At 36.4% G+C, this 141,811-nt stretch overlaps 14 protein-coding genes and 2 pseudogenes across 28 annotated transcripts; 9 read left to right on the top strand and 7 right to left on the bottom strand.

Moving 5' to 3' along the window:
- The first annotated feature begins 4,475 nt into the window (after positions 1-4,475).
- LOC122278113 (G2/mitotic-specific cyclin S13-7-like) lies at positions 4,476-7,545 on the top strand. The gene is made up of 9 exons (XM_043088211.1): positions 4,476-4,638; positions 5,093-5,225; positions 5,308-5,368; positions 5,478-5,741; positions 5,808-5,933; positions 6,294-6,542; positions 6,628-6,786; positions 6,881-7,059; positions 7,143-7,545. The coding sequence occupies exons 1-9, from the start codon at positions 4,602-4,604 to the stop codon at positions 7,285-7,287; spliced, it is 1,353 nt and encodes a 450-aa protein (XP_042944145.1). The 5' UTR covers positions 4,476-4,601; the 3' UTR covers positions 7,288-7,545.
- Positions 7,546-10,929: 3,384 nt separating this feature from the next.
- Positions 10,930-14,630, top strand: LOC122278114 (transcription factor MYBC1-like). 2 transcript variants are annotated; one of them, XM_043088213.1, is made up of 2 exons: positions 10,930-13,210; positions 14,122-14,630. In XM_043088213.1, the coding sequence occupies exon 1, from the start codon at positions 11,612-11,614 to the stop codon at positions 12,563-12,565; it is 954 nt and encodes a 317-aa protein (XP_042944147.1). In that variant the 5' UTR covers positions 10,930-11,611; the 3' UTR covers positions 12,566-13,210; positions 14,122-14,630. The 2 variants fall into 2 exon arrangements, with proteins under 2 accessions (XP_042944147.1, XP_042944146.1); XM_043088212.1 differs by having other exon boundaries at positions 14,125-14,630.
- A 1,695-nt stretch (positions 14,631-16,325) lies between these two features.
- LOC122279394 lies at positions 16,326-20,973 on the bottom strand. Its single transcript, XM_043090028.1, has 4 exons — positions 20,567-20,973; positions 18,227-18,851; positions 17,506-17,785; positions 16,326-16,640 (listed from the first exon to the last, which is right to left on the bottom strand). The coding sequence occupies exons 1-4, from the start codon at positions 20,679-20,681 to the stop codon at positions 16,590-16,592; spliced, it is 1,071 nt and encodes a 356-aa protein (XP_042945962.1). The 5' UTR covers positions 20,682-20,973; the 3' UTR covers positions 16,326-16,589.
- Positions 20,974-28,453: 7,480 nt separating this feature from the next.
- LOC122279073 (bZIP transcription factor 17-like) lies at positions 28,454-31,650 on the top strand. The gene is made up of 2 exons (XM_043089397.1): positions 28,454-30,425; positions 31,078-31,650. The coding sequence occupies exons 1-2, from the start codon at positions 28,583-28,585 to the stop codon at positions 31,521-31,523; spliced, it is 2,289 nt and encodes a 762-aa protein (XP_042945331.1). The 5' UTR covers positions 28,454-28,582; the 3' UTR covers positions 31,524-31,650.
- Positions 31,651-32,522: 872 nt separating this feature from the next.
- Positions 32,523-35,902, bottom strand: LOC122279075 (psbP domain-containing protein 6, chloroplastic). The gene is made up of 3 exons (XM_043089398.1): positions 35,537-35,902; positions 34,017-34,333; positions 32,523-32,853 (listed from the first exon to the last, which is right to left on the bottom strand). Exons 1-3 carry the CDS (start codon positions 35,832-35,834, stop codon positions 32,683-32,685), a joined length of 786 nt encoding a protein of 261 aa, XP_042945332.1. The 5' UTR covers positions 35,835-35,902; the 3' UTR covers positions 32,523-32,682.
- A 927-nt stretch (positions 35,903-36,829) lies between these two features.
- LOC122278134 (exocyst complex component SEC15A-like) lies at positions 36,830-40,525 on the top strand. 2 transcript variants are annotated; one of them, XM_043088235.1, is made up of 2 exons: positions 36,830-37,136; positions 37,988-40,525. In XM_043088235.1, exon 2 carries the CDS (start codon positions 37,992-37,994, stop codon positions 40,359-40,361), a length of 2,370 nt encoding a protein of 789 aa, XP_042944169.1. In that variant the 5' UTR covers positions 36,830-37,136; positions 37,988-37,991; the 3' UTR covers positions 40,362-40,525. The 2 variants fall into 2 exon arrangements, with proteins under 2 accessions (XP_042944169.1, XP_042944168.1); XM_043088234.1 differs by having other exon boundaries at positions 36,831-37,136; positions 37,964-40,525.
- Positions 40,526-46,868: 6,343 nt separating this feature from the next.
- On the bottom strand, positions 46,869-48,776 carry LOC122279811 (annotated as a pseudogene).
- A 9,230-nt stretch (positions 48,777-58,006) lies between these two features.
- LOC122278086 lies at positions 58,007-67,506 on the bottom strand (annotated as a pseudogene).
- A 9,563-nt stretch (positions 67,507-77,069) lies between these two features.
- LOC122278771 (WAT1-related protein At5g07050-like) lies at positions 77,070-79,419 on the top strand. The gene is made up of 7 exons (XM_043088967.1): positions 77,070-77,393; positions 77,481-77,543; positions 77,656-77,772; positions 77,877-78,129; positions 78,259-78,417; positions 78,509-78,660; positions 78,847-79,419. Exons 1-7 carry the CDS (start codon positions 77,191-77,193, stop codon positions 79,142-79,144), a joined length of 1,245 nt encoding a protein of 414 aa, XP_042944901.1. The 5' UTR covers positions 77,070-77,190; the 3' UTR covers positions 79,145-79,419.
- Positions 79,420-85,768: 6,349 nt separating this feature from the next.
- Positions 85,769-89,587, top strand: LOC122278307 (cytochrome P450 98A2-like). Its single transcript, XM_043088496.1, has 3 exons — positions 85,769-86,334; positions 88,298-88,695; positions 88,806-89,587. Exons 1-3 carry the CDS (start codon positions 85,845-85,847, stop codon positions 89,448-89,450), a joined length of 1,533 nt encoding a protein of 510 aa, XP_042944430.1. The 5' UTR covers positions 85,769-85,844; the 3' UTR covers positions 89,451-89,587.
- A 1,544-nt stretch (positions 89,588-91,131) lies between these two features.
- Positions 91,132-92,364, bottom strand: LOC122278308 (cysteine proteinase inhibitor-like). The gene is made up of 2 exons (XM_043088497.1): positions 91,971-92,364; positions 91,132-91,732 (listed from the first exon to the last, which is right to left on the bottom strand). The coding sequence occupies exons 1-2, from the start codon at positions 92,178-92,180 to the stop codon at positions 91,505-91,507; spliced, it is 438 nt and encodes a 145-aa protein (XP_042944431.1). The 5' UTR covers positions 92,181-92,364; the 3' UTR covers positions 91,132-91,504.
- Positions 92,365-94,881: 2,517 nt separating this feature from the next.
- On the top strand, positions 94,882-103,114 carry LOC122278306 (protein kinase and PP2C-like domain-containing protein). 3 transcript variants are annotated; one of them, XM_043088493.1, is made up of 13 exons: positions 94,882-95,200; positions 95,348-95,465; positions 95,657-95,823; positions 96,066-96,133; positions 96,249-96,472; positions 97,314-97,365; positions 97,567-98,110; positions 98,535-98,604; positions 98,696-98,915; positions 99,011-99,115; positions 100,535-100,630; positions 100,957-101,151; positions 101,383-103,114. In XM_043088493.1, the coding sequence occupies exons 1-12, from the start codon at positions 95,086-95,088 to the stop codon at positions 101,149-101,151; spliced, it is 1,974 nt and encodes a 657-aa protein (XP_042944427.1). In that variant the 5' UTR covers positions 94,882-95,085; the 3' UTR covers positions 101,383-103,114. The 3 variants fall into 3 exon arrangements, with proteins under 3 accessions (XP_042944427.1, XP_042944426.1, XP_042944428.1); XM_043088492.1 differs by having other exon boundaries at positions 101,504-103,114; XM_043088494.1 differs by lacking the exon at positions 101,383-103,114 and having other exon boundaries at positions 95,308-95,465; positions 100,957-101,349.
- Positions 103,115-104,115: 1,001 nt separating this feature from the next.
- LOC122279375 lies at positions 104,116-108,399 on the bottom strand. 2 transcript variants are annotated; one of them, XM_043090003.1, is made up of 5 exons: positions 107,808-108,397; positions 106,791-106,903; positions 106,341-106,712; positions 104,785-105,523; positions 104,288-104,520 (listed from the first exon to the last, which is right to left on the bottom strand). In XM_043090003.1, the coding sequence occupies exons 1-5, from the start codon at positions 108,076-108,078 to the stop codon at positions 104,450-104,452; spliced, it is 1,566 nt and encodes a 521-aa protein (XP_042945937.1). In that variant the 5' UTR covers positions 108,079-108,397; the 3' UTR covers positions 104,288-104,449. The 2 variants fall into 2 exon arrangements, with proteins under 2 accessions (XP_042945938.1, XP_042945937.1); XM_043090004.1 differs by lacking the exon at positions 104,785-105,523 and having other exon boundaries at positions 104,116-104,520; positions 107,808-108,399.
- A 3,898-nt stretch (positions 108,400-112,297) lies between these two features.
- LOC122279770 lies at positions 112,298-115,583 on the top strand. Of its 3 annotated transcripts, none has more exons than XM_043090590.1 (4): positions 112,298-112,607; positions 112,715-113,226; positions 114,067-114,236; positions 114,901-115,583. In XM_043090590.1, coding segments are annotated over exons 2-4 (666 nt in total). In that variant the 5' UTR covers positions 112,298-112,607; positions 112,715-112,732; the 3' UTR covers positions 114,903-115,583. The 3 variants fall into 3 exon arrangements, with proteins under 3 accessions (XP_042946524.1, XP_042946522.1, XP_042946525.1); XM_043090588.1 differs by having other exon boundaries at positions 114,067-114,212; XM_043090591.1 differs by lacking the exon at positions 114,067-114,236 and having other exon boundaries at positions 112,715-112,792.
- A 1,005-nt stretch (positions 115,584-116,588) lies between these two features.
- Positions 116,589-119,735, bottom strand: LOC122279764 (probable E3 ubiquitin-protein ligase RHC1A). Of its 4 annotated transcripts, none has more exons than XM_043090584.1 (3): positions 119,582-119,646; positions 118,017-118,076; positions 116,589-117,795 (listed from the first exon to the last, which is right to left on the bottom strand). In XM_043090584.1, the coding sequence occupies exon 3, from the start codon at positions 117,722-117,724 to the stop codon at positions 116,780-116,782; it is 945 nt and encodes a 314-aa protein (XP_042946518.1). In that variant the 5' UTR covers positions 117,725-117,795; positions 118,017-118,076; positions 119,582-119,646; the 3' UTR covers positions 116,589-116,779. The 4 variants fall into 4 exon arrangements, with proteins under 4 accessions (XP_042946518.1, XP_042946517.1, XP_042946515.1 ...); XM_043090583.1 differs by lacking the exon at positions 119,582-119,646 and adding an exon at positions 118,791-119,564; XM_043090581.1 differs by lacking the exon at positions 118,017-118,076 and having other exon boundaries at positions 119,582-119,735.
- A 1,174-nt stretch (positions 119,736-120,909) lies between these two features.
- On the top strand, positions 120,910-137,801 carry LOC122279763. Of its 5 annotated transcripts, none has more exons than XM_043090580.1 (14): positions 120,911-121,189; positions 121,925-122,463; positions 122,543-122,577; positions 122,683-122,761; positions 122,894-122,972; positions 124,695-124,864; positions 125,878-125,934; positions 126,386-126,545; positions 127,255-127,474; positions 127,694-127,810; positions 129,185-129,274; positions 135,822-135,947; positions 136,129-136,180; positions 137,128-137,801. In XM_043090580.1, exons 2-14 carry the CDS (start codon positions 121,951-121,953, stop codon positions 137,278-137,280), a joined length of 1,851 nt encoding a protein of 616 aa, XP_042946514.1. In that variant the 5' UTR covers positions 120,911-121,189; positions 121,925-121,950; the 3' UTR covers positions 137,281-137,801. The 5 variants fall into 5 exon arrangements, 4 of the variants coding, with proteins under 4 accessions (XP_042946514.1, XP_042946513.1, XP_042946510.1 ...); XM_043090579.1 differs by having other exon boundaries at positions 120,912-121,211; positions 121,837-122,463; XM_043090576.1 differs by having other exon boundaries at positions 120,912-121,189; positions 121,837-122,463.
- Positions 137,802-141,811: the final 4,010 nt, after the last annotated feature.

Genomic DNA, 141,811 nt, shown 5'->3' on the forward strand with positions numbered 1-141,811 from the left:
TTTAAAGAGACAAGCTCGGAACCTAGGCACGAATTTGCCTCAAACCCTTATCTTTTTCTTATGGTAGGTGAAAGGATGTTCGCTTATTTAGTTTAGAGTACCAATCTTAGAGATAAGTTCTAAATGCATAAGTCATGCCCAAATCTTAATGCGTTTTTCACACTTTCTATGATAGTCTATTTTTTTTCTATAAAATGTCTCTACAAGACTTGTATATAACATTATTCTTTACCTAATAATGAAAGTGACTTGTGCATGAATCCATAAAAATGGTCCAAACGTGGAACATGCATGTTTTTATCGTTTTACAGACTTTCACCGAAGATTCTTTCGACATCAATGCCACTTGCCAGCATCTACTTTCCAAATTAATCACATAAAAAAAAAAGGCTGTGAACAATGTGTGGTTTTTTTTTTGTTCTCTGATTTATGTACAGCTGCATAAAGACTTACCAATCAAAGCACAAAGGAGGACTCAATTATAGGAAAAATAGACGTGGGAAAGCAATTAAACTTTTTGGTGTCTGTAAATGTGTGTTGTTGGTACATCTGTTGTCTATGCAAGCTTGTCTCATTCCCATTCCAACCTGCATGTGATATTCTTTGGGACTGTCTGTTGAAACTTGATCAAACGGTCAAGAGATATCTCGTATGACCATATGAATTAGTTGAGCTAGGTAAAAAAGACCATAAAGGAGACTGCAAGCGAAACTTAAAAAGCTTTTAAGCAATGGAAACACAAGAAGTACTGAATCTTCCTGCCCTCTTCGTGATGGGTTTCTTGCAGCTCGAACTTAATTCCTGCTCAACTTCTGGAGATATTGGATCAGTCAGTTCTCTGTTGTTATCAATGAAATATTAAATAAAAATTTCTTATATCAGATATTAATTAATCTGCATTGAAGTGGAAAAAACCCAAGATTTCTTCTTTCTCCATGCACAAGACATGGTACTATTCTGCATCTTTTGGCTCCTTTCCTGCTTCAAACAGTAAAGAGATGAGGATACACATCATATGAGTATTAGTATTAGGTAACCCTACCTTTGTTATAAATATGAGATGAGACGAAAGTTGAATAAAATATTATTAAAATTTAATTTTTTAATATAATTTTTATTTTAAGATTGCGGCCATATGTGGTTCACAAAGTTGGTCATCAAGATTCATGGGTCCGGATGTCATGAAGAAATATTACAAATAATTAGTTTTTCAACATTTTCCATCAAGCACTCAAGTATGAGACAAAAGAAGTTTGTGGTTCTACTTAGTACTTATCCAAAGGTAAAAAAGAAAACAGAAATAAAGCTTACTGGGTTCTTATCTCTTTATATTTTTCTCGTAAAAATTAAGGTTTTATCTTTTACCCATATAGTTAATGGAAGAATAATATTAAATACAATCTTAAAATTTATGTTAGAATATACAAATCTCGTACATTTATTTAAAAAAAAAAAGTAGAATCTATCGTTATAAAAGATAATTTTTTTCATATAGATTTTAAATTTATCTATTTTTTTAAAGAAAATACGTATGATTTACATATTCTAAAATTATAAATATCATATATTTTCTCATCGAAAAGCACAAACCTCAATCCTTTTCTATCCATCTTTTGCTGGAGTGAGTGGCAACAGTATATCTCACTCTAATTTCTAAATTCTACCTATTGTCAATCCTATACACTGTTGTTGGGAATTATCAGCGAAAAAAGTAAAACAAAAGATGTAATTATCATTGCAAAATTATAAATAATTTTATTTTCAGATGATAAGAAAATATAATGTGATGGCTGTATAAGAGAATAATACAATAATATATAGTCAGCCTTATTCATCAAGTCGCATTCTTGTGGAGTGATACCAACAAATGAAGTTGTTATAAACACAATCAAATTCCACGCATAGAGGCCCAACGTAAGAAGCATTAACAATAATTCTTTTAATAAAAATGAGATCCCGTCTTTTAAAAAAAAAAAGAATTAATATAGATTGAGAAACCATTTCATTTCATCATTATATTTTTTTAAATTTTTACATAAAATATAATAAATAATTCAAAATTTTTACATTTTAATTCAATTTTTTTAATTTTAAAATAATAAGATTATTAAAAATTAATATTTTAATAATATTTTATTTAAAATCATCACATTTTATTTTACTGTATAAACAAGTTTTTTGTTTTTTTTTTTTAATCTTTTTGAATTATACAAATAAGCTCTTGATAAGGGAAATTTAAGGTGAATCTGTTGCCGAAACCAAAAGTAGGTGCGTGACTTGAAAGGGATCGGTTCTAATTCCATAAACAACCAATGAATGATGTGGCAATCAATCAAAATCTGCGAGGCTGACTTTTGTGAAAAGTGGGTGGGCCCTTCCCTTGAGATACCAACCACCAAAGTTTATTAAGTCGTTGAATGTTGTATCCCCTCGCATCTTGAGGGGCCCAAGCCCACGACTTTGGTCAGTTTTGTTCGTTCTCACCAGTAGAGCTCGTGAATCACAACTCTTTTGTCCTCTTCTCACGACAAATACTCTGAGTTAGAGCAATCTCGTTACATTATCTATACCTAAAAGTAAATATACTTTTTAATTATATGATACAAAATTCACTAATAATGAAATAATGGTTAGTAAATTTTGTAATTTACATATACATAATTAATTAACAATCTCATTAACAAAGCTCTTAGACCAATCTCATTACTTCTATTTTCGTGCAATAAATATGCATATAAATTAATTTATTAGTAAATAACTCGAGCTTTACTTATACATTAAGAGCTTGTTTGCATATTAAAATAAGATAAGATATTTTTAGATGAAAATTAAATAAAATATTATTCTTTAATAATATTATTATTATTTTGAGATTTAAAAAGGTTGAATTGTTTATTATATTTTATGTAGAAATTTGAGAATTTTTTAATGATAAGATGATATGAGATAAGATTGTTTCTCTATCTAAATAGCCTCTTAAGTCTAATTTATTTTTAGAGATGAGATGAGATAAGTTGAGATTAAAATTGAAAAAAATATTATTAGAATATATTGTTTTAATATTATTTTTGTATTGTAATTTGAAAAAGTCGAATTGTTTATTTTATTTTATTTTTGTATTTAGATTTTAAAAAGTTGAATTGTATATTTTATATTGTATGAAAATTTAAAAAAGTTGTAATAATTAAGATGAGATGACATTTTTCTAAAATTGAACGAATTAGCTCCAATATAAAATGAATTACTTTTCTTGGTATAATCAGTGATCACAGACATAGCTTGAACTTGAAGACAATTTCAGTTGTTAGCCTCCTTTCTCCACAACATCAAGAACAGCATCAATAAGCTCTTCGGCCTCAGTGTTGTGACCCTTGGCCCAATTGTTTCCAGCATCAGATTGTCCGAATTTTTTGGACTCTTGAGCTAACTACTCGTGGGGCCCAATACCACTAGGAGTCCAAATCCCAAATTGTTGTTTTTCTCAAAGCATGGACTTGGACAATGTGGATTGTGGGCTTATTGAATCTCTCTTGTGATTGTCTCTCCGGCTAAAAATGTCCATCATGTGTCTAATTGTGTACTAATTGTGTCTCTTATCATTCTTGTTTTTATATATGTATTTTTTAGAGACTAATAAGATTCGAAGAAGATAATCCATTTGTTGAAGTAAAAACTAATAAGTGATAAATAAAGATTCATTCTAAATTAAAAATGTTACAATTACAAATAAATTTTATAAAAATAAATTCACTAATTGGTATAGATTAATGTGATACGTAATACGTTCGATTTACTTTACAATAAAAATAATTTTACAATTTGACTTATCATATCAAATCACGTTAGTTTATAAACTTATTTTTATAAAATTCATTTATAACCAAATTTTTTTTTTTAATTAGTATATTTTAGGCTAAACACAGCTTTAACATAAATGCATGATGCCAATGGCCTTACGGTGATGGTAGCCCACCTAATCCGATTTGTATTATATATGATTTGGATAATGAGATGAGATAAGATAATTTTAGATAAATATTAAAAGTTAAATAAAATATTAATATTTAATATTATTATAATTTTAATATTTAACAAGATTGAATTATTTCTTATATTTCTATAAAAACTTTAAAAAAATTACAATAATGAAATAAGCGTTTGAAAAGAATTGCCCGTAAAATCATTTTATCCTAGGAGAGAATTTTATTCATCTGGCCGCGAGGGAAAACAATACTCTACGAGAGCACACGTGTCACCGAATTACACCTATTGCACTGAATTTCAATTACACTCCGAGTTACGACCTCCCGTCCGCGCAAGCCTCTACATTCACCTTATTTTAACCCCCAACGGCTAGAAATTCCCCAGACCAATCTTCTGCCGTTGGCTTTTTCTCAGATCCAACGGTTACAAAGGTAAGAAAATTCGACCGTTGGCGGCTCCACTTCAAAAGCCACCCCGCTTCATACACTCTTCGTCACTCTGTACTTGCGACCGAGAGAGAGAGTGAGAGGGAGAGAGGGGCAATAAAGAGACCAAGAAGGAATTAGTCGCCCCGTAGGCTGTAGCTTTAGTTCTCGAATATATTCCAGCGATTAGAAATGGCGTCAAGACCTATTGTTCCACCACAACCCAAAGGTATTTCTTTACTCTCCCTCGAGGGATCCTTCTGAGGATTAGTATGTTATTTGTTGTTTTATTGTTCTTTGAATATGAGTTTCCGTATGGTTATTTGTTGATACCCACCCGTTAATTCGAAATTTCGAACGCTTTTGTTTGGGCGTCGCTAATCTTTGGTAACATATCTTCTCGTGTTATTATCTTTTTCTTTTACTCCGAACCCTTCATTTTATTATAATCTTTTTCTTTTACTCGTATTTCGACCACCTTTACTTCGAACGCTTCTGTTTGGGCTTCGCTAAAAGTGTAGATCTTGAGTACGAGGGGCTCGGCTTCTTTGGCCTCTTTGGTTGATGTTCTCTATTGTCTCTGTTCGGTTTGTCTGTCGAGTCTGATATGTGTTTCGCCGATCCATTTTTTCAGAAGAAACGTTATACTCTTTCTTATTGAAATTCCTTGGAGTGTTTTTTAGGTGGGGTGGTAGATGGAGGTAAGCAGCAGAAGAATGATGCCCCCGGAGCAAGAAACCGGAGAGCACTCGGTGATATTGGGAATGTGGTAAATATCCGAGGAATCGAAGGCAAGCCTAATCGTCCCATCACAAGGTCTCTCTTACTTTTCCTCTCTTAATGTATTGTTTTCGTTTCTGCTTTCACATTTGCTGACTATTTATGATGGATTCTCCAGGAGTTTCTGTGCTCAACTGCTCGCAAATGCGCAAGCTGCTACTGCTGCAGAAAATAATAAGGTTTCGTCTATCTTTATTTTTTCTTTCATCTCTTCTTAATTGAAAATCATGAGTTTGGTGATTGGAATTATATCTGATTTTGTATGCTGGGTGTGTCGGGGTTTGGCAGAAACAAGTTTGTGTTAATGTGGATGGAGCCCCACTTCTTCTTGATGGAGTTGCAGCAGGTAAGAAAGCCGGGGCACCAAAGCCACCACAAAAGAAAGCCATCGTTAAGCCGAAAGCCGAGGAAGTGATCGTCATAAGCCCAGATACACGGGACGATGTCACTAAGGCCAAGCTAGAAAACCCTGGGAACAAGAAAAATGATGGAGGAGGACTGTCTAGAAAGAAAGCACATGCTTTTACGTCGGTCCTTACTGCTCGTAGCAAGGTGACATTTTTATTCTCCTTGGGCTACTTTTGCTCTAAAGACTAAAATCTGATCCCTATTTGGCAGGCTGCTTGTGGTTTGACCAAAAAACCTAAGGAGAAGATTGTCGATATTGATGCAGCCGACGCCGGTAATGAACTGGCTGCTTTGGAATACGTTGAGGACATATACAAGTTCTATAAATTAGTTGAGGTACATTTTTCTCCTCTTCAGTTTGAGTTCATTCTTCAGTTCAAGTTCAACTCTGACGATTTAGTACTTGTTATGAAAAATCAGTGGTTTATATAATATCCCAAATACATTAGAGGTGTGAAGAGGTGTTTTTTGATACAACCCATTTTACAACTCTTTATATAAAGTGTTACTTTTTTAAACTTTTAAGCAACCTTTCTGTGGAGCTTTCGCTCGAGCAGATGTCCCTGATTAAACGTTTCTTCAAGCAATCCATCATGTGACTTAAACTCTAGAAAATTCCAACTCACGTAAAACCAGGTTTGTCACATATGCCAACACAAATTTTACATTAACATGTTGTTCTTGTATGTGGTGCAGAATGAGAGTCACCCTCATGACTACATAGACTCGCAGCCTGAGATCAATGAAAGTATGAGAGGGATTCTGGTGGATTGGCTGATAGATGTCCATAGGAAGTTTGAACTGTCTCTCGAAACTCTTTATCTGACAATCAATATAATCGACCGGTTCCTGGCAATTAAGACAGTGCCAAGGAAGGAATTGCAGTTGGTGGGCATCGGTGCGATGCTTATGGCCTCAAAGTATGAAGAAATATGGCCACCTGAGGTACTTATATATCGTAACTAGTTCCTCAACCTATCAAATAGGGGTTTCTAGGTTTTGACAGTAAGAGAAACTGTGTTGTATGCAGGTCGATGACTTTGTACACCTTTCAGACAGCGCGTACACTAATAAACAGATTCTTGTAATGGAGAAAATTATACTTGGCAAGCTGGAATGGACCTTAACTGTGCCTACACCATACGTATTCCTCGTTCGTTTTATCAAGGCATCTCTTCCTGATCAAGAAGTCAGTATATTCTTTCTGATTTAGTGCAGAAGCAGGAAACCCTTTTCTGGTATTGTTTATATTGATAAGCTGTATATTGTCTGAAATTGTGTAGCTGGAAAACATGGTCTATTTTCTTGCTGAGTTGGGTATGATGCATTATGCGACCATAATGCATTGCCCATCAATGATTGCTGCCTCGGCTGTCTATGCCGCTCGTTGCACCGTAAAGAGGATCCCAGCTTGGAACGAGACCCTTAAGCTCCATACCGGCTTCTCTGAACCACAACTAATGTAAATTGCTTCTTCTCTTTTTCCCTTTTAACTGTTTGTGTAAAAAATTTTATTTGAAATTAACTTGTTATTGCAACGAACAGTGACTGTGCTAAACTACTGGTGAGCTTCCACTCGACGGCAACAAAAAGCAGGCTTCAGGCTGTATACAGGAAGTACTCAAATTCTGAACGGGGATCTGTGGCGTTGCTTTCGCCGGCCAAGGCTCTCTTGCCTTGTGCACTATGATCCAAGCTTGCTTTCAAGACGACAGTTTAGATGAGACTGTCTAGAAGGAGAGTGGTTGTGGGACACGACAGTTTATCATCAGTTTAAAGGCAAATTTGTTTGCTTTTTCTTTTTGGCCATTGATTCTTGTTGTTTCCCTGCCTTTTGGAAACGAGCAATCTGTATTTAGGGTAAAAAATTAGAAAAAAGTTTCGTTCAAACATTTCAGAATTCATGTTTGAAGCTGAGTCAGAAATTCATCAATTGCCAATTGGTAAATTGCACTCTCTCATTCAAAACTCCTTGGTACCTAATAATAAAAAAAGAAGGAATTTTTGCATCGTTCTGAGAAAATTCATTCGTTTTTCCCAACAAATCTCACGCCGAACCAGAAAAATTCTGACGCTCCAGCATCGCGTGCCAACCCAACCATATAGAACAGAGTTGTATTTTCTAAGAATACTGATTTGGTAGTTTCGCCTTTTCCATATACAATATATATAAAAAGTCCAGATAATTTCCATTGAAATTTAGACTCATCGGTGTCATGTATGTTGTCAAATATAATTCAGTGATTGCTTTTATTGTATTGAACCGAGAAAGAAGACAATATCACATTTTATAAGAATTATAGTCGATTAAGAGAAGAAACCTTACTGGTTTGACTTGTATTCAAAAACGTTTCTTCTTCACGGTCCTATGCTGCATTATATGTTTAGTTTTTTACTTGTAACAACTGCTTGCTCTTGACATCCTTGATGGATATTATTTGCTCGAAATGCTTTTAGTTGCTGCCCTTTCCGAGTTAGACGCCATTGTCATTTTACCTTTCAGGTGATTCACTTTTGTATGATACTGCCAAGCTGTGGATGCCTTATATCTGATGTTTATGCTGTATTCTAATCCCCGTGTCTATCACCTAACTGTTTTCATAAATATAGTTAGTGTATCAATGATGGGGTATAGTCACCAAATCTGACATGTTGAAAGCAGCATGCTAGGCTAAATATGGTATAGTTAGCTAGCTGCCCTTGCAAAGAGGCTGCATTGGTCTGTCCTTGATGTTAAGTTTAGATATTCTTGTTATGATTTGGCCTTCAGTTCAACATCTATCGTGCGTGAACATTTTTCTGAAGTTTCAATGGAAAGATCTGATTGCTTTGAAAGATAACAGAGGTAGTTATCAAGGGTTTATGCAGATTCAACAACTTCCCCTGTTTCAAACTTGTCTATATACTCAAGAGACTCGACCATCTAGGGCACTGTTCTAGGGCATGAAGAAATGTATCTTGGATGGCATTGATGAAGAGTGTAGGTTAAGAGTGTGGCCTTTGAAGATTTTGAAAAAGCCAAGACGAATGTGAGGCCAAGTGCCATGTCGGATGCTTTATGCATTCTTATTCATTTTTGTGGTACTGAGGTCTGCTCAATAATTTACTGTTATTCAGGGGAGGCCCATCGGCTCATCACTCTTTTAGATAAACCAACTGTACCATGGACAAAGCATTAGACCCATTGGCCACCACCTATCTCCCTATTATATCTTGGATCCAATTTAATTGCTTCTCAGGCACATTCTTACCTAATTATTCTCTCTCCTTTTGAGATAAGATATACATTTCAGAGATAAATGAGCTCAAAAGAGGGAGAACAGGTACAGGAAGAAGTCTAACATGAGCACCAGCTAGTACATACCAAACGGATGAGAAGTTGGGGGTGGGCAAGGATTGTGTTGTGGGACTATACAATTCAAGCTTTATGTTTAAATTTTCTTTTCTGTATTTGTTATATAATATGATTTGTTTTGCTTCTGTCTCTGTTACTTTCTCTCATCCTCTAATTGTATTAAGACATTTCCTTCACCTGGAGTAAAGTCTTTTTTGTAGCTGTAGCTGTAACTTCGTTTACATTTTTATCCTTCAAAAGAAAAATTAATTGAACATTCTTTTGTTTCTTTTTCTTTTAAATTTGATGAAGCGGGAACCTTATAAAAATCTGTTGCATTCGTTCTTTATCAATTCCCAGCAGCCCTTCTACACTCAGAGTCTGCGTCAAGTGTGTAGCCCAACTTTTCTGCAGCTTGCCCTGATCTTCCTGTCCTCTTTACAGTGGCATTTCATTTGCATAACCCCTCCCCTCCCCGCCTCCCTCCTTCCTGTCCTCTTTGAGGCTGTTACCAACTTGATTGTGTTTGGGGATTCAAAAATGAAATGGTCAAGTTCAACTCCAACCACAGCATTTTATGAAGATGGGATCTTGTAAAGGGCGAGCATTCCGATCTGAGGTAGAAGATTTGTTCTTGTTCCATATGGGTCTATCAAAGGTTTGTGCGGTTCTACTTTTTTGTGGATAATTGCTATACAAGCGGATATGGAAGACTTTTTGACCTACCATGGAAACCATGATGGCTGAAAATGAAGGTTCCATGGCATTCATGCCTTTTAGTGAGGTTGGCCAAAAAGCACTCAAACCTCTTTAGACTAGGACTTTTGAGTCTACACGACGTGTAGAGAAATCTGGGAGTAATGAATTCGATCTTCAACAGCATAGTAAAATGAGTTGAATTATAATAATTTTCCCATCATTTTCATGTCATCTTTTTTGTTTTGTTTATAATTTATTTTAAACAGCATTATGATTGGAATTTGAAACCTGAAACTGAGCTGATAGATATTCAATATGAAGAATGATTAGATATCAACACCTACTTCACACCTTCTTGGAAGTTTAATACAAAAACTGTTATGAGAAATAACCAAAAGTAGAGAATGGAGGGGTGATTAAGCTCGAACGGCACATGATTATCACATGACCCATCAATTCCTTTCAATGTCAATAGATTCTCTTGGTCTGTGCACACTATTCATTAGCATGTTCTCTATGAGGATTGAAGACAACCAACCAGACCACTTTCCAGTGTTAAAATTGATTGGTCCAAGTATATGTTTCGGACCCAACAAGCAAAGCATCATCTTCTTGGCACTTTGTGGCCTTTTGTTCCAACCTATGGCAGATAATTTGTCCTCTTTTCATTGGTGGAATTTTTTATTTAATTTGATGAAACCACACAAAAATCTGATTTACATTGAAAGCTTGGAATCCACGACTTAAAGTCAACCCTAATTAATTATAGCTGGTAATTGTTCCTATCAAAAAGGAACCCACCACCAAAAACAAAACACAGAGAAAAATGCTACTCACATAGTTGGGTCTCGATTGGATTATATACTTTTTTTTTTATTTTTTATTTTTTTATTTAATGATTAAGAAAATATTTTTAAATGATATTATGAATTCTTTTAAAAATATTTAAAGATAAAAAATTAAATTAAAAAATTAAAAAAAAAAATCTTTTTACACCTAACAATACTCTCGTCCCGTCCCGTCCTACAACCAAACATTGCTAGAAGAAGAAGAAGAAGAAGAAGGTGGTTAACTGCACAACCAAACACCAACCTTAGCCAGTTCATTCCCCATCAACAGCGTTAAAGAAAAAAAACAACGTTAAAGAAATGAATCTCGAAAAGTGATCAGACTTTAATACCATCCATCCTATTCCCACCCAACTCCCCCATTTTCCGTACAGGAAAATAAAAAAGAGCCAACTTTGGCCCTGGGAATATAAATGAATCATGATTTATATCCAAACTCTGTAAGCGTCATTTCGGAAGTACATTTGTCTCTGCCACCGTCTCTTGCCATTTGTAGCTCTCCTTAATTCGGCAACACAATCCCACCGGCTGAACCTAACCATCTGGTGCAGTGAGATGAGGCGGAGCGTCACTCTCACGCGCCACCACAAGTTTTATTGGCGACGGATGGAAAAAAAATAAAAAAAAGTAAATCTTTAGATCTCGTTAACGATCGCTAACACTCTCGAGTAAAAAAATAATAATAAGAGAGACCCCCATATCCCGGGGAAAAATATATAAAAAATATGGCAATAAAATGAAATAAAAATCCGTAAGAAAAGCATCAGCAGCGGCAGGAAACTGGAAAGAAAGAAACAAGATCCACCTCGAACCCCTCTCCAACCCTCACTCCCTCCCTCCATCTCTCCTCTTATCCCAATCTCTCCACTATCATCACCTCCACAACAGCACTCTTTTTCTCTGATCTCTTCCTCTCTTTCCTTCGTGCTCTTTGATCAAGTCGATTTAGGTTGGGAGGAGAAAGGTTTCTTTGTATACGAGTTGTGTGTGTTCTCTCTCTAGCTACCACCACTACCACCCTTATTGGCTTTCCTTACTATTATTCTGCCGGAATTGGCTTAGAACTAAAGGAAGGGTCCAAGTAAAAGAAACTGTGAATTGGGTGTGAGAAAGAGCCAGATTTGAGGAGTAGTATGAGGGAGGAGGACTCGAATTGGTTCTCCAGATGGGAAGAAGAGCTCCCATCCCCTGAAGAGCTCATGCCCCTCTCCCAAACCCTAATCACCCCTGATCTTGCTTTGGCTTTCGATATCCGAAGCCCCAATAACATCAACAATAACACCCCCACCCAACCACAAGCCCCACCCCAATCCCAGTCTCAACCCTCTCCTTCGAATCCTTTGCCCGCTTCAGCCACCACTCCTCCCCATCCCAACTCAGCGGAATTCGCTTCCGATTCCACCGAGTTGGGATCTGGGGCCGGTGGCGAGGAGCCGGCCCGCACGCTTAAGCGGCCTCGGCTTGTATGGACGCCACAGCTCCACAAGCGCTTTGTTGACGCTGTGGCGCACTTGGGGATCAAGAATGCTGTGCCCAAGAACATAATGCAGCTGATGAGTGTGGATGGGCTAACTAGGGAGAACGTCGCCAGCCATTTGCAAAAGTACCGTCTTTATCTCAAGCGAATGCAGGGACTATCCACCGGCAGCGGTGGAGCAGGTGGCGGGGGTGGCGCCGGTGGATTGGCTGCCACAGCTGACCCCGCCACTGACCATTTGTTCGCGAGCTCCCCCGTGCCGCCGCATTTTCTGCATCCTGGTCGCCCCAATTCGGACTTCTTGCCATTTGTTCCGGTGGCTGCCTTGCAGCACCATCATCACCAGCAACAGCAGCAACAGATGGCGGCGGTTGCAGCGGCGGCAGCCCACCCGCAGCTGCAACAGCAGTTTCACAGGCAGGTGGGGCATTTCGGGTCGCCACCAAGTGGGCAATTTGAACATCCATTTCTGAGTAGGCAGTCACAGCCTTTGCATAGGATGGGAACGCCAGTGCACAATTCAGTACCGGGGTATGCGGAGGACTTAGAATCGGCTAATGGGACAGGAGGGAGGAAGGTTCTTACTCTATTTCCAACTGGGGATGATTGAGTTTTGGTAATTGTTGTCGCTGTCTATAACGTCGAAGTTATAGTTTGATTCCGTTTCTGGGTCTTTGTGACATTGGTGCCTGGTGGTATTTATTAGATTTTTGTTTAGCTTAGATCTTTGTTGTTACTATTGTGTTAGGTGGCTAAAGTTATCCTGGTCGTAGTAAGTGGTGTTGGGCTCCCTTTGGAATCCGAAATTTCTGGGTCCAATAATTTGGGTTAATTAAGCTTCTGTTGCCAGCTGGATATCTTTCGCCTCAAAAGCCAGCTGGATATCTTTCGCCACCCTTTTGAGGTTAACCTTGGGGGATCGGTTCAGTCACGGCGTCCCTCAGTTCTGTGGACTGCTAAGTGTATAATTACATTAGTTTAGTGGTTTTATATGTCTTCTCTGAGCTTATGGTGACGGATATTGATCATGATGTCACTCTGGGCGGCAATTATGTTTCTAGGCTCCTCTATGACAGCAACTATTATGGTGCCATGCTAAGGATTTATTTAGGATGTCTTAGATATATCCCATGATATATAGCCTGGGAATCGGCGGGTTTACTACTACCTCTCATGGTCTCCTCACAGGTGAAGGGTTCTTATTTCCAATGTGTGCAGAGCTGAAGCATTCAATTGACGAACCATTGAGATTGAGGTGAGGATAAATAATGCTGGAAAGTGCTGTAATGTTTCTCTAGAAATCTCAAAATGGGGTTTAAGGTACTGAGTTTCTAAGCAATATGCAGGAATCTCGTGTATGTAAGACCTCATGTTAATTAGCCTAATTTCATGTAGAGTTGTACTTTTTGTACATTGTGCGACTCTATAGAAGACTTTAGAAACCCCTGATGCAAGGAGGCCTTTTAAGAAAGTCCGATTGTTATTACATTGTTGGTTCTATTTAATGCTTCAAGAATATTAAATAATTTTCTCTGATTTGTTTTTTTTTTTTTGTTTTTTGGTTACCTAATTTTTCTTCATCAGTTTCAAAATTTCAATTCTGACATAAGTTGTTTTAGATTTCCCGGATAGATTAGAAGTTTCCTCCATTGTCAGTTGGGGGAGCACAGTTTTCCAGTTACCCTACCCACATATGAAACATCCATTCTGTTTCAAATGAGTCTGCATTTTGCTTCCGTAGTCCAAGTTTCTCAACTCATCATATATTAAAAGATGAAAAATTCTATTCATAAGCCTCATACACCACACCCCACTCTTTTTGTTATTTTTTTTAATGTTTTTCTCTTACCAAATATTTGGTATATGGATGATTAGTAGAATAATTCAATTATTTTAAGAAGAATAAAACTAAATAAAATTTTTTAAAAAAATTTTAAAAAATAAAAAAAATAAAAAATTGTATGGTGGGTGGTGTAGGGGCTTATGAATAGCAAAGCCCTTAAAAGATATAACTGGAGAAAGGTTTTCTTTCAGTTCCCCGAATGAATTTACATTTATTTGGAGTGTGATAAAGTCTAAATTGTTTGCACTTTCTATATGTGATGGGTATTAATTTGTTCTGCATCTGATTATAACATGCTTGAGTTTTGCATCTTTGTACTCCAGCAGGAATTTAGCCTGAAGTTGCATTATGGTCTATTGTTTTCCGAGTAAATGTAAGCAAATTACAGAACACCTCCAAGCATTTATGGCAGGTTGCAGTTGAAATGATTGTTGTGATGTTTGAAGTCTCACAATTCGTTTCCTATTACTTCTGCAAAGCAAATACTTGATCATATTTTCTGCTTCAACCTCCCTGGATTCATAAATTAAACCTGTCCTTTAAATCAAGCATTTGGAAGTTGGTTGATCTGTCTAATTCATTATCCTACCACATGGAAGGATAATTTGCCTTTCTACATAAAAGGGTTGAGTGCAAAATTCCTACTGGTTGACTTTATCCTAATGATTGGATACCAATATATAGAGGGAGATAATCTTTCTGGTAGTTGTCAGACATTTTTCCGCATTCTTTGAAGTAGCAGCGAGTTTTCATCTCTGCCAGCATGTATCACAATCATACTCTTACTAGTTTGGCAATCTGAAGTCGGCAATAATACTAACTTGTTTGCTTTGAAATGACTGTTGGTGCCTTTCATATACAGTAGCCTTGGCTTGTGCGACAAATATATTCTCGATTTGTAACGAACCCAAAAAATGAGTTGTATCAAAACGTCAATATATAAGTGAGAGTTCGTACCTTTTTCCAATTTCCTATATTTCATGTTTTTCTGGAGAGCAAATTATGTGTGAAGCAAAATTGCTGATGTGAACTCAAATAAGAAGTAAAAGGCATGCTTTTGTTTTTTTTCTTTTGGTGTTGGGGCGGGGTGGGGGGCGCCGTGGGAAGGAGTTTTGGTACTGGAAGGAGTATTGGATGGTACCAAAAAGATCCACCTCACAATTTTTTGTTTTTGGCTTCCTTTTGAGTGCAGAAAATGCAAGAAATAGCTGTCCGAAATCTTATTTTCACACCAGAAGAAACGTAGAGGAATCAGGAAAATGAAAGGCAGATGAGAAACAGCGAAATGTAAGATTCTCCGCTTTGAGAAAATGATATTTGAACCCAGTAATAATGTCGAAGGCACTCCAATAATAGATAACAGACGGGAGTTGGGACTTTTACATTTGCAATGATGGTTATTTTGGCACGTCTCTGCTTGTAGCACGCATGTGTTACATGCGCCCCATCAAAGTTGTGGTATTTTTATTTTATTTTCTTATATTTATTTTTTTGAAGTGAGCCCTTTCATCTCTTATACTTCTACGCTCTGGTATGGAGCACACATATAATTAGGTTCTGTTTGGTAAACAAAAATTTTTATCTCAAATTTAAAATTTTTATCTTATCATTACAATTTTTCTAAATTTTCATACAAAATATAATAAATAATTTAATTTTTTTTTAACTTTTTAAAATTTTAAAACAATAATAATATTAAAATATAATATTTTAATATTTTACCTTAAATTTAAAATTTTAATAAACAATTTTCAAGCTGGTGGAAGACACCCTGGAGGATCTCACCTAATAATTGTGCACTGAAGGACAAGTACTTTTTTATCATGAAAGGAAGAGTTCCGATCATTTTTTGTTTTGTGGCTTTCAGACTTCAAAAGGCTTGATTTGCATCTTTCTTTTTCCTGACATCTGCAGTTCAGAGGATGAATTCTTTTTCCCTGATCACCAGCTCATCATCCCTGTGACAATAGAAATTAGAAAGGAAAGCACTGGTCCCGGGTATGTTAATATCCTAAAAGAATTCTAATTAAAAATTAAAAAATAATTATAAAGTCCAAGAAACTCACCCTCCCTAATAAGTTAATAATGCGATGTGATATCTCATCCACTATTTTGGAATTTGATACATATTACAACGAAGCTTATCCCACTGATTTACCACTATTTTAGTATCAGGAACCATGCAACATTACAAATTCTGCAACTGCTAACTTGGGTTCTGCTCATATTTAATTGGTCAGCCACTTGGATCAACTAACTGATCTGAGAAAATTTATGTTTAGTCTTGAATGCTGCGATTGGTCTATTATCAAACCTCCCATGTTACATTATTGCCTTCATTTTAGGAGTCAACAAACTCAAGATGCAACTTAAGCTGTCGGTACACAAACTCTCCGAGCGTCAACTGAATACAATATTTGTCACTTCCTAACCATTATAAGACTGTTGGGCATAATTTGAACATAAACTGATCACAAGATTTGGAACTTCCTAAGCAACAATGTCTCTCTCCCCAACAATCAAGAAAGACATCAAAAAATATTAATTGAAGAGCACCAAATGAAATGCGTGGCTCCACTACAAAAGGATAATCGTTTTATAGTAAAACCATTGCAACCACTACCAATATTATAATCCAAAATTTTGAAAAATAAAAGAAAAAGAAACAAGCTACAAATTGCAAAAGAGGTCCGTAACAGTCTTAAAATCCATAAACCTAATAGCGAAGCACTCTAAAAGTATAATGAGGTCTGTATGTGGTCAGCCAGGGCAATCGCCACATAATTGGCACTCAATGATTCTGTGAATATTCAAAGGTCAGTGGCTGCTGACAGAGTGGAGCCTGCAAAGTTATTAAAAAAAAAAAAGGTAAATCAGAGTTGAAAGACATTGAGCAATAAGCACATAATCACTTGTGCATGCATAGAAACTATGAAACACAGATACCTCCAACTTGGAAAGTAAATAAGGAGAACAGCATGTGCGAGCCAGTCCAATCAGAATCCCTTAAAAGTAGCCTCCAACAAATCAAGAGAACTCAACTCCACTGTTTTCTATTCAGAATTGGTATCAATAAACCCAATCCGTAGTTTTGTAAACACGGGTTTTGACAGCATTCTCACCATAAATGACAGGGCATGTGAACACTAGTTAAACATAACTTTTAGAATACATAGTCGATTAACATGGTCCGCCAACCTTTTTGTAAGCAACCCAATTTTTATTAGTCCTAATGCACTAGCTATTATCTATCTCTATTTTTATTTGTGTGACACGACCATTTATATGAAAATTGCAAAGTAAGCACGATGATCATATCAGGGCAGAAGCTAATTGCATATCACAAACACACTTTTGAAAATAACCTAAAAAAAGTGCATACATACACCAACTATTTTCCACCAATTCTTGCCACTCATAATCACATCAACACTTGATATTAAATTACTAATGCATTTTGAGTTAAAAACAGATCATTTCAATAACAAAGCCATGACGTGATAACTGGAAATTTCCATAGAGAATAAGATCATGTAGAACTCAACAGTCCGTACAAGATATACTTGTGGCAGTTATCAGAAAACCAGATAGACCCATAAACCTTAGTCCTAACAAACCAAGATATACAATTGAGCACCACAACTAATGCATCCTCTTTATAGTCCTAAAATCTTAATGAATAAGAGTATCAAGGGACTGTGGTCTACCTGGAAAACAGCTTGTCTAAATGGCTCATATGACTGTGCATACATCATTACAGCACTCGGCCACTGCATCATGTACGCAGCATCTCCAGATGCCTGATTCGATCCCATGGCACAAAAAGGGCTCACAACAGCGTTTGTAGGAGGCCTGTAGTTGAGTGTCCTTGGCATCTGACCCAACTGAGAAAAACCAGTATCATACTGCACAAATGGATGTTGGCCCTTTTGCATATTGAAAGGCACTAAGTTATAGTTTTGATTGGCTGGAAGGTTTCTAACGTACCTGCATCAGTACGAGAGAGAATTTCACAATAGAGGAATGCATGTTGGACAACAAAGACGGAAAGAAAGCACCAAAATAGATATCATAAAAGCTAGGATTGGACTCGAAGAAGACAACAGGAGACATAACAAAACATCCTGTATATGGACTCTGCAAAATTTCGGATCATCTCATAACCAAATCACTAAGCCCCAAAATACAGGGGAGGGGGGCCAACACGCTAGACAGAAAGGGCAAAAACTTGAAAATAAAATTCTTGCAAAGGCAGAGATTGAGTAAGGTCTGCATCCAGGCTAGTACTGTAAAAGGTCTGCAGCAACGGTGTAACTCAGATGTACAACACAGCCAAAACGGCTAAGACAGCTATGTCCTTCCTACATAAACATTCATAATCTAAATGGCTTCATGATCCCAAACCCAATAGAAAAAACAGTACCATACCTCTCATAACTCCGATCATAGTCTGGATCAGTACGATCCTTTTCCCTGTCTCTAAAAATGGCAACTCGAGAAGAAGAACCAGCATCCTTGACATAAGTGTTCTTTTCTAGATAAATCGTAGAGTTCCTGCTACCTTCAGTCTCATCCTTGCTCAAAAAAATATTTTTCCCATCAGTTGGGATCTGAGAGAATGTATCATCTGAGTCGGGACTGCTAGGACACCTGAAGATGCGGGCCCGTGCCCTGTCATACTCCTCCTTCCTCTCTTCCACACTTCTCACAGGACTTCGTTTGAGTCCAACATCATTAGCTCCATTTGCAGATGCTCTGTTTGGCCTAAGCCGGATGGCAATTTTAATCTTCTCAGATTTATCATTTTCTGGCTGATTTGCAGGTATTTCAGATAAACAGACAGCAGGGTATCTGCTTTCTCCTATTTTCCTCACCAAAATTCGATTTCCCTGACCATCTAAGCCAATATCCTGAGCCATAGTTCGCAGGCCATAGTGTTGAGCAACACGATGTGCAGCGAGTCGAAGGTAGGAAGTAGGAAAATGTGGGAACTCAAATTGCTGTTGATCAGGAATGCTCAGAAACCTCTGGATATCGAGTTCCATTCGTAAAACTGAAACAGAAAGATAGTGTAACAAACTTCATTTTTATAAATAAAACTAAAAATAAAAAAGAAAATAAATTACCATGAAAATAAAAATCAAGAGTCTCAACAAAAATCTCTTAAAGAGAACAACAAACAAGCTCGGTAGATATAATAAAATACAGTAGAAGATTCAGCTAATTTAAAATCATGATTTATCCGTAGCCACTCATTCAAGAACATCGTCATTCACGAGCAACATAGATTTATCAATCCACAAGTGAAATGATGGCCCAATCTGACTTATATCTAGGATCTATTTTTTCCTTGCCAAAATTAAATCCAAAGCTACATCAGAGCAGAAATTAAATAATTGCCACGCCTATAGTCACAATATGTGAAGCACCATTAAAGGAATATCATGGCTTCAATCAGGGTGTCAGAACTTAAAAAGTTAACTAAACAAGTCAGTAATACATCAATATTTGCAGAAAAAATCTACTTGCAATATGTATCAGGAGTCAAATAAAAACACACACTATATGTGAATTTGTATTACATCAGAACCGCCAATGGTTCTCTACTGGGATCTTAACAGCCAAGGACAAAATTCCAGAGCCATTTCTGCATAACCCATTGACTACTCAGTAACAGAAGGTAACCACAACAAGATTATCTATATATAATTTTCATTCCAGATTTAGTTCATTAAAATTAGATATCTTTCAAGCTTGCTTAATTTTATGTGTTGGGATGAAGATAAATTGTTCTTTTTTAATTGTACGATGAAGATGCATTTAGAACCATGCCAATACAAGGTTTACTTAATAAGTCAATTGTCAGGACAAAGTTTGGCCAAGCCAATATGATGCATGGACAAATGGCCCACCAATTTCTATCATAACTTGACAAAAAAAATGAGTGACTAGGCCAGTAACAACTAGATTCCACCAGACTAGAACACTGATCTTTCACATCCTACTAAGACTGGCAAAATAAATTCTAAAATACAAGTTCCATATATTCGGAATTGGAATCAACTCCTTCAATTATATCACAGTTTAACAAAGGCTACAAAGCACAATCCGTTTAAGAGATACTAGCAGCATTCATTTACTATATAGATCATAAAAATTGATTGTATTAAATGTTTTTTTAAGGGATTGTATTAAATGTTTTTTTTTAGGGATTGTATTAAATGTACGAGGCATGAGTACGAATTAACATCTTATATTCATTATGCAGTGAGTCTAGAACAGAATTACTCAATAGAAGTATAAAAGATAAGTTTAACCCAAAGCTCCACTGAACTGAGTCAACTGACCCTCATACACCACCTATTTCCTACATTGAGCATATACTTTCAAATCCCACAAACCAATTTCGCATAAAACCATAAACAAACAGATTGATAGTCTTATTCTCTATCGTTTTGCATTAGTTTTTTCCAGCTACAAAGCAAAAGGTAACCCCCAAATCAAACCCATATCAGAAAAAAAAATCACAAACCCAACAGAACTAGATCCAATTACCATCGACCCAAACCTTAAACCCAATCCTACCCAATCAAAACAACCAAGACCCATAAACCCCAAGGCCAAATTTTTTGTAAAAATGATAATCAGAAACCAAGGAATTATAGAACACCCAGCACCCATAAACGCCGGAACCAAATTCGGGTTTGCAAGATGAGATTTGGGACAACGTAAAAAAATACGATTTTAAATTAAAAGAAAAGTACCGACCGGTGAGACGGTGACGAGGGTTATGGAGAGCCTCAACCAGGAAGGGGTCCACCATTGACTCCTTATCTTTGAGCCCAACAAGGCCGCCACTGGTAGCAGAGGCGTCCATGGCCATGACGTCTCTCTGTCCAAAACCTCTCCAAAAAGATTCCTCTTCTCCTTCTTCAAGAGAAGAAGAAGGAAAAGGTTATAGCCTTCGAAGCATTCAGGAAGAGAGGAAGGAAACCTTTCCTTTCTTATCCCACCAACGAAGAAAGAAGGATGGAAGGCAAAGGAGAAGATTTTTATGTGCCCAAATCTTCTTCTTCGTCGATATGAAAACCCATAAGACAAAAAGTCATCCCAATATTATCTTTTCTTTACTTTTTCAGCAGCCGCAGCTCTATCCTGCTTTTACATTATTCGTTTACGGTACGATTTGTTTCTCTACGGTTGTGGCACGGAGGACTGTATCATGGAATATTCGCCAATGTACGTACAACACGGGATCCCCATTTATCACTCAGGGGACTGCTACGTTTATCGCTGTGGCTCTCGCTACGTTATTTTATTTATTTATTTTTATTTTTATTTTTTTCATCATTTTTTACACTTTTAAATATTTTTAAAAATTAAAAAAAATTATAATATTGTTAAATAATAATTTCTTAATTACTAAAAAAACAAAAAAATAAAAATAAACGGCAAGCTCCAGCGAGATATCTAACATTTTCCTTATCACTCATCATGATCTTCGGTCCCATGCTCGGTAAGCCCATTCGAAATTCTATGATTTTATTCCGCAGGATTATAATTAAAAGAGTTCTATGTCACCCATGCATTTTTTCTTCTCTAATTTATGGATATGATTAGTTAAAATAATTATTTTATATTAAAATTTTGATATAATCATTTATATTAATAAAATGTATAAATAATTCGTAAAAATAATTGTAAATAACTTAAAATTTGGGATTAAGTTTTTTTTTTCATTTTTTAATTATCATTCTCACACTATTAATTAATGCAAATGATTATAAAATTATTCATTTTCATTTATTTATATTCTAAACATTTCGTAACATGTAAAGAGATAATGGTTAAGAGAATGATACATAACATTTTTCTTTTTTATATATATATATATATATATTTGTCTCAAACTATTAACATATATGGAATTAAATTTAGATTTGCCAAACATTCTATTGTTGCTAGAATGGATGTTTACATCGTCTATCGAGTTGGACCTAGCTTATTGCAAGAGGCCTAGAGGCTAAAGCATAATCAGTTCACGAGGCAAAATAAGGGGAAGGAGGCCCAAGGTTTGATGGGAGAAAAGTAGACGTAAAATGATGAGATGTCGACATTTCTGACATTGCTCTGCGCATGGGGTTGGGGCCACACTGCTCTTAAGGAGATATATGAAACGCATATAAGAATCATGATAAGGCCCCTATCCTTGATAAAGTGCACGATACAAACATCTGTCATTAACATAACGCATGAAAGGTGGTTGCACTCACCAACTTGCTACAATAACGTTGCCCAGGCAGGACCTTATTAAAGACAACAACATGGTGTCTAGCACGGAAGACTAGGGGTGCTACCCGCACCATACGGTGCGGGGTAGCCCCCCCCCCCGGCCCCTCGCCCCCGCATGGGGCGGATGGGGAAAATCCACCCCGTCCCCCGCCACCGGTGTGCGGGGGCGGGGTACCCCGTCCCGCATGACGGGGTACGGGGTGGGGGGCCAGTCCGTCCGGCCCCCCGCACCCCCCTTCTGGGCCTTGGGCCCAGAGGCAATTTCTGGGCCAAAAATGGCCCAGACGCAATTTCTGGGCCATTTTGGGCCCAGAAATCTCAGCAATGGGCCATTTTGGGCCCATAAAATTATAGGTAAAAAAGAAAAAAAAATTTTCTTCCGAAATTTAAAAGAAAAAAAAAGTGTTATGTCTAAGAGTCTAATACGTAATAAACTAATAATAATAACTAAGCTATTACAAAATTGAAAGGCTAAACAATTACAAAATTACAAACATAAAAGTGTCCAAAGGACATTGTATCAACATTACAAATTTTAGCATACAAAATTTTTACAAATCATTAAAAATTGATCATTCTAAAGAGGCTTGTCAGCTGTGGCTTGTCTTTGAGTCAAGAGGTGTGACAGTTGGGGCGGCCCGGGCTTGAACACATTTTTATGTTGTAGAGGTGCTAGACGTCTCATGTGTTACTACAAAAATTAATATTAAAATTAATAACGATGAAATGGAATTGAATATAAAAAAATTAAAATAATAAAATAAAAAATAATTACCAGGTGGTCCAAATCCAGACTGATCACCACCCTCATCGGTCTCCTTAAAATCTAAAATATCCGGAACATGAATATCCTTTCCTATCGTCCAACTCTGTGTGTATATCAATGCCTCTACAGTTGTAGGAGACAATGAACTACGGAAAGGATCCAATATACGACCTCCGGTACTAAAGGCTGATTCTGAGGCAACGGTGCTAATAGGGATAGCCAAAATACAGCGGGCAATCTCAGAAATGATGGGATATTTCTTTGAGGCATTCTTCCACCATCCTAATATATCGAAATGATCATCATCATCTTGGACCATATCTGCTGACAAATAGTTGTCTAACTCAGAAACGACCTCCGTAGATTGATGGACTAGTGTGGGATTCTGTGCGAGGGTCTTAGTCCACGGCATTCTGCGTTTCTTTGTAGGAGGCCCGGTCACGATGTCTGTAGAAGGAGTTGGGGTCGGTGTATGTGTCTTCGATGTAGTACCACCCTTAATTGCCATAAACTCGTCATACAATTTTTTCAGGGTATCTCGGGCCAATTCACCAATAATGTCAGTCCATACCTGATCGTGAACAAGTCCCAACCCATATAACAAGCCTGAAACTTTCAGACGGGGATCAAGAATAACAGCCACATATAAGAAAATATTCATTCTAGTCAAATCTCCCCAATACTTGTCATATTTTAGCATCTTGGAACTTGCCATCCCCCTCATCCTTTCATTGGAACCCCTACGCATATCTTCTAATTCTTTTTTTACCCTACATATTTGTTGACAAAACCCATGGGATGTAGGGTACAAAGAACCAGATATATTCAACGTGACATCATAAAATAATCCAAGAAAATCAACGAAAGTAGAAACTACCACCCAATCATCATCATTAGTCTTTCGTGATCCCCCGTGCTCATCAAAGTATTTGACATATTGGATGTCTTCATCACCCAATAATTGAAAGGCTGCCTTATATTCCTGGGCCGCCTCCAACATCAAGAAGGTTGAGTTCCATCTGGTAGGAACATCAGTACAAAGACCCTTCTTCGATGTTATGCCCGCAGCCTTTGCAGCAACTTTGAATTTCTCCAATCTTGAAGGAGAAGACCTCACCCATTTCACAGCCATTCTAACTCGGGCAACCGAGTCATCAACATCTTTCAACCCCTCAGTCACAATTAAATTCAAAATATGTGCAGCACATCTAACATGCAAGTATTCACCACCCAAGAATGTCTTATTTGCATCTTTAAGATAATTCTTTAGATATCCCAATGCGACATCATTAGATGACGCATTATCAACTGACACAGACAAAACCTTTTCCAACCCCCACTCCTTTATTGCGGCCTCCAATGCCTTCCCAATCGTCTCACCCTTATGATCAGTTATTTGACAAAATTTAATAATCTTTTTGTGCAGAACCCAATCAGTATCAACAAAATGCACAGTCAACGACATGTAATTCATATTTTGGATAGAAGTCCAAGTATTGGTAGTGAGGCAAACTACCAAACCCGCGAGTTGGCCCCTCAAAACATCTTTATCACGAAGGTACATCTTCTTAATATCCTTTGCTAAGGTGTGACGAGAAGGAAGTACAAATCTGGGTTCCAACTCTTGGACAAATTCTTGGAACCCTTTACCCTCCACAAACTGAAAAGGCAGCTCGTCCATGATAATCATACGAGCTAACTTCTTTCTACACTCATCGGGGTTATACTTCATATACCCCTTCAATGTTGGCCCCCCGGCCCCACTACTCCCATCAGACATTTTAATATCTAGTCTAGATTGGCCCTTCTCTACTAAAGATTTTAATATTGGACTCTTCTTGCATTGTTCCTCTAGATGGACCTTCAGCTGGGATGTACCATGTTTCCTATAGTGACATCCATACAGTTTCCCACAGTGATTACATTTAGCTTGTGGGTTGTTGGGGTCCCCACCCTCTAGTTTGGTAAAGTGTTGCCAAACTATAGATACAGGTTTCTTGCCCTATGTGGGCTTCGGAGCAGGGCAAGGTGTACTCGTTATAGAGGTAGGAGTAGGGTTAGTTTCTGGGGTAGGGGTGTTGGCTGGGGAAGGCGAGCTATCACTGAAATCCGAAAACATTCCTGATTTTCCAACAAAAAAAAAAAAAAAAAAATCAAACTACAATCCAACACAATCAGCAAAAAGTACATTCATAACTATTATTGATGTATTAAGTACTTTTAATTATCTAATAGTTATAATTATTTAAAACTTTTAAATAAAACAAAAACTGCTTGATAATATGCTTCATAGTTTTGTTCTCTCATTTTTACTTTTCATATATTTAATTTTATAAAATTCAATTCTTAATAGTTACTGACATTAATATTAGTATATTGGTATATTTTTAAATTTTTTAAAATCTTGAAAGATGTTTAAAAAATATGAAAATGAGATATATGATAAAAAAAAATAGTTTATTTACCACATGACAAAAGAAATAATAATTTATGACAGAAAAATATATATTTTTCCGAAATTTACTATCTTACTAAAAAAACTATCTTATTAAATTTTCACTTTAATAAGAAAATTTATTTTAAATATTATAATATTTAGATTTTTTAATTTTTGTCCAATCATTTATCTCTATTCCAACATCTAAAAAATATAAAAATAAAATGCAACTCTGATAAAAATACATTTAAAACTTTTCAATTAGAATATATAAACTTTGTGACTTTTTTTTTTAATAAAAATTTAATTTTGATTTAGGGGTTTCAACCCCTAAATCAAATTAGGGTTTCGGATTGGAACCCCAATCCAAAACCCTAAATTGATTTAGGTTTCAACCCCTAAATCAAATTAGGGTTTCGGATTGGAACCCCAATCCGAAACCCTAAATTGATAGGGTTTTCAACCCCTAATACAAAATTAGGGTTTCAGATTGGAACCCCAATCCGAAACCCTAAATTGATAGGGGTTTCAACCCCTAATACAAAATTAGGGTTTCGGATTGGAACCCCAATCCGAAACCCTAAATTGATTTAGGTTTCAACCCCTAATACAAAATTAGGGTTTCGGATTGGGGTTCCTATCCGAAACCCTAATTTGATTTAGGGGTTTCAACCCCTAAATCAAATTAGGGTTTCGGATAGGAACCCCAATCCGAAACTCTAAATTGATTTAGGTTTCAACCCCTAAATCAAAATTAGGGTTTCGGATTGGAACCCCAATCCGAAACCCTAACCCCTAAATCAATTTAGGGGTCCGAATCACAATGAAATTAACAAAAAAAAAAAAAAAAAACAATCCATTCAATCGGGAATCCAAACAATCACACAATCCAAAGACATCCACAGCACACAATCCAAACAATCCCATCCTCCATCTCCGATTCAACCCCATCCTACCTCCAATCTCCGATCAAAACTAAAAATAAAATAAAAAATAATAATCAAACGGAGAAAATCAAAAGGGGAGGAGAAATGTTACCGTGCGGCGTGCGGCGTGTGTCCGGCCTCGTGCGTCGTGCGAGAGAGAGGGATGATGGAATACGTGCGGCGGCCGGACTGGTTGCCGGTGGGAGGAGGGAACACCGAATGGATTAGACCGAAGGGGGTGAAGCCGTGAAGGGACTCGGGAGGGGAGGGGAGGGTCGAGGGGAGGGGAGGGGAATCAGGGGATCGGGGGGGGGGAGGTTGGGTTATGGGTTAATGCCTTTAGAGAAACGGCGCCGTTTTGTGGTGGACAAAACGGCGCCGTTTCTCTTATATAACTTATATATATATATAATATATAATATTATATATTTATATTAAATATATATAGATGCGGGGCGGGGGAAACACGGACCGGGGGGGGGTCCGTTTCCGTCCCCCGCCTCCGCTGGGGGTTGGGATACGGGCCGGGGCCCCCCGCCCCGGCCCCTACGGTGCGGGGCGCCCCGCCCCGCCCTATGCGGGGGCGGGGCGAACGGGGCGGGGCAGCGGGTTCCGGGGCCCCGCTGCCCACCCCTACGGAAGACAGGCATCTCTAACACTGAGGCAATATAAAAGTCAAGCATTAGGTTAGAGTTACTCTCTTATGTTTTCTCATATACAAAAATTCTCTCTAAAAAGCATTAGTCTAACTTAGACGTTAGAGGTGTTTTATCAACTTTGAACCCCCATTTTTATTGTGTTGTAGGTAATCGAGCCCGATGATTAATGTGCGAAACACGTCATTAACAATTGCATTTGAATTGCTAGATTTGGATATTTAAGATATGAATTATTTGTTATATATATTAAGATTTAGATTTGGAGTAGATTTTAACATTACAAATTACATTTGAAAAAATGGAATTTGGGCCTTACTAGACTTTAACAAACCCAATGGACCTCATCTTGTAAATTTAGAATATTATATAAGGTTTGGTTTGGTTTCACAAGCATTTCAAATCATTTTATCTCAATATTTAACCATCATTCGAACACAAATATTTTTCAATTTCAAATTTTTAATCTAATCATTATTTACTCATTAAAAATTTTCCAAACTTATAAATAAAACACAACAAATAATTTAACTTTTTTAAATTACAAAATAAAAATTATATTAAAAAATTATATTTTGACCCTCTTTTAACTTTACAATTTTTTTGTTTAATTTTTTCTTTCCCATTTATCAAAAACCCATAAAATATCTTAATTAAAAACACTTTAATATTATTAATAAATTATTTTATTATTTATAGATTTTCATTTCATCTATACAAGCAGGCAGATGAAGTAAGCATTACAGAATGATATTACCGATCAGGTCGCATTGTATTGAACAACAAAACCACACCAACTGGCCCGGCCCATGCCTTTGCATGCGAGTCATGCCGCCTTCATCATAAATCAAGCTTACACCATATAGTGAAAGGTCAATGCAAGACGTTTTTTTAAGCCCAAGCCCATATCGAATTCTCTTTTTTTGAAAGGAAACCCATATTGAATTCAAACACGTAAACTCTTTCCCTTGATTTTCGAAAATATTTAAAACGACCTTTCGAAGGAATTATAAAAAACTCACAAATGGTATTTTTTTTTAGAAGTTTAAAAATTATATATAAAAAATCAACAAATCTATTTATCTATTTTTTCACCATCTTCTTATCAGCTCATAATGTGATTTTAACTGATTAGTTTATAAATAAAATATAATAAATAATCTTAAATTATCTAATTTCATATTACGAAATAATAAAAATTAAAATGACGATTAATATTATTCATAAAAAATACTTAAAAGGAAAACAAGTATTGTTTAGAAACGTGTGCTTTTTTAATTTAAAAATTTGGATTTTATTATACTAAATATAGGAATATAATTAAATCACGTGTGCAGAATCCATTTCTAATTATAGAAAGTTGACAGGACACCTAATGTTTAGGATAACATAGATATGGGACAAACTTAAGTTATTAAATTCATCACAATAAATCATATAAATTATCGAACCCATCTTCTTTTAAAATAATAATTGTTTTTTTAATATAATATATATATATATATATATATATATATATATATAGAAGTAGATTAGGCGCGTTATGTCACGCCCGATGCACTCACTTGGGGAGGACCATTGAGTAGGGTCGGGACAATTTCCACTTTGTCAAGTAGCATGGAGACTTCCAGGTAGGAGAAGAGAAGACCCCAAAGAATACGGGTCTCTGAGAGTCTGAAACCCTCTTCGTTCCGAAAAATCCTAATAATGGCTGACCTTGACTTTCAGAGTTTCTCGTCTGCATCCGATTCCCTTCCAATTCCACCTCTTGATTCTATGTTCACCACTGAGGAAAACAACAACGTCATGAGCTCCGAGACATACCTGTCGGATCTGGGGATGGAGTTGGGGTTGAATGAGTATGCAGATTTCGATTTCACATTTGACGATCTGGAAGATCTCTACCTTCCCTCTGAAACCGAACAAATCCTCATCTCCGACGGTATTGATGCGCTTCAACTGCCCAGTTCTGCCCCTGTTCAACCAGTTCAGCTCTCGAATTCTTCATCGCAGGACTCGGGCGCTTCCGGAATATCCGGAGATCGGGGCTCCGAAGTTGCTAGATTCCTGAATTTTTCAGCGTCTAAGTCTGACCGCTGCGGCCTCGAGTCTTCTCCTCGTGTTGTTTCTGATAATTTCGGTGCTGAGAACTCCAGTGTCGATAGGCTTTTGAATGTTCAGTCTCTAGACTCTGGCGGTTGCGACCACGAGTTCTCGGGTGGCTCGGTATCTTCGCAGGGTTCAGGTTACCGCCCTCCTTCGCCCGACGTGATTGTCGTCGATCAGAAGATTAAGGTGGAGGAGGACGATAGGGGGTCGAAAAATTGCTCGTCGAAGAGGAAGAAACATCAGAACGAAGGGAACGCCAAGGATTCGAGGACCACAAAGTACCTGAGGTCGTTGGATAATGCTGATTTCAATGGGACGGCGAATGACGGGGAAGAGAAGAAGAAGAAGACGAGGCTGATGAGGAACCGCGAGAGTGCGCAGCTGTCGAGGCAGAGGAAGAAGCACTACGTGGAGGATCTGGAGGATAAGTTGAGGTCTATGCATTCCAGTGTTTCCGAACTGAATTGTAAGTTATCTTTTATTATGGCTGAGAATGCCACTTTGCGCCAGCAATTGAGTGGTGGCGCCCATGTTGGAATGGGTGCTCCGCAATCGGGAATGTTCCTCCATCCCGTGATGGCGCCTGTGGGTTATCCCTGGGTGCCATATCCGCCCTATGTGGTGAAACCGCCAGGGTCTCAGGTTCCGATACCGAGACTGAAACCAAAGCAGCCCGTATCGGCGCTAAAGACGAAGAAGTCAGAGACTAAGAAGAGTGAGGTGAAAACTAAGAAGGTTGCGAGTATTAGTTTTCTGGGTTTATTGTTTTTTATCTTGCTCTTTGGTGGGCTGGTTCCTTTTTTGAATGTTAGATATGGAGAAGTGGGGGGCAAAGTTCCTGGAGGATTGGGCTATGTTAATTATAGGTTCTTTGGTCATCACCGTGGTAGGGTTTTGAGTGTCAACACAGATTCGAATGGATCTGTGGAAAGCATGGCAGTCGGATTTTCTAGTGGGGAATTTGATACTTATAACAGAGTAACTTATGAGAGAGGTCGCATACAAGGGAATGAGTGGGAACTTGAACGGAAAGGACAGCGACCACAGCCTTTACCAGGTTCAGATGAATCTGTTCATCTCGATAACGTTAGCGAGCCTCTTGTTGCTTCTTTGTATGTGCCGAGGAATGATAAGCTTGTGAAGATTGATGGCAACTTGATAATTTATTCTGTTCTGGCCAGTGAGAAAGCTATGGCATTTCAAGATACATTCAGAAAGAAGAATAATAGAGAAACGGGTTTAGCAATTCCTGGAGATTTGGCTCCTGCATTGGCAATTCCTGAAGTTGGAGGGAATAGAGGGAGACAATCTCATTCGTATAGAAATCCTACTGCAGGACAGAAGGCTCTTGCCTCCGGTTCTACTGATACTTTGAAAGACCATTTGAAGCCGACTGCTGCAGATGGCAAACTACAACAATGGTTCCGTGAAGGCCTTGCAGGTAATAATTGTGTTCTCAGTTTGCCTATCGTCCTAGACCCTTTATGTATGTATTTAGCATGGTGGTGCATGGCTGATATGTTGCATGCTTCAGGAAAAATTTCGTGACTATTGTTTTCCCCTAAGCAATATTAATTATATTACCCGATCAGTGATGGGCTTGGTTTAGATCACCTTTTGTCTGGATTCTCTTTGCATTCCTAGCCGCTGTAACAAGTGTGCATCTGGATTCTAATCTAGGGTCAACATCTTTATCCAGTCAGTGCAAACCTTTGAGACACGTGAATTGAGACCCTCTAGTCTAAATGGGTGATGTTCTCCAGCTGCCATGTGCCATATAGGGAAGCTCAATTGGAGCTCTAGTTTGATTTCAGGAGAACATTTCTCATCACGTCTTACTAAATTTGGTTCGTTGCAGGCAAATCATTAATTTTAGCCTCCCTTTCTTTTGAAAAATTATTTACCCGGTTAAGGTTATATTGGTTTTCATTTCTGGTGTTTTTGTGCTGGGTTGATGGTTGACATTTGTTTTCAAGTTTCTCGTGGCGCATGTTGTTTCAATTAAAACTGGTTTTGGACTGGCCATTGGCAGCCCGTTGTGCTTGGCAATAATTGAACATCTTGTTAAGTGCTTGCTATTTTTCCTTTAACAGGGCCAATGTTGAGTTCTGGCATGTGCACCGAGGTGTTCCAGTTTGATGTCTCGCCAGCTTCCACTGCAGGGGCTGTAGTTCCGGCATCCTCAGTTTCCAATGTTCCTGCAGAGCAGCAGTGGAATGCTACTCATGTTAACAGGGGGCGGAATAGAAGGATACTTAACAGTTTTCCAGCACCCTTGGCAGGATCCAATTCTAACTTTACTGAAGAGCAGAATGGAAAAAAATCACAGAAGGAAGGTTTTCAAGGCAATAAATCTACTTCACCTATGATAGTTTCTGTGCTTGTTGATCCCAGACAGGGCAGTGACGGTGAAGTTGATGGCATGATCAAACCAAAGTCTCTTTCTCGAATTTTTGTCGTCATGCTTTTGGACAGCGTAAAGTATGTCACTTACTCGTGTGTGCTTCCACGAGCTGTTCCTCATATAATGACAACTTGAAAGTGGATATTATAGCTTTTGGAGATACGGAACGCTGGTCCAATCCAACTCCAGCTCCCAGTTTTGTATATAACAGAATAATTAGCAGCATCTATAGCAAAAGTTCTACTCGGAATTCAATACTTTACTAACCTCGACTTGTTATGTTATACGGTAGTGTTCTTACGTTGAGATTCAGTACCTTACCGTTTTACTTTGTCTTCTATATGAATTTGTGTGTTCTCTCTCCAGTGTGTCCCAAGGTACCATTTTCAAGGAGGCATATTTATCATTTCTAGATGGATAGATAGTTAGTCGGCATGCATCGGAGTTCGGAAGTCACGTCCAGTTACTGAGGAGTTATTTCGTGTTATTAAAAAAGCAGGAGGAAATGACTTGAGAAAGAAGAAAAATGGAGAATATGGTGTAGAATCGTAGATCCTGACCAGTCATCCTTTGTTTCTAGCGCAGAAACTAATTTAAGAAATCTCCACCTATCAATATGCAAATTACTCGTCTTGCATGGCTTCTTTCAAGACCTTTGGAAAATGTGTATACTTAGTATACACGTTCCTTTCTATAATTGTAAAAAATGTTTGGGTAAATGATTCTCTGATTTATTAAAAATATTTGAGTCCACAAATTACGGAGGAACTTAATCGGATGGAAACCTTTCTGTTCCTTGGAACTTTGATCCTAGGCTCCTAGCAACTTGCTCGTGAATTTGGCACAAGTTGTACATGTTGGGAACTGGTTTCTTCTAGCTTCAAACCATGTCTCTAGGTAGAACTACGAAAGTTTGGATCATATAATATAGTACAACGAATGTAACAAGCAGAGTTACTTGGCAGTCAAGATTCCCAGAATTCCTTCTACAAAGGGTATACGCCACGCCATTTTGAACTTTGATTAAAGCATTCGGCCAAAACTAGAACGAGATACTTGTAATATGTTTGCGAAATGGTTATATATCTGTGTGCGTGTGTGCGCACGTGTAAACTCAATCCTCCACATAAACACTGATCAAATGCTACAGTTCCATCTAAAGTTTTAATTTTTCATACAGGAGAAGTGGGTTGGAGACCAAATCAAGAACCAAAAATATCAAAAATTGATGAAATGTTTCCCGGTTCAGTGATGTTGCACATGTAAAAGTCAAGTAAACAAATCAAGGACAAAGCTACACCTGAAAGGAATCAAGCATGGCTTTCAGAATTTTCGCAGAAGTTTGCCACTGTTTATCACTTGCACTTGCTACAAATAAGACAACAGTGTTTCCCTTTGCTGTTGCCTTTGCAAGATTGTGTGAACCCGTCAAGGCAAAAGGAGTTTCAAGCTCGTATTTGTAATACTGTAAACAAAATAATAAGAAAAGTTAAGATTATGACCAATGTAGAACAAGAAGACGAGTAGTAAAAGCAAGATGGATAATACTAACAAAAGAAAACAAAAAAGCAAGATGGGTAATCAAAGAAAAATCAACATCTGTATATAGGCATATGTACCCAAATGTGTGTATGCCTGCGGGCGTCTGTTTATATTTAAACATATGGATACACTTAAAAGGTATTAAAGTACTACTCTTTTCTAATTCACTAATATTCCACAATCAATTTTCACACAAAAAACTAGACAAAAGATCTAAGGGTTGTTGGATAAATTGCACATCATTTAAGAAGCAATCCATGCCGACATATGTCATCATGATTAAATATGAAACCGAGACATACACTTCCAAATTCCTCAAAAACAAAATTATATCGTAGTGAATCACCCTTCCCCATAACCGATCACTCTCCAGATAACATCATAAATATTATTCTAGCTTTTGATACTCTCCAGCCAACATGCACTGAAGACTCTAGAGAAGTTCAAAACCGTCTTCTTCAAAACTCTATTCCTTTGGGCAGCCTCGGTAGACCTTAATGAGCTTAACTTTCATGATTTCCTTATTTCTAACTCCCCTTCTAGATAGGTATACTTTTCGTATACTTCCCATGTATTTGGATTGTGCTTTCAAATGGCATCTTATTACTTAAAAAAACATGCACTGAAGACTAAACTTATCACATTCTTGCCCACATATATGTGATAACAAGAATGCAATAGGCTTCATGCATAAGCAAACTTCACAGAATATGAATATGAAGCAACAGTGTCAATGTTGTTGCATTTATCTGTTGTAATATTTGAACAGCATGGAATGATAGAATGGTGATGATTTTGTTTCCATTGCCACTTATAAAAAATTATTTGTTTCCGCTGCCCTACTTTGAGCATTAATTTCATCATGATCTCTGATTCTCATATAGCATCTCCTAACACCAGAAAAAAAAATCCTGATTCAATTCCTCTGCTTTTGTGCAACCAAATCATACAATGTAGCCTATTTCTGTTTTTTTTCCCCTTCTTTTAAGCAAAAAGAAAAGGGTGGGAACATGAGTCTAAAAGACAACATGAGAAATTACGAAAGTAAATCTTTTCTGGTAAGCCTTATAGTAATAAGAATTGTACCGTCTGATCACCACCCTTTTCAACTGATGTCTCGAGGAGTTCATCTGGGTCATATGTATTACCAGTAACAAAAGGGCCAAGAGAAGCAATCAACTTCTCAGGGCTCCCAATATCTTCAATTGATGCATTGGGTTTGTTGGTCAGGCGTATCAAAGGTGAAGCTACTACCTGGATTTTTCCCTGTTTCTCATCTTCAAATTTCACCTCCACCCAAGGCTCTGCACATTTTGGTTGGCAGTAATTACCAGATAATATGTTTGCCACTCGTGTCTGTTTCCAAGTTGGAGGGAGGATAAACTGGTAGGGTTGCACATTTCCTGCAAAGAACTAAATCTCAAGTATCATTAGCATATATAAAAGAAACAGAATAATTGGGAAAAAGAGTTGCTTGAGAAAAGTTGGACATGATATTGAAGTAGCAAAAAAAGAATGAATTGTATCGTTAGAAACTTATCACTACAACAACATTTGATACGCAAAATATCATGTAAAGTCTTTTGTAAATGATTGATCACGTATTTGGTCAACTTATTTATAGTTTTCAAGTACTAACTGAGAGAAAACTCGAGTTTAAGTCAGTTGATGGCAGTGCAAGTGACAACAACCAAAACAAGCAAGGCATCAACTTGGTGGCAACGTCAGAGGCCGTAGCAAGCTGACACATAACAGCGATAGTAGTAATGGTGATAGTGATAACAATTGAGTGACTATGACCAGCGTAATAAGCACAATTATAACAGTTCATGAAAGGGATGGTGTCAATGGGTGGCCACTGTGATGGTAGTGGTGATTGGTCAAAAATGGTGTTGGCCCTGGAATCTATAGCAGTATTGTTCTGGCGACCATGATTGTCGACTGAGGTGGCAATAGATGCATGGCTGATACAAAATTGTAGTGGATCAATTGATGATGGAAGCCAAGGGTGTCGGCCAAATGCTGGAATTGGTAATTGCTTATGAAGCACAAGGGCGCCCAGCAATTTCCGTCAAAACCACGCTATTAACCAAACTACCAGCAAGGGGCCTATAGTTTCCCTGATTATTGCTAGTGGTGCTAATAATTTTTTTTTTTGTCGGGGAACCTCTCCAAGGTAGGACCCTTTGAACGGTCCCACCCCTGCAGAATAAACCCTGGTCCCGTGCACCACACCCTCGGAAGGTGGTGCTAATAAAATTATCGAGTATCAGAATAGCGATCAACATACATGCCGGGGGGACATCTTCGCTTACCGATTTTGACATTTATGAGGCAATGAACTACTTATTGAAGAAGAGACAACAGACACAGACTCACAAAATTAGGTCGCCGGAGAGAACGATACACCCCAACTCAATTTCCTAATTAATAGGACCCTTCTGCCATTAAGGTAATGAATTAGACAGTAAAATATCAGCGTGAATAACTAAAAAGCATCAACCCTTCTTTCTAACCCCAATGCAGCCTCCGAGCACTAAATTTCAAATAAGCAAATTTAAGTACGATGAATGCCCAAAGAAAAAAAGAATGAATGAATCGTGTACCTGCGCGAAGAGCGGGGGTGTCTCTGGGAGAGGCTTTGAAGAGTACGAAGGAAGGGTCGGAAGGCGAAGGAGGGAGGTAGGAGCCAACCTCAATCTCTTTAGCCGCGGAAGGAGGAGGCCGCTTCAAGTCGAGAAGAGGAAGCAGAGAAATAGCCTTCAAGAAGTCTCTTCTGAGAGAGGGTTGGTTAATCTGCTTCAGAGGCAAGGGGGCTGAGGCTTTGTGCTTGTGCGTGGCTTTGAGCGGAGATTTTGAGGTCAAGAATATCGGGTAGAGTGCAGCTGTAGAGGCAGTCGCCATTTTCGAGACGACGAGATATAGGGAGTTTTGAGAGGCGTGTGATTGGATTTGGCGCAATACGGCCCCATCGGTCTTCATCTTATCCATGTTGCATGGATGGTACGTAAATATTATAATATTTAATATTATTTATAAATAATATAATTTTAGTTTTAAATATAATAAATTTTATATGTTTTTATTTCTATTAGTTAGTTTTCTAAAATATTGGAGACAAATAATTAAGGGAATTGTATCAATTGATTTTCTATATATTTAGGATTTCTATATATTATTATTCCATTTAAAAACATATTATACTCTCAATTTTTTGAAGAATAATGCTATATACAATCGTAAAGTATATAAGCGTTGTGTAGTCGCTTTGAAAAGGAGTGATATCTATTATTAAAAAATTGTTATTATTTTCAAGTAAGTCCCGTATTTATTCAATTTTTTCAAAATAATTAAGCGATATTTGCATATTCACGACTGTAAGTATCATTTTTTCGTCATGTATCTTCCTCCAAATCGAATAATGGGATGGAAGCAAAAAATTGTAGGAAATCTCAATCCCAATTTATCAAGATTTTTCACACTACCTAAACCGATACAATACATCCAAACTAACATGCATATATATGTATTTTGAATTGTTACATATTGAAAGAGTGAACTATGCCAATTTTGATAGCTAAAAAATGAGATAAGTTAATATATAATGATATTCATTTATATAGGTATATATAATTCAGCTTTGAAGCTATTAGATAAGTCATGAATGTTTTCACATACCGCATTAAATTATGTTACTGTATATATTTATTTTTATAAAATAAATTATAGATTATAAGTATTTCTGTTGATATTTAATGGTTTTAACTCCTTGAATTGAGGCCAAAGTTGTCCAACGGTGATGCCCTGGCAACCCAACCAGTCCAATTGGACATCCTTGTTTAGGCAGAGGTGGTTCGTTTTAGCTCGTTTGGTAGATGAGATATAATCATTACAATAGGCTGCGTACACATAAGCTCGGCTTTGCGTCCTGGAAGTCTAAAAACAAGGCGTAGAATTAGCAAAAAATACCCGCTTTTGAAAACTTTGTGGCAACACGGCAGAGGACTCGGACAAACAGAAGTGATCCGGGAAAACAAAAAAAATCCGGAAGTGGGATATAAAATGCGACAAATTTAGACGCAGTGAGAGTGAGAAAATCCCACTGAATAGCGAGACAGGGAAGGGAAAGGTTTGTGCAAAGCATGTCATTTCCTTGTTAGTTTCGTGGAGGACCTTCAGATGCTGTAGCAGCTTCCATATCCATCGGTGAGTCCCTGTCATGATCGTAGCTTTCCTTTCACTGAATGTTATTTGGGCTTCTCATGGTTTTCGTTTTCCGTTTCATTATTTGCTTGCTCCACCCATTTCGTCGGTGGGTGAAGATTTTTGCATTGCTTCTTGTTTTTGTCGCCTTTGTTGATGGTGGGTGGCCTAAAGGAGCACATATTGCCATTTTGTTGATATTTCTTTCTTGTTATGCTTTTAGTGATTACCTATTTTCGATTGATTTGTTTGGTATAAGACATTTGTAAATTCCCATTTCAAGAAAGCTTCACATTCTATTCAAAATATTGTTCTTTTTTCTTTCTCGTTCTCTTTCCATTTACCCCCCCTATGAGCCTGACCCCCCTTTCACAGCCACGCCTATACTCGACGCTGGCTCCAAACAGTATAACTTAGGTTAGGAGAATTCTCGAAACTGTAATGTGGTAGCTCATTCTTCTTAATAAGGAGAACATGATTTTGTTTGTGGAATTGGACCTCCCGAGCGAGGGGGTGGTGGTGGTGTATGGAATCTTAGGGTGAACATGATTTGTATAGATGCATTATCTTATGAAATCTTGGGATTTTGAGTATCCCCCTGGGGATAACTTTCCACATCTCCTGGGTATACTAACTTTTTAAAAAATAAAAAAAATAAAGAAGCTCATTTAAATATTTGCTGGCATTGAACTTTCAACCCGTTATATATGACGTTTGAATGGTTTAGGATATCTACACGGGTAATGGAAAAAGTTCTCCAAGGCTTTGGGAAAGCTAACAGAAAAAATTGTGTGTATCTTTGATATCTTTATGCCCCTATTCATTTTTAGGTTTTGGTTTCTGGGCCTGATCAGAAAAATGGATGCAAAACAAAAGAGGAGAGCTGCCACAGAAAATGGGGATGCAGGGGAGGACTTGGTCCTTGCAACTTTGATTGGGAATGGGGATGATCTGGGCCCTCTTGTTAGGCATGCGCTTGAGATGGGACGGCCCGAAGGGCTCCTTCACCAGCTAAAGACTGTTGTGAAGAAGAAGGAAGTTGAAATAGAGGAGCTCTGCAAGACCCACTACGAGGAATTCATTCTTGCTGTTGATGAACTTCGTGGCGTGCTGGTTGATGCAGAAGAATTGAAAGGTGAACTTTCAAGTGATAATTTTAAACTACAAGAGGTTGGCAGTGCTCTTTTAATCAAACTCGAGGAGCTTCTTGAATCTTTTTCGATCAAAAAGAATGTGACTGAAGCTATCAAAATGTCTAAGAGATGTGTGCTGGTGTTGGATCTTTGTGCCAAATGTAACAATCATATTTCTGAAAGCCAGTTTTACTCTGCATTAAAAACTGTGGATCTGATTGAAAAGAATTACTTGCATACTATTCCTGTCAAGGCACTGAGAATGGTGATTGAGAAAAGAATTCCAGTGATAAAATTGCACATTGAAAAGAAAGTGTGTAGTCAATTTAATGAATGGTTAGTTCACATAAGGAGTTCTGCGAAGAATATTGGACAGACGGCAATAGGTCATGCTGCATCAGCTCGCCAGAGGGATGAGGAAATGCTGGAACGCCAGAGGAAAGCTGAGGAACAGAGTGTTTTTAGTTTAGGAGATTTTGCGTATATGTTAGATGTTGAAGCAATTGATGAAGGTTCTGTATTGAAGTTTGATCTGACACCCCTATATCGGGCTTATCACATTCACACTTGCCTTGGTGTCCAAGAGCAGTTCCGTGAATATTATTATAAGAATCGAGTATTGCAGCTCAGTTCAGACTTGCAAATATCTTCAGCACAACCTTTTGTTGAGACTTATCAGACATTTTTGGCCCAAATTGCTGGTTACTTCATAGTGGAGGATTGTGTCCTGAGGACTGCTGGGGGGCTGTTGTCAGCTGATCAGGTTGAGACAATGTGGGAAATTGCTATAGCTAAAATGACATCAGTGTTGGAGGAACAATTCTCTTACATGGATTCTGCGACCCACCACCTCCTGGTGAAGGATTATGTCACTCTTCTAGGGTCTACTCTTAGACAATATGGGTATGAAGTTGGCCCACTTGTTGAGGTTCTTGACAGGGGCCGAGACAAATACCATGAGCTTCTTTTGAAAGAGTGTCGTCTACAAATTGTTAATATTCTTGCCAACGATACCTATGAGCAGATGGTAATGAAAAAGGATACTGACTATGAGAATAACGTTTTGGCGTATAATCTGCAGAACTTGGACATAATGCCAGCTTTTCCATATATTGCACCATTCTCCTCCATGGTACCTGATGCCTGCCGCACTGTAAGATCATTCATTAAAGGGTCTGTTGATTACCTGTCTCACGGGGTGCATTCTAATTTTTATGATGTTGTGAAGAAATATGTGGACAAACTTTTGATTGACGTTTTAAATGAAGCAATACTGAATACAATTAGCAGTGGCACCATTGGCGTGTCTCAGGCCATGCAGATTACTGCAAATATATCTGTTCTCGAAAGAGCTTGTGACTTTTTTCTTCGACATGCAGCCCGACTATGTGGTATCCCGGCGCGAACAGTTGAGAGGCCTCATGCCAGTTTAACTGCCAAGGTGGTTCTGAAAACTTCAAGGGATGAAGCCTATATTTCTTTGCTGAATTTGGTGAACACCAAGTTGAACGAGTTTATGACACTAACAGAAAGTATCAATTGGACTTCAGAGGAAATAGCCCAGAATGGGAATGAGAATATGAATGAAGTGATCATTTACCTTGACACTCTTTTGTCCACAGCGCAGCAAATTTTACCCATGGATGCTCTCTTCAAGGTTGGGAGTGGAGCTCTTGAGCATATATCCAACTCAATAGTCGCAGCTTTTCTTAGTGATAATGTCAAGAGGTTCAATGCGAATGCTGTTATGGGTATTAACAATGATCTAAAGATGCTAGAATCTTTTGCAGATGAGAGGTTCCATAGCACTGGCTTGAGTGAAATATACAAGGATGGTAGTTTTAGGCGCTGTTTAATAGAAGCACGGCAATTGATAAATCTTTTATTGAGCAGTCAGCCAGAGAACTTCATGAATCCAGTGATAAGGCAGAAAAACTATAGCACACTGGATTATAAAATGGTGGCCAACATCTGCGATAAATTCAAAGATTCTCCAGATGGGATCTTTGGAAGCCTTTCCAGCAGGAATACAAAGCAAAGTTCTCGGAAGAAATCCTTGGACGTGCTGAAGAAAAGACTGAAGGACTTCAACTGATAAGGCTTAAATTATATATTTGCACCAGAATTAGGATTCTTTCCCTTGCGAATATAAACTTTTGTATTGCTCTTGTTAATGTTCAGAATGAGTAAGATTCTTTAATTTTCCTTGTGATTTGTATTCATATAATAGAATTTGCTCACATTCCCCTTCCTGATCAACTTAATAATGTCATGTAAAAATTTAGTGCTTCTATCTTTTATGCTTGCTTTTTCCAAGAAATGCAGGGGGTCAACTGATGTGGGAAAAACCATTTTAAGAGTACTCGGTTAGGTTCTCAATCAATTCTGCATCGACAACCATATCTATATGATACCTAAAATTAGACTAGCATGTTTTCACCATGTAAAGGAATAAAACCCTCTGGTTTTCTGGTTTTCTGGATTCTTGGAACACCTCTTTCACCCTTAAAAACTTGTATCGGTTTTCACCACATATCCTTGATAATTGCATCGTTATACATGTACTGTGAGGACTAATCTCGAACATATAGACAGTTCGATCTACTCATCAACCCCAACCCATGTCATGTATACTGTTGATCATCGATCCGAGGCATGCACATGACTTAGTAGTCGTGACAGTACCTTAAGCCATCTTTAACTTTGAATCACTTGCGTTCATCCTTAAATGATTAAATAATTTTTATTAATAACCCAAAAGAACAAAGATACATATAAAAATGAGAAATTTTTTACCTATAAAAACATGCCATAAAAGTAAATCTATAAATTGGTATGGCTTGATACAATACGTTAGATTGTAAAATTATTTTTATTCTAGTTTTTTTTAATTATAAAATAGATTTAATCTGTCATATGAAACTATACTAATTTATGAGTTTATTTTTATAGAATCTCTTTATCACTATAGCACTTCTTCAAAGGTAAATCATGTGATACCAGTACAACACCAAAATGACAATTGACAGCAACACATACATGATTGATATCATATAGAATTTGTAACGAGAAATGATTTTGTAGTCATGGAGTGTACAAATATGGCGTAATCAATTTGAAAAAGGTGAATAAATATAATGCCAGAAAAAGAAAAAAAACTAATTTTTTAATATTGGAGTACCCTACTCTTTTTTAAAAAGATTATGTAATTTTTACACATTCTACAACTGTATGTAATATTACTTATTTATAACACATGTGACAAAGCATAGAAGAGTGGATAGATACGTTCAGATTACATATACGGTACGATTTCTAAAATATTACTATCAGAAAAATAAAATTATACAAATATATACCACACATTAATCACACACTTAAGTGACTTAACAGTCCATGCCCCCATGCATGCTGATAATCCTTCGTCTAAAGCTTTTATACATTTACAGATTATATACAGTTAATGGCATCCACTCCTCTTCCTCACCTTTACGGGTAACCCGCCTTTGATCCTCAAAGTCAAGGACATTAATGGCTCAAAACCCTTTGTTGGGAGCTTTTCTGACACAGAGACGATTCTAAATAAAGGAGGGATGAAATTTAACGTGGTTCGGCAATTGCCTACGTCCACAGCTGCTGTAATTTCACTATAAAATTATTTTTACAGAAATCTCTCTCTCACCCACTCTGATGCACTTCTCTGCTGCACACTCCACACACTTAAGCTCTCATATTTATAGGAGAGCAGATCACTACGTTGGAGCAATTTGCTGCATAATTCTTGGGGAGGTGCCTAACAATACAAAAGAGCAAACGGTGCAACGGTGCATTTGGTGTCTTTCGGTGCATATTTCACTGTTCACTGTTTTTGTCTCCACCTGCAACAATCTCCCACTTGGAGACAAATGAGTCTACATATCTTCATAGCAATTATCACAGCAACTTCAAGTCATGCCTTTAAGTACGAAGTCCAACTGAAACTATACACAGCTTCAGTTTGTCAGCAGTAACTACTTTTGTGAACATGTCTGCTGGGTTCTCTGTTCCTCGAATCTTCTCAAGTATCAGCTGTCCACTATCGAGAAGAGATCGGATAAAATGGAATCGCAACTGTATGTGTTTTGTTCTGGAATGAAAGACTGGATTCTTTGCAAGAAAAATAGCACTCTGACTATCACTGTGCAGAATGCCTTTTTCATTCTTCTTTCCCAATTCCTCCAAGAATGACTGCAATCAAACCATTTCCTTCTCTGCTTCAGTTATAGCAACGTATTCCGCTTCTGTAGTTGAGAGAGCAACAATTTTCTGTAACTTAGAAGCCCACGATACAGCAGTATCACCCAGCGTATACACAAATCCAGTAGTACTTTTTCTGCTGTCAACGTCACCTGCTAAATCAGCATCTACATATCCCTGTAGTTTTAAACCTGCTTTTGTAAAGCATAGTGACGTATCTGAAGAGCCTTGTAGATATCTTAAAATCCACTTGACTGCTTCCCAATGCTGCTTTCCTAGATTACTCATGTACCTGCTCACAGCTCCCACTGCTTGTACAATATCTGGCCTTGTACAGACCATGGCGTACATAAGACTACCAATAGCAGATGCATAGGGTATTCTGTTCATGCATTCTTTCTCTTCCTTCGTCTTTGGCGACTGATCCTTAGTTAGTCGAAAGTGACTAGCTAAGGGTGTGCTCACTGGTTTCGCCTTGTCCATGTTAAACTTTCTGAGCACCTTCTTCACATACTCTTCCTGCGAGAGCTTGAGAGTATCATTAGACCTGTCTCTAATAATTCTCATACCAAGGATTTGTTTTGCAGAACCCAAATCCTTCATCTCAAATCGCTTTGACAACTGCTTCTTCAGTTCATTGATTTCCTCGATGCTTGACCCTGCAACGAGTATATCATCCACATACAACAGTAGGATAATATAAGACTTGTCAAAGTTCTTCATATAGCAACAATGGTCAGACTGCAGTCTTGTAAATCCATTACTGCACATGAAGTTGTCAAACTTCCGGTACCATTGTCGTGGAGCTTGTTTTAGGCCATACAAACTCTTCTTTAGTTTGCAAACTAGATTCTCTTTTCCCTTCACTAAGAATCCTTGTGGCTGGTGCATATAGATGTCTTCCTCCAAATCACCATGAAGGAATGCAGTCTTCACATCTAACTGCTCAAGATGTAGATTCTCTGCAGCCACAATTGCCAACACTAGCCTGATCGTTGTCAATTTTACAACTGGAGAGAAAATGTCTGTGTAGTCGACACCTTCCTTTTGTTGAAACCCCTTCACGACGATTCTGGCTTTGTAGCGCTTGCTACCATTATGCTCTTCCTTAATTCTGTACACCCATTTATTGTGCAAAGCCTTCTTGCCTTTTGGAAGTTTAGTTAGCTCCCATGTCTGATTTGACATCAATGACTCCTTCTCATCTTGCATGGCTTTCTCCCACTTGATCGAATCTTCAATTCGTAGAGCTTCATCATAACTTTCCAGTTCACCACTATCTGTTAGCAAGATGTAATATAGAGATGGTGAGAACCGCTGTGGTGGCCTAATTGTTCTTGAAGATCTTCGAATAACAGTGAGTGGTGTACGTTGTTCGATCTGTGTATCATCATTTTCTTGATCATCGTTCTGATCAGTGTTGACTCGAGTAACATCAAAGTCAACAACCTCAGGTTTCTTTGGCTGCTCGTCAGATTCAGCTTGTGACTTAGCTTTGTACAGAATCTGCTCATTAAATATCACATTTCTACTTCTGATGATTTTGCGATTTTTATCATCCCAAAATCGATAGCCAAATTCTTCATCACCATAACCGATGAAAAAACATTTTCTAGATTCGGCTTCTAACTTGTTACGATCAGTAGAATCTATGTGAACATATGATAAACAACTAAAAACTTTCAAATGGGAAAGATTTACCTTCTTTCCGCTCCAGACTTCCTCTGGTAGATCGAACTTTAAGGGAACTGAATGTCCCCTATTAATCAAATAGGCTGCAGTGTTAATTGCATTAGCCCAAAAACATTCAGGCAATCCTGAATTCAGCCTCATGCTTCTGGCACGTTCGTTGAGAGTTCTGTTCATACGTTCAGCTACGCCATTTTGTTGCGGTGTCCCGGGAATAGTCTTCTAAAATCTAATCCCATTTGCAGCACAGAATTCTTTGAACCCTCCGTCGATGTACTCTCCTCCATTGTCTAACCTCAGACATTTTAACTTTAAGCCTGTTTCATTTTCAACCATGGCTTTCCACTTCTTGAAAGTATCAAATGTGTCAGATTTATTTTTCAAAAAATAAACCCATACTTTCCTGCTTGAGTCATCAATAAAGGAAACATAGTATTGCGATCCTCCAAGAGAAGCGACTGGGGATGGCCCCCACAAATCTGTGTGCACCAACTCCAACTTTGTAGATTTTGGAGTTCTACCATTTTTCAGGAAACTAACATTTTTCTGCTTCCCAAAAATGCAACCTTCACACATGTCAAAATCAGTTGATTCTAACTTTGGTAACTTCCCCTTGGATAATAGTACATTCATTCCTTTCTCACTCATGTGACCAAGCCTTTGATGCCATAGGTTGGCATTTGCGTCAGCAATTGCAACAGTATCTCTAATGCTTGAAGTCATGTATAGAGTACCTGTTTTTGTGCCTTGAGCTACTACCATAGCTCCTTTTGTTATCTTCCACATGCCACCGGTAAATAATACCGAATGCCCATCAGCATCAAGTTGTCCTACAGAAATCAGGTTCCTCATGAGCTTAGGAACATGTCGCACCTTCTGTAGCAACCATGCACTTCCATTGGGCAAATTGATTGGTACATCTCCCATGCCTTCGATTTCCAACGCTTCACCATCTGCTAAGTACGCATTCCCGAATCACCAGTGACATAATTCTGCATGATTTCTCGATGTGCTGTAGTGTGGAACGAGGCTCCTGAATCTAACACCCAAGATTCAATTTGGTTGTCGACTGAAAGGAGTAAGGCATCTCGGAGCTCTTCTGTTGTGGCATTAATAGAGTCATGCTCATTCTTCTTCTTTGCTTCCTTGCAATTATTTTTGAAGTGGCCAATCTTGCCACAATTCCAGCACTGTACTTGTTTTCTGGACCTAGATTTACTTCTGCCTCTTCGGGACTTCGATCTGCCCCGATTTGAACTTCTACTAGCTCCTCTACCTCTCGTCTCAAGGTTTAAGGCAGAACTGGAAGTTGATGCTTCTCCTGTATCTCTTCTGCGAACTTCCTCACTAAGAATATGGTCCCGGATATCTTGATACTTCATCTTTGTTTTGCCATCAGAATTGCTAACAGCTGTTCTCATGGCCTCCCAGCTTTTTGGCAATTGAGCTAGAGCAATCAGTGCACGTACTTCATCATCAAATTCAATCCCCACTGAAGCTAATTGATTGATGATGGTGTTGAACTCATTCAGATGCTGAATAACTGGAGTTCCTTCTGCCATTCTCAAGTAGAATAGCTTGTACATCAAATGCACTTTGTTATTGGCTAATGGCTGCTCGTACATGTCCGATAGAGCTTTCATCAAATCCGCCGTGGTTTTTTCCTTTCCCACATTATGTGCAATTGATCTTGACAGTGTTAGTCGAATGACTCCCAACACTTGTCTATCAAGGAAACTCCAATCTTCATTGCTCATATCATCTGGCTTTCTTCCTAGGAGTGGAAGATGTAGTTTCTTCCCATAGAGATAATCCTCTATCTGCATTCTCCAGTAGGCAAAGTCTGTATCGTCAAATTTCTCGATACCAACACCTTTAGCTTCTTCTCCAGCCATAACTTTACAAATGAGTTCAAATTCAAACAAACAAAGATCACCGTTGCGTCCGAAACACTCGAATTAGCTGGAAACGAGTCCGGAATGATCCAAATAATTTGTCAGCACTATTTGATGGTCGCGATGGAACTCCAACTGGCGTGATCTAGTCCAAAATGATCTGCAACACATGAATGGTTCAGATCCAATGTACTAATGCCGAATATCAAAATTTCGACCGTACGGATGAGTCCGGAATGATTCAAATAGTTGGAAAGCACTATTTGATCGTCGAAATCGGACTCCGAATGGCTTAGATCTAGCCAAAAACAGATCTAAAAAACGGACGGTTATGATCTGTCTGGCGCATGAGATACACGCGCTGCACAGTGCGCGTGGGCAAACGCGTGGGCGCGTGTAATACACGCGCTACAGACTGTGCGCGTGGGGGAGAGTGAGGCGCGTGTTACACATGCGCCGAACCTCTGTAGGGCGCGTGGGGGCGCGTGTCCTTCACGCGTCTTCAACCTCTGGAGCGCGTGGGGGAGCGTGTGTTGCAGCAGATGCACGCGCCGATCTTCTAGGGGCGCGTGTAGGCTCGTCCGACCTCCGTTTTCGATTCCGTTTGCGGCAACGGATTCGTCTCGATGTGAGGAACACCGTGGAGTTGTCAAAAATTGATTTTGAACAACTTGAATTTTCGGATAGCTCGAACCAGTTGTTGGGAGCTTTTCTGACACAGAGACGATTCTAAATAAAGGAGGGACGAAATTTAACGTGGTTCGGCAATTGCCTACGTCCACAGCTACTGTAATTTCACTATAAAATTATTTTTACAGAAATCTCTCTCTCACCCACTCTGATGCACTTCTCTGCTGCACACTCCACACACTTAAGCTCTCCTATTTATAGGAGAGCAGATCACTACGTTGCAGCAATTTGCCGCATGATGCTTGGGGAGGTGCCTAATAATACAAAAGAGCAAACGGTGCAATAGTATATTCGGTGTCTTTCAGTATATATTTCACTGTTCACTATTTTTGTCTCCACCTGCAACACCCTTGTCCTTATTAACCACTTCTATCTCAAACCTCTCGATCATTGATGCTGCAATCGACTTCATCTGAGTGTATGCTAATTCTTTTCCCAGACATATTCTCGGTCCGGCATGAAACACCAGAAACTTATACGGGCTCACTTGCCGACACACTCCATTTTCCAGCCATCTTTCCGGCAGGAACTCACGACAATTCTTTTCCCAAATGCCTTCCATCCTTCCCATCGCGTATGTGTGGTATGCCACAATCCAACCCTTCTTCACAAATGTGCCGTCCGGCATGATATCATCGTTCAGACATACTTTAGTATCGATCGGAACGGGAGGGTACAGTCTCATCGCTTCTTTGATTGCTGCATGTAGATACTGCATGTCTCGGAGCTCATCAAAGGTATACGAATCGCCGCAGTTTTTTCCTCCATGAGCTCGGATTTTTCCGAGCTCCTTCAATATGTTTCGCTCCACGTCCGGTTTCGACGATAGGAGCCAAATGAACCAGCTCAAAGTCGAAGAGGTAGTGTCTCGACCCGCAAGAATGAAGCTTATGACGATATCTCGGAGAAATTCAGGGGAGTTTGCCTCATTTGCGATAAAACGAGAGAGTAGGTCTGCATCTTTATCCACCTTTTGTTCCAATCTCGACCGTATAATATCATCTGCAAATTCATGGACGGTTCTGATTGCGTCTCTTAGCCTTCGCTCTGATCCAATGTTGAGAAACTTTTTAAGCTTCCCCAAAATTGGGATGGCATACAAGAACCTCCCAGAGCTAAGCGTAGCAGCGTCCCCGAAAGCCCGCATGAACTTGGCCCCGACGGTTCCATCGCCGCCAAGACAACCCGGGTCGACGTTAAATGCCAGTTTGCAGACATTGTCAAATGCGAAGCGCTCCAAAATATCCTGAAAATTCAAGACGCTTGCTGTTTCCGCGGCTTTTGATAAGATCGGAACCAGTCTCGTCATGGTCTCCACGGTGACGTTTTCCTCGGAGCGATTTGGTGTTGAATTCGTAGCTAGCAGTTTTCGTCTGGACCATCCAGAGTTCCCCGTCGGAGTTGAAGATTCCTCTGCCAAGAAAATCTCCTAGAAGCGTTATGATGCAGTCGCCTTTGGGATAGTTCTCGAAGTTGGTCTTGAGCATGTGCTCAACGTTGGATGGGTTCGAGGTGATGACGCCCTGGATCTTGCCGGGACGCCGAAAGACAGAAGTGTTTGTGGGGCATTTATCGAGAGTTTTAGTTGTCCAGTCAAGAAAACGGTGTCGGTTCTGCAATAATTCAGGCAGCGTTCCGAGTATAAGATACACGTTAAATCCTTTGTGGATGGGTTTCTTTTTGGACGTGTTAGAGATGAGGTAGATATAGATGGAAAGAAGAAAGAAGAAGATCAGGAAAGATTGGACAGAGAAGAACTGATCCATAAGGGAATAGAGCGAAAAGATGGGAGAGAGATTTTAGGGTTATATGAGCGAAATGGATGATATATAAAGAAATGGATTGGATACCTGGAGAGGAGTTTTCGAAGGTTAGTGTATTATTTATGGTGGAGAAGATAGCAGTTAATTGTTTTGGAAAGTAGATAGTGGTTATAACTTGCAAAAAGAAGTAGATAGCAGTTGAGCTTTACTGCAATAAGACAACATGTACGGACGCACATGTCTATGAAATTGGAGCTTTGTCATGATCAGAATGTTCGAGGTTGTGCATTTGTACCAGATGCTCACTTGGAAGGTTGCAAATCTCAGGGTTTTTGTATGTGTCTCCAAAAACAAAGTGCTTAGAATAATTTCTTAAGATCATCAGGTACTGATGATTTGGCCTTAATTTGAATGAGCTGGTTTACTAGTACCATTAATTAATCCTGAAGTAATTATTGGAATAATAAGAGTGGTGCTTAAAGTAAGTACGTAGCTAGGGTACTTGTTCAAAATACCAAAATCAAACAAGCCGATTTTGTCTGAAAAAAAGCTCACTTGGAAGGTTGCAAATCTCAGGGTTTGTGTACTTGTGCAGGTAGTAAACGAGGAAGACTTATTTTGATCAGTAGATAATTTTCATTTTCATTCTGATGGCATGGGAAGAGATTGGGTCAAAGTGTAAATTAAGTCTAGGTTCCCATTCTGGATTTGACTCTGAAAGTATATAATAAAATCATCATTTATCTAAAAAAAGTTAAAGAAAGATTTAGATTTAATTATTGATATCATTTTTAATTTGCTAGATTTAAATAAATTTTATACACTAATTCGCGCATTGATAATATTTTTTATTTAAAATAAATATAAAACATTTTTAAATAAAGTAAAATATCTTATATTTCATAAAAATTATTTTTTTCTTTAATTCATATTAATTCATTAAATATATATATTTTATATTAATATTAATATATAAATTAGTATATAAAATATGCTGGAAGAGATTTTTCTTTATGATTAATTGATTAGCAGAACCTCCATTAATTAATCCACAGTACCACAGCCAGCTTGTCACAACCCCCAGGAGATTTGCCCGGGACCACACCTCAGCACGACCCATGGAGGGTCAGGACAGTCACATGGCTAGTCTGCTTGCATGCCTTGGCTCAAACCATGACACGCAGCGAGCGAGCATGCAGGCTACCGACCGCGCGCAGACCATGCGTGCAGGCTTGCGCATGCCCTTGAGCATGCATCTGAGCGCATGCATGCGTGCCCCCACACCACCTAGCAAGGCCAGTGGCATGCCCCCACAGGCACGCCATCCAGCGCACGACTCCAGTCTGTGCCTTGCAGAGCAGGTTAGTGGCATGCCTCGCGGCGTGCCATCCAGCGCATGGCTCCAGCCCATACCTTGTAAACTCAGTGCCCAGGCCACCAGCCTGGGCCATGCCGTGCACCATCATGGCTTACCTTCAGCAAGCCATGCCCATCATGCCGTGCACCACCATGGCTCACCTTCAGCAAGCCATGCCCACCATGCCGTGCACCACCATGGCTCACCATCAGCTAGCCATGCCGCACCACCCTGGGTCACCATCAGCCAGTCATGCCACGCACCACCATGGCTCACCACCCAGCAAGCCATGACCGCACCACCTGACCATGGGCTAACCTGACCACCGTACACCACCTAGCTCACCATGGGCCATGCATGCCACGACTAGCCTTGGTCCATGACCATTATTTTGTTATTTATTTTATTTATTTAATTTACTTTATTTATTTATTTTCTAGGGACCTATTGGGGGTTTCCAATTTGTTTTTCTTATAAATAGGACCTCATTCATTTGTTTTAGAATCTTTTGACAAACTCCTAGAGGGAAGACTCTTGTTTGAGAGATCACAAACTAGTGCCTTTGCACTTAGGCTTTTTGGGTGCAATTCGTGAATCCCAAAGAGAGAATTACACTTTACAATTCGTGAATAAGTGTGATTCAATCTATCTTATTCTTGCAACTTGGTGCAATTCGTGAATCCAAGTTGTGTTTATCAATCTATGAGGTTTATTCATTACTTGTGCAATTCGTGAATCAAGTATTGATTATCCTTTTTATGTGTTTGTTCATTCAAGTTCATTAGTATTTTGCTATTGTTCTTGAGCATTCTTCGTTGTTCTTGAGCTTTCTTCATTTTGCACTTGAGTGTTCTTCATCGTTCATGCATGTTCTTCATTGTGTTCATGCATGTTCATCATTGTTCTTGATGTGTTCTTATTGAATTTGGCTCATTCAATCCGCCCAAGCCCCAAAATCGCCCCACACAAGTGTTAGTCCACTTTCCATATTGGATTGCTCCATCTTTCATGCCTTAGCCGCCCACCCTAATTGCCAATCAAGGTTCCTATAATTTAGGAACCCTAGTTGACCCATTCCATACTCCATAGCCAGCCATACACATCATCCATCATATCCCAAGATTTTAGGAGAGTCATCTCCAAGATTTGAGGGAAATCATCTTCCAAGATTTTAGGAAACTTCATAAAATCTCTCCTCCATCAAATTTTGGCTAGCTCTAGCCATTCCCTCCACATCACTCATCTTCAATCCTAGCCACCCATCTTATCTTTTCCAAACCCTAAACACATCATCCAAACCCTAAGCCTATCTTCCAAGTGGCGCCTACACCATAGCACTCACTGGTGCCGTGCGCCCATCACCCTTGAACCACACCATCACTCTTCATCTTCCATCACTCCATACACCCATCTTAGCCTAAACACTTAACCCCACCATCCCCAAGTGGTCATATTGACCACCTTTGCACGTGAGCCAAGCAAGAGAGGAACCAAGGTTCGGTCATCACAAGACCACTATTGGCGTGGAGGACTTGGTGTTTTGGGTCTAGACCGAGGACCCCAACACAGCCGCCTAGCTCCAAAGATTCCAAGTCAGGATCGCATTTATATTGATCGAATTCTAGCCACGACAAAGTAGGCCAACTTTGATATATTAATGTCCCTGCAGCATGGTTAACTTTCTCGTGAAACGTGAGGAAGAAAAAGAAAGAGGCAGCTACTTGGGCTGACATGAAAAGTGGGTCAGGATCATCGAAGTAGGGTAATATTTAAAGAGCAATGTTACATACAATCGTGAAATTGCAGATGTCGCGTAATCGTTTTGAAAAAGAATGGAGTCCACGATTAAAAAGTTAGTTTTTTTTTTTTCATGTGGGTCTCATATTAATTCATTTTTTTCAAAGCGACTGCACGTCGCTTGCACAACACGATTGCAAATATCATTTCTCATATTTAAAAGCATTGTTACCAAATCTGAGAGACTGATCCGACCATCGAGTACTACTTAGTGGCATTTGTGGCTAGGGTTGTAATCGAGTCGAGTTTTGAATTGTTAAGCTTAACTCAATTAAAAAAATTTGAGCTCGAGTTTAAATTTTTAATTTGTTTTTATTTGAATTCAGCTCGATAAATCCAGCTTCTAGATCAAGCGAGCTCAAGCTCGATCTTCAAGAGCAAAACGAGCTCTAGCCGAGTTGGTTCGACTCGGCTCGACTCGAATTGTGTTTTTTTAATTTTTATTTATATAAATTAATAAAATAAAATATTAGAGAAATAAAAAATGCATGTAAGATAACTTAATTTTTTTTTCATTGTATCCATTTGCAATTTAAATAATCAATAAACGAACTAATGGTAGTAATTTAAAAATATACACAAGGGCCTTCAAAGAAAACCACAAAAGAAAAATAGTTATTTGCATTTAGAAAAAAGAAAAAAAAGAGAGAAAATATTGACATAGGAAATCCAATTAAATCAGGGATAAGAGTGCATGTCGAATAAAATATTTAGAATTATTATTCTATAGTACCTCTATAAGCATCAATGGTTAAAAAGATTATTTCAAATAAACAAAATACATGTAAAGAGACTTCAAAGTCTAAACTACATCAAATTTTGAAATCTCACGGAATTCTAAATACATAAACTAATAGAAGTTGTCATATATTTTAACTTCCTTGCATTTTTTTTTATCAAAAGTATTTAACCATAGCAAATATGTCAAATGAGATTTGACAAATAACAAATTTTAGTAGAAATCAATTTTGATAAACTCCAGTTCATGCTATCATCTTTCAATCATGTTCATAACTTTAATAAAAGTCAGTTCATAATATCATGTTTCAAAATATCAAAGGACCCTGCGTGTATGCCCAACAAATATTTATAAGTATTTTTACTCCCACACATACACAAGCTTGAATTATACACAAGTATTGCATTGCATAGTATCCATCTATAATATCATATTTCAAAATATTAATCATGATATGAAAGGACCCTGCATGTATGCCCAACAAATATTTATAAGTATTTTTACTCCCCTACATACACAAGCTTGAATTATACACAAGTATTTCATTGCATAGCATCCATCTATAATATCATATTTCAAAATATTAATCATAATATAGAAGGACCCTGCATGTATGCCCAACAAATGTTTATAAGTATTTTTACTCCCCTATATACACAAGCTTGAATTATACACAAGTATTACATTGCATAGCATCCATCCATAATATCACATTTCAAAATATTAATTATAATATGAAAGGACCCTGCATGTATGCCCAATAAATATTTATACGTATTTTTACTCCCCTACATACACAAGCTTGAATTATACACAAGTATTGCATTACATAGCATCCATCCATAATATCATATTTCAAAATATTAATCATAATATGGAAGGACCCTGCATGTATGCCCAACAAATATTTATAAGTATTTTTACTCCCCTACATACACAAGCTTGAATTATACACAAGTATTGCATTACATAGCATCCATTCATAATATCATATTTCAAAATATTAATCATAATATGGAAGGACCCTGCATGTATGCCCAACAAATATTTATAAGTATTTTTACTCCCCTACATACACAAGCTTGAATTATACACAAGTATTGCATTGCATAGCATCCATCCATAATATCATATTTCAAAATATTAATCATAATATGGAAGGACCCTGCATGTATGCCTAACAAATATTTATAAATATTTTTACTCCCCTACATACACAAGCTTGAATTATATACAAGTATTGCATTGCATAGCATCCATCCATAATATTATATTTCAAAATATTAATTATAATATGAGGACCCTGCATGTATGCCCAAAAAATATTTATAAGTATTTTTACTCCCCTACAGACATAAGCTTGAATTATACACAAGTATTGCATTGCATGGCATCCATCCATAAGCTTCAATTATGGCAATATAATTTCTGCCAATTCCAACTCCTCCTACAAAATAAAAAATAGAAATAATCATGTACCTTTCTACTCTAGAAAATAATTAAAGTGTTCATGAAAGTGATAGTTTTTTTTTTTTATATATATGAAAATGATACTTACTTTTAGTTCTTTCTTAATTCCATGGCATGCTCTAACCCGATCTGCTCTACATAGTAGTATTTGAACCGTTTCAGTTGACAAAGATGCTCGATATGGATCGATAACTCTACCACCAGCACTAAATGTGGACTCTGAAGCAATTGTACTTATAGGAATTGCTAATATGTCACGTGTCATCTTAGACAAGATTTTATATTTGAGATTATTGACTTTCCACCATTCTAAAGCATCAAACTTTGCATCAGTACCTTCCTCACATATGTAAGCACCCTCTTCCAAATATACATCCAAGTCCGACTTAATATGCTAAAAAGTGTCAACACTTCTAATGAAAGATTAGAACATTGACCGCCCACTTGGCATAGTTCGTGCAAAAATATTGTTAGAGCTGCTCGAAGAACTTACATTAATATTTTTCTGCATAGTTTGCCCCATAGCTATTGAATTATGAACTTGGACATACTCATCATATAACTCATGCAAAACTTTAAAAACAAGATCAATATTCTGAGAAGCTTCAAATTCAAGATAAATTAAAGGAAAACAGAACTTTATCAACACCATTTTGTATCTTGGATCCAATACCGCAGCTATTGCCATTAACAAATTGCATTCACTCCAATATTTCTCAAATTTCTCATTCATCTTTTTTGTCATTGCTTGAATATATTCATTTCTATCAATACTCTTCGCAGTCAATACTTCTTTCATCCTCCATACCTCAGGAAGAAACAAATTAGAAGTTGGATAGACGCTTCCAGATACAATGTTGGTCACTTCATTGAAAACTTCTAGAATATCACAAATATTTTTAACTTTCATCTAATCATCAATAGTAGGCACCCATTAAAAATTTTGATCCCTATTTTGAAATCTAGGGAACACTTTCTTGAATTCCATAGCAGTCACCAACATCAAGTAAGTACTATTCCATCGAGTGGGAACATCTAATATCAGTTATTAAATATATCCTAGATAGAATTAATAATATTTAACTATGGGCTATAAATAATATAATTTTTTAAATATATAATGAGTTAATAATATAAGAAAATTACTTATATAACTAGACTTATTAAATATACCCTAGATAGAATTAATAATATTTAACTATGGGCTATAAACTATGTCATAAACATTTTATACAAGAAACAATTATAACATATAACTAATTTTTAATTTATGTAAACATATAATTTATAGTTATTATGAATAAATGTTAATTAGTTACATATATATATATATATATACATACATATACGTATATATTAGCATCATGGTATGTGTCTCATATTACATACCTTACATAATAATATATAGTAACATATCATATATGAAATTATTAAGTCATACTGATCAACTATTGTACAAATTATAATTTAATGACTTAATAAGTCTTTAAGTGATAAACTAAATAATATATATAGTATATTCAATATATATGCATAGGTGAATAGGTATAAGTAATTAGGCTATATATTATATATTTAAGTATAAAAGTTGATAGATATATATACACTTATATATATGAACGACCTTTAATTGAGTCAAGCAAATGAGTCGAGGCGAGCATAAACGAGCGAGCCTTAACGAGTTTTAACCGAGTCGAGTCAAGTTTAATCGAGTATGTGTCATTTACAAATCGATCGAGTATCTGCTTTAACGAACGAACTTTTTTTTTTCACGAGTCGAGTTCGATTCGAGTTTAATCGAGCGATCTTTCGAACAGACTGGTTCATTTACAGCTCTATTTGTGACGCTTTTAAAAGAAAATTCATAAGCTTTTCAATGTCGATTTTTGATCATTCACATTATAAGATCACTAAACAACATGCATACATATAAGAAAATACTTTAATTATAAATAGATTATATAAAAAAAATTTATAAATTGATGTGAGTTACTGTAATATGTTATATTATAAAATTACTTTTATTATAAAATAAATCTAATAGATTTCATGAAACTATATCAATTTATAAGTTTATCTTATATAATCTTTTTATATATATAATACTTTTTTTTCTTATAATATATCCAATCTAGCATCGGCATACATTACTTCTTTCGATGAGATATCTATTTAAATCTCAATATATATGGAAGTGTGGAGCTGATTAGGGCACTAGATAATAATACTGTCACTTGATCTTATTTGTTTTCACAATTATTTTTATATAATCTCATTGAATCATTACAATTTTTTTAAATTTTCATACAAAATAAAATAAACAATTCAATATTTTCAAATTTTAAAATAAAAATAATATTGAAAAAAATATATTATAACAATATTTTATTCAACTTTCATCCTGTTGCCCAGATGACTAACACAAAAGAGGGGGTGAATTGAGTTGTATTAAAAAAAATAACAATTATAAATCAAATATACAATATAAAATATAAATAAAATACGAAATATCAATAAATATAAAGAGTAAGGGTAAGAGAGAAGCAAACTCAGTATATTAACGAGGTTCGGCCCCACTGCCTACGTCCTCGCCTCAAGCTATCCTTTGAGGATTCCTAAATTCACTATTCAATCTTTTTCAGGTGGACATAGAAACCTATTACACCTTTGAACAACATCACTACAAAGGATCCGTGTAGAACACCCTCTACACTTACAATCACCTTACACGTGGTGATTCAACTATTCCCCGTGGTGATTCAACTATTCCCCGTGTAGAATACTTTCTACACGCACAAGGGTTATACACACTCTTTTACTGATACAAGAGCTGATAGTGGGTAAATTATCAGAAAACACTCCTCAATGAGTGGAATAAGAACAATACAACACAAACTATATCTCTCAAAATGAACAAGAATTAAGGCTCAATACTTAGAGAAGAGAGAATGAAAGCTTTGAATGAATGTTGTATGCTCTTGGTGTTGTGAATGTGAGGCTCTCAAATGATCTATTTATAGGCAAATGAGATTTCATATTCAAATTTAAAAAAATTCACATGTCAAAGACAACATCATTCACTTTTTCAAAAAATTCAAATAAAAGATTTTTCTTTTTCAATTGTCAAAAACAACATCATTCATTTTTCAAAAATTTCAAACCTAATCTTTTACTTTTGATATATGACAAAAGGAGCACACTTTACTTTTCAAATATTTCAAACCTAATTTTTTACTTTTTGCATATGACAAAAGGAGCACACTTTACTTTTCAAATTTTTCAAACCTAATCTTTTTACTTGTTGCATATGACAAAAAGGAGCACACTTTACTTTTCAAATATTTCAAACAAAAACATTTACATTTTGTATAAGTAAAAAAAGTATCAATCACTTTTAAAAATATTCAAATAAAACATGCACATGTGAAAGATGACAATCAATCATCTTTAATATTTTCAAAATTCAACCCTTTAATCAAAGTATGCACATGTGAAAGATGACAATCAATCATCTTTCAAAATTTTCAATTTTAATTTTCAAAAATATTCATGCACATGTGGAAAATGTATTTTAATACTTTATGATAAAATATTAATTTTGAACTTTAATCCTAATTTCGAATTTTTAAGAGATTTACAACATTACTCTATCACTTTAATGTGAACTTATTCCCTTCTTACTCATACTTGTTTCCTTGATGTGCTTGACTCCATTGTGTAGACAACTTGAGCTTGAGACTCATTTATTCTTTGAATTCATTTGTTATCATCAAAATCCATGTGTAGATATATAATTACACAAAACTTGAAACCTTGGGTTCAACACATCCTAACTCATTATCCAAATCTTATAAAAAAAAAAGATTTCAAACTTATTTGTAGTGCTTTAATCTAATTAACCATACGAGCATTTAGACCGGATCGAAGCACAGCACTAGAAAATATTAAAACGCATGAAGTGTGCGTAACAACATTATTATTTGTTCATTTAATATTACTCAAAATATTTATAATGAGAGTACTAAATGCTCCATTTTATGCCTCTGTTTCTCTCATACACTATGCTTCAGAAACCTTATCCGATAAGGCTGACCTTAAGCTGTACTAATGCCTGCTAATAAAGTTTGTAATTGCTTCAATTAGCTTATCCGCTTGAGCCGCAGACTCCGGATCCATGTCAATGGCTAACTTGTTGAAATAGAAGTTGTGACCCATCCCACGATTCATCGAAACCTCTACATCCTTGCCGGCAGCCTCCATGGCCTCGCAATACTCCAACTCCAAGTCTCGAAGCAGGTCATTCTCCGCCACCACAACTAGAAATGGAGGCAGTTAAGGCCGGTCAGCGGCAGCACCAGCGAGCCCATTGGGCACGTAATCGGGTGGTCCTTCGTACTCCCAACAGGCAATGCCAAGCTGATGAATTTATTCACCATTTCACGTGTTAGCAATGGCATTTCGGGTGTTTCCAAAAATGACTTGCTCGGTTCGGCTCTTAGAAAGCCCGGGTGTAAAAGTATACCGCTCGAGAGATGGACGGGGTCTGTATTAGTATCCCCTGCTCTGGCCGCCAATTGATGCACCAAATTCCCACATGTGCTATCCCCAACGAGAAAGACTCGTGCAAAATCAGCATATGTCTCGAGCCATGGTTCCAACGAAAGTCAGCGTAAGCTTCATCGCATGCAGCTGGGAGCTTGTGCTCGGGAGCGAGTGGAAGGTAGACAGAGACACAGACGGCTCGGGCCGTGCGCACGAGGCATGCATAGAAATGGTAGTACATGAACCTGTTGCGAACTCCGGCCGTCCAAAATTCACACTAGACAATATTTAAGTGGTTCAGCAAATTGCCTACGTCCACTGGAGTCTCTTTTATAGAATTTATATGAGATTTACAAAAACTCTATAAATTCTCTTTCTCTCCCTCATGTACCCTTTTTCTCTTTTCTTTTCTTCTCCCACTGACACTCATCTGCAGATCAGAACTCTCCTATTTATAGGAGAAGTTCTCCTCAACAAGTTTCTAATTAATTTCGGTACATCAATTTGCTGCTGAAATCATGGGGTGGGTGCTTAATAAAACAAAGTACCGAACGGTGCATGTGTTGTAACAGCCTGCTAAAAATTCAATTGTGAAATTTCTATTAACTTTAAGAACCTTGTTAAAACCCCATAAGTTTTCACGAATCCATTAATCGTATAGATTTTTGTCTAACTACATAGTTAGTGTTATTATTTACTATGGTATCAGAAGTGTGCTTTTGATTATTGGAGATAGTTAGAAGTGTCAAAATGTATTATGGTTTGTGCCATTAGACTCGGAGGGTTATTTAAAGTCTTATGGCGCAATAACATTTTTTCATATTTTCGGACAAAATGTCTATTCAAAACTGTAGATATTATTGGATAAAAAGAAATATCTTAAGGTAATTTTCGTGAATATTATTGGGTAAAAATATTTTGAGTTGATTTTTATAGATATTATTAGATAAAAATATCTTAAGTTGATTTTTTGTAGATATTATTGGATAGAATATTATGAGATAATCTTTTATAGATATTTTGGGTAGGAGAAAACTACACTCAACTCTCAACTCCAGCCTTATCATCTTCCTTATCTCGTCCATAAGTAGCTCCAGTCATCACCTACAAACTTATCTTCATTTACACGTTCCTTTAAAAGAATATCAAATACTTTCTCTCGGATAGCTTTTAGGAGTTCTTTTGCATACCCATTTAGAAGCTTTTGTAAGTGTTTTATCATAAAGTTTCCTTCATATAAGCTGTTCCTTTTTGAGTCTAGTTTACATGGATATGTTATTTACCCCATTTGAAGATCATTTGGTCAGTCAAATATTATATAAACTATAGAAAGGTCATTCTGGGAGATAAACTGGAGAATATGTTATAGTTTGGAGTTTTTGACCAAGCTAATGGATAGATATTGGTCCGAAATTTTTATGGAGTATTGTTAACATGTATATATGACTATTGGTTGAGGATTTTTGCATGATTAAAGGTTTTGATGAAATATTTTCTTAGATTTAGAAACTTAGAAACTGGAAGAAGAAAAACAGTTTCTGTTTTGAGAAAGTTTAACTCTTTGGTGGTCTAAACCTATTCTAATGACTTTAATAATTTTATTGGAAGATCCTAAGCATCTTATATACATGTTATATTATTATTTTGAAAATATTTGATGTTAGTTTCAAAGATATGAAATTTTATGTAAAGAGATATTCAGATAAGCCAAAGTGTGGATATTCTTGGCTAAATTTATGTTTTGGTTAATTTCTAACCATGTGATCTTGAATTAGAAGCTTATATATGTTTTAGGACATCTTTTTAAACCATGTGATGGTTTGGTTTGAAGATCATATATTTATAAGTTATAAATCAAGATATTTATCAAAACTAGTTGAGGAAAAAGTTTCTGTTTTTGGACTAAGTGTAAAACCAAAAACTCCAAATGTTATTTTGTGATTTTGGTGACTTTAGTTTGATGATTTAAAACATGGTTGATGTTAGGATGATATTATGAATATGTTAGAAGTAAGATTTGATTTTTGAAATTCTTGGAGATGTTTTGATTTAAGGTCAAAACTTATGATTCAAGTGCTTGGATCTTTTTACAAAAAAGTTTGGTGTTAATTATTAGCTTTTTCTAAATGGATGTTTTAAGTATGATTTTGAACTTAGGATTGGAAGATGTTTGTTGCAAAATTTTGGTTTAAACATGAGTTTTGAAGTTGGAAGGAACTGCAACAAAAATAAGGGAAATGACCTATAGATGTTTCGGCCATAGTGTGTTCTTCGTAGTTGTGTTTTGTTTTAAATTTTTTTGAATTGATATTTAAGTTTAGGACAAAATTTACATGAGGAATGTAAATTTTAGAAATTTTTGGAGTTAGTATGCAAAATCCTTAAGTTATGGGTAAAACGGTCATTTTTCCACATGTAGAGAGTAAAATGAAAATTTTACTCTTTAAGTTAGTATTTTCCATATTTCAAATTATTAGTGATCTAGTTCTAACTTTTAGAATCATTAATTACAGTTCCTCGTGATCGCACTTGAAGTTTTATAAGAAACGCGGAGATCGAGATAAGTTAGCTTTTAACTTACTAGCAGTCTACTGTGTATGTGTGCTAAATAAAGGAACTACAGTTTATGTATGTGTGTTATCATATATGTCATGTCATGCCAAGTTATCATGTAATTGTCTATTATACAGAATTTATTCTGTCATCAAATTTTTATCTATTACATAATATATTCTGTCATGTATTACTATATCTTACAAGTACGTCATGCTAAGTATGTCATCTATTACATGTATGTCAAGTCATGTAATATTCACTGTTGCAAGTATGTCATGTTAAATATGTTGTCTATTATATGTTATGTCATGTTATGAAATGTTTCTATCTCAAGTTGTTAATGTATTTCAAGTTATGTTCAAATCACATTATGTTACGTCAGGGCTTCAGTCATTTCGTATTACAGTCACGTTTCATCTTGATTACTTATGTATGGGGTCACAGCAATTGTGGCGCATACACTACGTGAGACACATCAATTGTGACACGTAGAATACATGGGGCCACAACAACTGTGAAGTATGTATTTAAGCAGTTAAAGAATAAGTTTCTGTAGAATACATGGGACCACAACAACTGTGGAGTATGTATTTATACGTAGAATACATGGGGCCACAACAACTGTGGAGTATGTATTTTTCATGTTAAGTCAAGTTTGTGTAGAATACATGGGGCCACAACAACTGTGGAGTATGTATTTTTCATGTTAATTCAAGTTTCAAAGCAAGTTCATACTAAGTCAAGTTTCAGATCAAGTTCATGTCAAGTCAAGTTCAGTTCATGTTTCAATTTAAGTTATGTCAATTATGTTATGTTGTACGCCAAGTTATGCTTTAATTACTTATGAATTTGATTATGCATTTATACTTTTACTGTCATCCATGCATTATTAGCTTGTGTGGAAGTTTTTTTGTTAACTTACTGAGATTTGTAATCAAATCTCACTTTGGTAGTCCCAACTACCATTCCCCCCGAATGGTAGATCTTGTTACAGGACCTGAAGGAGAATCAGGAGCTGATCAACTAGACACAGTTGACTAAGCGACGATGCGACATAAATGTTAATATAGTAATTAACGTAAATTACTACTTGTACGATTGAGTTGCATCTCTAGTACTTTTTGGATCATAACCATTTTGGACTAGTGTTGTGATCTTAGTTGTTCAATGGATTTTTATGTATGAAGTATGTTTTAAGCATTTGGGATATTTTCAATTTGGTGCATAGTATTGCTAAAGAAAAAAAAATTTATCCGCTGCGAATATTGCATATTGTTAGATGCATGTTAGGAATATTGCATCTTATATGTCATGAACGGGGGCAGCTAACCTTGTGTTGCATGTCTCGACGCTTCAAATATCCGTCCGATCCCAAACGGAATTTGGGGGCATCACATGTGTAGCCCTTCATACTTGGGTTGATTCAACAATCACCCCCTCCACCCAAGTGTGTCATACCAGGCTGCTTGCAAATTCATTGTTCAAATGAATGCACATCTTTCTTTGATATGAGAGACTTCTGCTATCGAATACACTCCAATGCACCCGAGGGTTCTCAGCAGTGTACAATATTGATCAAGTCCAAACAGTGTTAGAACTTGATCCCTGTGATGACTTTCGTCAACATATCTGCTGGATTATCTTCAATGCCAATCTTCTGAAGTTTGATGTCATTTTCTTCTAATATTTCACGTACAAAGTGAAATCGGACATCTATGTGTTTTGTTCGAGAGTGATACACTTAATTCTTGGCCAAATGAATTGCACTCTGATTGTCACAGTAAACGGTAACCTCTTGTTGCTTAAAGCCTAAATCTGTTATCAATCCTTGTAACCAAATAGCTTCTTTTACGGCTTCTGTTACAGCCATGTATTCAGCTTCAGTTGATGATAGTGCAATTGTTGAGTACAAAGTTGATCGCCAACTAACTGGTCGTCCAGTCATAGTGAACACATATCCAGTTGTCGATCGGCGTTTGTCAAGATCACCTGCATAGTCTGAGTCAACATATCCAGTTACTATATTATCTTCACTTTTCTCCAAAATCTACAGTCCCCAAAATATACCGTAGAGTCCACTTAGCCGCATACCAATGAACCTTTCCAGGATTATGCATATAGCGACTAGCTAAGCTAACGGACTGGGAGATATCAGGTCGTGTACACACTATGGCATACATTAAGCTTCCAACAACACTTGCATATGGGACATTCCTCATGTAGTCCCGCTCTTCATCGGTTTTAGGAGACTGCAATGCACTGAACTTGAAATATGGGGCCATAGGAGTACTCGCCAGCTTCGTCTTTGAGTCGATGTTGAAGCGCTGCAGCATTCTTTTCAGATACTGCTTCTGAGTAAGGTGAACTGTACCTTTCACCCTATCTCTGCTGATCTTCATCCCAGTATTATTCGTGCTTGTCCTAGATCTTTCATTTCAAACTCATGACTTAATTAAGTTTTTAAGCGATCTATCTCCTCCTTGCTTTTACATGCAATTAACATATCATCTATATATAAAAGCAAATAAATGAAAGATCCATTTGCAAGCTTTCTGAAATACACACAGTGATCGTATTGGCAACGAGTGTATTTCAAATCCATCATAAAATGATCAAACCGCTTATACCATTGTCGAGGTGACTGCTTCAAGCCATAGATAGACTTTTTTAGACTGCATACCTAATTTTCTTTTCCAACTTCTTTAAACCCTTCTGGTTGAGACAGGTAAATCTCCTCTTCTAGATCACCATGTAAGAAAGTTGTTTTCACATCAAGTTGTGCTAACTCAAGATCATATTGTGCAACCAAAGCTAGCAATATCCGAATGGATGAATGCTTCACAACAGGAGAGAATACTTCACTGTAGTCAATTCCCTCTGTCTGAGCGTAGCCCTAGGCTATCAACCTAGCTTTGTATCGCACTCCATTTTTAGCAGCTTGATCATCTTTTTGATTGAAGATCCACTAACAGCCAATTGTCTTCTTTCCTTTTGGAAGCAGCACAAGCTCCCAAATCTGATTCTGGTGAAGAGACTACATCTCTTCATTTATCGCTTTTGTCCATTCAACTTGTTCACTGGACTGTATGGCTTCTCTGTAAGTGGTTGGGATCTCACCCCCTTCAGCTGGTAATGCATATGTCACATAGTCTGCAAAACGTGTCAGTACACGTTTCTCTCGTCTCGGTCTGTTGGTTGCTATTGATTCGGGTTGACATGGAGGTACCGTGACTGGATTATCAACCTCATCTTGTCCATGCTTTTCCAACTTCTTTGAAATAATAAACTTCACACTCTACGAATCATCTGATGTTTTGCCATCACTGCTGCCTTCACTGGAATCTTTATGCTTATGTGACTTAAGCATCTCAGATTCGTTAAATGTTACATCTCTACTGATGATCACCTTTTTGGACTCTATGCACCAGAGTCTATGCCCTTTTACACCAGTACTAAAGCCCAGGGATTTTACTTTCTTGGCTCTAGGATCAAGCTTACTTTCTTTAACATAATAGTAAGTAGGACATCCGAAAATGTGTAAAGAGTTATAATCAGTAGCATGTGTACCTCTCCAAATTTCAGTGGGTGTCTTCCCGTCATTGGCAGCTGCGGGTAGTCGGTTGATGAGGTGGCAGGCATACGTCACAGCTTCAGCCCAAAATTGTTTACTGAATCTAGCATTCAGCAACATACATCGCACTTTCTCTAGTAAAGTACGATTCATTCATTCTGCCACACCGTTCTGCTACGGTGTACCTCGTACAGTGAAGTGTCTAATAATTCCATCTCTCCGGCATACTTCCATGAAGGGGTCTGAAGTGTACTCACCTCCATTATTAGATCTGAGCCGCTTGATCTTCCTGCCAGTCTGAGTCTCAACCATTTTCTTCCAATCAAGGAAGATTTTCAGCACTCCATCTTTATTCTTCATCGTATACACCCACATACAACGAGAATAATCATCAACAAAAGTTACAAACCAATGCTTACCTCCCAAAGATGCATTTTGGGTAGGTCCCCAAACATCGGAGTGCACATAGTCAAGTATTCCCTGTGTATTGTGTACTGCGGTTTCAAACTTGATCCCCCTTTGCTTTCCCAATACATAGTGCTCACAGAAAGACAGTTTACCAGTCTTGGCACATTTGAGTAAGCCTTGTTTCACTAGTATTTTCAAAACTTTTTCTCCAGCGTGTCTCATACGCATATGCCAAAGACTGGTGGTGTCGGCATCAGTCTCATCTAACTTCTCACAGCATGTGGAATCTCTTCCATCAACAGTACTTCCTTGCAAGAAGTACAAGTTTCCTCGCCTCAAGCCTTTCATTGCCACCTGAACTCCCATTAGTACTTTGAGAGTTCCATTTTCAATGGTGATTCTGAATCCCTTTGAATCCAAAAATCCCAGTGAGATGGGATTCTTCTGCAAGTCTGAAACGTACCCAACTTCTGTCAGAGTCTTGACACTGTCATCGTGCAGCTTTAACCGAATGCTACATATTCCCTGAGTCTTACAAGCACTGTCATTGCCCATAATTACTGCTCTACTCTCAATCTTTGTGAAGTCAGTAAACCAGTACCTATTGGGACACATGTGATAGGTACATCCGGAATCCATAATCCATTCATCGGAACGACAAATGGATGATGAACTTGTCAATGCAAAATCTGAATCATCATCTCTATCCACGACATTGGCTGTGGTAGGTTGATTCTGCTGTTGTCCCTTCAGCTTGGGATAATCTTTTCTTCCAGTGTCATTTGTTGCGACAAAAGGAACACCGTCTCTGGCGAGTTTTCTGCCGACTGATGAACCACATGATGTGGCTCGGGTTTTCGATTAAAACCGTTCTTCTTTCTGGGATATCTTGACTGTGATCTCCCTCTTGCTGTTAGAGCTTCACTTGATGTATCTTGTTGTACCTGCTTATCCTTTTTTCGGTACTCATTGCTAATTAAAGAACTAGATACATCTTCAAAACTAATCTTTTCCTTCCCATATAATAGAATAGTAATTAAATCCTCATATGTATCAGGCAATGAATTTAACAAAAGTAAAGCTTTATCTTCATCTTCGATTTCAACATCTAAGTTTATCAAATCAGCAAGAATTTAGTTGTAACTATTCAAATGTTCAGACATAGAAATACCTTCACGAAATTGGAATCTGAAGAGCTTTTTCTTCCAGTACAAACGGCTCTCAATGCTCTTCTTCATGAACTTATCCTCCAATTTCTTCCAAAGTTCCTTAGCATTTGTCACTCTTATGACAAAACACTTTTGTTTTTTGGTAAGGCATAACCAAATTGTAATACAAGCTTGGGTATTAAACTTCTTCCAATCCTGATCAGTCATATCATCTGGCTTTCCTTCCAACGCAATATCCAACTCTTTTTGGATCAAAACGTCCATGACTTCACACTGCCACATGCCGAAGTTGCTTGTTCCATCGAATTTCTTAACTTCAAACTTGGCATTTGACACTGTGGACCGACATCCAGAGCTACTGGCATTTTCAGAGCTCCTATCTCTTTCAGATATTTCCATTTGAATTTAGAAAATTTAGACACAAAATTTTAAAATTCTAACCGTACGGATGAGTCTAGAATGATCTAAATAGTTGGAAAGTACTATTTGATCGTTAAAATCAGACTCCAAATGGTTTAGATCAAGCCCAAAATGGATTTGGAAAATGAATGGTCATGATCGTCTGTCGCGTGAGATGTGCACGATCTTCTCGAGGCGCGTGTGGGCTCCTCTAACCTCCATTTTCGATTCCGTTTGTGGCAACGGATTCGTCTCGACGCGAGGAACCCTGGAGTTGTCAAAAATTGACTTTGACCAACTTGAATTTTCGGACAGCTCGAATCAGTACTCTGATACCAATTGTTGCGAACTCCGGCCGTCCAAAATTCACACTAGACAATATTTAAGTGGTTCAACAAATTGCCTACGTCCACTGGAACCTCTTTTATAGAATTTATATGAGATTTATAAAAATTCTATAAATCCTCTTTCTCTCCCTCACATACCCTCTTTCTCTCTTCTTTTCTTCTCCCATTGACACTCATATGCAAATCAGAACTCTCCTATTTATAGAAAAAGTTCTCCTCAACAAGTTGCTAATTAATTTCGGTGCATCAATTTGCTGTTGAAATCATGAGGTGGGTGCCTGATAAAACAAAGCACCGAATGGTGCATGTGCAGCCCTTCATACTTGGGTTGATTCAACAGAACCAATCGGCACGGCTGATGCAAAAGTCGCCCCCATGGAATTGAAGGAGGAGGGGAAGCTTGTTTTTGTCTTGGGTATCGATCATGTTCTTTTCTGGGATATAAATCCGAACTGCGACACTGCTATTTGTATCGATCACCACGTTGTGAGTTGCAACTCCATCAATGAATCCTCGGTGAGGTGGTCCGGTCCAAGTGCGGTCGGTTGTACCATCAGCGAAAACACGCAGCCAGCCAGTAACTTCTTTAACGATGGGCTGGTTGGGAGCCATAGTGTAGGAGATTCAGAAGGGCCAGGCAAATGAAAACCCAAATGGATTAAATGAAGAAATTGAAGGAGAGAAGTCAGATTCTCCAGTCTCACTAGGAAACACCAGAACTAAACCAGAAAAGCCAAATGAAAACGAAATATCTGAGGGTGAAAGGAGAAGAAAAAGCAGCAGCAGAGTACAAATAACTAGTATATCAATAATTGTGAAACAGAAATACTTTGGGACCGAATTTGACTCCGAAGTAGTTTCCGAATGGTTTTTTCAAAAAAATAAAAAATAAATTAATGATTAAGAAAGTATTTTTTAATAATTTTAATATTTAAGAATATAAAAAAAGGAATGAAAAAAAATTATAAAAAAAAACATTTTAACTTATTAAGTAGGTTTTCGGGCTATATCATTAAGCGGATGTTGCACCATGATATTGTTTTTCCACACCCCTAAAACCAAATCATTTTTTTTGTTTTTTTCCTTTCTTTTGGATGATAGGACGTAAGTTGGTTGGTCCAGACTGATCCGAATGGATGGGATCCAAATTTAAATTGGTCGATTTTCATCTCATAAATTATAAATCGAAATTATTTGACTCGATTTTTGGGTCTATAAATTTTAGAATAGATCGGATTGAATTCTTATATATATTTTAAAAATATTTTTAATAATTTAATATATTATTTTTATATAATAATTATATAAACTAATGATGTGATTTTTTTCTAATTTATTATCATTAATCATATAAAATATTTTTTTAATGAGTTATTTATATAATTTACATTAAGTCTACATTAATAATTAATTTAATTTTAATTTAATAATTTAAATAAATTTTTTTAGTAATTTATTTGAAAAAAAAAGAAAAAAAGATTGGATCGGACTGATAACTACCTATCCCTATGGATGTTCGGTCCGGTCCGTAAAAAATGATAATTTCGATCCATCACCTCCTAACCCGACCAGACCGATTTAAGTAGAAGTCCACTAATCAAAATACATTCTCTCTGTATATTTAAGAAAGAGTAATCCATAATTAAGCCCACTCACATTAAAGGAATGAGTCTTGCTAAAGGAAGTCCCTGTAGTGCACAAATGGCACGAATAGTGCCGAGGTGGATAATTACATAGAAAGAAAATTAAATAAATAAACAAACAAAAAAAAATAAAACAAAATAAAACATGAAAAAATAAAAATGGAAGTTCTTTACGACTTTTCTCATTTCTCACTCCTTACCATATCTCCCAAATCCCTTGTAACTATAATAATATCTCCAACTCCTTTACCAGAACAATCCCAAGGGAGCAGCTACTCTGCCCCCAACTTTGCTCTCTAGTGTAAAAATGTGTGTTAAAAACAAAAATAAATTCTGTCGGTCCGGAATGAAAAAATCTCATCTTGAGACAGGATTGAAAATTGAATTTCTTTACTTTCTTGGATTAAGACCGACCGATTCTTTTATCGGTTTGGTCGATTTTTTCGATCTCAACCGAAATTCTCACACCCCTATTGAGCTTGATGCTTGCATTGACATATATCTGACTGTATGAGGGTTACCAATCTTTGGGGTTTGGAACAAAGACCCATTCCCAAATTGCAAATTTGCAAGTCATGCTTTTATATTGTCAGACCATGAAAGCCATGAAAGGCAAGGACCATTTCTTGTGTGGGTTAATCGGGCCGACTGATCCCAGTTTTAGTGGGCCATGATAAAGAAAATCATCGTGCTGGACTTTACACAGGATAGGTCCAATCCCAAATACTCGTACCTTTTATATATCGATAGGGAACGTGATTCATGAAAACCCGTATGTCTGGAGCAAAGATTCTTTTGTGCTTTATTAGTTGGGCAATAAGTAATGTCATTTCATAAATGAATTGGGACTTTGAAGAAACCTGCACTTCAAATTTTTAAAAGTTATACACAATTAAATTGGGAAAAAAAAGATCATGTCATTACATTTTATGGGTTCATAATCAATCAATTTTTTCTTTTTTGAGAAGTCAGAAACATTCATATCAAAGTTGGTTCTTATGAAAAAGTTGAGAAAGAGTCGAACGTAATTAAGCATTAGCTTAAATTGCTTTTACTGCAACTAGATCACCACCCAAAATTAGTGGGATGTGGGAAAACGTAAATGTGACAACTTTCGTTAATTGGGGAAGGCAGGGACAATCCAAGAGAGCAGGTAAAATATAGAATAGCAAAAGGGTTTTCTTTTGTCCATGAATCAAAGTCGCACTAGTTGCTGTCTCATAAAGCTAAAAAAGACAAGGTTAACTCCATGTTGTCATGCAATAGTGTGAAGATCAGTGATTATGTGCATTGACATGTAAAATTTGTACTATTTCTGACCTAGAATAATCTGAATTGTCCTGTCAGTTATGAATATATCATTTTGATATATGGAAAAACACACCATGAGCTAGCACAAAGTACTGGAATGTTTCTTTAATTAAGCTCGATGGTGGTAAATAAAGTAGCTAGTGATAATTGACATGGTGATAATTATGTGTATTCCACTTGCTTTTAATAGATATACGTGCATAATCTTGCTAATTCTTTGCTGGATTATTGGAAGGAACTGCAATATCTTTCAGTTTTTTTTTTTTTTTCATTAGCAGCTACAGCACATCATGAAAGTGATGAGTGCAAACATGTTATTATAGGTTGTGATCATCTTCCTGAAGGCTGAAACTCTGCTGTAATTAGTTTGGAGCACTTACTGCAAAGGGTCATCATGATCATGACCACCACCAAACCTTCTCTGTAATTTGATCTGTAATTTCAACTTAGCGTGATTTCAATCAATTCTATGAACCCAAGGATAGTATTCCAGGAATTATATATGAAGGACAATCTCATAACTTTACTTTTTGGTTTTTCGTGCCTTTCTTTTTATGAAGGACAATCTCATAACTTTACTTTACTATTGTAGTAATGAGTAATGATTTGTACAAACTCAAAATATACAAGTCTTGAGCAGGCATTTATTAAAAAAATGGACCTCACCATGCATGAAAAGAAGTAAAACACGGCCACTTTATTCGGGTGGAGTACTGATCCATATTTTTACGAAAGGTTTGTGGTTTGCATGAGACTTATACTTCTAAGGTTTGTATCGAGCATTATTCTTACAGTCATATCATTAATTACAATTTAATTGAGTCCTATGTTGGCCTGATTCATACATTTACAGGCAAACTTCGTCTTCTTTTTCCTTTCCCCTGGCCAGGATCGACCAGTTTAAATTGCGGGAAAAATTGAATTTAATGGGAATGATATTACTATGATCTTAATGATCAGGTCTAAATTAATCTCCTTACACTATATAAGATGTGCATCGATCTTCAACACTGAATCCAAATAAGATGTAGCTCATGAAAACAAATAATTATATTAGTTTGGTCCAACTTCTCATAGCTAGCTTCTGCGTTTGATCTTCATCAGTACTCTACTCGATCAAAAAATACCAATGTACGATCATATTCATGGTGCATGTAACACTTCACGGACCAAAAAGACAATGGTCATCATCGTCATCATCGACAAATAGCTAGCAATAGCTTTTGATGAGTAGAAGTAGTGCCTCTTCTTTTATGCGATATATAATATATGTTAAAAGAATCAGAGATCATGAACTGGTGATCGATTTTTCATAACTTTTTCATGTTGATTAATGGGTTTTCGATCTCCTTTAGATAATAATTATAAACTTGGCGTTTGAGGAAAAAGCTGGCCATGGAGTGCATGATGGACTTTTTTTTTTTTGTTTTTTAAGGAAAGTACATAGTGCACGATCGATTTTCTATTTAATTGGCTCATGCAAGCACATGAAAAGGCTTAAAGCACAGACTTTGATTGGTTAGAATATTATTGTTCATAAAGGTTCATACTAAATAAGAATGGACGAATCATGATGAGTCTTTGACCGACCAGCACTTTTAGAAGAGAAAGTGATTTCCATAATTGAGACCTTTTTGTTAAAGAAATGGGAGTTTTTGCATGCAAAAGTTTGCGATCGATGTTGTCTTGATCTCCATTTGTCTCAATCTGATCTCTAAATTGAAAGAAAGACATTCAGTCAAGGATGTATAAGAAAGAGGCCAGCCAGTATGCATGGGTGGAAAAGATCAGTCTTTGTAATAATAATGCAGGATAAAAAGGAGAAAACTTTTTATTTTCGTCCTTTTTAAAATAAAAAAGCCAAGTGCTGCAAAGAATATTAATACTTTATATATTATATAGAAATATTAGTGCAAGATTTTTGTTCCTCGATCGATTGTGGACTGCAAAGTTAGCAAAAATGAAAGAGAACTAAATTAAAGAAGGGTGTACTTTCTACTTTCATTGACATAAGTTTGAATGGAAAGAACGAAGGAAAATGGTGCATCGATCGAAATGATTTGAAATTCCTAGAAATCAGGAAGAAGATGATCATATCAGTTTGAGTGCATGTACTACAAAGCATTACAATAGAAGCGAGTTTTTGTGATCAAAATGACTATTTTCGACGGTTTTCTTTGAAAATAATCCTTTTGGTCACAAAAACCCGCTTCTCTTGTAGTGAGGGCTAATTAAAGTCGGCCTAGCCTATTTCGTAAAGTAGATCGTTTTTTTGTTGTTGATAGAGTCAAAAGTGTTTTTATCAGCTAGCTTTCGAGTGATTTCGAGAAAGTGGTAACTGCTTGCAAATTAACAGATTTAATTTGTGAAAATTATTACTTATAATTCCAAAAGTTTAAGCTTATGCCCAACACATAGAATATTAATTATAAGTTAAATGGAGTAAATTAGTGTAAAGTCAGAATTCGAATTCAACATCTCTACTTTGATCGATGTCATTTGAAATCATCACTTATCTCACAAATTTAATCTTATGAAAAGATGTGGATTTAATTATTTATATTATATTCATAAAATAATTAACTTGGACACTTGTTTTTATTTCGTCTTCACATTTTTCCAATATATATATAAAATTAAATCCGCCCAGCTCCTTGTACAAATTGACAAATTAAAGAAACAAGATTATGTATCATGTTAAAGGACAAAATTCTTGCGATGGGAAAATGTGAATTATCTAATTTAGATATCAATTACATTCCTTATAGTGTGCATTTAGATTTAATTTAAGTATAAAATCAAAATTCAAACTCAAGATTTCCATTCTAATGTTGTCCTGAAAACTTAATTGAAGAGATTAGTGATCAATTTATTCATTTAATTTATATTCTTACAATTATAAGCACCAACAAGTTGTATCCCCATATTCAAGTACTACTAGCATCTTACGCACACATGCACCCTACTCTTTGAAACCGTGCCTTTGCATGGTGTTGGAGACAGATGAAAAGAAAATGTAAAAGGATGGATCGTTGATCATTGGTTCCTATGATCTCTTGGAATTGCAGCAAAGAGATTTCAAACATTCACAACCTAGCTAGCTACTGATCGATCGAGACAACCCATTCACAAGGCAGAGCCCTGGTACTCGATCGCGCGCTCCCCGCACCATTCTTTAGGCCCTCAAACACAAGTACTTTTTTTAAGTTATTACCCCCTCGGGTTTTTATTATGGGTGCGCGATATATAATATTAGTGCGAAGACATTATTATTTGATCAGTCTTGTAAAAGCTGAATCATTTGTCTGTGAAAATTTGACCAGACCATTCTTAGTTGCAATATCGAAAACTTGAAATGGATTTTGCAGTTCTCGGACATTATAACATGAGGTACGCGACAAGGTTAATGTGATGATTGGAGGGTGATTAGATGCCCACTTTGCCACACCTTGTGGGGCCATTTCTAGCCGGCCGGACTGTTCCACGACGGATCACCTTGTCTGGTGTTAGGGTCTTTTGAAACAAACTAAGAAAGATATGTACATGGCGTACCTACGTTTTGGTGGATTTGATGGATCGATGCACGTACAGTATGTTAATACTACGCAGTGTGGAGCCCTAATTCTCTGCTTGCTCGTGGCTTAGGCCAGGGGAACGCATGCATGCATGCAGCGCTCACACTCAATTGAATTGTGCCCTAAATTTAGCGACCTCACTACTACATATTTATCCATTTCCCACAATTTGTTTTTTTCCAAGACACTTACATTGGTAGCAAATACTTAGTTGATGACACAAACCACTCTCGTGGAAAAAAAAAATAATAATTAGTTTTTTGCAACGAGATCACGTCCGGAGAGATCGGAAAATTCAAACCAAAAACGTCGTTTCTTGGTACGTACGTAATCCCTATTAATTAACTAGCTATGTATATTCTATTTCGTGGGTAACTTTTCTAAAAATTGCTTTCTTTATATATATAGACCCTCGTAAATGGTTTGCTATTTGCTGGACGGCCTCAATGCACCACTTTCTTCATTTCCACTTATGCATATTGGACAACGAATTAATTGCGTGCATAGCCAAAGGCCAATAAAGAGAGAAGAAGAAAAACTAGCTAGTTAAGACCATTCAAGTGTTTTCATGTTTAGAAGATCATAAAATACTTGAATGCATGTCTATATTGAAGAGTTGATCATCATGCTTTGTAGTAATGAAGGAAGCTAGTAATATATATATATATAAGAAATAATATTTGTAATTATGGAGTGCACAAGCACTGCGCAATCTATTTTTTAATAATTGACCACATTCTTTTTCAAAAGAATTACACGACGCTTACGCACCCAACGACTATATCTAACATTATTCATAATATCAAGAACGTCTCCATTTGCAGATTAATTCCCAATGTTGAAATTCTTCCGGCCTATCACAATCGCAAGTTGCCAACTCGATTGGATTGCAACAAAAAACAAGATAACATCCGGGATTTGTTACATATACGTAACGGCATGCATCTTGTCAATTCATCGTCATCTTGCCGTGATCTTCGATCAATATTATGTGTTAAATTGAGACGGCATATTACTATATCTAATATAGAAACAGCATCATGTATGTCTTAATTATACTATAATGTACGTACTTTGTATATATAGATGCATATATGATCTATAGCCTTCGATCTATATATATACTGTGACGTTTAATTTCATCCACGTCACTTCTAAGGACAGTAGTACCATTGCGTTTTCAAGCAAAACCATTTGGCACCAGTACTAAAAAGAATTTCGATCAATACAAAATTCTTGGGAAAAAGTAGATTCCTTATTTTCATGTCAGGGAGATTCTTGAAACCCATATTCCAAATGCAAATTCTGATCTCTTCATCAAGTAGCTAATTGATACGCATATTATATATAAACAGTACATGTAATGACCAATCCAAGAAAGTGGCATACTTGCTTTAATTTTGTCCTTGTTCCTAACAAGAGATCCATATATACGGCCAACTTAATAAAGGGACTTATGTCCTATGGACACCAAGAAAAATCAATGAATTATTAAAAGAATTTTGGAGACACACTCATAGCCAAGTTAGCTAAAGCCTGTCATATGATCATCTGACCATAAATATATTTGTGATTTTGATGGTAGCTAGTATGTTTATATATTGATTGTTAATACCTAAAATTGGCACAAGTGGTCAGAATGAGAGAAATAGTCATTTTCGGCCCTGATTTGGGCAGCAATCAGTGTGGTTTGAAGCCCCTGGCGGTGGTCCAATGTGGCTGTACTGTATCCATGGATACATCCATAACAATGAACAAAAAATAAATACAGAGAAAGTAAAAGAAATGGATATACACAGATTTAGGTGATTCGATATAATGCTTATGTCTATGGGTCGTTTTTTGGGGAGAGAGAGAGAATCCATTATAATATAATTATTTTACAATCTCTTATAATCTCTTATCCTCACTATATAATGAAAATCGAAGGTCTATCTTTTGATGGTGGCCCTATTGTTGGTACTCTGGTTGTGAGGTTGAAGAAGCTCCATCGGAAAAGTTGAAGTCTCGCCTCTAAAGTCGTATGGAAGAAGCCCCCTAGAGTGGTCTGGTCTCTTCCCTTTATCCTCTATCCATTGTTTTTTTTATGTTGCATCTCATTTTTTTATGTCATATCTCATCTTTTCCCTCCTAACACGTTTTCTTTCCTCAACCTTTTGTCCCCTATTTCATTTTCTTGAGTCTTGTTCTTTCCTCTTGATGATGCCCCCTACCTTGGGCTAGGCTTGGAGACCCATTATGGGCTTGGGATATTTAATTTATCCCCTCCATCAACTTATATATATATATATATATATATATAAGTTATATGCAAAAGTCTTATATATTATATATATTAGATGAAAAATAATATTTATAGTTTTAGAGTATACGGTTTGGTTTGGCCATTAGAAATTTTTATCTCAAATTTAAAATTCTCATCTCATTATTATAGTTTTCCCAAATTTCTATATAAAATATAATAAATAATTTAATTTTTTCTTAACCTTTTCAAATTATAAAACAATAATAATAATAAATATTTCATCTTAAAATTCAAAATTCTCAAAGGCTAAACCAAACCTACAAGCTCCGCACAGTAGTTCCTTTGAAATGAGAGGGTAAATCTAGAACCCACTTAAAAAGAATCATTTTTTAATAGTGTACTCTCCGTTTTTTTAAAAGTGCGCATAATTTATATATGACTTTAGGATTGTATATAGCATGCATCAGTGCTCATATTAGATCGAGCATGATATAGTTATAAATTAAACAGCCGAGAGTGATCAACACCCAAAAATTCTGAGAATTTTGTGACAGGCCGCGGAATACAAAACTAAAATCTTGTGGAAGCTGCTAGAGCTTGGATACCATAGATAGTGAATCGGAGTACTATTCTGTAGGATGAGATGTGCATCGACGCGAGGCCGAGTTGGGGTCCCATTGAAGGCGTGTGCTAGTTAATTAGCCGGGGCTAACACCAGCATATATATATATATATATATTAGCCTGTCAAAGACATCAGCAAGCACCGAGTTCACCTTGTTTTGGCCGCTCTCTAATCGCTTGCGCGCCCACCATGGGAAACAAAATGGAACCCTTATCCCCCACAATATAAAGCAATCCCCACTTGTAGCTACGTGGAACCCATAACACGGATACATAGATGTACATATGTATTCGGGCAACCCATATCAGAATATTCAGGTAGATATGGACTATAGAACTACTGCAATTACCTGTGAGAGCAATTAAGTATATACATATATATAATCTCCGGATACAAATGAAATGATATTTTTATCTCATTATATCAAGTCACGTCTCGGTTAAATTCGTAATTAATAGTTTTTAAAATTGTATTTACTCAGTAGTTTGGACTATTTAATAAATACTATGCCCCTCACGCACTTAAAATTCTCAAAAAATATTAATTTAGATGATAAATAATTATTAGGTACTCGAATATAAATGAATGATATTACCATATTTTATTATAGAATGTGACATCACTACAAAAAAAAAAAAAAAAAAAACTTGATTCGATTTTCATTCCTACTGTGCAACTGCCTGGTATTATTAATTTTTTGGACTAAAGTACGTACCTTTCCCAAGGACCGCTTATAAATAGAGTGATTAGTGGCTCCCATTTTAAACTCAGGAGACGCAAGAAACTTGGAAGTGTTTCTCCTCTTGATTTTCTTCTCTCCCTACTCGATCTTCCTGGGATTTTTCTCCTTTCCCTTCTCATTTACAATCCTTAAGCTAGGATTAAAAACGAGAAAGAAATGGAGGGACAAGGATGCGTTGGCAATTTTCTTCAGAGATGTAAGCCTTACATAGCCATGATTTCTCTGCAATTTGGTTATGCCGGCATGAACATCATCACTAAGGTTTCGCTCAACCGAGGAATGAGCCATTATGTGCTTGTGGTCTACCGGCATGCCTTTGCCACCGCAGCTATTGCTCCTTTTGCTCTAGTTCTCGAGAGGTAAATATGATCGATGTTTAGGAGAGAAGAGTGTCTTGGTTGAATCGTGGTGGCACGTTCTTATCAAATTTCTTTGCATACTTACAGGAAAGTGAGGCCCAAGATTACATTTCCGATTTTTATGCAAATTTTTGTGCTGGGGCTTCTTGGGTTAGTATATGCTGATCAAGATTTCTAATACAACATGCTATTAAGACTAATTCATTAAAGACAATTTGTCTAAAGATTGTCTTCCTCTGTTTTATCTATTCTGCTTTCACAGGCCAGTCATTGATCAGAACTTCTACTACGCCGGGTTGAAATTCACGTCGCCTACCTTTGCTTGTGCTATGAGCAATATGCTCCCAGCGATGACCTTCGTCATGGCAGTCCTTTGCAGGTATTTATCTTCATCATTCATCGTCATAATTATCTTCGCATCTCTCTGCCTCTCTGCTATATTGGATTGCATTAACTGTTGCGTGTAATTGCGATGAATAATAGGATGGAGAAGTTGGACATGAAGAAAGTTAGATGCCAAGCAAAGGTGGTGGGAACACTAGTGACAGTGGCCGGAGCCATGTTGATGATACTTTACAAAGGACATGTTATTAATTTTGTGTGGTCTGGGCTCATCCATCACCCTAAATCCTATGCTCCTGCAAATGCCACTGGATCCACTGATAAGGACTGGCTTAAGGGTTCCATTCTCCTCATCATTGCTACCTTTGCCTGGGCTTCTTTCTTCATCGTTCAGGTAAAGACACGATCATGATTTTTATCGTTAGATTTTACTTTTTCCGTACTCAAAAGTAGAACCTTCTTTAGAAATTTGGGTGTTTTGGAATGAGAGAGAATGAAAAAAAAAATCTGACTTGTTTTACAGGCAATCACAATGAGGAGGTACTCAGCTCAGCTTTCACTCACAGCCCTTGTGTGCTTTTTAGGCACATTACAATCTACGGCTGTCACTTTTGTTATGGAGCGCAAGCCCTCTGTTTGGACCATTGGCTGGGATATGAATCTTCTAGCCGCTGCCTATGCTGTAACTCTCTCTCTCTCTCTCTCTCTCTCTCTCTCTCTCTCTCTCTCTAGTTTTGTATAGTAATGATGAAAATTGTAATTTTGGCGAACAGGGCATAGTGTCATCAAGCATTGCATACTATGTCCAAGGGTTGGTCATGAAGAAGAGAGGGCCAGTCTTTGTTACTGCTTTTAGCCCTCTGATGATGATCATTGTTGCCATCATGGGCTCCTTCATCCTCGCTGAAAAGATGTACCTGGGAGGGTATGTACTTTTCTTTACTCCAGCCTCATAGTCATGCCTAAAAAAATATATTCATGCAACTACAAAAAGAACTGACACATAATTTTTCCCAGAATATCAAAATAATAGTTCACAAACTTCCTCACTGAATTTTGGGAAATATCTCACGATCTCTTTTTTTCCCCTTTTTGAAAAAATCATTTTCAGTATTCTTGGCGCAATATTAATCGTTATGGGACTTTACTCGGTTCTGTGGGGAAAGTACAAGGAGTACAAAGAGAAGGAAGCCATTGAAGCAATTCCTGAACCAGTCAAGGTTGGTGGAGAGAATGGGCGGATGACAACAGTGATGGAAGACATTGAGGCGAATGACTTTGACTTTGAAATGCAAAAGACTAGTGAAGCTAGCAAGGAAACTTTTCCCGTCCTAGCGATTAGTGCTCCCATCCCACAGCCTCCCATGATAGCTGTGGAAACACCAAAAGCCAGCCTAAGGGGAACATAATGAGACAGTGATCGATGACAAATAAAGAACTAATGGATTGGGCTGTTGCATGGTGACGAGGAAAAGTTTTTGCTTCGGACATTGACTTTAGGTCCACTTCATGTCCGTGTCTTTATCTCCCTTGCTTTTAATAAGCCTAGAGGTTTGGAAAAAAACTTAAAATATATATTGATCTTAATTTATCAGGACGAGGGAAGGGAGCTGTGGATGGAGGAAGAAAATGGATGTTTTTGTACCTAATTTTATCTGAATATGTATATATCTTTAGTTTTGCTTCTTCTTCTTTTTTTTTTTTTTTTTTTTGTTATCTTTTTTCATGAGATGCAAGCTGTCTGTGTCTGGCTTGTACCTTTCCTGTAAGCTTATTATTAATGAGAGGAAAATAATCAGAAGCAAACTCTCTCGTCCCACGAACTTGGATTGATGGAGCATGAGTGCTTGTACTCGCTAGAATTCAGCATGCATCTATAAATAAATTGAAATTTTTGGGCTATTGGTTGATTTGATCTCACCCATCGTGTCATTTTGTGGCATTAGTATTTGGGCATAGGGGCATGCATGACGCACCGTGTGGCCTCGTATTGGCAACTGTATTTGACTGCATGCACCATGCGACATTCCTGCTGTATTTTTTTTTTTTTTCAACGCGGAAGAAGAACACAAACCATTATATATTATTTATGATAAGAATTGATTGAATCAAAATACAGAGATTTTTCAGACCATATACAAAAATACAACCAATTAACAATGAAGTAAAATCCACTAAGTGGGAAGCTCAAAGTATTCAGGCTAAAAAATTAAATGTTCCTCAGCTCTCTAGATCTATCAACACATGTAAAATCATCACTTATTCTAAAAATTTAATTTGATGAGAATAAGTAGATTTTATTATATATTTTATGTCTTAACATTTTCTCTTATTTGTGCGTTAGACTCTCATTTAATGGATAATCCAACACGTGTAATATTTAATTAAATGAGATAGAGTACTGTAAAGCCAGAGTTCAAACTCAGGACTCCTATTATGATATTATGTAAAATTATCACTTGTTTCATAAAGTTAAATTTATGAAAAAATATATAAATTTTATCATTTATTTTATGTGTTAACAAGACAATATATGAAGTCCATAAAAAAAAAAAAAAAAAAAAAAAAAAAAAAAAAAAAACAAAAAACAAAAAAAAAACAAAGTCAAATTTCCATATAAGCACAGAAAATAGAGTTGGAAATGAATGTTGGTAAAGCAAGGCTAGTTGAGCTTTAACCAAGCACGGACTTGACTTGCATATAATTTCTAGATTCCCGATGTATTCTTCGAATGTAAGCCTTGACTCGACTTCAAGTCAGAGCAAGTCCACTAGGTAGAGTACTCGCTGACACGCAATATGTCGTGCACGTCGAGTGTAAGCCTTGACTCGACTTCAATTTAGAGCACGTACTCCACTAGGTAGAGTCGCTGACTCGCAATACGTCGGGCACGTAAACTAGGCGGGCATTCGTTCAACGACATAATGCACGTACGCCTAAAGCAACCAAAGACATGATCCAAACAAGGTTATAATGTTTATGTGCTACAAATGTTCGAAGTACCATGAAAATTATATGCTAGCTCTTATAGAAAAAAATAAATTTGCAAGTCTATATATATAAGGTTACCTCCTCCAATAGATCAAGCTTAGGAGATTGTTACAGTCACCGAACGTGTAATTTTTTTTTTCAAACATTTTTTAAACTCCCTTAGACTTTATTTTTAAACATAAATTTATTAAAAAAAACTTCCTTAACTATTAAGTAAAAAAACAACAATAAATCGATAGCTTTTTTCAATATGGGGTATCGTCGGTAGACAGCATTTTCTATCAAGCTTATACGCGTGTACGCCTTCCAAGTCACCATGCATGCATGCATATGTGTGGCTTCCTGCCAATGCTAATCACTTGGATAAATTTTAAAATTTATATTTTAAATCAAATAATATCGATGTGTGATGTAAAGACTTTATTAATAAATATGCATATGCGTGTAGATGATTATATCATATGGTACTACGTATCATGTATCTTGTTTCCACAGTTGACCAGGTTGGCCCTGTTGATAAATTGAATGCGATAGGTTAAGGCCAAGATAGAATAAGATTGCATGCATGCATCGTTTTCGGCAGAGAAAATAATGGAATAGATCAATAAAAGAGATTATTAATACAATCTTCGATTAAAATATAATCAACTAATTAGTGATCACTAGATCATGATCTTGAAGACCGATTCTGCTCATCAAGTTTCGCCACCACATGAAATGAATATTCCTGCAGCTAGCCCACAACCCTTTTTTCCTTGATCTTCGATCCTAGTATATATATATATATATATATTTGATCAGGAGAGTATAATAAAGAAACTTTAGGTACCAAGTGACGCAAGTCATGATGTGGTTGGAATTTCCAATTGGCTAGCAAAGGCATCAGAAAGATGTCTTTCATGCACTTATGGATCAAGCCGATCGATGCGCGACGGACAATATTATAAACATCCTATACCCAAACTCTCAGGTCGAAGTTCTGATTCCAAATAGCTTTTCCTGTGAGTGGCCAACTTGTTTTGTTAAATTTTTTGGGGATAATTCAACCACCTCGATGCCTAGCTTCTCATGCCAACATCATCTTTAATACGTCCTGTTCTGTCAGTCATGTTGGCCGGACATCTATATCTTTAATTTCCTATATATCCCCCCACTGCATGCCATGCCATGCATTGGTTTGAGCGAGCCTACTTTCCTCTTGCATTATTGGCGTGAGTTTAACTCCTCGATCCACATCATTCGATTCCTTAATTGCATCGGCTTGATTCTAAAAAGGTTTCCACAATTGTACTGTGATGCCCGTACGTCATTGCTTACGTTTCTTAATTTGTTTCCTGTCATTATAATCCACAACCAGACCGGCCATTAATATATATATATATCAGGTTCAAGCTCAGGGGCAAATGGCCAGATCAACTACTATACATGACCCAGTACTTGTTCTAAATTATTGCAAAATCGCTTCAAATTGGATATATATGACGTACCAAGTGGAAATATATCGGTTTTCTTTACTTAGAAAAATCTCAGAGAGCACGCCAAACTATACACATATAGACCATGATCGAGGAAACATGTTTTGGATTGTGAAAGATCATTACTACTGCGAAATGTGCAGAAGATCGAACTCATGACAACCGACCCATGTAAACTACTACTACTATTATTATTATTATTAAATGGTAGTTTAATTTCTTTTCCTTTTTTAGGAAATTTAATATCTTGTGTTTGTGTGTTTTTTTTTTTTAATATTAAATTGATTTGCTTTTAATTTGTTATTTAAAACCTGATATTATGCACGGCTATTATGTTAAAGAGTTACTTTCGGCCCAACCTCGGCCCTATGACTACATGTATATATATAAGCTTTAGAACAAGCTTGAGCCGACCCAATCACACAGCCTGTTGATTTTTTGCCCAAGCACAAAATTAAAAGTTTGGCCCATTGTTCTTTTCCCAAATCAAGGAACTCAAATCTCAACAGGTGAAGTCAGGTATCGGATGAATTTCATTCTTATATACCACCAATCAGTACTAAGGTGGCCTATTGTATGGAAAATTGTTTTATATTGTTTTGTTTTATTAAGAAATGATAGTTCTAAAAATAATATTATAAAAAAATAACGTAATTTAACGTAATATAACCTATTATAAAACTCTTTTATTCTAAAAAACATGGTTAGATAACTTGGGCTCGGTTTTAGCATATATATATATATATATATATATATATATTTATAGCTGCATCAATCCTTTTACAAATGTAGAAAGGATTGCAAATGTAGAAAGGATTGCAAAGTTGCTTTAGGTTAACTTATCCAATCCAAGATTGCTTCACTTTTACAGGTCCAATATCCCTTCGGAGATTAGCTGAGGAGATATGAATGTGGTGGGGGCTGATGATGATGAGATTACAGGACAGAGAATACATCTCCACGGTTGATTTTGGTCACCCTTTTGTACCCGGAAAATGATGGCTAATGTTAGGTGATCAACCACAGTGGTAGCTTATATTATACATATACAATCTAGATTGTATGGTTTTTGGCTCTGTTGTGAAAGACAAAATTGATGATTTTTTAATAAAAAATACTCTGTGATTAAATATTACAAAGTGGATGTGGTTTATTAAATCTTAAAATTATTTTTATTATAAAATAAATTTAATAAATTATATAAAATCAAATCAATTTATAAATTATTATTTTTTAACTCCCTACAAATTCTTCGCCACTTTTTTCCGTCTCACCAACCCATGCACTCACTACCTGGTGGACCCCAGGGCTACTCAACTTTGACCCACCCCACCAACATCACCCCCACCACCAATTCCACGGCTCCAACCAAATTCCAAATCCACCGTACAAAATACAAAGACCCATAATTAAGGAACGAACCCTCCATGGACCCAAAAATCCTAATGATTTTAGGACCATTTTTTGGTAGGTTTGGGTCCAACTTTCGCCATTTTATTTTCCACATTGTTTCAGTGGCTTAGAGAAAAATCAAAGACCAGATCATCTCCACTCGAAGACTAATGTGTTATTTATTCATTTTTTGTACAACTAAATATGGATTAAGCTAAATTAGGAATACAAGTGCAAGTGTAGGGGTATAGTGTTCCATACTAATGTGTGTACGAGGCATATCTTCTAAATGTGCCTTCTGGAGCTGGAGTGTGAACTATTTATCCATAGAGAACTGTTAGATCTATACATCAATTTTATACAAAAGAATTTACACACTAATGAGACTTAATTTAATACGTCAGATCTATTTTATAATAAAAAGAAGTTTACAATACGATGAATCACGCTAATTAAACCATGTCATTCTATAAAATTTTATTGTATAAGATTTATGTGTAGATCGACTAAACATTTCTCTTGCTTGTGTTAGAACGCAGACCACTTAGAAGGATCAAGTTTTCTAGCAGATTTTCCGGGTTCTACCCCCATCGAATGATTTGAGTTATGGATTCTTCATGGAGTCCTTGAGAGCCACAGAGTCTGGGTTGTGGGTCCTTGGTGTGTTAAGGTTGCAATCCTTCAATGAGGTTCTCAAGCCATGAGTCGTTTGTAGGCGTTCAAGTTGTAAGCCCTTTTAATGGGTTTATAGAAATAAAAAAATAAGGAAAATTCTTCTTGTCATCCTCACACTTCACACACCACACTTATTTTATTTTATTTTTCATTTTATCTATAATAAATATGAAATGTTTAGATGATAAATAGAATAATTCAATTAGTTTAATAAGAATAAAATGAAATAAAAAATAAAAAAAATAAAAAATAATATTTTAATATATAAAATGTGTGGTGTGAGATATTGTGTAGCATTCTTCAAAAAACAAAAGATATGTTCTACGACAATATATGATTTATTAAGATTAGGCTAATTCGCCAGCTTCCAGCGTTCGGACGGTGACAGGCAATACCAGGGTACGGAGCCGCCAAACTCACCTCTTTCCCATGTGAAAGCGGGGGTGGGACAGAGAAACCCGATCCGGGGGAGCACCGCTAGGCCCTCTACACCATACTCATGCATTTCTGTGTCCTTTTCACTTTATTGAAAACGCTTCAATCTGTGGGCTAGAAAAATACAAAGGTCAATTATCTCACCAACCTTTGATTCCTTCACAATCCCGTTTTTACTTTGAAGAAGTATCTCACCCCTTTTCACCTTACCAACCGCCAACAACGAACTAATCCTCTTCCCTCCCCAACCCGTCATCCTCACAACAAAATGTACCACCCTTACTGGTCCACATGCTGTAGGCCCCACATCTGTTTGCAAATCAGAAAACGGCAATTAATTATATCATTCCACGTGTATGATCTGATTCTAATAATGAATATAAGAAAATTCTATATACTATATTATTATTTTATTTTTAATATATTTTATTTTTATTCCATTACGTGTCTGTTTAAGATTGATTAAAAAATATTTTTTACTGTTTAAAAACTCTTGTAAAGAAAAAATAATATATTTGATAAATTTATAAAAAAGTACTTTAATTATTTAAGAAAGATGAAAGCCTAATTTTTTTTAAAAACACTAAATTAAAATTTTTAAAAAAGTTCCTATAGATAATTGTATGTTTTTAAAAAATTAATATAAATAATTTTAAAAATACTTTAAATACATATTTATCAAACAGTAAACAACTTTTGAAATATAGAACTTATTATTTAAGTTATAAGTTATAAACCTTAAAGTTATAAATTATATTTTTTACCACAATCTTAAACACGCACTATATAATACATAAGATGTTGCATATTTATTACTATTGAATGATCACTTATTATATGTTTCTTTATTATTTAATAATAATAAATATGTCACATTTTATTTAATAAGATAAAAGTATAATATATAATATTATTCAAAAATATTTAAAATTACCTCATGAATACTATTTTATAATGTTTTATTATTATTATTATTATTATTATTGAATGCATGCGTTAGGAGCATCGTAACTTGGACAGTAGTGCATTCACCAACTCCTCTGATATATATCGACTACTCTCCAACCATTTCTTTTACTTCACCAATAATAGAGCAATCCGTATACGTTTTCTTTCTTCTGCTCCTCCTAGCCCTCCTCCAATGGCTCTCCCTCTAATATTACCCATCTGCCTCATCCTCCTCTTCCTTGCATTATACATGCTCTACCAACGGCTAAGATTCAAGCTCCCACCGGGCCCCCGCCCGTGGCCGATAGTCGGCAACCTCTACGACATAAAGCCGGTAAGGTTTCGGTGCTTTGCCGAGTGGGCGCAGGCATACGGTCCGGTTATATCTGTGTGGTTCGGATCGACGCTGAACGTGATCGTGTCGAACTCGGAGCTGGCGAAGGAAGTGCTCAAGGAAAAAGACCAGCAGCTGGCTGATCGGCACAGAAGTAGGTCGGCGGCAAAGTTTAGTCGGGACGGCAAGGACCTTATATGGGCGGACTATGGACCTCACTATGTGAAGGTCAGGAAAGTCTGCACCCTCGAGCTTTTCACCCCAAAGAGGTTGGAGTCTCTTCGACCCATTAGGGAAGATGAAGTTACTGCCATGGTTGAATCCATTTTCAAGGACTGCACCAATCCTGGTACGTGCGTACGCTTTTTTATTTATTTTCATTATTTGTTTTATATTATATAATTTAGTTTAAATGTTGTTGTTTTTATTATATAAAAAGCTATTTGCCTCTACAGTACAAGTGGACCGTTTGGAAATTATTATTATTATTATTATTTTTACTTGAAGATTAAAGAAGTGATTTTAAATTTATTGATATATTTTTTTATATTTTAAAAATATTGAAATATATTAAAAAATTTAAATTATTTTTTTAAAAAAACTAGCAGTCACAATGCTACTCAGACAATAGAGTAGCCCGCTCCTTTTATTATTGTCTTTACTATAAATATGTTATTAAATAACAAAAATTATATGTATAGTTAGGAGTGTCAAATTGTGTTAACGGGCCGTATTCGTGTCGTGTCAAAACATGTATATTATATTATATAAGTTAACTCTAACTCGACCTATTAAATTTATTATGTCAAAATTTTAAATCCTAACACTATCCATTAACATAACTGGTCGTGTCGTATCAACTCGTTTTAACCTATTAGTAAATATTGTGAAATAGACTAACATAATACAATACGACCCGTTTCAAATTTTTTATGTAAATAGGTTGAATAGGTTTAAAATTAACCCGTTTGACCTAATTAGATTTAGTATAATTTTATATAAATTATACAATTACATCTATAAAAATTATAAAACTAACTACAAGTTAAAAATTATAATCCAAATAATAAAAATATCGAAATTAAAATTATAACAATTTTACTTTTAGATATAAGGATATAATTGTAATTTTAACTTTTTTAACGTATCAAAACAGGTTATAACATATCAAAACGGGTTGACCCGTTATCAACCCATTAAGCAATCGTGTCTTAACGGGCCAACCCGTTTTGACCCCAACCCATTAAAAGTAAAACCTAACCTGCTATTTTCGTATCGTATTCGTATTGAGTTAACGGGTCGTATAATATATTGCTACCCCTATATATAGTTACTTCCATATATGCTTTATATACTCTATTAATGAAATTGATACATTATTTTTTTTAACAAATATAAAATAACAGTTCTAATCAATCACATCAATAAAATGTATAAGAAATATATAAAAATAAAATGTTTTTTTTATTTTTTACGTGTAATAATAGCCACATGTCAATAATTAAAAATAAAAATATGGGATAAGCTAGTCAGGTACCATAATAGACCATTTCAAAAAAAAAAAAAAAAAAAAAAGTACGATACTAGACCAGTTCAGTTTTCTTGACTTCAAAAAATAAGAATAAAATAAGGCCTTGCAAAAAGCTTATATTGGTATCTTTCTAATAATTTTAAATATTTAATAAATATTATTTGCTTTTCGTATATCGTATTAGTTTTTTCACAAAAATGGGACAAGGATCCTTAAAAATCATCGTTTAATTTGTTGCTTGGGCAATTTCTTTATGCTAAAATAATTGAGACAGGAGTTAAAGATGTTTCTGGACAACAGTATCGTTTAATGTATTATTTCAAGGAAAATGTTAAATGTACTTAAAAAAATTTACAAAAAATTAACTTCTCTACCTCCACATATCAGTTATTGATATACTAAAAATATCATATTTGAAATTCAAATTTAAATTTCAAAATAAAACTAGTAAAATGAATTTCATAAATAAAACTGTAAATACAAGTAACACTCTTATTTCAAACTTATTGTGCTTGAGACCGGGCACGAAGGTGTTGAGGATTGATGCCACTCGTAGCCGTAAAAAAGAGAGAGATGCAGTTTAAGGTGGTCTGGGTCTAATCTTTTATTAGAACTTGGACTAGAGCCTACAGTTATCCCACCATCCATGAGATCTGCTGGCTTTAATTCTTAGCGATAGTATTCAACATAATAATGTCAATATATTCAAAATAAACCCACTTTAATTTTATGAGAAAAAGTAAGCTGAAAATTGTTTCCTATATATATATTTATGTTGCAGATAATTATGGTAAGAGTTTGTTGGTGAAGAAATATTTGGGAGCAGTAGCATTCAACAACATAACAAGATTGGCATTTGGGAAACGGTTTGTGAATTCAGAAGGGGTAATGGACGATCAAGGGTTGGAATTCAAGGCAATAGTGGCCAATGGGTTGAAGCTTGGTGCATCACTTGCCATGGCAGAGCACATTCCATGGCTTCGTTGGATGTTTCCACTTGAGGAAGAGGCTTTCGCCAAGCATGGTGCGAGGAGGGACAGGCTCACCAGAGCTATCATGGAAGAGCACACGCAGGCTCGTCAGAAAAGTGGCGGCGCCAAGCAGCATTTTGTCGATGCATTGCTTACTTTGCAGGACAAATATGATCTTAGCGAGGACACCATCATTGGACTCCTTTGGGTGTGTGAGAAATTGGAACTAATACGTGAGAGTTTTAGTAAAATATGAAAGGCATTTCCCAAGGGTTTTGTAAGGGTGATGATCAGACTTTATTTAATGATTTTGTGCAGGACATGATCACTGCGGGCATGGACACCACTGCAATCTCAGTAGAATGGGCTATGGCTGAACTAGTCAAGAACCCAAGGGTGCAAAAGAAGGCACAAGAGGAGCTAGACCGCGTCATTGGGTTTGAACGCGTCCTGACCGAAGCCAATTTTTCTAACCTACCTTACCTGCAATGTGTAGCCAAAGAGGCTCTAAGGTTGCACCCTCCAACCCCATTGATGCTCCCTCACCGAGCCAATGCCAATGTGAAGATTGGTGGCTATGACATCCCCAAGGGGTCAAATGTTCACGTTAATGTCTGGGCCGTAGCGCGTGACCCGACCGTGTGGAAAAACCCGCTTGAGTTCCGCCCGGAGCGATTTCTGGAGGAGGATGTTGACATGAAGGGTCATGACTTCCGGCTGCTTCCATTTGGTGCGGGCAGGCGAGTGTGCCCCGGTGCACAACTTGGTATCAATTTGGTCACGTCCATGCTGGGTCACCTATTGCACCATTTTGTTTGGACACCACCGGAAGGGATCAAGCCAGAGGAGATTGACATGTCAGAAAATCCTGGATTGGTCACTTACATGAGGACCCCGTTACAAGCTATTGCCACTCCCAGGTTGCCATCTGAGTTGTACAAGCGTGTAGCAGCGGACATGTAATTTTTTGTATGGTTTTTATTATCCTCCTCTTAAGTTTTTTCATCGTAAACTTCCTAATGAAATTGTAATTCCAATGAGATTGTAAACGGAAAATGTGATGTTTTTTATGTATGATTGCATAAAGTACATTAATCTGATCGACATGTGTATGCTATATCAATCAATCAATTAGTTTTCTGGATAGGAACTACAGAGCACTATCACACAAAAGTGAAGAAATATATATATCCACATGAAATGAAATAAATATCTAAACCTGAAAACCAAAAATTGAATAAAAGATAGAGATAGCTAGCATATATAAAATAATCAGTAGACAGTAGTTGTAATCAACAAGCGCATTAACACAAATAAACCCATATCGATCTGGATTAAAAGGTCAGAAAGGAGTGTTAAGTTCACACATCATGTAATAGGCTGTGTGCCAAAAAGTTTTACTTTGTTCAATAATCACATTGCCCAAGTAGCACCATAGCTCTACAAATACATTTAACACCTATAAAGGTGGATGCTGATTTAGGAGTATGGAAAGAAAAATAGGAATCCAGATGCCACCAGTTCAAGATCTTGGATTGATAGAGGCGATTATATGGGTAAGGCACGACAATAAATTATGTTTCAGTGGATAAGGGTAGCTAGCAAGGCCTTGGCCCAAGGGGAAGAAAAGGAGTATGGAATATGAAGTAGCTTTCTAAAGCACATCAAGCCTACACTATTTTAAATGTACTTGTAACATGATAAGTAGCCAAAATAACTTATTGAAAAAGGTTATAAAAATTTACACCCGAAGATTTGAACATATAACTTGAAACTCTTAAATGGACATGTTTGGGTAATGAAATGAGATGAGAAATTGTGATAATTTTGTAAATAGTAGTTAAATGGTTTGAGTTAAGATACTTGCTGGATTTGAGCTTTGCTACTCATCATCCTCACACACTACACTTTTATTTTTATTTTTATTTTTTTTAGTTTTATTCTTTCTAAACTAATTGATTTCTCCTACTCATCATTCATACACCATACATTTGATAAGAGAAAAAATATAAAAATAAAATAAAAAATTATGTGTGGTGTGTGGATAATAAATAGAATTTTTCATTTGATTTTGAGAAAAACTAGAAAAAAAATTGAATAAAAATATTATAAAGTTAAAAATTGCTTGAATATTATTTTTTGTTTTGAAATTTAAAAAAGTTTGTTTTGTTTTTTGTGTTTTGTTTGAAAGTTTAGAAAAGTTGTATATTTGGATATTGATTAGGTAATAATTAGATGAAAAGGTTAAAGATTTGAAATTGACAAGTGTTTTGTGTTTGAGCGATATTTGGGAAAGAAATTGTGAGAAGTTTTGAGATGAGATGAGAGAACATCTTTATTGCCAAACAAACCCTTAGTTTGCAACTCCTAAATTCCCTATGGTACAAACGTCAAACTGAAGTGCCATTGTTGGTTTTCCCTTGGACCATAACAAATCTTGAACCTTATAAAATTGGTTGTAAAATTTACAACTGAAAGGTTACACTTCATATACCACGAATTTGAGATAGGTCAGTAAGTCGGATAGGAAAATTAGCAGGAATTCCTTTTGTGTCTTCGAATGATTATTTCTATGAATTTCTCTCTCAATCGAATGGGATACAGGGTTTGGTTGTAACCATGCGAAGACTTTGAACACGATTACTAGTCAAAATACAAGTATAGATGTATTACTGTCATATTTGCCATTCTTGCAACAGCTACATGGAAAGTTGATAGTTCCTACTTATCAAAAATAAATAAATAAAAGAAGTGATGCTTCCTATTCAACCTAAGAAATCATAGAAGGGCATTACAGCATACGACTGCGGTATCTACACAAAGTGAAAACTCCTAACTAAGATGGACACATTACTCTAAACTTAGGTTCATTGGAAACATTAGCCATACCAATACCTATCTCATGCACTGTTGATGTGCCCATTACAGATAATTCACGTATAATTACAACTTAAATGGGGGGGAAAGGAAAAACACCCAACACAGGACTTTAGGAACAGATTGCAAACTTGCAGTGGTCAATTACCACGTTTAGCACCGAGGTCTGATTGGGTAAAGGAAGGGGCATCATGGGCATTCTTAAATTCCTGCAACTGCTTGAAGTTCATCCACGGCTTCACCCAGACTTTAGCTTCATATATCTTCTTCTTACCAGCATCAATTGCTTCTAGTGTCAGATGATATATCTTACCGGAAACCACCTGTTCTTTGGCCTTCAAAACCCTTGCAAACTCGAGCAGGGTATTCTGCACAATATGTCAATCACTCGTATGCGTAAAGACAGACAAAAATTCCCTAATTCGTAGATATATATACCTGTATATAAATTTCGAAGAAGACTGGATAAGGAAACAACAATAACACATGAGAAACAGAAGAAATTAAAACTGACAAGATAAACAAAATTGAGACGAGATATTAAATGCCCGAGAGAAAAAAAAATAAACCCAATAAGATGGAGAATGAAAAGGAAAAACGACCGACCTCTTTCTTGTTGTGTTCTTGGACAGCGAAACGCGCGAGGGTCTCGATCTCACCGCTGTTCTGAGAGCCCTTGCAGTCGTGAACCCCTCCAAGCTTCATCCTTATGGACTGGTCGTCTTCAAAGCAGAACCCAAATTCACAGACCCCAGAAAGAACTACTATAGTGCCCAGCAACAAAGCCACAGAGAACCTATCAATGGTCAGCTTCATCGTCGTTATGCTTGTGTTTGATAATATGTGATGGGATCTGATTCTGTGTCCTCCAAAGCGCTTTTCTTTTCCACCCCCACGAAAGTGACAAAAGATTCGAAACCCGTCGGTACCAGAGAGCGTTAAGGGATAGGAGGAGGATCCTTCGATTCTTTGAACGTTAGGTGGTGACCAAACGTCTTGATCGTTGAGGAAGGCAAGTAGATATTAGATGTGGAAATATCTTTTGGGCGGGTTGGACCCGATGATGTCCTTGATCGGGTCTAGTTGGGAACTTCGGTCCAGTTGAGGCCTCTTCGGCCTCGGAACCATGCTAGTTTAGGATCGATCCGATTTGGTATCTCCTCCTCAAGCCCGCATCTACATGGTTGGATGGACAACAGAATATTCCTCTATTTTAACCCGAACTATTCCATTAATATATATATATAGAATAACTTATAACCGGTGTCTCCTACTATGGGTGAAAATCGGAGACCAATAGAAACGTGCCACGTAAAGAGCTGATGAAGATATTACCTCTCTGCGCTGCAAGGGATCCGTTCCCCCCTCTTTCTCTTTTCTCTCTCCTGATGAGTTTGGTTTTCAGAAATCACTCTCATTCCTTCCATATCTCTCCTTCCCAAGTATCTCATTCCCTATTCACAAAAACCTTAACCCAAACCCATAAAAACGAACTCAAAGTCACGAGTCTCACCAATCTGACCGGGAGCATGTATACGAACCCTATGGCAAGGATGATGCTGGCAGCAAATGCCTTGGAGAATATGAAGAGATTGCTGTCAGTTTGGAAGAAGCGACTGTTATTTCCAACGATATCGTTGAAGATTCCAATGGATCTAGTGATGAGGATTGACGCAACAACGATGGTTTTGAAGACAAGTGCAACTGGCTCGTCTTGGCAACTCGCTAAATAGGCACCTCTACAGCTCATACATCATGGGGAAGTTTGAATCTTTGTTCTGTCCAAAATCAAAAAATGCCCAAATTTTAAAAACAATCAAAATACAAACCATTTTTCCGTTTAAGATTGAAATTGTTTGGTTGCAGAGAAAACGTAATTTTAAAAAAAAAAAAAAAAGAATTAAAACGGATAAAAGAATAATTTTCATGTACAAGAACGCCAACAAGAATTGAATTTTGTATAGTTTTAGACTAAAATGGTACACGATTGTTGCATGCCACTTAAACTAAATTTGAATAGAGAAAAAATGAAATGGGTCTCGAACAATGAACCTCAGTGAAAGCTATCGGAAGAAATGGAAAAACCTAAGAGAGGGTGTTAGAAAACAACATTCGTATATACGGAAAGGGCCTGACTTATCCTAATAAACACGAATCTAGAAATTTTTATATGAAAAAGTGGAATTTGGAGATATGATGTGTCCTAATACCTTCCTTTGGTCATGATCCTCGCATGCAAAATGTTCACACTTTGAAAGAGTTTTAGTGCTTGCCACGCATAGAAGATGTTCACAAAAGGACCAAATGAATATTTACATAAAAAATATGAGTTTTAATTTCAATGGATTTTCTTCAAATGAGAGATATGGAAGGAGAGAGAGATTTCTACATAAACTCATCAGGAGAGAGAGAGTAGAGAAAGGAAGGAAGGGGGTGGGAGGAAGGATCCCTTGCAGCACAATCTTTGCCTGTGTCCTCCCAATCCCTTAGGTGGCAATTTTTTATTGATTTCCGATTTTCATCACTTTTAGGTGGCACCGGCCCAAAGCATTTCTGATATATATATGAGCAACAATTATACACAGTCGTAAAATACATAAATACTATATAGTTATTTAAAAAAATATATGATCTACTATTATTAAAAAAAAAATTCACCCAGATCCCATAATTTGTTATTTTTTTTAAATAATTGTGTAACATTTGCACAATCACGTTTGTCGACTGCAATTATTATTTATATATATATTTATATCAAATTATATTATATAAACACTTTATTACGTATGCTATCTACACGGGATTTTAAATAAAATTTCTCTACGGGATATATTTTTATCTACACTCCAGAATTAGATATAAAATAATAAGATATATATTTAACTTAGGATAGTGATTATGCTAAGTATGGAGTAGGAGATAAAATGGTGAAGGTTTTTTTTATTTTTATTTTTTATTTTTTTAACGAATGGCTGTTAGGAAGTGGTATGTCAGGGAAGAAGACCAGACAGCCACATGTGTAACATAAAAAATTAGGTGAAATTCTATTCAATATCTTAAACTATCACACATCTTATAATAAAAATGGAGAAAACTTATAATAAATTAATAACACCACATGGTCTATTTTTTGTTTTGGCATCTTAGGGAATATGCACATTGAATGCTATGGTGTACATTGCAATTATTTCAAAATAAATAGTAGTTTAATCAATGCAAAAAAAATACATCTTGCAGTCCAAAAGTGTCACATCTTTCTCAATTTCCTTCACAAAATTATTAAAATAATCTATTTATATTTTAAATTTTAAAAAAATAATATAAAGATAAATAATAAATTAAAATGATGAGTATTATTACAGTTATATTATAATAAATTAAAAGTTTCAAGTCATTTATAGTTTCAGACTGTAATAATTTCGCAAGACAAGTATATAAATATATATATATTTCCAGTATAAAAAAAATTGCCAAAGTGGCAAAGCACGTGATATTTGTAGTGTTCCATGTTGTAAGACAGAGATTCACAATTAAACAGTCAAACGAAACTTCAGACACCGGAGGAAGCCGCCCCTGCTGCTTCCTATTCCCTCTCTGTCCCTCTGTCTTTCCCATCTCCACAGAATTCCCTCTCTAAATTATCTCTTTCCTCTTTTCCTTTCACATTCTTCATAACCAGAGAGAGAGAGAGAGGGAGAGACTGTGAGAGAGAGAGAGAGAGATGGGGCTGGAGATTGCGGAGCCAAACACGTGCATCAGAGGTTGCTGTACAAGCAAATCGATCCCTCTGCATCTCCCACCTTCCTCGTATGCTCTCCTATCCCCAATTGCCCGCGGTAAGAAACTATTTTTCTCTGCAATTCGCACTTTGGTTTGAGGCTCTGCTCGGTTATAATTTCTAATGGAGTTAGGCTCATTTAACCTTTTCTTTCTTTGAATCTAGCAATTTGAGTACTCCTAATGGAAATAAATGCTGATCGTAGGGGCGGAGAGTGTTGTGTATGCAGCAACTTTGTATGGTAGAAAGGTTGCTGTGAAGAAACCCATCTTGTCTACTTCTGAAGACATTGACAAGTTCCATAAAGAGCTCCAGTTGTTATGGTCTCTCTCTCTCTCTCTCTCTCTCTCTCTCTCTCTCTCTCTCTCTCTCTCTCTCTCTCTCTCTCTCTCTCTATGTTCATGTGTATTTAAACACGTAATGTGTTGAGTTTGATGTGATAAGTTTTGGTGAGAAAACTGTGCACTTTTTTTCTCAGTTTTTTCCTTTCTTTCTAAAATCTGTCCAAATCAAGTATGCTAGATCATCCGGGATTAGCAACACTGGTTGCAGCGCATGCCAAGCCACCCAACTACATGTTCTTCTTCGAATTCTATGAACATCTGAATCTCGCAGAGAAAGTACATGCAGAAGAATGGAGTCCTGGTATCGATCAAGTGCTCACGATCACTGTCCGTTTAGGTATAAAATGTCGTTACCTCGGCTTCTTCTTAAATTCAGTTTTTCACTACTTTTGCCATGTTATTTGTTTATGTAATACATGTGTCAACATACGAAGCATTGCCGTGTTGGTTTGATAATCTTTCACTTGGGTATATTGTTTAACTTGTATCAAAAGATTCAGATGTAATTCACTGGCTTTTAGAAGTTTCATTGGGATAACTTTTCCTTGCTTTTCCTTTCCATTACTACCTTTTCTCCAGCAAAGGCTTTGCAATATCTGCATAACCTCGGGATCGTACATAGGGATGTGAAACCAGCAAATATTCTTGTAAATATCTTCTTAAGTTCTTCTTTTCAGTTGGTATTTTATTTCGTAACTTATTATTCTAATCTTGATTTTGACTTGTAGTTAGAACACTAATGTGTACGCTTTTGCAATGCAGCTTGACAAAAACCTGTTTCCGCACCTAGCAGATTTTGGTTTGGCAGAATACCAAAAAGATTTGAAAGGCGTTTCTGTTGAGAACTGGAGATCAACTGGCAAGCCAACTGGTGGTTTTCACAAAAAAAATATGGTTGGGACGCTCATATATATGGCACCTGAAATCTTAACGAAGAAGATCCATACAGAAAAATCAGATGTCTACAGTTTTGGCATATCAATCAAGTAAGAATCTGATACCACTTGTTAAATAACCCCTTTTAAGTTGCATTGTTTCTTACATTCGTTGAAATTACCATTTTTAGGGGTATTTGAGTGTTAATTTAATATCTAATACTCAATATAGGAAAATCTCTCTTCTATACTTTAAATCACGAGTGCAATTGACACTTTTTGTAGGCTTAAAGAGGTATGTGACAGACTTGTCAAAAAAGAATAATAAAAAAAGAGGCTTATGACAAAAATTATGTTAAGCAGTTCATCTATATAAGAAGTCATAACCATGGGTGGAAATCTATAAGCTCTCTCTCTCTCTCTCTCTCTCCATTCAAATTAGAAACTAGGGCATTTTGAGAAATCGGTCTCATCTGTTCTTTCTTTTCTTTTTTTCTTTTTTCCCTCATTACCTTTTTCAGTCACAAGAAGTCCGTACTAATTTTCATATATTTATGGCATTGAACTTAGTTTGATTGAAAATACACTGCTGCATATTTCCCAAAAGGAGGCATGATCATATCTAATATGCTCAAGTTTAGTTTGGTTCCATGTTTATCATGTGTCTCTGTATTGTCATCTCCTAGTTATCAGTTGATTGGTTATCATCATTGTCTTTCTGTTCATAGGACAGCAGGCAATTTGCATTGCATATCTTGAATGTATAGAACGGAAGATGTCAAATTAGGAAGCCGAGCTTATAAATTCCAGGCATTATGGCATGCAAGATACTTTCATATTATCATATTATTGGTTTCAATTTGATAAGCTTTCTTATAAATTTGAATCATTTGAATTATTATAGTCTGCATGTGTATGAAATTTTTAATTCATCCATTCTGCCATATTGCAGTGAGCTTATTACTGGCATTGTCCCATATACTGATCTTCGTGCAGAGGCACAGGTCAGCAGCTTTCTTAATTGTGTTTTCTATTTTCTTGTCTTGGGGGAAGGGGGCTTAGCCTTACAAGTAGTGTTCTTTGATGTTGAATGGATGGGGAAAACAGAGTTTCATTTTAATGGAAGACATGGATTGATATGAATGATAGATGTTGGAGAGTTACAGGATACTAACTGATGCATGGCATGTATATACTGTTGGCAGGCCCACACAGTGCTGGAGATGAACTATACTGAGCAGCAACTTACAGCAGCTGTGGTTTCTGGTGGATTGAGACCAGTACTTGCTGGTCCAGAGTTGGGTGCTCCATCAAGTCTCCTCTCACTGATACAGAGGTGCTGGGATGCAAATCCTCAGAGTAGACCTTCTTTCAATGACGTAGTTGTTGAACTTGAGTTGATTTTAGAACACAGAAAGACAGCAAAGGATATGACACTGGGTGAAGCTGCTGGTTCTCATGATGATCACCTAATGGACAACATCAACAGCCTCCGAACTTATCAAGAGAGTATCAACTGGTCCACACAGGGAGAACATTTCTCCCGGATAGCTTCTTGTGACACTGAATCTGGTTTGAGAGTCTGGCTTGATAATTCAAATGATCCTCTGGCATACTATCCTGTACTTTCTTGGGGGTCCTTTGCTTCATGTGGCCGAAGAGAAACCATGGAGGATACACATTTTCTTATGCCCCATATGTGCAACGAAAAGGATATCCATGTTTTTGGCATCTTTGATGGCCATAGAGGTGCTTAATGATGATTTACTACCACTACTTAATGTTGAATTTAGATCCTAATTCCAGGAAGAGAGGATTATAATGACCAGTAGAGATCAGTACGGCATTAAGTTTGGTGATCATGAGTCTTTTCACTTAATTTGTTGATATGTGTCTTCTTTTCGTCATCAAAAGCATACCAGCGAATTGGTGGAATCATTAAAGGAGCTATGGCTTCATGTACCTAGAAACCAAGACATCAGATTTTAATGATTTGGTTATGGTGTTTCTTAGTAAGCCTTGATGTTAATGCTTTAGTTAGGATTTGACCTTTTCTCATGGATACTCGCTGTGTACTTGGGCTTTGCCTACTCTTATGACTAAAATAACTTGATTACCGATGAAAAAACAAAAGTTAGGACATGACCTGGGGTTGTGGCTGTAACATATGCAGGTGCAGCAGCTGCTGAGTTTTCTGCTCGAGCTTTGCCAGGATTCTTGCAAAGTTTTGGTTCCACGAGCAGGTTTCTTCTGCTCTAGATTTTAAATCCATCTTCTATCTCTTGTATTAATATTCTTCATTTTTTTTAAAATTACTTTTATGTATGAATGTAGTCCTTCAAAAGCATTATTGGAAGCATTCGTTAAGACAGATGTTGCATTTAGAGATGAGCTAGATTCTTATCGTAAATCCAAGAGAGGTACTCAGAAAGACTGGCATCCTGGTTGCACTGCAGTTGCTGCTCTTATAGTTAGAAGCAAGCTTTTTGTTGCTAATGCTGGTGATTGCCGGACAGTATTATGTCGGGCTGGTCACCCCATTGTTCTAACCAAGGTGAGCTAGGACTATGTTCACTGCATTATTGTTTGTCTTTTATGGCTCACCATTAGGTGTTATTGTTCTCAAAGACATCAACTTTGATATATTAGGATCATGTTGCTAGCTGCTTTGAGGAGAGAGAGCGTGTTGTTAATGCAGGAGGACAAGTCAAATGGCAAGTTGATACATGGAGGGTTGGTCCTGCTGCTCTCCAGGTTTGTCACTTTGACCTTTAAGATTGTAGGGTAGAGTTTGTTCATATTCTTCTATACATGTTTTAGATCTAGATTGTTTTACTTCCATGATTGTGGGACAATTTCCATCTTATGCTTTTCAGTGTACTACCTCTCTGCTTTAAGCTCAGTACTGGTCATTTGATTTGGGGAAAGTTCATAAGAGCGGAAGTAATACATATAATTGTGCAAGTTATTTTGTTCCTTTACTTTTTGGTTTTCATCTAAACAACAATAAGAACACAGTTAGATGGCTGAAAGAAAATACTGCCTCCTTCCTTTCTATCACCTCACTTTTTCTCCATTTCCTTTTCTTATTTCTTCATAACACAAACCCTAAATCAGTATTATAAGTAGAAAGATTATTCAAAAGCAAACCCGAACCTATAATTCTCTGCAAACTGGTACTCAATTGCTATGTTATTTCTCATCCTATGTTATTTCTCTTCAGAAGAATACTATATTTACCTTTGGTTGTATAATGGAACTGAATATTGCTGGGAAAGCCAAAATGAAGAAGTTTCCCTTGAATGGAGAACAGACCTTTGGTTTCCCCTAAAGAGAGATTCCAACGACTAATTTACAGTATTAGTTATGATTCATTTTTTCATTTGGAGATAAGGGAGGAGACGCCCAAAGCTGTTGGAATAAATGCACATGGTTGATGTAGTTAGCAGGGTGATCATGCTTGAATTATAGCAGTCCCATGTGACTATTATTTTAGCTCTTCCCATGGTCGAGTAAAGGTGCTCTGGTGGTGAGTATTGGATTTGACGATAACGTATGGTGCTTATATCGCCTGAAGTTTTTTTTTCAAGGAAGAGTGAAGCTGGAATGCTTGATGTGCTTTAGTAGAAGACCCACAAATGAAGAAGATTTGTTGGAAAACTCAATTCTCATGTTAGCCTATTAAGTAGTAATAACAAGAGTGAGCTGTTAAAATTGCCTTATTGAGCCTAAACTTACTTATTGAGCCTAAACTTACTGGTTTAAGCTTTTATATTTAGTGATCCTAACATGGTGTATCAAGTTCTCATATGAAGTCCTCCCTGTGGCGTTATTGTTCAAATCTCTCAAACCAAAAACCCTGCAAAGAGGAGTGGTGCTACAGCCACAAAGGGATTACACAAAAGTAATCCTACAACTAATGTGACTTCATGTGATCTGTCATATCTATTTTACAATAAAAGTAACTTTACAATCTGACAAACCACATCAGTCTGTGGGATTATTTTGTATAATCATTTTGTGGCTAGAATATTTGTCATTAATAATTATATTGAAGAATCTAGTACTGCACTAGAACACGTCCAATTAATAAACTCCGTTTTCCATTCTTGTATTATAACTTCTTTTGTCACTGGCCCAGTGGTTGGAGCACTAATTCTTTCCCTCTAATAGGTCACTCGCTCCATCGGAGATGATGATCTGAAGCCTGCTGTAACTGCAGAACCTGAGATAACTGAAACAGATCTGTCTGGAGAGGATGAATTCTTGGTAAAGGCCCTTATACTTGTAGTTTCACATCGATAAGGCCCATTGCTTTTTTTATTATTATTGAAATGTAAAAACTCAGATCCTTATTTAAAACTGAAAAGTGGCATAAGGTTTTCATGTTGAAATTTCATATTTTGTTTTTAAGAAAAGATGTCAGTGAATGAAAACGCAGAAAGGCTAAATCATCAAATAACTTTTGTATTCAACACCTCATGGCATAGTTGGGCAATGGGAACCACACTGTATACTTTGTATAATAGAGATGGTTGTTAAAGTATACGATTAAGTTCCCTTGAAAATTAAAGAAATGTGTGATTGCTTACCAGGTAATGGCTAGCGATGGACTCTGGGATGTTGTGAGCAACTCAGATGTTATAAACATAATTAGAGACACAGTCAAAGAGCCTGGAATGTGCGCCAAGAGATTGGCAACAGAGGCTGCAGAGCGAGGCAGCAAAGACAACATCACTGTAATTGTCGTCTTCCTGCGTCCTGTGTCTACTGCAGAGAGGATCTACTAGGTATATTTTTATTTATTTTTTCCTACTACCATTATTTGAGTTGCAAATCAACAAGGGTGACAAATTAAGTTCACCCATGAACTTCACTGGTAATTGTAAAATACCAATCATTGTTTTTATTATTCAATTGGGCATCGCTGAGGATTATAAAATTCTTATGTATGAATTAGCATTGAGCATTGGTCTTGTTTGTGTCTACTCTGATGTTTCTTAGATGGTGTTATATATAAGGTGGGGGAGTCCCGAATGACATGGTATGGTGTCATTAAGAGGACCAAATTACACAAATCAAGATTATCAAGAAGCACTCTGCATCCTAATGTAATTTAAATAGCCCAAAAACCTTTTTCAGGAGGTCGATCTCAGGCCACGCTGGGAACCCCAGAGATGCAAGGATTTCTACAAGAAACTCCCAACACTGAGCCGAGATCTTGTCCGAAACTTTCTAATATTGTTGAGTTGGATATCATGAACTTTCTCTTGCAAGTTTTGCAGCAAAATGTTTTCCAATTAGCAAGCCGTGGGTGGCCACCAAAACTTCCATGCAAAAACATGGGCTGCCACAAACAATAATAGTAAATGATGGCAGTTGGCACCACGTTCTAATAGGAATATCAATAGCAATTACCTCCAATTCAGCAGCTCTTCACAAAATCAGCAGTGCGAAATTCCCAGATCAGGTGCTAATTGACTTCTCTCAAGCTATATATGAAGCCTTAAATCAGAAAGTAATTTCTTAGCATTTTCGTTTAGGTTGCCATTTAATTTCTAGAATACCAATTACCAAGAAATTAAACTCTTTTATTAAAAGAACGTATGACCTATTTTTTGAGTTGTTAAAAGAAGTTTTGTACAGACAAGTTAGCAACGTTGCAACAATGATCCCCTTTTTCCTATCCAAACGTGCCCTTAGCAATAGTTCTATGTATAAAGGCGAGGTGCGTTTGTCCCAGTAGTGCTCACATTCCTCTCCTAGTGAAACAAATTTACGTTGAAAATTGACAAATAAATAAATAAATAAAAGTCCAGGTGGAAGAATAAGAATATATCAATCAAATAGTTTTTAAATAATAATAAATAATAGTAAAATAATTTTAAAATATCTAAGATTTTGTTCTTGAACAGGCCTGAAATATTTTCTTTATTTCATCCGCTATCGATTCTTTTTTTTTTTCTTTATTTAATAATTGAAAAAATATTTTTAACTAAATTTGTGAAATTTTTTTAATATTTAAAATGATACTTAAAAAAAATACAAAATAAAAACTTAAGAAATAGTCGGGAGTCGTAGCAGCATGTCCTAACCAAAGAAACAAAAAACATTGTGCACGTGGCGAGTTTTTCGTAACCGCCCACGTTAAATGCTCGCCCCCTAAAGAAGTGTATTTTCTCTGGTGCATTGAACTCTCTTACCAAATGGCAAAGAACAGAAACACAGACCAGAAAACACCCTCAAGCACAGAATTTTCCGAAACCCCAGAATCTGGAAACGACGCACAGATCTCCTCCAACTGCCAAGACCCTAAGAAGGAGGATCGCCCAGATACTCTCCGAGAACCCAAAAGGCGCAAGAACTGTCCCAGATCTCTTGACAGCATCCACGAATCCTCAAACTTCAACTTCACTTTCGACACCAAATTCGTCAACGGTTTTCCTCCTCAGTTCACTCCTAAATTTGGGTCCTTCAATTTGCTTTTTCTTACTGAAGGAAAGGAGCAGCAAGAACAGAAAGAAGCAGCAGAAGCTGAGGTCCTTGAAGGGTCCGAAGTTGTGGGTTGATGGAAGTGAACAAACGACTTTTGGGTGTAGATTAATTAATTAGTTCCTAGTTAAGCTGATCTACCATATGGTTTTCTCTGTATGATTGGCTCCAATGGCTCTGAATGAATGCCATGGTGGTTGACGTTTTGGGAATCAAACCAAAAGGCTCAATAATTAATGGAATCTGTTTTTTTTCTTTTTATCTTTAATTATTTTCTTTTCTTTTCATAGTTTCTTCTGTCTTCAACTTGCTTTGCTGATGTTGTTGGGCTGTCGTTTCCGAGTAATGTTTAATTAACTTAAAGCACGTGTGCGTCGGCACTGAAGTCTGAGACTGAGTCAGTCCCATGCACGTGCATCTTCATTTTGCTAACTGAGAATAAGAAGTCACGGCGTGGTTGTTAAAGGTTGTTGTCTAATAAAATATAATTATTTTTAATGCCAATTTATATATTTATTTTTTTAAAATTTCCTGTAATACATATCGTAAAATAATAGAAAGAAGAAGGTGAGGTAGATGGATTCCCTGGTCCAATGGGCATGTGATGAGTCCTTTCTAAGTTCTCTTGACCAAGGCCCGTCATCTAAAACTGAGGCATCGAGCTATTTTATCATCTCGATCATATATTAATTAGTTAAGAGTGTTAAATAAAAAATTAAAAAGCTTAAAAGCTTAAAATACAACACATCTATGGAGTCCGAGATACAAAAAATAAAGATATTATTTCACAAAAAAAAAAATACAATGCACCTGAGTCTGCCGAGCAGCCATGGAAGAACTATGGAATGCCCCTCTATTGTTAAAAGTCATCAAAGTCTTTGTATCGAGCCTTGGGCGCCGCTTCGTGCGGAATGGTGCAGAACAAGGATTTTTCCCCCTTCCTTAGCACTTCCTTTGGCGACGATCTTCTACAATATTTTGCGTAGACGCTTTCTATACTATATGAATCTTATAGCATTTTATAAGTAACATTGATTCCAGCATTGAATATCATAGAATTAACATGTTCTATCAATTTCTCTCAAAATTATAAAAAAAAAATGGAGACAAAATTGCAGAAAATTCCCTGCAATTTTGAGTGGCATAATTTATTTTCACAGGACGCATTTGTGGATAATCACCATTTCACTGTTTTTTTTTTCTTTTGTTCGTTCCCCTTCCAACTTCTAGAATTTGGACACACTTGATTGACACGGAAGGTATGAGAAAAGAAAAAAGGGTAATGTTATACATCTGTTGGTTCTTATCTTCCCCTTACATTTCTGCAGATTAGAATACACAAAACAGCGGTAATGCAATGCACGTATCAAGGCCTGCCACCACCGTGACTTTGACCCGAAAATGCATGCACCGACTGGATTTTTTCATCAAATATTTACACGCATAAAACCAACATGCATCCCACTCCGATGTGAAGCACGCCCTTTGCGTAGCTTACACTCGCGGAACTTCTCCAACTTGTCCAGTTGAGAGATGCGATCCTGTCTGTAGACGACCAGAGAAGTGACTTTAACTAGAATAGAGAATGCTTCTCTGTTATAAATGTAATACAAGAGACAGGAACAGAGAAAATGTCCATTGAGCAGTAAGAAGAAAACCTGCAGAAGCTGCAAAAACAGTGTATTAGTCTGCTGACAGTATATAATTTAAGTCCTTAAATAGGATATTCAATAATAAGTTTCAAATTGTGCTCATGGTTCTAATTCGCCAGACCGATGATGCCCACACTCCATTTTTCTTAACACCAATTGTACAGCCCGCCAAAAAAAAAAATGTCCAGCAGAAAACAAGATGCAAAAACAACTATTAAGATCAGCAAATTATATCAGCTATGTTTGGAGCAGTAAATTAAGATCATTGTATATACTCACATGAAGATGGCGATGGCGCAAGTTGTGGCATAGGGTTGGAATGTTCTAAATCTGATTCACTCTTTGATGGGGGCTGAACATGAGCAAAAACCACACTTGGCAAAGGACTAGTAGTAGGACTTGTATGAGAAATGGGTGCTGGTGAGACTACTTGCGCTTGTGGCGACGCTGCAGGATAATGAGAAATATATGGTGCAACAGTAGGGGCTAAGTGAGGGTGCTTTCTGGCATACCCTTTAGAACTCCTTCCATTTCCAAGTTGGCAACCAGGAGGCTTTGCTCCATAACTTTTCTCAGGTGCAGGCACACTTCTCTTTGGGGCAGGAGAAGCAACCCTGGGTGTAGGTGCACCATTTGGAGTTGCACGTACACCCCTATCAATTGAAGGAGCAGGAGAAATTGTAGGAGCCAGATGGGTATCACGGTGATGGTGATGATGATGGTGATGGTGGTTGTGGTGGGGATGAGGCAGCGGTGCAGGCGAAGGTGAGGTGCCACTGCCATCGCCGCCATGGAGGGAGTGTTGCAAGATAGATGATAGACGAACTTGCTTGACCCTACCAAATACAGTGTTATTCAGGCCAAGGTTTCCTGAATGAGACCCAGTAATGGTTTGAGCCAGTTGCTTTAATCTTTGAGTTGAAGGAGTATTCCCAACAGCCAGGACAACGGATGACTGCACAACTGTGGGAGCAGCCACCGTTGAACCTTTTGAATTTGATAGGCTAACATACAAGTTCTGCATACAGATGACACGGCGGGGGGGGGGGGGGGGGGGGGGGGGGAATCAGTTTCTGTATGGTGCATAGCAAGACTACAAATCATCAGACTCCTAAGAAAATGATTGGCGATATCTTCAATCATTTGATAGGCTAACCATTTGGGTCTCTTTGCCTTACCATCACTTTGCAAATGGCAATTACTGATATTGTAAGTGTCTTTTTATACGAGCAATACTGATGCGGCAGGTTAGAGAATATGTGGGTGTTACAAATTCAAAATACATGGAGATGCATGAGTTTAGTTTTGGAAAAAAAAAATAGAACAAATTGTTGCTAGCCCTCCCCTACACATTATGAGGATAATGTGCGGTCTAGTTTAGCATGTTAGTACTAGGAAATATGTGCCAAATAAAAACAAGAAGGGGGTCACCCTGAGCAATTGTTGCCTTAAGTAATTGCAGTGAGACAAAATAATAACAACGCTGAAGCCATTTTGAAACTTGGGGGACTAAATTGAAACAATATATAGTTTAGGGACAAAACTCAAATATACATACAGTTCAGGCACTAAAATAATATTTAAACCTTAAAACAATATATATCCACCTTCCTACACTAACTTAAAGGCCCTACCTACTAGCTTCAGAAAAAAATAAAAGAAAATATATTCATGGATAAAAATATATGAAAATTATGAGCAGGGTTGGGCCATCAATTTGTTCACTGAAATCAAGAAAATTGTAGAATTTGATAGATTGAAATATGCAACCATCACATCACAGTTATGTCCCAAGCAAGATAGGAATGGTGGAAGTATAAAAAAAAATGTCCAACCTCATAGGGTGCCAGATGTAATCCCGACTTCAGCTGGCTCCTCAGTTCATCAAAATTTGATTGTATTTCATAGATGGAGAAGTTTAAGGTAAAATTGAAAAGGATTTGTACTTTCTGCAAAAGAAATGCCCTCTGATAGGGGATTATAGTAATTCCTCCTGGGAATTTTAGCACCTCAAAAAGAAATGGTTCCCCAAATAGGGATGTAGTCAGGCGGAGAGAATATTGTCGTAAGACCAGAAAAGCAAAACTTTCCCTGATCAAACTTTGGGTAGTTTGGGATATTTCAGAATATTTTGCATCAGGATCGACCCCAAATACAACCTTTGTTGTGTTTGATCCGTCTTTGTATTCCAGAGATAAAATAACAATCTGGTTCAAAAGAATGGATTAATAAAAAAAAATAGAAATATGAAGAATGTAATAAAGAAAATAACCGAGAGCTTATACTTTGGTGTTTGGAAAGCCTATCTCATTCCAAATGTCTTCCTTGAGCTGTGAGATATTGTCTTCGAGCAAATAAAATGGCTTCTTAAGATAAAAACTTGCTACTATATCATGATCTGCACTTATTTAAAAAAAGAAAGAAAGAAAAGAAGTCACAAGATATCAAATATGACCATCCATCAAGATAAAAAGACATAAATCATTTCCTTAGATAGTCACGCCAATTCCTGAAATTTAGGTCCACATCCTTATAAATCCAAATGCTAAAAATGAAAACTCATAAAATAAACTACCTTCAATGAGAATAAGACTTATTCTCTATGCTGCCTCGGGGATAAAATACTTTCATGAACAAGCCGATCATGATAATTTGTGTCTATATTTGCAGTCATATTTTGACATCGCAATGGGTTCATAGATTTTCCACTTATTATTAGCATAAGTCAAATTGGATATGTAACTATCGGAATGCTTGTGAGACTCGATTGTACCCTATTGCCCAAAAATGAACGAAAAGTGTCATTTACAAATACTGAATCGTAGTGTTTTTCATCACTTGGACACCAATCAGAGCAAAGACCTAAACCTAGTCAAATTTCTCAAGCTCTCTCAAATTAAACAACATAAACAAAATACTCCATTTACTTGTTTTTCTGCTACCAGTACAGGAACAGCATGCAATAACCCAAAACAGCCACCCAGAAATACATCCTAGAAACCCCAAAATTCGTAACCAAATTTAAATTATTACCGACATTAATAAATCTTGATGGTAAGCTTTTCCTTTACCAAGAAAGAAATAGTAAGCTCTTCCCTTCCCCTACATTTTCTTTGCAAGCAAACAGTAAGTTACATCCAACCCCCAAAAGATGAAAATATATACATATATAGTTCCCAACTCCAGAAAAGATCTAGATCCATGCCGATCAGCCAATGTTGCCAACCATAACCCCAAAAGAAAAAAAAATTAAAATAAGACCCATAAAAATTAAAATTGGGAAATGAAAAAAGAAACACGACCTTTGAACTTTGGATCAAGATCTAGATCCCGCTGATCTGCGAACTGAAGAAACGGGGGCAGCCAAAAGATGGCAGAGAGGAAGGCAGCGGTGGCGAACAGCAGGACGAAGAGGCATCGGAGCCCAATGAGCCTCCGAACCCCACCAAAACACCACCCAAAGCCACAGTTCCCATAACCACCACCGCCACACCACTGGGTCTGCTCATTCTGGTCCGACGACTGAGGACCCGATCCGGGCTGCACCGCGTGTTCATCCTCGGCCTTTCCCATAGTGAACACACCGCAATGCAGCACTCTCAAGTGGGTCTTGCTCCATGCTCGATTCTCTCAACTGGGTCAGGCTTGCATGCATCCATTCGGGATTCTTTTCGTGAGAAATTGAAGGACACAGAGAGAGAACCAGAAATTTCAAAGAGGCAGAGCTTGATGCTGGTGTTTATTGTTTACGTTTTTTTTTTTCTCTCCTTCCAAAATTTTTAATATAATAATTTAGGGTTTGAAGATGCAGTAACGAGAGAGAGAGAGAGAGAGACAGCAGTAACTTGTGCTGCAATTGAAAGAGATGGCGGTGGTTTATCTGTTTTCTCTCAACTTTCTGTTTGTATATTTTTTATAATTTATTTGTCACATTTTTTTTTTTTAATATTTAAAGAGGAAGCCACCAACAGCAACAACAAGGTGAGGTAGAAGCTAATGTTAAACAAAAACATACTTTAATGGACAGAAGTGGGAAGCATTACTGTATTTCTATAAGCTAAACGAATTAAAAGAGTGTGAATTGTCTTTGACTTCGATTCAATTAAGATTCAGTTCACGAAGAAAATGAGGATGCTCTGAGTCTCTCACCATTCATTGCCACCCTAAAGTCATTCTATTTTTAAATTAATTAGTAGAACACGTTATCTACATTTGGTAAATTTTAATTTATAATATTTAAATTATATCATATTAATATATAAGATTTATATATTGTATCTAAATGGATCCATAATTTATATTCAAGTAATTATTAAGTTCTTTTAAAATATAAATATAATTTATTAGAAATTATAACAATCAGACTTAAATTTAATAATTTCACATATCATTAAAATGTTACGTTATTTATATTTCAAAATTACATAATTATTTTCTCTTTATCTCGTCCCACTTTTATTAAAACAGAATTAGAGAATAATAAAACCTCCGACGAAAAAATAAATTGTTGGATTGACTAATCGCTATACTTGTGCACCGTTTTCTACCCCAACTTGCAAGGCAAAAAATATCTTTTTAACGTTATCCTTATCGGGTACCATTGATAAATTTAATAATTAATTAAGTTTATTATTAAAAAAATAATTTTTTTATTATTTATTTTTTTAAAATAATTATACAATACTTACCCACTCGAGATGGGTTCTAGTTGATACGTGAAATAAAAATTTTAAATTTAAGATGAAATATTAAATATTATTATTGTTTTGAGATTTGAAAAAATTAAAAAAAAATTTTTGAATTATTTATTATATTTTATATAAGAATCTGAAAAACTTGTAATAATGAGATGAGAATTTTGAATTTGATATAAAAAAACTTTATTACCAAACCATACCTAAATATCATTTCTCTAAATTTTATGTATCATTTAAGTAAGTGACGGGTATATATTTTTGTGTGACATTTAAAAAAATACGGGTTTATCATACGCTTAACAGATATATGATAATTTCTCAAATGAGTTTGAAGAAATTTCTTACAATCCAATTTACAAAATTAATTAAAAAATACTATATTTATTTATTACGAGGGCATGAAGGAAATAAATCGTCAAGTGAGATCGTGACATTGCGAGCCTTTTCCGCAACCCAAAGGGACATTTACTGCTTCCCCTAGCTAGGTGTTCTACCACTCTTTCACTCACTGTGTTTTTTCCTATCTTTTTTATAGGCACATAATCACCATAATGAGTTTTTGCCTTGTCTTCGATGCTTTTGAAATCCTAAACCTTGATGTTACTGCAATTATAACGATATTTAGGAACCGAATTATGCAGCAAGAGGATTTTCTAATCCCATATTGAACCACGGAATCATCATTTTTTCTTACTCCGATCAGTTTCATCATTGTGAAAAACAAGTGATTTCTTTTGAATCTAATAATTATGAATCAAAAATACTAATTATACTTAAAAAAATTATTTTTACACTTTTTAATCATGAAATTATTGAGAATTAATACGTAAAATTATAAGTATATATAATAATAATATTTTAACTAATATGACATATAACCAAATGATTGCTAATGATGGATTTCTTATTTGTGCATGCATTTGAGATATGTCTCCAACGTGCCCTAACGACCTGCAACCAGAAAGGAAAATTCAAGGGCATCAAGTGGGGATGTCTATAATGCTTAAGTCATAAATAATGGTACATACTTAAATCAATGGTACGTATATGATAGGTTATTTATACAAGTCGAAGGGACCCAATATGATAAAACATCTCCATAAGTATGATTTTTAATGTCCAATTTTGTGTGTTACTTTATGGAGCATGATACGGCCGTTGAAAGCGCCATCCGATGTGAATATTTTGGTCGGACTTACCTTTATAGATCTGTATGAGATTGGGATATATTCTGTTGGATTTTCATATTGGTTACGCTCTTATATAATTGATCTCTATGGACTAATCCCACCATTAGAGGTATACCAATTAATGAGTTTAGTACCGAACCTGTAAGTGTACAATACGTTTGATGCAGTTCGATCATTGTCCACGTGAATCTCACGCAACCATGATCTTTAAATTGTGTTTGGTAAGTGAAGTAATCTATTACAAATAATTCACTACTTTTTTACTATTTTTCATAAATCACATGAGATCATTTCAACATCCAAACGTAACCTTAATTGTCTGCATCTCTTTTCTCACCTACTAAACACATTTATACCCAACATGACCATCCTCTCCATCAATAGGTTTTTTCTACTCAATTTTCTTCCAAACTCTCCAATTATTCATGATTTAAACCATAACATATTGTATACAGACTTTATGCTTCCCCATATCTCTTATTTTAACTAACAAATATCACCAAAAAAAAGGAAAAAAGAGGCTTTTATTTGGTCACGTTGAACATCAAGCAGGTCGTATCTACCATCAAACCCTATCAAGTAGGACCAATACATCTGGATGACACTTCGATGTTTTGTACTGTCACCATTGGCCATGATTTTTTTATTGTTTATCACGCTGCTGTTTTTATCTCCCCATGTTTTTATTATGCTTGTGTGAATTTTACTTAAATTGACATTTAGAAAGCTCTACAGGTACATTTTATGAGGTATAAAATATAATGACATGTCAATTATATTTTGAATGCTTTAATTGACACGTCATTATACCGTTTATGACGTAATATATATAATTAAAGTATTTAATAATTCTTATATAATTATATGAGTTCACTATTGCATTAAAAACAAAAAACTAAACTAATAGCTATTGCATTGTCATCTCTTTTTTTCCAGATTTATTTCATAATTATTAAAACGCTGTAGAAGATCTAATCCTTTCTCAAAAGGTTTGGAAAAGGGGAGATGAGTGCCTCACTCGTCTAGAAGAGAGTCTCATTCAAGGATATTGGAATATCAAGATCATGCAAAAATGATATTTAACACTCATTTAATAATCATATTTGACAAATATAATATAATATTGTCAGTTCTATTCCCACGCCATAATAAAAGAAAGACAATTATGTTATCTTCGTACTACAACGAGTTTTGTATGTTTTTTATATATTTTATTGATGTGATTAGTTAAAATAATTATTTTATATTAAAAAAAGTGATGCGTCTAATTATATTAATATAATACATAAAAAGAAAGTAAAAATAACTACATATAAAATTAAAAAAAAATTATATATTTATTTATTTTATCATCATCCTCTCAATATTTTAAGACGCAAAATCAAATTGTTAATCTACAAATTGAACGTAATAAATAGTCTCTATTTAATATTGTATAATTATTAAGATATAAATTAAATAATAAAATTTATATTTTATTATTAATTAAATTTTTTAAGATAAATGATAATATTATTTAATAAAATAATAATAAATAATACGGTAGATAACATTACTGACAATAAACCGCGTGTAATATCCGAGAAATGAGACGGATTGATTATACAAAATCAAAAATTTTATTTTATCTTATTTCAACTTATCATTATAATTTTTTTAAATTTTTATATAAAATATAATAAATAATTTAACTTTTTTAAATTTTAATATAAAATTAATATTAAAAAATTATATTATAATAATATTTTATTTATTACTATTTAAAATATTTTATCTCATCTTATTTATACGACCAAACCGAACTTTAATAATAAAACATATTGTAATTCTGTTTTACGGAAAAAAAAAAAAAAAAAAAAAAACCTCGTAATTAAAACTCGTAATTACGTGAGTCGAGACACGAACGGTCGAACCGCCTCTGCGTGTCTACTCTCTACTTCCGCTCTCCCTCGAATAATGAATTCACATTTTCCTGCGTCTCTGCTACATAATTCTATTTGAAAATTCTTTTTGAAGGCTATTATGCACTATATACACCCCATCCACGTGCCCGTGCGAGACTTCGATCAATTTTCTCAGCGAGGTTCCGAGCTTTCTGAGGTACTTCCGCACATATGACTCACTGATTTCACCATCTCTCTCTCACGATTGCTCCGTTCATTGCCTTAAATTTCTTTTCGAGGAGGGGAAAAAGCCGTAGTTTCTGACGAAGAAGGTAACCCCAAGTTTCATTTATTTCTTCGACTAAAAAGAGGCCTCAGAATTTTCTGTATTTCCTTACATTGACACATTGGTCTCCGTTGTTGTTGGATTTGAACGCAGACGAGGTCGAAGAGGAGGATGACAGGGTGCCCGTTGACGTGGATGCAGTCCTTGAGGTCGATGATGATGAAGAAGACGGTACTCACTTTCGTGGTGTTATTTAGGGCTGAACTTTCTGAAACTCGGGATTCTGGGTTTCATTTGCGTTTTCTTTTGGTGAATTTGCTGGGGTGGTTTACTGGATTGATTAGTGGGTTGGGATTCCAAGTCCCCAAATTGCGGTCCGTTTGTTTGCATGGAGATTGGAGAGTAACAATGATTTCTGGGGAAGATTTTTTTATTCTTTCTTTAATGGAGTATGTTCGGTTGACGAGAATGGAAATTTTATTTTATTTTTGTCTCGGGTTTGAATTTTATTTATCAGTCCCAGTCGTCATAACTCTCAAAGTTTATGTTTATGATGGAGTTTATGCTCACAAGGACACAGTAGAAGGTGCAAAGGAGCACACGGACATCACAAGTTTACTTCGTATCGGGGAGACATTGAAAACTAGGGAGGACACGTTTACGAGGTCTGTACTGTTTTTCAGTGGTTTGATTGCTGGTTGGTTGTGTTTTGTTTAATACTGATGAGAGCAGTGACCTGCCGTAAGTTCTCTCTCCCTCCCCGACACCAAACCCACCCCTCCATTTATTTTTGGAACTAGTAACTTGTATGACATCTATATATGCTAATATGGCACTCTGGTAATTGAACTCGGGAGCGTTCATACCCGATCTGCTCGACATTAACCTAGCAAATTGGCTTAAATATTGTTTTTGGAACATCTTCTGTCTTGAATGAGTACAACTAACAAAAGAATGAAATCATGTATCTTATCATCGAGTGAAAGATGCATTGCGTGTTGAAGTGTCCACAGGCTTTAGATTTCATTGCTTAGACATTATGATCGAGTAAGACATCATGTTTACCATGAGCACTTGTTCCTCTTGATGTTGCTTTGTGGATTTGACCTTGGCTTCAATGAAAGAATAATCATTTTTCCCGTGTTCACTGATTGAAACCCTAGGTAATGGATCGATATGTTGATCCCTTAGTGTCTTACTTAAAGTCGATGCTAAGTTATTGTAAGTTCAGAAGGGCACAAAAGCGAAAGTTGATGAACTCCTCAGGATGATTGAGTAATCAGAGCATACTATGAGAATAGTTTATTGCTTTTGCATCTCTCATGAACATCCGGGCACATTCATCCTGACTTATATTTTTTTTTATAAGTAAACCCACACCATGAGTATGTTGGCCTATATCCAAAGGGATTGAAATTCTGGAAAAGGATGTTTGAGGACATTGTTCGGCTCGTGACATACGTTCAGAGACATATTGATGATCCTCAATCAGCACACTCTCTCAGGTCAGTCGCTGCCAGGGTGCCAATGCGAAGCCCTTCAACTGGGGGCAGTTCGGGGGCATCCATGGGTATTGGCTGGGGTGGTCCAACAAAGGAGGATAATTGGAGAAAGTCCAGGGATCGTACTTCTACTCCTGGTTCAAGAACAGGTCAACTCTGCAGAAACATAAGATGTCTGACATGTTTCCACTGTTCTGTTTGTGTTACAGTCCTGCTCTTTCTCACTCTCTGATTTTTTTACCATTTTGAAATGCAAGTGTATGCAAACCATTTATATAATTATTTCAAGGCAATGGTAATTCTCAGGTGTATTTAACCCCTAGTCTTGACACACCGTCTCTGAGCGGAAATGGGTGCTAGATGTCATGAGATCACTAGGCCATTGGCTTTGTTTATTCTAAATTTACATTCTCACTTTGCAACTTGTTGCATGTTTTATCCAAAGGATAGTTTTGTTACGGTCTGCATGATGATTTTTTTCCCTAAGCTGATTTTTTTTCAAATTTTCCTTTGCGAATAGCATGTGTTTAGTAGTTTACACACAAAAATTTGTATTCTGGCAAATTATTGTTGAATTTCCTGATCCAAGAATTTAATATCCTTTGGAAATGAACATTTTAAATTTTGTGCATTTGTATTTTCTAGTAAAAAAACCCTTCTTTTTCTTTGGTTGATCTTGTCATATTATCTCCTTTTCTCATTAAGATGTTCTTTTTTGTAAACATCATGGGGTACCTTTGTTCTGTATATGTTATTGCTTCCTGATTTGTTGCCAAACTTCGAGTATCGCTTTGTTGCTTTGTCTAGAATTTGTGACGTATGTGTTCGGTTTGACAGGACAAAATGATCACAGAAATGGCAGTGGCTGAGATGGACATCCCAGTGGGTTGCCTAGGCCATATGGTGGGCGTGGTCGAGGCTCATATAACAGTAGCAGAGGAAGTAATTCCAGCAATGAGACATGATTCCGGTTATGATGATACTAAATGGGATTCAGCTTTCAAGGATGGGGAAGATGGTTGGGGTGATCTTCCAGGTGGTAAAATTCAAAGTCACCTGGCAGGGAGGCCTTCCCAGGTGGTTGGGGGCACCAGGGGAAGCGACAGAGGTGGTAGTAGTTGGGGTGGTGATGGAGCTAGTGGTGGTGGCAGAGGACATTGGAGTGGTGTGGCGTGCCAGTGCAAATGATGCTGCTCCTGATGACAGGGTTGAGGAACGGCTCCTAAGAGAAGTTCTTTAGAGTCCCAACAGATAATGGCTGGTCTGGAAGAAGTCACGGTGGTTGATGAACCGTGAAGCCACATAAACTCTAGTACAGCTTCCTTTTCAGGTCTCCCATTTCCATCCAACTAGCATCCCATGTTTTCAAATGGCAACCATAGCGGCCTTTAAAGTAAGACTCATTTTGGAACTTTCCTGGCGTCGAGTAAATTAAGGAATTCATTGTAATGACCAATACTGGACGCTTTATATGTAGTTCATTTAAATTATAATTTCGTAGTAAAATGATCTTTTCTCAATGATTGGCTGCAGACTGAAGGCATTCCCTCTAACAGTATTTCATTTTATTGGCTTGGGGGTGAATGTACCTACTACTGATTGTAGCATTCTGTTCATTCATGAGTTTTACCTTTGATATAAACGATTGTACAATGAGATATTTTCTAAGATTATCAGCTTTTAAAAATGATTTATATTATGGAAGCATATGCCGTTGAAATTGAAATTTGAAACCCTTAAACTTGAAAATGAAAGATGCATGTTTTGGATTAACAACAAAAACAAAACAAAACAAACACATTAGTGCACAGTTCGATTCAAACCCTTTTCCCTATAAATGAATGTTGCACACCGGCCTACGGTCTTCTGGCCGAATGGCGTCACGCAGTCTTCTGGGAGGTTCAGACCTTTCCAACTATTAAGATTGATGTCCCTAAAAACCATTACCTCGCAATGAAAAGAATGCTGCGCATTGCACACATCGGTAACCAAATCTGAACCCATTTGTTGGTACCGTGTGAATTGTATTTTTGAGCAGCATAGCAATAGCTTATTTCCATACTTTGGTAAATAGAATTCACATCGAATATATCAATACCAGACCCAATATCCAGTTGCTTTGGCTGCTGAGAAAAAGAAAAAGTTACAGAAAACACGTCCGACATGAATTAAAGACCCAGTAAAGCTCTTCTTTATACATGGCTACAGTGAGAAAAGGTCCCCAGCCGCCAGCGTACTTTATAGGATACAGGCTCGTGAATTCGTCTCAGTTGGCACCGAGGAGACAGGACCCCATGCGTCGTTGATGAATTAATCTTAGGAGACAGGACCCCATGCGTGGTTGATGAATTAATCTTTCCGCTCTGAGTACCTCAATGTTTCGTTCTCTGAATCTTACCCATGAAACACAACAGTATGCAATCTTCTAACTTGAGGACTTGCAAAGCCCATTTCGTACTTGGGATACAAGTGAAAACAAAGCCAACCCTTTACTCTCTAGGATCAACATCAAACCGACACAATCATGAAGCATAAAAAGGCAGGAACACTGAAGCAGCCAAGGTTATTCACCCAAAGTTAAAGTCATTTACATAAAAAGCACAGCTAAGTACAAAACATAAAAAGAACATCATTTACCAACCAAGCAACATACTCCCACTCCGCTAATCTTGATCACAACGGCGATAAACGGAAACTGTAATCTAAACAAAGAACATTAGTCAAAAGGCCACCCAGAATAACCCAGCTGCTGGTTGTTGTCACGAATAGTTGGAGAGCTGCTTCCAGCAGTTCCATTATGATTAGAGCTCGAATTAGATGTGCGAAATGGCCACAGATAAGAGAGCGGATTCCTTCTTCCTTGATTATCCCTACTATTCTCCCTTCCCTCAGCATTACTAATATAAGTGCTGCTTCGACTTCGATTATTTGTACTACGGCCACTATTCATTCCTCGTGGTGGCAGCTCTTGGCGGCATACAGGGCATGAATTGTGCTGGATTAGCCATGGGACAATACAGTCTGAGTGATATATATGATTACATGGCATTTGCCTTGCTTCAGACCCTAGCTCAAATTTATCTTTGCATACAGGACAGTGTGAATCAGAACCAAGATGCCTCTGTGCGATCTTAATAGTTGGCATCGCATCAATTGAAGGTCTAGATGCCGGGAGAGGACCTCTCCGATCATTAGCCGAAAGCTGTTCAAACAGCTCTTCCAGTCCAGGGCCTATAAAATAATCACCTGCATTACCCCGCGTAAGACCAATCCCGGGAGTCCCATTTAAAAGAGCTTCAAGCCCACCATTTCCAGACAATCTAATAGGAATTTGACCCCCAAAAATCAGCAAAGGACCCACACCAGAAGCATGTTCCGGAACTGAATCTGATCTAGCTCTGAAGCCTCTGATGTCATGGCTATGGCTCCTGTCTGCCAATCGATGCCTCATAACAGCTGAGAAAGCTTCCGTAAGTCCTGACCTCCTGTCATGATCGTCATCAATATCCAGTCCAAGTAAATCAAATGGGTTGATGTGCACCATATCATCAAGTTCTTGAATAAATCCTCCATTACAATTGTCGCACACTTCATCTCGTCCCCGCAGTCGAACTGGTTGCCTGCACCGGTAACACCAATGGGTGTTTCTTCCACTTGACATTCTTTTATCTCCCTCTCCCCCTGGGAAGTCTTGAAAACCAAACCTAAGACTCCTCGATCTTTATCTGCTATCTGAACATACTGTCTAAGTTAGCAATATGGGTTATATATCATAAAAAGCCTCTGAAACAAAGTAGGAATAAAAACTTGAAGCAAATAAACAGGAATTATGGATTATAATATCAGAGCCTAATATCCACCAACAAGGACCGAAAAAAAAAGTAAAGAAAGAAGCTTAAAAGAAGCAATGAAGCTAAAATTAATTTGCCCGGATTAATTATAGAATCACAAACCTTTTTAAAAAAAAAAAAATCATTCCAGACCTCTTTGAGCCTGTCCACAGCTACCAAAAGCTAAAGAAAAAAAGAAAAAGCAGGCGGAAGTTCTATGGTTAAGTATTCCATCACAATCTATAAGCACCACAATAAAAAAGAGAAACAAGGAAAGAAAAAAACTAATTCCGATAAAAGATGCACCAGAATTCAGCAGAGAAACACTCCCAAGGAAGAACAAATAGCATAGACAACCTTAAAAATTGGTTTAAATGACACCGGCAACTATACTACCGAATAAGCCAAGGCTCAAGGGAACTATACTACAACTACTACCGACTTCTACAAAAAGGGAGGCATGACACTCAAAAATTTCTGCATTCGCCATCCCATATGAATGACTTTAAGGAAACCAATCATCATTGCTAACTCAACATTAGATTGATTATTAGAATCGTAAACACTTCTCACTTAAAAATCTTAGAACGCTCCAGAAGGCATCCTTAAAATGTTTGTTCTCACAGGCAGTGCAATGTTCTTATCAAAACACCAATTCTGTTTGTCTTCCACTAAAACAAGCATAATTGTCAGCCATCAATGGGTAATAACGAAGAATAAAGAATAACACCAAACAATTTCTACATACATCATAGAAGTATTTCTAATCAAAGAAAAAATTGCTGTTTGGACCCATTGTTGAAATGAAAATACTTCCATCATGTCTTATACATAATATCAAATGGAAAAACATGAACGCGTATGGAACCAATAAAGAAAATGATTTGCTATGATTACCACTCGAAGATGATATAGTAAAGGAGTGAAGCAACTGCACCCAAATCCAAGTACTATCAGTTATGCTGATGCCCCCATTTTCATTTGTAAGCCAACTGAGAATGGAATTCTTCCAAGAAAATGCTTGTACAACACGATAAAATGTTTTTAATTTACCATGAGCATTCCAATACAGCATAGAAGAATATAAATGTCACGGAAATAAATCCTCAATTGAAGCAGCAGAAGGAAATCCGTAACGAAATTTAAACAACAGGGAAGTATAAATTTCCAAGTTCTAAGATCTGTTTTAAAATTTTTGTAGTTAAAAAAGAGCCAAATCCACCCTGGAAAATAAGATTGATTTCTACATATTAAAAAGACAGTTATTACGTGACAGATCTAATTCGGCACTTAAACAACCAAGAAAACCATATATCCAAGATAATACAACAACCCTTTTTTGGTTGCATAGAAAACAAATGAAAAGAAAATTAAATCATGTAACAATCATGAAAACACGGTTTGTATCAATTTTGGTTCCAAATTATGGAGTACTGATTTCAAACCAATCCAAGGGTAGGATCGATCGACCTTAAGCGTATCAAAATCTTGGTTATTTATAGATTCCCAATTCACAGAAAATCCAAAAGACTCGAAATTCTTAAAACTTTTCAGCACTTAAACTTTTCAGTATCAATCCCACAATTTCTCAGCTACCAAACAGAAAAGAACAAAACATTAAACAGATTTTTGAAGTTCGAGAATGCTTAGGAAGAAGTTCGGAGACTGTATGGCATAGGGTCTTACACCTGAGAGATCGAAAGTCTTCAGTGGAGAGCATCTGACTAAGAGACAAAGCTGCAAAGCTACAAAGTCTTCAGTGGAAAACGGGATCTCTTTCATAAATAATTCTCTTCAAGTCTTTAACGACGTTATCTAATCTCACACGTGGCGCGTACTGAGCTAACTTCTCTCTGCACTTTGCAGCACACTTCACTGTTCCTGTCTTTAGTGGACGACCACGCTAAAGTTTACAGTACTTTTTTTTTCTATTTTTTTTTTTCTAAAGTTTACAGTACTTAAATTGCGGTTGGTACTGGAGAGTGGAGAAGTGTTTTATTTGATTTGATTTTATTATTATAGTTATTTTAAAGTTTTATATAAAATATAATAAATAATTTAATTTTTTAATTTTAAAATAATAATAATATTTTATTTAATTTATATATTTTATCAAAAATTATCTCATTTTATTTCTAATTCAAATCAACCTATAATATAATCATGCTATTAATTTATCAAATTTCTTATTTTATAATATTTAAAATTTTTTTTAAAAATTCTAAAATTAATCCTTTTTTCTCAACCCCATATCAATTATTTTTTTCTAATTTGGAGTGGGGCTTGGATGAAATAAAATGCCGTGAATGAGATTGCAATAATATTAATTAACAAAATAATAATAATAATAATATTTATAGTTATAAAAATACATAAATGTCATGTATTTTTTAAAAAAATAATAAAAATATATTTATATAAAATAATTAATTTTTAATTATAGATTTTTTTTAATAAAAATGTACTACAATTGCACAACATTTAAAGATAAGAATTTTTAAAATTGATAAGAAAAGGAATAGATACTTTTAAAAAGAAGTCTTAAATGAGAGTCAAATCATGCTCTTACTATTATTTTGCAGTATGATATTTTGTCTCAATTATTTTTGTGAATATTTCTATTTATATTTCAGAGGTTGCTTCATTTGTTTCTTTATTTTTATTTTTTTTATCCCTTTTTTTCTTTCAGAGTTGCTTCCTTGACTTTACCTTAACATAACCACAAATTAAATATTGATTAATTTTGTAAGACTTAAATAATTATTTTAATGATATATATTACGTTACCATCTCATTTTTATTATATCATATAAGATATGATATATTTTTTATTATTAAATAAAAAAATTATTTAATCATAATAAATATATAATATTTTATATAATAAAATAAAATTATAATAATAATATAGTGTATAGAAATTTTTTATTTTTTATTTATTTAAAAAAAATTTTGGTTTAAATATCTCGAACTCGTATCCAGTTCACTGATTTCCCAAAGGTAAATATGTTTCCATTCTGATCTTTAGACGAATAATTTCCAAAATTCTTCTTATAAATCTAAATAATGTCTGTGCTCGGAAAGAGATTAATAATTAACCTAAAAAGATAAGGATCGCCGGTAGATGAGCCCCATTCGTTCCCAAGTCGTTAAATAAAATTCGAACTTTCTCGTAAGAAACCGACTTCGTACGACCCTTGTTGATGCAAAAGGCTACTGTCTCTACAGTCGGGAGTTCCCCCAGGACCGACCGACTCCGGAAATTTATTGGGATATCTATATAATCTTGGCTTCAGGTTTGTGAATTTACCCTTTTCGGTACGTGATCTCGCAACCCGCCCTGAGATTGGTTGAAATAATTAACACTGATCAAAGCTTACACAGTTCAAGCAGCTGAGAAGTTTTCGAATCATTGGAGTAATAAGTTTTTTTTTGGGTAGTACTTTTTAATTGAATTTTTTTTTTTTGTTTTGTTTTGTTTTTTCTTGGGGGGGGGGGGGGGGGGGGGGAGATGTTTATGATTTTCCGGAAATTAATTTGGAGTTTCTCTGCCTGGATTTTCAGTTATTCGCCTAAATCTCAAAGCTACGAAACGTTCATGAGATGTGTGCTGATCAACGAACAATATGTTAATCAAAAGCTAAGAACTTAAGATATTATGCATTTTCAAAACTACGAAGATTTGTTTGCTAGTTAGTTAGTTACTTGTTTCCATATTTATATACTTGACGATCGAACCATCTGATGTCGTATTTGTGCTAATTTGTTTTGCTCCTTGAGATTCTGCTGAATGTTTGAATGTTTCAAATGCTTTTTTAAAGAAATGCTTGATTTTTTTGTTGTAATGTTGTGATTTACATTCGGGGAGCTTTTTCTTCAAATCTATTGACTAGTTAAGTTTCAGTCACTAAATGCTTACATTTTTAGTAAAATTCTGATGCAGGTGAAGAAGAGTTGGGATTTTTAAGTCTAATCTACTTCGTTTACATTTTATCCCATTTATTTGCCGCTTCTTATTCGTTTTATTGTAGACATTCTGGCCAAATAAGTATCGACTATGGATAATTCCCAAGACCAACCACTTCCTCCTGGTGTCAATTTCTTGCCAAACTATTCTTCTGCGGTTCCATCAGTCCCATTCCCTCCTCAACATGGTGATATTACCGTCAGACCTCAGTATCACCCTAACTATTCTGGAAATTACCTCTTCCCTTCTTCTAATTCTACCTTCACTCTTACTCAAGGCTCATATCTCCATAATAGTCCATCAACTCAATACAATTTTTCTCCAAATGCTCCTGATTTTTCAGGTCAAATTCCCCAAAACTCTGAAACTGACAATGCTCTTCAATCGAGTTTAACCCAACAAGGCGCTGACCTCATTGCACAGCAACCACAAGACCAAGACACAGCAGTTGAGAAAATTCCCCAGCATAAAGATGGTACAATACCTCAACAAAAGGGCCATTCTAATGGAAATAGTAATGATTCTACTGCCTACTCCAGACTTCATGCTGAAAATGACAGGGACATTGAAACTGCTGCTCAGGATGCTGTTTTGCGTGAGCAGGTAGCCTTCTGATCTATAGGGTCTGCTTACATAACTCCATTTCCTTATATATGAATTTTGTCTTTCTTTGGATTAACAGGAAATCGCCACCCAAAACATCATACAACATCACAGGTTTGTGTTAATTCATCCAATCAAAATACCCTCTGTTCTTGAATTCAGAAATGTTGGAGATAGAAAATCATATGACGCTTAGATATGCATGATTTATAATTTCAGAGAAGCAAGAGGCTTCAGTGGACCTTCTGAGGATGGTAAAGACATTTTTTCTGAACGTCGTGACCCCAATGCTCTAAAGGTATGAAATCTGCAAATCTAAGTGGGGCTACTCTAAATTTTCTGTTGTTTTAAATGACAAATTCTATGTAGACCACTTCTTATTCCCCAATTTTTATCAGCTTGCACATTCTATTTATGACTTTTCTTGCAGGAACATCTCTTGAAGATGACTTCGCAACATCGTGCTGAAATGGCTTTAAAGCGGGGGAAGTCTACCGTACATGAAGAAGGTTGGTGGTTAGTTCCTTCTTTCTCATATATGAATACTGTTATATCTTTGACATCTTTCACTTTTAAGAGGTAACCATATTAGTGATCATATGTTCTTAGTTAATTTTATAAGAGGAAACTCTACTATAAGCCTATAGGATCGTGTAAAGAGGCTCTTAACAGTTTCTTTGCAGTAAGAAGCGATACTTGTTTAATTCATTAAAAAAAAAAAAGCAATACTTGTTGGTTGTTATTCTTCCTAATAATATGATCGATAAATGTGGCAAGACAATAATTTTTATTTTTTATTTTTTATAAGACAACAGAAAATTGTAGGAATGGATTTGTCTAAGGTTGTGATGCCTCATATGATAAGGATAATGGTAAGTGGTGTATGTGATTCCATATTGCTTGGGAAGGAAAAGTTCTTACTCTTTATAAGGTTCCAATGTGGCTTCAATTGTATTATTGATTAGTCATTTTGAAGTATAGGCCATGTGATTTGGGCCTTCTATTGGTACGTTACAAATGGTATCAGAGCCTATTCCAACCAGAAATGTGGAATTTAAGCCATGCCACCTACAATGGACAGGCCTGATGAGAATGTCGGGAATTTAAAAGGAGGGATTTTGATACTCCATATGATAAGGATAATGATAGGTAGTGTATAAGATCCCACATTTCTTGGAGATGAAAAGTTCTTACTGTTTATAAGATTGTGATACCCTATATGATAAGGATAAGGGTAGGTGGTGTATAAGATCCCATATTGCTTTGGAATGAGAAGTTCTTGCTTTTTATAAGGTTTCAATGAGGCTCCAATTATATCATTGACTAGTCCTATGGAGTATAGGTAATATAATTTGGGTCTTCCATTGTGGCGTTACAAATAGTGTCAGAGCTTATCCCAACCAGAAATGTGGAAATTGAGCCATGCCACTTACGACAGAAGGGCCTAATGAGGACATCGGGAATTTAAAAGAAGATTGTGATACCCCATATGATAAGGATAAGAATAGGTGGTGTATGAGATCCCACATTACTTGGAAATGAGAAGTTCTTGCTCTTATAAGGTTCCAATAAGGGTCCAATTGTATCATTGACTAATCTTTTTAGAGTATAAGTCATATAGTTTGAGCCTTCTATTGGGGCGTTACAAGGTCCTACAAGAATGACATTTGGCTGGGAGGGGGTCATGAGCTTATACAATTAGTTGCCATAAATGTAGTAATTTTCTTGGAAAGAAAGAACAATAAAGAAAAAACGGTGCAATGTTTGTGAACTATACCTTTTTTCTGTTCATCTGATTTGAATGCTCTCCCTCCAATATTTCCTTTTGGGATCAATCCAGCTTCTTTGCTATAAATGCCTAATTCTCATTTGTGTTCCTGATCCCCATTTAGGCAACCTAAAGTAGGTTGAAGTATGCAATGCAATTACATCTAGAAAATATGTTGATATCATCAAAAGCCTCATGTTACTGCTTGCATCAACAAAACGATAATTACTCCTCTGTCAGCTCAAATGGACTCCTTTTTATGTAACATCTAAATCATTAGTTGGTTTGAACTTAGAAAAAAAGGGATTTTGATTCTATGCATCATTCTTCAAAATGCAATTCCAGATTTGAAATTTTAGTAACTCAATAAACATCTTAGTTATCATTTTTTTTTTTGAGATTTAGCTGATACTGAATCTGAGGCTTGTTTTTTAAAATTTTGCTACTGGTGCTTTGATGTCAGGTAATTTAGAAATTGGAAACGGGTATGGTGTACCGGGTGGAGGTGCTTATTATGGTGCTCCAAAGCCTAATACTGATAACCCCAGTAAATCTAGCGAATTGCCTGAGTACCTTAAGCAGAAGTTGAGAGCAAGGGGTATTCTTAAAGAAGATACCGAAAAAGGCTCTCCAGTAAGTATCAATTCTGCTAGTTTATCTATCTAGTGGTGGGAGAACTCCTTAACTTTCTCATGAATGTGGACCTATTCTGTATGCGTTGCAATTTTCCACTTATTCTGCATGGGTTTTTAGACTTTAACATCTTTAGCTTTCATGGAATTGTCAATTTTCCGCTTGAATGTGTCAAATTTTGAGTGTCAAATTTTCCATATTATCAAAATAAGCCATCAAAGTTAATCAAAACATGTCACAACTGCAGCATCTGCATGTGATCCCTGACTTTTAATATCATAGGCAAACAAGACCTTATGAGACTTTTCCAACAGTAAAATAGCAATAATAACCATTATGACGGCAGAGGTACAAGCAGTGGGGAAGGAGATGAGAATGATAAGGAACTTGCCATCCTTCAAAATCCAAAAATCTTCTCAGTAACCAAAAAGAGTCTTCTTATAATTTAAGTTAATAGTTCTTGCTGGAGAGAGAGAGAGAGAGAGGATGCCTGATTCGTGCCAATTTATCTCATCAAAATTAAAAAGATTGAATAATAGGGTAATATTTCTGTTGTTTGTTTTCGGATGACTTTGTGGTATATTCCATGGTAATCTGTCTCCAATTCATGGCTTCAATGCCATACTTTTTGAATTGATAGAAACGTCATTTGTGGTTTTTGTGGTCTTCTGATTTGTCGTTGGCACTTCAGTGCCATTAATAACATTTTGATAGGAAGCAGCAACTTCAATTTTGCCCTTGGTGCTTTTGCTCATATCAAGCTGATGTGTGATTAAACAGACCACTAAAACATGATTTCTTCACAATTTTTCGTTTTCAGCTCATCAACATTTGTTCCTTAACTCCACACTTTATTTCTATGGGCTTCAACTATTGTATTCAATGGGACTAGTGTTCATGATTTCCTTGTATCTTTTTTCTAGATCCTAAATTGTAACTAGGTGTTCACTTTGGTCTACTCCATGTATAAAACATTTCCTCCTTAACGGTTTGCATTTTGTTCTAAACTTCAGAAGTCGGAAACTGGTTCAACTCAACTTGTGGATAATGGAAAGTTGCCTTCCGGATGGGTATGTATCAAATGCCATATGTATCTTTTCAATTTTTCCTTTTTTTCCATCATTTTCTTTTAGGTGCCATTTGGTTGGGGGGTTATTGTCCAAATATTCCTATAATAAATGTCAAGATTTGCTTGTAGTCATGTGAAATCTTATAATAATGATTTTTTCCTTCTAAAAGAATGTTTAAATTGAAGACTTAAGATGCTTGATCATGTGTGCATGAGTGCATGCTTTGTTGCAACAGTTTTCTCTCACATGAACTTTACTAATTGGCTCAGTTCCAAGTTTTGTGGGGGAATAATGTGATGTCAAGGTAGCAAATTTTTTGCTATGAGGGTAAAAATACTTCATGCCCAGATGATGCTGTGTTTACATTTTCCAAATGGTGAAGTTGTAATCTAATTTCTTATTATGGGTTTTTTGTTTTTTTCCTGCTACTAACTTATAGGAATACCTGTAGGTGGAGGCAAAAGACCCTGCTAGTGGTGCTTCATATTATTACAATAACAGTACTGGGAAGAGTCAGTGGGAAAAGCCTGTTGAAACACCTCCTATTAGACAACATACATCGCCTTTATCTATTCCAGAGGGTTGGGTAGAGGCTTTGGATGAAACAACAGGTATAAAATACTTCATGTGCATACCAGCCTACAATGTTTTTCACATATATGTGCATATCCAGTGTACTTGGCGACACCTGTTAATATTAATAAAAATTTTACTTATAAAAAAAATATGTTTTTAACATATGTAATGTGAATAGGAAGGAAGAAATGCATAATGCAAACATTATGTAAAAGTTTCAGCTGTTTCTAAATTGCTAGAAATTGTCTAACAATTTTGTTTCTTGCCTTGAGACTCTTTCTCTCACTCATTTTCTTTTTCTTAAATAAAGGAGCTTGGGATTTTATTGGCCAAATATTTTGAAAGATAGTTTTAGTAGTTCATGCTTGACTAGTCTTAACAGAAAGTAAATTTGATTTATGGTGCCCATGCCCTTATAGTTTTCCTAGTAGTTTGTGCTTGACCAGTGTTTTTACAAAGTAAACTTGATACATGTGCCCATACTCTCTAATTGTTCAGTGCAAGTCACAACAGAGATCCATTGTTCAAAGTTCCGTTACCCACTCATGAAGCCATTAACCCGGGAGTAACAATTTCAAGGCTGTACCTTATTTCTTTAACTGCATGCATTGTTGGAATTCCACAAGTTGTGGAATTGAAACCTGTTACTGGTTGTCGACACCATGAAAGAAAACCATGATAATTCATATTGTGCTCAATCTCTTCTATTTTCCTTCATACTTAAACTTCATGATCTCTATGCAGGTCATAAATATTATTACAATACAAAGACCCACATATCACAATGGGAGCGTCCTGATTCATCACTGCAGGTTTCTTTGCAACATCCTGACAGCACAGTCCCCAGAAGTGCCCCTGATGCAAAGCAGGACGATCAATCATCCCAACAAAATAGATGCTTTGGATGTGGTGGCTGTGGAGCAGGCCTTGTCCGGACATCGGGTTACTGCAGTCATTGCATTGGGTATATGATATACCTGTTGTTCATTGGCAATCTAGACTGAATTTACTTTTTAGTTGCAGTTTGTTAGTGTTAGCTAAAGGTTAAATTGTATATTCAGTCCTTGGGATGCAGTGGTTTGAAGTTGGGGTGTTCTCTTCTTTTCTTTTCTTTTTGTTATCGCTTCTTATTGGTTTTAATTCTTGCATACTACATTAATTTTGCCTCACAAAATGTCACCAGAAATGCAGCTAATTCGAATTGGAATGATCAATCATCTGAGCTTATGAAGTGCATGGGGTGCGGTGGTTGGGGAGTAGGCCTTGTGCAGATGTGGGGTTACTGCAATCATTGCACAAGGTAGGATGATACCTATTTTTCACGAGAGATCTGTTGTTGGATTTTCTTATTTTGCCCTTAGTTTGTTAGTTCAAGCTATTGAATGTAGAATCATCGCATGGATTGCACTTAATAAAAATGTTAGTTTAGGAAAACCTCTAATTCTTCCTAGGTTTCCGTCCAATCTTTGATTACCTTAAAAAAACAAAAAACAAAAGTCTTCCTAGTTTTTTCTTAACTTAAAATGTCTGCATGCGAAATAGGTATGAGTGCTAAGAAAAGTGAGTCATGGGATGGAGAAAGGCAAGCTTAGAAGAAGTTTACCAATCTTTTTGTCTTGATTTGGGCCCTTAAGGTTTAACATTGTAATAGATTTCTATTATAGATACCTATTAAATTCAAAGGGAAAAACAAGATTAGACCAGTTTTGCTCCGTGGGACCAAATGTTCATAAGATAGCTCAGTTGAAATTGATTAGTTGGAGGGGACCCATAAACGTGGCCCTAGTTTAACTGTGATTAGGTTTAGTTAAGTTGAGTTTTCTTTTTGGATAAATGAAAAATAAATTGCACAATAAAAGAAGAATGCTCAAATATACAGGAAGAGTACTGGAACGTCTTTACCAGGACTTGACATCCTTGAATTCTCTTTAAAGAGGGAAACGTTGTCAGCTCGTGCCGTAAGGTGCTGGGTTAAGTCCCACTGCAATTATTGCGATCATATCAAAGCATGCAACCATATGTAAATAGTATTGCAGTATCCAGCAGAGATATCTGGTTTTTATCTATGATTTTTTTTCCAATGTTAAAACCACGTCTGCTAGGAAGGTGATTTCATGATCTTCCCAGTGAATGGCATAATAGTGCGTGGCCATTAGAAGCCTCTTTTCTGTGAAGAAACATTGCAAATTTGCTATGTTGCAAGAATAGAGACATGTTGGGGTGTCATAGTTGGATGAGAAATGATATTTGCAAGTCCCGTGCACTTCTTTTGAAAAAATTGGATAAATTTGGGACCCACATGAAAAAAAAAAAAATTATTTTTTTTAATGATGGACCCCATTTTTTTCAAAGGGAATGCGCGAGGTTTGCACACTCTATGACTATATCTAACATTATTCTATTCAAATGCCTATGCAGTATGCTAACCTCCAGGCATGTAAGAATTGGACATTTGTAAAACTCACAGAAAGAAGTGTCCTTGCTACCAAAATGGGCTGGCAATAATTATTGTTGCTGTTTCTTTCTTATATAGATGAGCAGTATATTGACTTCATTTTTTTTATAACTTCATTCATTAGCTCTTGATTGTTGGATCTTATGCAAGAAATCTCATCAGTTATTATGCAAAGCTCACTGATACTTTTTCTTATTTTATTTACTTCATCGAATGTAGAGTTCTCAATCTTCCACAATGCCAGCACTTGTCTTGCAGTAATTCTGCAAGCACCAAAGAAGATTCTGACAAAAAGGCTTCTAAACAAAGGTACTATATCTCATGTGGAGTTTAGTTAATTCCAGGGGCTTGCTATTTTATGTGTTAATATATGCTTTTGTCAGTAGGTTACATACATATCTAGCACATTTGATCTTATGAGTGCGCTTTCCACCTCGTCCCTATGTGGGGATGAAACCCAGTTGAGATACCAGGAAGCTTTGCTACTTCACATGGCTGTTTGTGGAACCATGTAATTATGATTTTATTTGAGCTCCAATTATGTTATGATAAGAAACTCAATATTAAGATTCACTCAACACGAGAAGTATACGACAATGTACATCATGTTTAATGATGGGCCCCACTATTTTTCAAAGGGAGTGTGCGGAGCTTGCATATCCTAAGACTGTATCTAGCATTACTTAATATTTGTTCTGTAGAAAGATTAGTCATATCTTTGTCGACAGAGATCTCATGCTGCCTAGAATATCATACTCTCGGGTTTACAACCCTCTCCCGGGCCATAGAGTCTGGGAAACCCATCCTCTGCTTTGGTGGAGTTTAGTTATTCTAGGAAATTTCTGGCCAAAACAGAGTGGATTTTTTCGTTTGAACAATTCTACTAACTATTGACTGCTTTGTCTTTAGCAAATGTTATAAGCCATCAGAGAGAGACTGAAAATAGTACTCTTTCCATAATTCACTGAACTTTGTAACTTTTTTTTTTTTTTTAAAGAGAGTACATTTAGAAAAACCAATTGTGAATTAGATTGCTGTTTTCACCCAAATTTGTATAGTCTGAATAGAGTTTTACTATGTATAAGCTAATTCGTGTACCGATCTGTGTACTAATGCTACTGCCTTCATATTTGTAGATGAGATTTGATGAAATAATACTTTGTATATCTTATTATTCATAGTGTACACACAAGTATATATATACCCTAAATACAAGAGACCCATATACCCTTATACAAACTCATTATAGACAGTATATTCTAACACTCCCCCTCAAGCTGGGGCATATACATCATATAAACCCAGCTTGAAACAAATAGGTTTTAATTGACTCCAACACAAGGATTTAGTAAACACATCTGCAAGTTGATCTGCGGACTTCACAAAAGGTGTAGCAATGTCACCACTTAGTATCTTATCTCGAATGAAGTGACAATCAATCTCTATATGTTTAGTCCTCTCATGAAACACAGGGTTAGAGGCAATATGCAGTGCATCTTGATTATCACAAAATAGCTGGAGAGGGATAGAAGCTGGAAACCCAATCTCTTGAAGAAAGTGTTGTAACCATGTCAGCTCACTAGTAGTATGTGCCATTGCCCTGTATTCAGCTTCCGCACTAGAACGAGCTACTACTGTTTGTTTCTTACTCTTCCATGTAACCAAGTTACCTCCTACAAAGGTACAATATCCCGTAGTAGATCTTCTATCTGAAGGAGATCCTGCCCAATCAGCATCTGAAAATGCTTCAACTCTAAGATATCCATTTGATCGATAGAGTATTCCAAGGCCAAATGCTCGCTTGAGATAACGAAGAATATGAATTACAGCATCCCAATGTGAGATCCTAGGCGTTTGTAAAAATTGACTCAGTACACTCACTGCATAAGAGATGTCTGGTCTAGTGATGGTAAGATAGTTCAATTTCCCAACAAGTCTTTGATACATACCTGGATCTCTAAACAACTCCCATTCTTCTTTCAAGAATTTACGATTGGGATCCATAGGGGTGTCAATAGGTCATGCACCCAACATGCTGGTTTCTTCCAAAAGATCAAGTACATATTTCCTCTGAGATAGGTTGATGCCCTCTTTAGATCTACTGACTTCAATTCCAAGGAAATATCTAAGCTTGCCCAAATCTTTCGTTTGAAACTGATCATGTAAAAATTGTTTTAGTCTAATAATTCCAGCAGAGTCACTCCCAGTAATTACAATATCATCCATGTATACAACCAACAAAATGTGACCTGCATCACTATACAAGTGAAATACCGAGTGATCTGTTTGGCATCTGTGAAGACCAAATGTCAATACAGCATCAGAGAACCTTCCAAACCATGCTCGAGGAGATTGTTTCAAACCGTATAATTCATTTTTCAACCTGCATATAGTACCTCGATACTCCCCCTGAGCAACAAACCCAGGTGGTTGCTCCATATAAACTTCCTCATGCAAGTCGCCATGGAGGAATGCATTTTTTACATCCAGCTTAAATAAGGGCCAGTCTAAATTAGCAGCAAGAGAGATTAGCACTCGAACAAAAGAGATTTTGGCAACTGGAGAGAATGTCTCTTCGTAGTCAATGCCATAGGTTTGAGTGTAGCCCTTTGCAACCAAGCGGGTTTTCAGACGTTCTACAGAACCATTAGGATGAAATTTGATAGTGTATACCAATTTACAGCCAACAAGTTGTTTACTAGGTGGTAATGGAACAAGATCTCATGTGCCGTTATGATGAAGAACATCCATTTCATTTTCCATAGCTGTCCTCCATCCCGGATCAGATAATGCATCTTGAAGAGTCTTAGGAATAGAGAGTTTTGAAACTTGAGATGTAAAACATGAGAATGAAGGGGATAAGGCATGATATGAAACAAATTGACTAATAGGATGTTGAGTAACACAAGAACGTTTACCTTTGCGAAGAGCAATAGGCAGAGAGTCCGAAGTATTGGACAACTCAGGATCTGAAGATGGAGGCACGACTGGTTGGGGCATGGGAGCCGGCGGCCGCAAGCGACGTGAGTAAACCTGTAAAGAACTGGGAAAGGTTGGGTAAGGTTGGGTGAGTCTGAGGGAGATAATGTAAGAGTAGGTAATGGTAGAGGATCACACTCAACACTTGAAGATGTATTTGAAAAATAGGGTATGGACTCAAAGAAGGTAACATCAGCACTCGTGAAATAGCATCTAAGAGCAGGACTATAGCAGCGATATCCTTTTTGAGTCTGGGAATAACCAACAAAGAGACACTTGGTAGAACGGGGGTCAAGTTTATCAAAGCCTGGACCAAGGTTATGAACAAAGCAAACACATCCAAAGATTTTTGGCGGAAGAGAAAAAGGTGAAGATGATGGAAACAAGACGGAGAAGGGAGATGAACCATTAAGAACTGATGAAGGCATACGATTAATAAGATGACAAGCAGTAAGAACACCATCACTCCAAAACCGTTTAGGAACATGCATATGTAGCAATAGTGCTCAGGTTACATCTAACAAATACCGGTTTTTGCGTTCAGCCACCCCATTCTGTTGGGGTGTATATGAACATGATGTTTGATGAACAATTCCTTTGTCACTTAGGTAAGTAGCAAAGGCACTAGATAGATATTCTCTTGATAATGCAAAATCTGAGCCTTCTTGTTAAATTGAGTTTTAATTTGTTTCCAGAACACTTGAAATATGGAAGGAAGTTCAGATCTAGCCTTCATAAAAAACAACCATGTCACACGAGAGTAGTCATCAACAAATGTAACAAAATATTGAAACTTGTTTGATTCAATGTTGATTGGTCCCCATATATCAGAGTGAACCAATTCAAAAGGACTCGATGCTCGTTTATCAATATGAGGAACAAAAGACACACGATGATGTTTACTAAGTTGACACGCTTCACAAGAAAATGGACACACTTCCCAAGTTCCTAATTTGACACTTCAAAAGAGAAAGTGAGGGGTGACCTAGGCGACAATGCCATTCAAAAGCAGATGATGAAGGGGTTGTAAGGGCTCGAGTGGGTGACTGTTGAACATCAAGGTAATACAGACCACCAGCTTCATGCCCCATACCAATCTTGTTCCCCGTCTTGAGATCCTGAAAAACACATGAAGAGGGATAAAAGGTTACTGAACATTGTAGATTTTGAGTAATCTTACTAATAGACAACAAACTAAAAGGAAAACTTGGAGCATGTAGGACAGATGACAATGATATGGAGTCAGTGAGTTTAGTGGATCCAATGCCAATAACTTTAGCAAGAGAACCATTAGCAAGAGTGACACTTTTTACAGAAGGTACAGTATTTAACTTAGGGCAGAAGACAAATCGGTCAAATGTTCATTAGCTCTTAAATCAATGATCCATGGACCTTGAGTGGATGAGACGACATGCGGATGCTATACCTGAGTGGGTAAGAGTAGCTGTGGAAGATGAAGCCCCTGTGTGACCCAAAAATCGCTCATACTCATCCTTTGATATACTAATCATATCTGAAGATCGGTTGGAGCTTGTTGACTGTGGATCATCTTGGAAAGTGGCTTGATTAGCAGACCCAGATGGTCTACCATGTAGATCCCAACAATAATCCACTGAGTGGTTAGTGCGACCACAATGGGTGCACTTACAAAATTCACGACCTCGAGTGTGATTATCTCTTCCCCCACGTGCACCCCCACGTGCACCTCTACCACTCCGACCCCCACACCCAGCAGGGGCAACATAGGAAGCAGTTAAAGCAGATCTCTCATTACTCTGATCAGAAGACAATGTAGCTCGCTGAAGTCGGGAGAATACATCAGGAAATGAGGGAAGCTGTGGACTTGCCAAAATTTGAAAACGCACTGACTCATACTTCGGTTTTAACCCAACAAGAAAGCAAACAATATTAAAATCTTCTCGTTGTTTTAGCATACTTGGAACATCAGAAGTGACGGGTTGATACATTTTGAGTTCTTCACATATGCCCATTACTTGAGAATAATATTCTTCTAGGCCCAAAGCATTCTGTTCCAACACGAAGAATTGTTTACACAACTCATAAATACGAGTTATGTTTCCAGCACCTGAATACATCTGTTTGAGATGCCCCCACACCTCTTGAGCAGTGTCAAAATGTATTAAATTTGAGCAGATACTAGGTTCAATACCAGTCAACATCAGAGATAATATTTGAGCATCTTCCTGCTCCCATTGAGCAAATGTAGAACTAGTCGAAGCAGGAATTTGATCAATCAGATGAGTACGACGAAGACCCTTGCCTTTCAAAAACATTTCAACAACATGTAATTCTTTCCATTTAACTTCACCGAAATCATAGGCATACTAATATTTGGTGCAAGTGACATTGACGCAAATTTAGTTGCCATGGAAAAGATACCAAGATATCACAACAATCCACTTAGAAACAAAGATTTCACACAAAAAACATGAAATATGGACGAAAAACTGGAAAATACAATCTGGAAAAGTAGAAATCCAGATTAAAAAACCCAAATCTCGGGCCTGTATCAGGTGAAACAAGTCTGAACCGGTCAAAAAGGTGTTGTACCGGTTCTGAACCGGTATGTATCGGCCTGAAAGTGGCCGGAACCGGGATGTATCGGCCGAAATTGGCTCTGTATCGGCCGGTATCGGGTCTGTTTCGGTCGGTATGAACCTGTCTCGGATCGGATCCGGGTCTGACTCGTTTGGATCTTTCTCGGATAAGCCTATCCTAACCAGGATAGGTTTAAGCTATCCGTGTTACCAAACGCGTTTTATTCCAATCTGGAATAAAACCTTATACAGGTTCAAGGTTATGCCTACTTCAGAACTGGAATATGAGCTTACCTGCAACCAAACGCTACTGGATCGGCGACGGTGACCCCTTCCGGCGGCTGAAGACGACGGCAAGAAGGTGCGGTACCAACAGAAACTGCCGGCGAGTTGACCCCCGGTGTCCAGTACCGGAGATGATGCAGGAAAGTGTTTCAACCACCACACGGCGCTGGCGAGCACGGAAACCACACGGAAACACGCCGGGGAACACGGTGAGCTCACAAACTACACCCGAAAAACACTCTCAACCCATACAGAACTCAGATTCGTGAGAATCGCACTCTGATACCATGTAGACGAGATTTTATGAAATAATACTTTGTATATCTTATTATTCACAGTGTACACACAAGTATATATATACCCTAAATACAAGAGACCCATATACCCTTATACAAACTCATTATAGACAGTATATTCTAACAATATTCAAAATTTAAATTGATACAATTTTCATTAAAGTCTGACTTTCTGACCAATCACATTGGATGAGTGCTCGTATTGGTGCGGAGAATAGTTTACAACCAGATTTTTCTGTCTGAATAATGGTTGAGCTGGATTTTGAAATATTGATTCAGACTTTGCAACAATAATGGTTAAATAATATTAATTAGCATTTTTATTTTGATATTATTGTACAGTATCCTGAAGTAGAACCTTGTCTCCACTCTACCTTCTATTTAAAAAGTTAAAATTTCACATGTTGGCTCCAATTATTGAGATCAACAGTCGGGCACACGTGTGAAGAAGAGAAAATATTGTTTAAGCAATTTAATTCCCCACAGATAAGTTATTATTCGACAAATTTTAAGTGTTAATTCCATTTTGGAATGAAATTCTAAGCTAGATATTACTTTGTATCTCATTTTACCTCGTTTTCACCATGATGTTTGATTGTGGAGGGCAATGGGGACACAGTTTTTTTTTTTTTTTTTGTCTTCTTTTCCTTGTAACAAAATTACTGCTTCGGCCCCTTTTTTCATATATATAAATATAAGAAAGAGGGTTTGTTGATTGATCTCACTTTGGGTTTCCAGGTCCAATGGGAAACCTCCAGTAGGAAAAGGAAATAGAAAAGGAAGCAGGAAACGTGATTATACTGAGGATGATGAGTTGGATCCCATGGACCCAAGCTCTTATTCTGATGCTCCTCGTGGTGGCTGGTATGTTTATGTATTCAATAAATGTTTTCTGGTATAAACAGCCCCTCCTTCCCCCCACCCCACCCCTCCAAATCCACCGGGCGCCAAAAACAATCTGTTATACCTGTACCTGAATGGCAGTATATTTGGCATGACCCGTGAGGGCTTGAATGGTTAATATCATCTTTTGTTGATTTTTCAGGGTTGTAGGCCTAAAAGGAGTGCAGCCACGGGCAGCTGATACAACTGCTACAGTATGTTAATTGTGTTTGGTTTGATGATTTTCTTTTCCTTTCCTTCTCTCTTTTATTTGATTTACTAGAGATAGAGCCGTTTATCAAAAAGGGAACATGTTGCTTCCTTAAATATGGTAACTAGCATTAAGACTTGAGTTTGGTCTGGTGGTATCTTCATATATATATGTATATATATATGGCCCATCTTCATGCATATGACAAACATATTGCCGAGAAGGTACTGAAATCTTTGTCTCTCTACATGAAGGAAGAGTGACAAGAACTCCATTCTAAACTGGAACTTCTTGGCACTTTTATTCTCTTGGTTTGGCTATGCAACCCTGACTAGGTTCGGTGGCTGTGGGCTTTACTATTGTTGCTAACCTGACCGTGACTAGGTTATACCTTGTTGAGAGGGTACAAGGTGGAAAATAAGAACATTACTATGAGCTGTGTTTTCAGTATTTCATGATGTTGGCTTGCAAAACCTAGGATGGCTGTTACTTTTTAGTTGATCAAGGGTTTGCAGTTCTGCAACTGCACTAGTGTTTTGCATACAATGCATGTTAGCTCTATTCAATGTCGTGCAACAGTGCCAAAAGCACTTGTACCTATTCAATAACACATTTTAGATATAGTTGTATTGAGAACCGATCAGGGACTTCAGACCTTGGCGGAGACCCTCCAAAAGATAAAATTATGGCTCTGCTGCCGTTTCAGGAATGCCACTCACCCCCCCCCCCCCCCCCCCCCCCCAACCACACACACACACCACAACACGAAAAAAAAAAAATTGTCAACCCCAAAAAGGGCTGAAGAGACAATGTGCCCAATGCCCATACACAAGACAAATGAAAAAACAGATTACTGTGAGAAGTTTGTTTTACAATTTGAAGTTTACCATCAGAGCTTCCTAATGGTGTCTCATGCTTTAGGTTTAACAGTAATCATTTAATGTGTTTCAGGGTCCTCTCTTTCAACAGCGTCCATACCCATCACCGGGTGCGGTATTGCGGAAAAATGCTGAAATTGCTTTACAAACTAAGAAAGTCGGCTCCCATTTCGCACCTATATCCAAGAAAGGGGACGGGAGTGATGGACTCGGTGATGCAGATTGACATCGTAATGTTTTAAACTTCGTTTTTTGGTACTGTTGTAATCAGCGAAGTGGAGGCAGGTGTGTACTGCATTTTTCTTGTCCGTCTCTGAGCATTCCAGATCTTATCAATATGTAGAAGAGTGTCTGCCCTTCCAGTATTCTGCAAATCTATGAGTTGCTAAAGGAAAAGACTACAAGGATTTCCTTTTTGTAAGATGGGAGTTTCATTGATGCTCCAAGCGTGTGGTCTACATCGAACTGCCAATTAGGCGAAATTTTGTGGGGAACTAAGCCTGTAGTTTGCATGTTGCTTATTGGGCAGATAGAAAAGGAAGGAAAATGAAATGGCATTTAGTAATTAGTATGTCCTTGCTTTAACAAAGCTTTATGTTTTATCTTCATATAGGTGTTGGAAATTAGAATTCAAATAGCAGCTTAGATGATTCTTGAAGGGCTAGTCTAAATATTTGATTTATTCATTGAGCATTTCGATCCTTTTCACGTTCCCTCAAAATTGAATCGGTTTATTGTTTGCTGCAACACTGTCTTATGGTTTATGGTGGATCTGCCTGTTATAGGAACCAAAGCACCCGGTATACTCCCGAACGATCCCCAAGAAACCTTAATTGCAAGGAAATCTTGAGCAAATTTAGGTTAGTATATCGTCGGTATTGTTAGGGTTAAGACAAATCAATGATTTTAAAGTTTGAGCAATGTTATATACAGTTATAGAGTGTGTAAGTAATGTGCAGTTATTTTAAAAAAGAGAGATGTAATATTAAAAAATTAATTTTTTTTCATGTGTCTAATATTTATCTATTTTTTATAAAGAGATTGTCCATCATTTGTGTATTTTATGACTGTAAATATTATTTGTTATTGTTATTGTTATTCTATCAATTATCAAAATAAATATAGCCCAAAAAACTCTACGAAAAAAAATAATTGCTAGAAAACCGACTACACTATACATTGATTGATATGGATATTCCTGGAAGTACGACCCGACAGGGTATAGTGATATATAAAAGACTTGGCAAGTTTCAATCACTGGCTCTGCCTGGACTTCGTGACTTGAATACTTGTTTCGAGTTTCATGGCATGGGTTCGAGAGCTGGTGAGAGAGAGAAACGAGAGAGAGTTTGAAACCATGAGGTATTCTAAAATACCTCCCTTTTTTATTATGTATATATGAAGTTTAAAAATCAGAAAAATCTTCTTGCAAGCATATAGTACTTGGCTTAACGAAATGATGTAAATTGAAAATTGTAATAATTTTTATTAGATAGGAGATTTTCTTCTTTTTTTCAATATTTTTTTAAATAAAAAAGATTATAAAATCTTCTTGCAAGCACACTTCATGTACTACTTGGCTTAACGAAATGATATAAATTGAAAATGGTAATAATTTTTATTAGATAGGAGATTTTCTTCTCTTTTTCAATATTTTTTTTATATCTTTTTAAATAAAAAAGATTATCGATATGCAAATTGGTATAAAAAATGTGTTTGTACCCAGCAAAACTCTTCTTTTTCCCACCAAGAATTCACTTTCAAACGCATATCCTGGGATTTACTTCTTTTAACATGTTCTGAAGGTGACAATGAGGAGACTTTTGCACCTAAAAGAGAAGACAGAAGGACCCCATTTTCCAGAGGTAATTTAAAAGAAAGGGAATGAAATGAGTGGGAGTGAGTTCCTCTTTATCTTTTTCTTTATCCCCGTACGTGTTCATCAATTTTTTTATATCTTCGTAAGATATACTTTTCTTGTGTAGAACGCAAGCAAATCCAATGTCCTTTCTTCCTTTGGCATCAACTTTTAATACAGAATATTTTGCACTTTTAGTTTCTTTTCAAATCCTGTCTCTCTTTTGGGATATTAAAGCCAAAAACAAGCTGGAACCAAATGCACGATCTTGATGTTCACAATAGTTAAAAGATGCAAAGGAGATGAGTTAAAACATTTCTCAACTAAAATTATAGTGAGTCTATTTATAAATAATGTTATATATAATTATGTAGTATGTAAGTATCATGTTGTTATATACAATGTTCTTTTTTTAAAATAATTACACGACATTTATACATTTTATCATGACTACAATTATCATTTCTCATCTACTCTGCTCCTAGTTACTAACCTAGTATTAATATTGCATGTGAAAGCAAAGCTTTCATGTGACGTGAAGTAGTGCTTGTATATCTCCCATCTATTTTTTGGTTCAAAACAAAATTAATAGTTTGAGTCCTAAAATGAAAGAGATAAACTTACTTACATTTCTAGAATGTACAAAATTCACTTACTTTCTTATAAAAAAAATATGGCTCACTATTAAAAAAAAAAAAAAATCATATAGATTTCAAATTTGTCCAATTTTTTAAGAGAATGTGATGAGTCACCTCATTTGTTTTCATAACCATTTCATCTCATCATTACAACTTTATTAAATTTTTATATAAAATAAAATAAAAAATTTAATATTTTCAAATCTCAAAATAAAAATAATATTAAAAAATATATTCTAATAATATTTTATTTAATTTTTAACTTTTATCTCAACTCATCTATAAATGTTCAAAACAAATTATACCTAAAGACCCTGCATATATTTAGTCTTCAGTTTAACGTGATTTATGCCTAAAAAATCCAAGACTTATGACCATGCCAATTGTACGGTAGGGCGGTTTTTTGAGTTAACGTGGTGCCGAGCGAATGGGTTTATTTGGTCCCATGATTGTGACCATTGACTTGTAATCTTTGGGGTTAATTTGTTGAAAATTTCTTGTGAATCATTGTTTACACTACACACTAATAATATGTGATTTATTTATTTAAAAAATTTTATTTATCATCTCTATTTAAAGACTATATATGCAGATAATTTATTAAATGATAAAAATTATTATTTTAAAAAAAATATTTTTATAATTTTAAAAAATTTTAAAGATAAATTTACTTAAATTTATATTACAATCTACATTTAAAGAGTGTACGATAGCATTTATTATTGCGTTTGCGATGGTTACCATTTTCGGATTGTTTTAAGGAGCACGTACGGTCATTGGCAAAATGATGGATTTCTCTCGTTTAAGTTCTTCATTGCATGATTTCACCAATTTCTTTCTATTGATATGAGTCCAAACATTTGAAAGTTCTCCCTATACTTGGCTAAGTTTGAAAAAAAAAACGTTTTCCATATCATACATGATGATAGTCTATACACAGGTGGACGGACGACTAGTTAGATGTAATTATGGGGCCGGAAAGTAAGCAGCCAAAAATACAGTGACAGGCGAATAAGCAGATAAGGGTGGGAGTTGACCAAACCCAAATGGACAGACAACACAGGTCATTCTCAGAATTTAATGTTGCCGGTGGCCGTGGCATTCTATCAACTGCAATCAACTGACAGATATGAAAGCCAAAAGGAAAGGCGTGGCCAAACTTATCCCGGACATGAAAATCCTACCCACCAAACAACACCTAAACAGATTACGTACCATGGATAGGTGTCTTAATTTGCAAAGCTTTGATCGCCAAAGCCCTTATCTGTACAGACTGTCCTTACGTGGGAGTGGTTTTGAGTACCGTCCATGGCTAATTCTAAGTATTTACGTCTCTTATAAACACACGCGCGCGCGCGCGCGCTTTTGAAGTCCAAAATTCGAATAATTGAATACGTGATTGGACATAAAAAGGGAATCTCATCTAAATTGTGGCGCGCATGCAATACAGAATTGGACGGTTGCTATCGGGAATTGAAGAGGGCTCCAGACAGCCTCTGAATTGATTGAGTATGTATATTACCAAACAAATATCAAACATCAGCCTGCCTAATTAAGGCTTAAGCCAACAACAGTTTACATGTTACTAATAAACAAACAAAAAAAAAAAAGACATACATGTCCCATACATACGTGGCGTTAATATATCTCTCTCTATTTAAAAAAATTATAAATAAATAATTTTTTTATAATTCTTTACCCACTTTATATTTTAGAAAAAGAATATTTTGATAAAAAAAAAAAATCCATTACAATAACGTCATTTTCTAAAAAATATCTTAATTTTAAAATATTATTTTAAAAATTGTACGGAGGATGAGTCACCCGATATGACTTCGGAGAATCCGTACCAAAGCAGCCGCCACCGGGGCCGTAATGCCGCCATGCTTGCATTGCACTGATTGCATAGGTTTATCTCTTTATGTTTTTTTTTTTTTTTTCTCTTGTTATTATCATTTGCACTGCGTGAACCACGATGATCATCTCGCCGATCGATTCAAATCAAGTTTCACTTTTTATGAGTAGTAGTTCCAGTCTTCCTCCGAAGTAAAATGCTATCAAAGGTATTTATGTTGTCTAAGTGGTTTTTTTTTTTTAATCATTTATATATATATATTTTTTATTTAATAAATAAATAAATAATTTTAAATATATTGATATATTTTTTATTTTAAGAAAATATTTGAATATATCTAAAAATAAATAAAATTTATGCTAAGCAGTACGTTTAGGGTCAGGGAAGCAAACTAGCGTCACTTTCT

The sequence above is a fragment of the Carya illinoinensis genome, chromosome 10 (assembly GCF_018687715.1).
Source record: "Carya illinoinensis cultivar Pawnee chromosome 10, C.illinoinensisPawnee_v1, whole genome shotgun sequence".
NCBI lineage: Eukaryota > Viridiplantae > Streptophyta > Magnoliopsida > Fagales > Juglandaceae > Carya > Carya illinoinensis.

Bases quoted from the DNA above. Each gene is read 5' to 3' on its own strand.
- LOC122278113 (XM_043088211.1), top strand. From the start codon at position 4,602: ATGGCGTCAAGACCTATTGTTCCACCACAACCCAAAG. The intron at 6,787-6,880 runs GTCAGTATATTC...GAAATTGTGTAG, and splicing joins CATCTCTTCCTGATCAAGAA to CTGGAAAACATGGTCTATTT. The intron at 7,060-7,142 runs GTAAATTGCTTC...TGCAACGAACAG, and splicing joins TTCTCTGAACCACAACTAAT to TGACTGTGCTAAACTACTGG.
- LOC122278114 (XM_043088213.1), top strand. From the start codon at position 11,612: ATGAGGGAGGAGGACTCGAATTGGTTCTCCAGATGGGAAGAAGAGCTC.
- LOC122279394 (XM_043090028.1), bottom strand. From the start codon at position 20,681: ATGGCCATGGACGCCTCTGCTACCAGTGGCGGCCTTGTTGGGCTCAAA. The intron at 18,852-20,566 runs GTCGGTACTTTT...TTTCTGTTTCAG, and splicing joins CCCTCGTCACCGTCTCACCG to TTTTACGAATGGAACTCGAT. The intron at 16,641-17,505 runs GTAGACCACAGT...ATAACTTTGCAG, and splicing joins TTAGACAAGCTGTTTTCCAG to GCTCCACTCTGTCAGCAGCC.
- LOC122279073 (XM_043089397.1), top strand. From the start codon at position 28,583: ATGGCTGACCTTGACTTTCAGAGTTTCTCGTCTGCATCCGATTCCCTT. The intron at 30,426-31,077 runs GTAATAATTGTG...TTCCTTTAACAG, and splicing joins GTTCCGTGAAGGCCTTGCAG to GGCCAATGTTGAGTTCTGGC.
- LOC122279075 (XM_043089398.1), bottom strand. From the start codon at position 35,834: ATGGCGACTGCCTCTACAGCTGCACTCTACCCGATATTCTTGACCTCA. The intron at 34,334-35,536 runs GTACACGATTCA...AGTTCTTTGCAG, and splicing joins CACCCCCGCTCTTCGCGCAG to GAAATGTGCAACCCTACCAG. The intron at 32,854-34,016 runs GTACAATTCTTA...TTTTGTTTACAG, and splicing joins AAAAGGGTGGTGATCAGACG to TATTACAAATACGAGCTTGA.
- LOC122278134 (XM_043088235.1), top strand. From the start codon at position 37,992: ATGGATGCAAAACAAAAGAGGAGAGCTGCCACAGAAAATGGGGATGCA.
- LOC122278771 (XM_043088967.1), top strand. From the start codon at position 77,191: ATGGAGGGACAAGGATGCGTTGGCAATTTTCTTCAGAGATGTAAGCCT. The intron at 77,544-77,655 runs GTTAGTATATGC...CTGCTTTCACAG, and splicing joins TTTGTGCTGGGGCTTCTTGG to GCCAGTCATTGATCAGAACT. The intron at 78,661-78,846 runs GTATGTACTTTT...AATCATTTTCAG, and splicing joins GAAAAGATGTACCTGGGAGG to TATTCTTGGCGCAATATTAA.
- LOC122278307 (XM_043088496.1), top strand. From the start codon at position 85,845: ATGGCTCTCCCTCTAATATTACCCATCTGCCTCATCCTCCTCTTCCTT. The intron at 86,335-88,297 runs GTACGTGCGTAC...TTTATGTTGCAG, and splicing joins CAAGGACTGCACCAATCCTG to ATAATTATGGTAAGAGTTTG. The intron at 88,696-88,805 runs GTGTGTGAGAAA...GATTTTGTGCAG, and splicing joins CCATCATTGGACTCCTTTGG to GACATGATCACTGCGGGCAT.
- LOC122278308 (XM_043088497.1), bottom strand. From the start codon at position 92,180: ATGAAGCTGACCATTGATAGGTTCTCTGTGGCTTTGTTGCTGGGCACT. The intron at 91,733-91,970 runs GTCGGTCGTTTT...CATATTGTGCAG, and splicing joins AAGAACACAACAAGAAAGAG to AATACCCTGCTCGAGTTTGC.
- LOC122278306 (XM_043088493.1), top strand. From the start codon at position 95,086: ATGGGGCTGGAGATTGCGGAGCCAAACACGTGCATCAGAGGTTGCTGT. The intron at 98,111-98,534 runs GTGCTTAATGAT...TAACATATGCAG, and splicing joins CATCTTTGATGGCCATAGAG to GTGCAGCAGCTGCTGAGTTT. The intron at 98,916-99,010 runs GTGAGCTAGGAC...TTGATATATTAG, and splicing joins ACCCCATTGTTCTAACCAAG to GATCATGTTGCTAGCTGCTT.
- LOC122279375 (XM_043090003.1), bottom strand. From the start codon at position 108,078: ATGGGAAAGGCCGAGGATGAACACGCGGTGCAGCCCGGATCGGGTCCT. The intron at 106,904-107,807 runs GTCGTGTTTCTT...AAATAAGTGCAG, and splicing joins TCTTGATCCAAAGTTCAAAG to ATCATGATATAGTAGCAAGT. The intron at 104,521-104,784 runs GTGAGTATATAC...CTGTTTTTGCAG, and splicing joins TGCGCCATCGCCATCTTCAT to CTTCTGCAGGTTTTCTTCTT.
- LOC122279770 (XM_043090588.1), top strand. From the start codon at position 112,733: ATGACAGGGTGCCCGTTGACGTGGATGCAGTCCTTGAGGTCGATGATG. The intron at 113,227-114,066 runs GTCTGTACTGTT...ACACTCTCTCAG, and splicing joins AGGGAGGACACGTTTACGAG to GTCAGTCGCTGCCAGGGTGC. The intron at 114,213-114,900 runs GTCAACTCTGCA...TCGGTTTGACAG, and splicing joins TACTCCTGGTTCAAGAACAG to GACAAAATGATCACAGAAAT.
- LOC122279764 (XM_043090581.1), bottom strand. From the start codon at position 117,724: ATGTCAAGTGGAAGAAACACCCATTGGTGTTACCGGTGCAGGCAACCA.
- LOC122279763 (XM_043090580.1), top strand. From the start codon at position 121,951: ATGGATAATTCCCAAGACCAACCACTTCCTCCTGGTGTCAATTTCTTG. The intron at 122,973-124,694 runs GTTGGTGGTTAG...CTTTGATGTCAG, and splicing joins GTCTACCGTACATGAAGAAG to GTAATTTAGAAATTGGAAAC. The intron at 135,948-136,128 runs GTATGTTTATGT...TTGATTTTTCAG, and splicing joins GATGCTCCTCGTGGTGGCTG to GGTTGTAGGCCTAAAAGGAG.